The 109,644-nt window shown below is 38.5% G+C and overlaps 4 protein-coding genes and 5 pseudogenes across 6 annotated transcripts; 7 read left to right on the forward strand and 2 right to left on the reverse strand.

Annotated features, from left to right (window-relative positions):
- Positions 1–772: 772 nt before the first annotated feature.
- Positions 773–1,463, reverse strand: LOC113178336 (tubulin alpha-1C chain-like; annotated as a pseudogene).
- A 542-nt stretch (positions 1,464–2,005) lies between these two features.
- On the forward strand, positions 2,006–5,603 carry LOC144253565 (olfactory receptor 7E178-like). Its single transcript, XM_077795793.1, has 2 exons — positions 2,006–2,034; positions 4,661–5,603. The coding sequence occupies exons 1-2, from the start codon at positions 2,006–2,008 to the stop codon at positions 5,601–5,603; spliced, it is 972 nt and encodes a 323-aa protein (XP_077651919.1).
- Positions 5,604–13,000: 7,397 nt separating this feature from the next.
- Positions 13,001–17,543, forward strand: LOC144253899 (olfactory receptor 7E24-like). The gene is made up of 2 exons (XM_077796558.1): positions 13,001–13,029; positions 16,601–17,543. The coding sequence occupies exons 1-2, from the start codon at positions 13,001–13,003 to the stop codon at positions 17,541–17,543; spliced, it is 972 nt and encodes a 323-aa protein (XP_077652684.1).
- A 24,370-nt stretch (positions 17,544–41,913) lies between these two features.
- On the forward strand, positions 41,914–42,744 carry LOC144253900 (olfactory receptor 7E178-like). The gene has a single exon (XM_077796559.1). The coding sequence runs from the start codon at positions 41,914–41,916 to the stop codon at positions 42,742–42,744; it is 831 nt and encodes a 276-aa protein (XP_077652685.1).
- A 681-nt stretch (positions 42,745–43,425) lies between these two features.
- Positions 43,426–49,791, forward strand: LOC144253901 (olfactory receptor 7E24-like; annotated as a pseudogene).
- A 6,656-nt stretch (positions 49,792–56,447) lies between these two features.
- LOC144253902 (olfactory receptor 7D4-like) lies at positions 56,448–57,388 on the forward strand (annotated as a pseudogene).
- Positions 57,389–74,027: 16,639 nt separating this feature from the next.
- On the reverse strand, positions 74,028–81,359 carry LOC144253903 (olfactory receptor 7E24-like; annotated as a pseudogene).
- LOC144253703 (uncharacterized) lies at positions 81,308–102,442 on the forward strand. Of its 3 annotated transcripts, none has more exons than XM_077796410.1 (6): positions 81,308–81,519; positions 83,881–83,933; positions 85,537–85,663; positions 97,028–97,138; positions 97,927–98,110; positions 99,033–102,442. In XM_077796410.1, exons 2-6 carry the CDS (start codon positions 83,886–83,888, stop codon positions 100,555–100,557), a joined length of 1,995 nt encoding a protein of 664 aa, XP_077652536.1. In that variant the 5' UTR covers positions 81,308–81,519; positions 83,881–83,885; the 3' UTR covers positions 100,558–102,442. The 3 variants fall into 3 exon arrangements, with proteins under 3 accessions (XP_077652536.1, XP_077652538.1, XP_077652537.1); XM_077796412.1 differs by having other exon boundaries at positions 81,489–81,519; positions 85,451–85,663; XM_077796411.1 differs by lacking the exon at positions 81,308–81,519 and adding an exon at positions 81,565–81,799.
- A 3,636-nt stretch (positions 102,443–106,078) lies between these two features.
- Positions 106,079–107,015, forward strand: LOC144253566 (olfactory receptor 7C1-like; annotated as a pseudogene).
- The last annotated feature ends 2,629 nt before the right edge of the window (positions 107,016–109,644 follow it).

A 109,644-nucleotide genomic window follows, 5' to 3' on the forward strand; every position in this document is an offset into this window, starting at 1 on the left:
TGAACCATTGTTGTGGAAGAAAGTGAGATATATTTGACTCTTCTAATTTTATCTTAATGAGAATGGCTTTCTTTAAAGGATATGGATATTTTTCTGTATTTTCTTCTTTAAAGAATAGAATATATTACAGAGCCATCATGGACTTTTATCTCTCCTGCTTTTAGTCTACTAATGTTGCTCAGTTGATTGTCTCTAAATTTGGGTGTGTATAGGAGATAAATGTCACAAAAACCAGTAATGCAAGAGTTCTAAGAAGACTGGGCCTGTCACAACTGAGAAGTAATGCTGAAGTTGTATGGGCTTCAGGTGTGAATACTTGTCAATGTGTGAATTAAAATATAAACTGAGTTTTAAGTGCTTGCTTTTTCATGTCTTTAACCCAACCCTGTTTACGTTTCCCAAAAGGTGTCCAAACAATATAGAAGAACAAAATCTTACACATGAGACAGAATCTTTCCTCTGGGCTCACAGGTGTTCTGGAAATGCAGACTTTTCTCTTCGGATGATTCCTGTCCCTGTGTGTGGTTACGGTGCTTGGGAACTGCTCATCATTTGTCTGTTTCCAACCTCCACACAGCCATGCACTTTTCCTCTCCAACCTGTCCTTGGTTGACTTCTATTTCTCATCCTCCACAGTTCCAAAGATGACTGTAGACATCAGCATTCACAGTGGGTTCAGCTCCCTATTGGGCTGCCTGAAACTAATCTTTCTCTTTTTGAATGAAAACACTATTTTGATGGCCCAGGGCTACAAAAAAAAGAAGAAATAAGACTAATATAAGACGACAACAGAGTATAAAATTGCAGCAGAAAGATGAATACTCTTACCCTCATCCTCTTTCTCAGCACTGTCTGTTTCAACGTCCTCATGGTCCTTCTCGTGGACAGCCATGTCCTCTTTACTCTAACCCCTTGCCCATGTACCAGTGAACTGAGGCCCACTGGGCCTACATCAGGTTAAAATTGTGACCTGGGTGAGCCCAGGCCTCAGCAATGGCTGTGGTTGCTGTACCTTGGCCAGGTGCTCACCAAATACCACAGAGGGAGGCTGATGACTAATGCTAGCCTTGAAGTCATTAGGGTACCAATCCACAAACTGGATGGTATGCTTGGTTTTGATATCAACAATGACAGCATTAACATCTTTGGGGACCACATCATCATGTTACAACAGGCAGCAATCTATGTATTTACCATGGCAAGGGTCACAGTTCACCATCAGGTTGGCTGGCTCAAAGAAAGCAATGGTGATCTCTGCTACAGTAAGCTCTTCATGGTAGGCTTTCTCAGCAGAGATGACAGGGGCATATGAGGTTAGAGGAAAGTGGGTGTGGGGATAGGTTTGACTGGCATTCTGTCATCTCAACATTCAGGACTCCATAAAAATTGAGGGAAGCAGTGATGGAAGACACAATCTGGCTAATAAGGCAGTTTCTGGATTTGGATGATAGCAATGATTGCATAATTATATGAACACAATTAATTAAAACTATGAATTCATATTAAATATCCACCATGGTGGGTGGGTACTCAATATGGTTAAAATGGTGATTTTTTTGTTATTTATACTTTACCCCAATAAAAATATATAAAAAAGCAGACGTACCTTTACAAAATGTAGAGATGAAAGAAGAATAGTACATGAACTTCCTCCAAGGTAGAGGGAAAGTCCAAGCCATTTTGTGGACATTCATTTCCTCTTGTTATTCTTTCTCCATTAATGTTAGAAAGTCCTCAGAGACTGGGACAACATGGATTAATTTGGCTAATTATGAGCTCTGTGCATTTAACATCCAAGGTCCTTTAATAATCAATAAAGAGCCCGTGGCTTTAGTGTTTTTCTTTGATGGTCCATCCCAGAGAGCTGCATACTGTGTCTCCTGCTGTGGCTGAATGCATCAAGAAGCTCGTAGTTGATACCCTATTCATATGATTGCTGTGAACAGGGCCTGAGTCTAATTGAGCCCCAGTCAAGGGTAGATCCTGGGATCTGTACTTCTTGGTCATGACCCAGCAGAGAAGCAGCCTAACCCAGTAAGTGCAGAAGGGGGCCAGTGGATGTGGGAAGGATTATTGGAATATTGATTTTTCACCATGAGGATGAACATCACATTTTGGAGAGCCAGATGGGAGGATACCATCTGAAAATTTCAGCTTTGGGGATTGTAAAGTTTACAATTTTTTGGTTTAAGGTGGTTTAAGGTGGGACTATCAGAAATCTTATTCAAAATTTGCTCTCTACCCACATTGGTTCTATTTCCCATAGAAATCTCACCCACAACAGCACAAAATGGGTTCTTCTAAAGTGTTTCCTAAGCACTGAAAAGGGACTATGATAGTGATGATAAGGATGATGAGGAGGATGATAGAAACCAGAGCATCATGAACTGATACAGAGGGATTCTCCAGTTCCAGGTGCTGAACAATGTGTTGTCATTTGTTTCATTTCATGTGTACCATCTCACTTTAGTTATGTAGGCCACTTTATTACTGTTTTATACAAAATGAAAAGTGTCTGGCTTATTTCCACTTACCATGATGTTTTCCAGGTCTATCCATTTACCAGCAAATGCCATAATTTAATTTTTATTTATGACTAAGTAAAAACACCATTGTGTATATATACCAAATTTTCTTTATCCATTCATCTGTTGATGGGTACCTGGGCTGGTTCCATAATTTGGATATTGTGAATAGAGCTGCTATATACATTGATGTTCTTGTATCACTATGGTATGCTGATTTTAGTTCTTTAGGATAAATACCAAGGAGTAGGATAGCTGGGTCATATGGTGATTCCATTCTTAGATTTTGGCCAATCTCCACACTACTTTCCTGGGTAGTTGTACGAATTTGCAGTCCAACAACAATGTATGAGTGTACATTTTCTCTCACAAACAGAAGCTAGAGCAAAATAGGGAAAAAGGGGAAATCCTGTGAAAGTAGAAGGGAGTTCACTGGAGTAGAGGAAGAGGATAGAGGAGGAGGGTGGAGGGATGGGAAAAGGAAGAACCATGGAATGAAACTGACCAAATTATGGTGTGCACATATAGGAGTACACCACAGTGAATTTCATCTTAATGTATATCTATAAATCACCAGTTAAAAACAATAACTAAATAGAAGGAAGACCCATAGAGTAGAGGAAGGGGAATGGGAGATGGGGAAGAAATGAGAAAATAATGGGGACTAAAATGAAGCAAATTATATTTCATGCATATATAGGTTTATCAAAATAAATCCTACTACTATGTATAACTACTGCATGAATAAAAATATTTTAAAAAGCAAATGGAAAATTTGCATTATATTTAAGTAACTTTTACTCATTTATAGGTAGAAAATAAAGCCATGCTTACATTGGGCTGTCTGACCATGGACACAGGGCATCATGCAGGAGAATCCTGTCAGGCTGTCCCATAAACAAGCCAATCAGCCATTTCTCTTACCAGCAGAAAGAGAGCCTTGCCCACTGTGTTATTTATTTTGGGATTCCTGGGGATCACAGGGCAGAGAAGTGGGGGTGCCTGCTGCATGCACTATGGAAGAACAGCCACAGGTCACAGTAGGGGATACTCATGATCATTCAGCACAGATCTCTGTCTTGTACCTACTCTGGAACATCCTTACAGCTGACTACATGGTCGTCCATGCTTGTAAATAGCCCACTCAATCTCAAAAGATCACCTTATGTCAGGTCTTGATTTTATTCTTATTCACAGGACTGGGAAGACTTTAAAAATATAACTTGAATTGTACCTGTGGTTAAGACCTCTGCTAAAAACTTTCTGTCAGCTGGGAAATAATGAAACATTTAGTGGACTCAATTCAGAGTCTAAGCATTTATTTTTTAATCTTTCTACGGTACTTATCATTTCTGAGCTATAGGGGAAGTTGTTGGTATCTGAGACTCAGCATTGTTATCTGAGTTGATTTCTAGTTGAGATAACTCCAATGAGGAGGGATTAAATAGATATAAGGCCTCTGTAGGTGATAAATGTGTGATGCATATATAAATTTAGGGAAAAATAAATGTGTTATTACTAATGATAAATTTATTCTTCATGCTATTCAGCTAAAACATCAGTCACCTGACGTTGCTGTTTTCCTGTTTGTTTATGGGATATTTTATTTTCAGTCCTCCATATGTATATGCTCTGTATTTGGGAAGAAAAAAAATCTTCCTTTCTCATTTTGAATTATCCAGAGCCTATGCTTTGCTTGGCATGAGGAGTCACAACATCTAAATATTGCAAATCAAAGAAATTAGTCCCAAGGTCTTAGAACAAAACAAGATATATTGAACTGCCTCTTAATTTCTTTATATTAAAATTGTTTTTTTAATTAAAAAATGTTTTTTTTAATAAAAAGGAAGCTTACTACCTTCCCCCATTTTTCCTTAAAGAGTAGGCTGAATTTTACTTGTTTCCTCCACTGCTGCTGGACTTCTGATGGTGTGGAAGGAAGCGATGGATATTGCAGAAAGCAATAACCAAGGAGTACAGGAAGAATGGGTTATTTGCTACTGAGTAGTATTGTTGAAGGTGAATATATATTAAGCATGAATACTGTTCTTGTGAAGACTTGAATTTAAATGTATACAGAGTGCTTCGTGTCCATTTATATATTTCTTTTTTAATCCTCTTTTCTTTTTCAAAAGGTGTCCAATCAATATAGATCCACAAAATCTTACACGTGTTTCTGAATTTCAACTTGTGAACCTCTCAGAGGATCTGGACCTGCAGCCCATACTCTTTGGCCTGTTCTTGTCCATGTACCTGGTCACAGTGCTTGGCAATCTGCTCATCATCCTGGCTATCAGCTCCGACTCTCACCTCCACACCCCCATGTACTTCTTCCTCTGCAACCTGTCCTGGGCTGATATTGGTTTAACCTCCACCACAATCTCAAAAATGATTGTGAACATCCAAACTCACAGCAGAGCCATCTCCTATGTAGGCTGCCTGACACAGATGTCTTTTTTTCTCATTTTTGCATGTATGGATGACATGCTTCTGACTGTGATGGCCTATGACCGGTTTGTGGCCATCTGTCACCCCCTGCATTATCCAATCATTATGAACCCTCGACTCTGTGGCTTCTTAGTTCTGGGGTCCTTTTTGATTAGCCTTTTTGAATCACAGCTGCACAATTTGATTGCATTACAGTCTACCACCTTCAAAGATGTTGAAATTTCTAATTTCTTCTGTGATCCCTCTCAAGTCCTCAGTCTTTCCTGTTGGGACTCCTTCACCAATAACCTAGTCATGTATCTTGTTGGAGCCATATATGGATTTTTCCCCCTCTTAGGGATCCTTTTCTCATATTATAAAATTGTTTCCTCCATTCTGAAGATCCCATCCTCAGGTGGGAAGTACAAAGCCTTCTCCACCTGTGGGTCTCACCTGACAGTTGTTTGTTTGTTTTATGGAACGGCAATTGGAGTGTACCTTGGTTCAGTTCTGTCTCATTCTTCTAGAAAGGGTGCCGTGGCCTCAGTGATGTACACAGCTGTCACTCCTATGCTGAACCCCTTCATCTACAGCTTGAGAAACAGGGACATTAAAAGTTCCCTAAAGAAGCTCCTTGGTAGGATAGTCTAATCTCATTATCAGTGACATATGTTTCATTTTTAATTTGGAAAACCATTAAAGTTTAACACTGGTACCTGTAAATCTTGCCTCTTTGGTTACATTATTTTGTAATTTAATAACTTTAATTTCCCATGTTTCACAGTGGAATCGTAGTTATAAGGGTTGGGAGAAGAAATTAATGGAGAGTTTAGAGTTGAGTATAAAGGTTCAGTTAGGAAATGAGAAAAATTTTAGCCCTTTATGATGTTGATAGTTTTCTAACAACTTTAATGTTATTAATGATATTGAACTACAAAGTTAATAATGACTAAAACTATACATTTTAATATATTTCAGCACAATAGAAAATGTAAATTAATATTGGACAGATTTTGAATTTATAAAAGGTGATTAACATGAATATAAAAAGAAAAGAAAACAGCACAAAGAGAAGGGTGTAGGCAAAAATTATGATTTGGTCTGAGGCACATTGTAGAAATCACATTACTCCAGACTGCAGTGACATTTGGAAAATTTATTCATCAGTAAACTCACCTTTTACATAGTGATGGGATTTTTTATTTGAATAATACCATGATGACCCAATATTCGGTAAGTTCCACACCACCTGTGGTGCTGTGTTGTGGAGATGGGTGCTATTCTCCCAATTTCCATTAAGCAGTATGGGCACAGAGAGGTGGAGAGACTTACACACATTCTGCACATAATGTCAGGTCAGTGATACAGGGCTAACATGTTCACTTCCCACCTCTCATCCCCGGTTGCTCTCTTTTCTACTGAAGCCAATAGATATAATGTTCATAACACCAGAGGAAAATTCTTGGTGATTTATGGTGGAATTTTATTAATCAATAGACTGCAGTGATACTGCCATAATAGGTCATCAGAAAAAGAGGATGTGATGGAAAATGACTGATTTGTAAAAAGTTTGGACAACAAATGTAATGTTTTATAGTAAAATTGAATATACAAAATGTTAAAAGTTAAAGAAATATCCTCCTACATATTATATGGAAATTCCCTTGTGTGGTATGAATAGAGGGACAAGAAGTTTTAAATGATTGTTGTAATAATAAACCAATAAACTAAATGATATCCTTTCCTCAAATTAAATGCTTTGCTCAGTTATAGCATTTATTTTATAGGTATGTACTTCAAAAACAGAATTAAATACACATGTTGAAAAAAAAATACACATGTTGATGTAAACCAGTACATATTGGGGGTAATAGATATGTTGTATAATACCTAGACAGATATATCTTGGTAACATTCTATAAAAACTGTTTATGATACATAAATTAATTGACATGGAAAAATTGTGAGGAAAATCCACTTACAAAATTTCTTAAACTATTTTCCTTTGGAGAAGAGGTGTGTAGGAGAATGAAATCATGCAGAGATACCAAGAACTGAAATTTCATTGGTAATTATCTAAATATCGACAAAATGTTAGTTTTAATGCAAATATGAATTAACTTCCACATTTAATATAGGTATTTGGGCTAGGCATGGTGGTGCTTGCCTATATATAGATTACATGCATACACACCCACACACACATAAAATGTACATATAAGCATATTATATATATATATATATATATATATATATATATATATGGTCTTCTTGATATCAGTAATAAGTAATATTAATTGGCTGTTTCTCAATAACATAAATATTTTAAGTTCATTATTTTTAACACAGGTATAAGCATGGACCAAAATAACTTCACAGGCATCCCAGGGGCTCCAGAGGCTGAGACAGGAGGATCCAAAGTTCAAAGCCAACCTCAGCAAGTTAGGGAGGACCTAAGAAACCTAGCAAGATTCTCTTTAAATAAAATATAAAAAAAGGCTCAATGGTTAAGGCCCCTGAGTTCAATCTATAGTACAAAAAATCTAAAACCAAAAAACAAACAAAAAAATTCACAAGCAGAGGTTATGATTAAGTTGTTAGTGTGTGAAGCCAAAGTATGTAGATATTTCAAATATTCACAGGTCAATATGTTGTTAAAAAGGATTGAGTATCACTACTGTGCTCAATTTAAGTGATTTAATGCTGAGGGCCATTACCAAGTAGGTATGACGCATGGTTATCCTTGCCAGTGTACCCCATGTTAAATGGACTTGCCTTGGAAATTTGCTGCGACCTTGCTTGTGTGTTTGAGAAAGGTGACCCTGCTCAATCACCAGGGTGGATCCAGGATTAGGGTGTATTCCTGCAGGAAGTATCTCCGTCCTTGGGTTTAGGGCGTGACAATAGGAGTTTTAGGGAAGTTGAGGTTGAAGATTATTGATGCTGGGATTAGGGTGTTCCTGCTGCTTGTTCCCGTTGAGTTCTCGTGAGATTAAAATGGGATTTGGAAAAAGCCTCGTGGAGTAGGATTTGGGATCGGACATTTTTGGAATTGCCCCTGAACGTGTGTGGAGGCTGGTGTGAGATCGGGAATAAAGAATTGCTGTTTGAACCTACAAAGCTGTGTGGTGGCTCGTGATTCTGTGCCAAGCCGAGACATTGGCACTTGGCTTTCAGCAATTTAATAAAAATTTTCTTCTCTCCCTGTATGGAGCAAGAGTAGATGAAGGGGATTGAGAGGAGGGAGGAGAGGAGATACAGGGGCAGTATGAGGGAACAACATTGACAAAAGTATGCTATGTTCATTGCAAATATGCCACCATGAATTCCAATTTTGTGCATAATTATAGTGTATTAATTAAAAAAACAACAGAGAGGAGACCAGTAGAGGAAGAGGATGAAGGTGAGAGAGAAGGGTAGGGAAAGGGGAGGTCCTGGGGAATGAGACTGAAAAAATTATGCTATGTGCATGTACAAAAAATTTCACAATGAGTTTTAGTGTTGTGTATAATTATAATGCACCACCCAAACCACAAAATTAATAAAATATTTAAAACAGTCATATAACTTAAGTAATTGTTTTTCTCCTTTTACACATGAGCAAATTGCCCAGGTGTGTTTATACTATTTCCTGTTATTTTCTCTTTTGCCTTTTTACCCCCAGTTAAATCAGAGTGTGGTCTGGCAAAATAATGGATTAGACTTGCCTTTAGGTCTCTCAAGTAAGCAAGTAGCAGTTTCTATAGTAGGAAGTTTTGACCAGAAAGTCCATTAAGTAGGTATATGAAAGTTAGCACCCAAACTCTGGGGCTTAGCACATTCCCGGGTGTCAAAGTCTCCAACTACAAAATGGAGGGTTTATGAGGAGAAAAATAAACTAACAACAATTACAAAAACAACCAAAAAATAAAGAAAAAAGGAAAAGTATTACCAGACTACAGTAAAATGGAGAGTCAATGGGAAAATGCCAAGAAGTGTCTTACACAATAGATATTTTACTAAGATTTAATGGGCTGATAAAAAGAAACCTATATTGGATGGCAGCTGTGAAGAATTCCAATAATAGTAAATGTTGGAGAGGATGTGGAGAAAAAGGAACACTTTTACACTGGGTGGAACTGTAAATTAGAACAACTATGGGAAACAGTATGGACATTGCTCAAAAGACTAGGCATGGAACCACCATCACACTCAGCTGCACCACTCCTTGGTATTTATCTTAAGGAATTAAAGTCATCATGATACTACAGTGGTGCATGCATACCCATGTGTACAGCAGCACAATTCATAATACCCAAACTATAGAACCAGCCTAGGTGTTCAACAACCTAGGAATGGATAAAGACAATCTCTCTCTCTCTCTCTCTCTCTCTCTCTCTCTCTCTCTCTCTCTCACACACACACACACACACACACACACACACACACACACATACACACACACTACACGTTTTATTCATCCATAAAGAAAAACAAAATCATGTTATTTTCTGGAAAATGGATGGAATTTGAGATTATTAGTTAAGTAAAACAAGCCAAATTCAGAAGGTCAAGGGTCACATGTTTTCTCTCATATGTGAAAACTAAAGAGAAAAAAGGAAAAGAAATGTGGGGTAGGGGTTTCATGAAGATCAAAGGGAGATCAGTAGAGTGGAGGAAATGGACCGGGGGAGTGGTGGGAGGGAAAGTGAAAATGCTGAGGAGTGATGTTGGTCAAATTATGTTGTTATATTGTGTGCATATATGAATATGTAATAACAAGTCCCACCATTATGTACAACTACAATGCACCAATAAAAATATGGAAAAAAACATATTAAATAAGAATTTCAAAAATGTTACTTCAAACTTCATTATGTTTTAATTATTGAGAGGTATAGTGTTTGCTAATACTACATTTGTGGTCATTGATGTATGATTATGTAGATTTAACTAAACTATATTAAAATTTTTAGTTTTCCAAGGAAAATGAGTCATATATTAAAAGATTTTTAAAACATAAATATTATTTGACTGAGTGCTTCATGTAGAAAGAAGGGAAATGAGAAGACCCCAAAATGTTGAAAAACTGCTGGAATAACTGGCCCAAAATGTTTTCTAGTCATTAACTATTGATCATAAATTAAGGTCTGGATAAGGTAGTTCTAGTTCTTACAGAGTGTTCACAAGCATTCTTTGTTTTTTCTGCTTCTTTGTACTGGAGATTAAACCCAGGGGTGCTTAACTACTGAGCCACATCCCAAGACATTTTTCTAATATTTTATCTAGAGATAGGGTCTTGCTGAGTTGCTCAGTGCCTTCTAAGTTGCTGAGGCTGGCTTTGAACTCATGATTCTCCTGCCTCAGTTAACTGAGCCACTAGGATTAAGCTCACAAGCATTCTAAACACAGATGGTTAGTGCCATTTTTGTAGAATAAAGTTAGCAATAATATTGAATTGTTTCTTAATTTTCCTTAATAAGTGACTTTTCTTTCTTTTTCATTTTTGGTAGTACTGAGGACAAAAATTAAGGGCCTTGTGCATGAGAGGCAAACGTTTTACCATTGAGCTACATCTCAGTTCTAAAAGTGATTTTTATTAAAAGGGGAAGTATATTTATTATTCTCTCTATTTTTCTTCAAAGAGTTGTATTTATTTTAGTTACCATAAATTTATCTCTAATGGTCTTGGCTTTTTATGAGAACATGCTGAACTGAATGTCACTAAAGAGGGTGTCCATAGACAATACACAGAATACATAACTTAAGTGTTGTAAAAATAGTTTTGTCACAACTGAGAAGTATTGCAGAAGGTGTGTGTACCTCAAGAGTGAATATCTTACTTTGAATACCTGAATTCAAAATATATACTGAGTGGTGGGTGTTTCTTTATTGTTATTTTATTTATTTATTTATTCATTATAAATATTAATACACTATTATACCATAATTTATCATATCTCTGATTATATACAAGGTATGTTGACACCAAATTCACATCTTCATACATATATTTTGTATAATGATGAGGATCTCCTTTCACTATCCAAACAATTCCCCTTCTCCCTCCCTTTCCCTCCCACCCCTATTCACTATCTAGAGGTAATCTTCCTCCCTTGCTTATTTCTTCTTTTATCCAACCCTCTTTATTTTCCCAGAATGTTTCCAAACAATATATTAGAAAACCTTATATATGTCATGAAATGCTTATTCCTGGGTACCTCCCATGGTCCAGTTTAATCATTTCTCTTTGTACTGTTCCTGTCCATGTACCTGGTCACTGTTCTTGGAAACATGTTCATCATTCTGGCTGTCAGCTCCGACCTTCACTTCCACATCCCCATATGCTTCTTCTCTCCAACCTGTTATTGGCTGACTCTGTTTCACCTCATCAGGGTCCCAAGAATGATTGTGAACATCCAAAATCACAATAGAATCATTTCCCATGTGGACTGCATTACACAGATGGCTCTTTTTTTTTCTTGTTTTTTTTGAAGTAGAGATGGTATGTTGCTGTCATTGCCGAGGACATGTTGTGGCTATGAATTTCTCCCTACATTACCCAATCATCAAGAACCCTTGATTCCGGGTTTCTTAGTTTGGTGTCTTTTGGTCAGCCCTGGGACACTAAAGTGCACAATTTGATTGTATCATAATATTTTTACTCTATGGATGTAGAAATTTACAATTCTTCAGTGATCCTTCTCAACTCTTTAATGTCACCTGTCATGATACCTTCTCTAATATCATTGTCAAGTATAGTGTCATATTTGTGTTTTTCCTATCAGGAATTCTTTTATCTTTCTAAAATATTGTCTCCTCCATTCTGAGAATCCCATAACCATGTGGGATGTATAAATGCTTCTGTAACTCTGGTTCTCTTCTGTCGGTTGTTGGCTTAAAATGTGGAATCATCATTGGAATGTGCCTTGGTTCAGTTATGTCAATATCCCCGAAAGTGTTTGGTGACCTTTGTCATTTACACCTTGTTCATCCTTACCCTGAATCCCTTCAACTACAACCTGAGGAATAGAGACATAAAAAGTGTCCTAAGGAGACTCCACAGCAGAACTGTCAAGACCTTGGCAGTCAGTTTAAATGTAGGGTGGAAAAGTCAATAGAACTACAAAAATAAATCTGAAAATCTAGCCTGCCTCTTGCTCACCTTATTGTTGTAGTATAATGGCTTCAACTTGTCATCCTTTTTGATGGGAGAATATTGGGAGCCAATTTTGTGGCTGGGAGGACTGGCAAGTTTTTTATGTTGTGTAGAAATTTTCAATTTGGCTGTGGATGCTGGTGATGGATGCACCACAGTGTGAGTGTGATTAATGCTGCTGATCTGTGCCCTTGGCAATGGGGAAAATTGCCATTTTTAGAGGGAGTGAAATTTCACCATCATAAAAATGGAACAAGGCAAAGGAAAAAATTAATGAAAGAAATTATAATACCCAGGAGCTTCCTCTGGTGTAGAAGAAGAGCCCAAGAGCTTTTGTGGACACTGATTTTTCTTTTCCTTAGCTGGCATTGAAATGAGGAGACTTTTAGAGTTTGTGGTAACCTGGACCAATTTGGCTAATTAGGAGCTCTGTGCATTGGGCTTCCAAAGTCATATAACAGTCAACAATCAGTCTGTGCCTGCAGCCTTTCAGTTTGATGGCTCAAGTCCAGTGGGCTCCATCCCTGTGCCTCTTACTTCCATGGTTGGTCTGCTTCAGGAAGCTCCTATCTGAGACTGCATGGATAGAAATCCTGGGGCAGAGCCTGAGGCTTCATTGAGTACCAGGCATCAGATGGGCTCTGGATCTTCACTCCTTGGCCATGACCCACCAGAGTCCCAGTGCAAGTCAGTAAGTGCTGAGAGAGGTGAATGACGGAGGCGAATGAAATGCATGAAGCATTGTTTCCTCATCACCAGGACAGACATGCATTTTGGGAGAGCAGATGGGGGAAAAAGAATGGGTCAAATTTCAGTTAGCAGGATTGTGAAGTGTATGATTTTGGTTGTTGTGGGGTTTTAGAAATCGCATTCAGAGTCTTGCTTTCCTCCCACCCTGGTTCTACTTCCCATGGACAGCTCTCAGACCTTTAACAGAAAGTAGGTCCCACTGAACTCTTTCCTAAGCTCTCCAAGACATTTATGAAGGCGATGATGAGCTTGAGGATAGTGTCCATCACATCATGAGCCAATATTAATTGACCTTTACAAGTTTTCAGCTTTATTAAATTCAGTATTGAAATTCACCTTTTTTAAAATAATAATTAAGCACTGTTGTGTGCCAGTCATGTATAAAATGTGGGCATTTTATACTTGCTGAGTCTTTTTAAATGATAAAATCTTCATAACTAATTAACCCCTCTGGCAGAATGGAAAAAAAATTAATATCCAGGATTCAAATACATGTCTACCTGACTCAAGTATTAGCCTTTTAAATATTTTTATTGGCATAAATTAATGACACAGAGTAGTGGGTTTCATTGTGGCATATTCATACATGCATATAGCATAATTTGATCAACTTCGTTCCCCCCTATCTCCACTGAAGACCCCTCCTCTTTTCTTCTGACCCTTGCCCCTCTAATCATGAACCATTATTGGGAGATTTCTGAGTGCCAGGCTTTGATACTGCATTCTATAGAGATTGTATTCATTTCTTTCCATAGTTTTCTCAATGTTAAAACTGCCAAATATTTTAATTTTAGAGAAAATAAAATTTTAAAAATCATATTTTTATGTAATTTGTGGTAGGATTTTAGGTTGAAAACTCTAAACTCTTGTTTAAATTGAGTTTTCTTATTAGAGAGAGGCATGTGTATTTAAAACTGATTGTTATATAATAAACTTACAGGTAAATTATGTCCTTCCATTAGGTAATGTTTAATCAGATAAAGCCTTTTAAGTAGAAGAAAGTACATCACAGACTTAAAAATCACATATTCTTATAAACTAGTACATTTCAGACACAGTAAGCATTGTATTGTAGTCTACTTAGCTGCGCTTTAAGTATTTTTAGGCCAGATTTTAAGGAAAACAGCTTCCAGATATGTTAATACTAATATGAAATCATCAACTAGAAATAATACCCTTCCTATTCATGACAGTACCTGTGTTTGGAACACAGCTGAGCAGGAGAATGGAATTATGTTGTGATACTCAAAGAACTCAAATTTCATCAATAATTATTCAGGTCACTTTCAAATGGTGACAAGTATTATCGAATGCTGTTATTTCAATATGGATAGAGGGTATTATTGACAATAATAAGAGAATATCATGATCCTAATTTTTTTTGTGGGAGGACTGGGGATTAAACTCAGGGACACTCAACCACTGAGCCACATCCCTATCCTATTTTATATTTTATTTAGAGACAGGGTCTCACTGAGTTGCTTAGAACCTCACTTCTGCTGAGGCTGTCTCAGCCTCTTGAGATGCTGGAATGACAGGGGTGTGCCCGCCATTATTATCCTAGTTTTAAGTGCCAAGAAATATTTTAAGGCACTGAATCTCCAGGCTGGTATAAGAATGTACCACCAAGAACTTCAAATACAGATATGCTGATACAATTGCTTTTGATCTGAGATCATGGTACTTGGATAGTAAATGATTTTATATTAATAAGTGAGACAGAACTACTTGTTGTACAATTTAAAGAATTTTAAAAAAAAACTTTTGTAACAGTCATATAAAGTAGATAAGTTTCAGTTCCATTTTATAGGATGAGGCAATTACCCAGTGATGTTTACATTATTTCCTGTTCTATTCTCTTTCACATTGCTTTCAAGTTCAATCACAAAGCTGTAGTAATGAACCTGAGTTTCCTTTATGTGACTGAAGTAAGAGAATATGCAATACATGTTTCAGAAAAGATTGACCAGAAAATATATGAAGTATAAATAAGAAGGTTGGGACAAAAACTGAGCTTTGGGGTTTTCATGGGTGCTAAAATAGTTAACTGTAAATTTTATGGGTTAATATTAGAAAAATAGTAGCAGAATTAGCATGCCACAATGGAATATAGAACAAAGAAAAAAAAAGAAACAAGTGCCTGCCTTATACCAGATATTTTCTTGGTAGTGTACGGATTAGTATTGTATGTATATATGCAAATAAACCAGCATAAAATTAAACTATTCAAAGAAATTTTCTATCATTTATTATTTTTATGACTTTGAGAGGTACAAAATATTCCACATATTTTGTCAGAGATAATATTGATTATTTGCATTTAATGATAGTTATCAATATATGAAATCCAATGAGGCCAAAGGTACTTGATTTATTTTACATGATTTTTTTCACTCCTGGCCATGATTTATTGTTATGGAAACAACATATGCTAATGTTGTTGAAAAAAATTGAAAAAAGAAATGAGAGGAATAAAGTGGAAAGTGACAACTGAAATCTACCTCTAAATGTAAATAATGAATCATATTAAAAGCGTTGAGAAGAAGAGTTAAATAAGGTAACTCTTTTGTGCAATACTGGACTTTAAAACAATAGCAAAAAGATGAGTAATAATAAATAAATAGCTTTTTGATTTCTAAAATTTTTATTAGTATATTATAATTATATATAATATTGGGGTTAATTTTGACATAATTATACAAGCATGAAATACAATGTGCTCCAATTCAGTCTCCAGTACTTTTCCTTTTTTTCCTCTCCTCCCCCTCCTATTACCTTCACAATGGTCTTTTTTCTATTTATTATAGTTTTAAAAGTTAGTGTGTTACAAAATGTAGACAATGGTGAAATTCACTGTGGTATATTCAAATGTACTAGGATAGTTTGGTCAATTTAACTCCAACACTTCTCCCATTTCCCATCCCTAGTCTCTCCCCCTCAAACACTTAACTCCATTGATATTTCTTGTATTTTCATTGGATTCCAGCCCTGCCTCTTTTTTTTTTTATTTTGCTGTAGCTTCTACATATGAGAGAAAATATTTGACTCCTGACTTTCTGAGTCTAATTTATTTCACTTGGCATGATGTTCTCTGGTTCCACCCATTGACCAGCAAATGCCACAATTTCATTCTTCTTAATGGATGAGTGAAACTCTACAGTGTATATATGCCACATTTTCTTTTGCATTTACCTGTTGTATTTTACATAATTTTAAAGGAAAAACTTAAATATACAAAGGAAGAAAATCAGAAAACCAAAGACAGATGAAAACTCTAGATAATGACAGGCTTGTAAAAATGTCTCCTGTTAATTACCTTAATTCAGTGAGTCCTCACACACTGTTTTAAATATTATAGTTCAAAAGAATTTGTCTCAAGGTTCACAAGAAAATAAGGCATGTTGAATTGCTTCTTAACTTTCTTGTATTAAAGTGATGCTTTCATAATGAGGAAGGCTATTACTTATTCTGTATTTTTTTCCAGAAAGAGTAGACTGCATTTTATTGTGCTCATGTACTGTTCTGTCTACTGCACCTATATATCTAACATTCTGCTTAAAGTTCTCATCAAAGTCTGTAAGTGCATATAGAAAGAAGGGGTGAGTAAAACATAAAGCAACGATGAGAGTGTTTCAGGGAGTTGGATTTTTCACTAATGAGAGTTATTGTTGAAGTTGTGTGGACTTCAAGTGAGAATATTTCACTTGCAAATACATGAATTCAAATGTATTAGGTACTTAACCTCTTTTCTTTTTGAAAGGTGTCCAAACAACACAGAAACACAACATAGAACACGTATCTCTGAATTCCAACTCATTAGTCTCTCAGAGGATCCAGACCAGCAGCCCCTCCTCTTTGGACTCTTCCTGTCCATGTACCTGGTCACAGTGCTGGGGAACCTGCTCATCATCCTGGCTGTCAGTTCTGACCCCCACCTCCACACCCCCATGTACTTCTTCCTCTCCAACCTGTCCTTGGCTGACATCGGCTTCATCTCCACCACCATCCCAAAGGTGCTCGTGAACATCCAGACTCACAGAAGAGCCATCTCCTATGTGGGCTGCCTGACACAGATGTCTCTTTTTCTCATTTTTGGGTCTATGGATGCTCTGCTTCTAACTGTGATGGCCTATGACCGATGTGTGGCCATTTGTCACCGTCTGCATTACTTAGTCATCATGAACCCTCAACTCTATGGCTTCTTAGTTCTTGTGTCATTTTTTGTTAGTCTTTTTGACTCCCAACTGCACAATTTGATCATATTACAATTTACTAACTTCAAATGTGTAGAAATTTCTAATTTCTTCTGTGACCCTTCTCAACTTCTTAACCTTGCCTGTCCTGACACCTTCTCTAATAACATCCTCAAGTATTTTCTTGGTGCCATATATGGCATTTTCCCCATCTCAGGCATCCTTTTCTCATACTATAAAATAATTTCCTCCATTCTGAGGATCCCATCCTCAGGGGGGAGGTACAAAGCCTTCTCCACCTGTGGCTCTCACCTGGCAGTTGTTGGCTTGTTTTATGGGACAGGCTTTGGAGCGTACCTTGGACCAGCTGTGTCACATTCTCCCAGAAAAGTTGTGGTGGCTTCAGTGATGTACACTGAGGTCACCCCCGTGTTGAATCCTTTCATCTACAGCCTGAGGAGCAGGAACATTAAAAGTGCTCTGAGGAGGCTGCACGGCAGGACTGTCTAAACTCAGTACTTTTGGTGTCCAGCAGCAGGGTATTTTGGAAAATGCAGTGAAGTCAGTCATCTAGTCCTTTCAATCTCATCTCCTTCAAAACATTAATAACTTTAATTTCTCATCACATTTCATATAAGAATGGTTGTAACCAGGATTGGTAAAGGAGGTCTGGGAAGTTTTCAAAATGGGAACAAAATATCACTTTGAGATCGTGAAACATTTCTGGAGATGGATGATGATGATAGTTTGACAACAATGTCAATGTAATTAAGGCTGTTGTGCCGTGTACTTGAAAATGGTAAAAACGGTAATGGTTTTGAGATTTAAATTTACCACAGTTTATTTTTCTTGCCTAATTTCTCTGACAAATGTTTCAAGGATGGTATTGAATAGAGGTGATGAAAGTGTACATTTTTGCCTTGTTCCTGAATTTGGGAAGGAAGATTAAAGAAACATAAATCATGTGGAAGAAGTCTAATTGTCTATTTGCTGAAGATATACTCCTATTCTTAGAAGATCCTAAAAACTGCACCAATGGTTTCTTTTTTTTTTTCTTTTTGGTTTGCTTTAGTATATTGAATATCTTTCTAAAATAAACTATGAGAAAGCCATTCTAATTCAATGGAAGAGATGCTGAAAGATTCAAGATTAACACCCATTATTAGCAATGTAAAACAGAGAGAAAGATCTGTGAATTATGCCCGTAGAATTCTGCCCCCATGGGAGAAGGGTCAAGCCGAAAGCCATCAATGGGAAAGATGAAGAAAGATGGGCTCTCAGAGCAGGGGTTTCTGGCTAAAAGCTGTTCCTTGCTCATTGGGTCAATTTTTTTTTCTCCCAGCCCCCTCATGCTGATTCTTTAGGCTAAGATGGTGGAGATGGTGTTTGCTATAGTAGAGAAGAAAGTGGTGGGCTGAACCCAGGGGTAGTGCTAAATAGCTTCCCGAGTCACGCTTGGCTCAGGCTTCTCCAGGGAAGATGGACAGAGGAGCTAGAAGTCCTGGTGGCAGGACATGACTGGATAGCAAAGAGAGAGAGTCTGCAATGCCCATACAAGGGACAGCAGTCCAAACCCTAACTTGAATAAGCAGATGGAGTCTGACAAAGGCTGGCCCTAAACTGTCTCCCCTGTGGGACTGACCTAGCCCTAGTAAGCCCTTGGTGGGCAGCCTGGGAGAGCAGGGTAGCCCAGTGTTGGACAGGACACCATGGGAGACAGACCCCCATGTGTTTTCTGGCTCATCTCCATCTCTCAAAGCTTTTGGACATGCACATAGCTGGAAATCTCCCTGGAGGAGAACTTTGGAAATCTCCCTCTAGTGAGACTGGGCAGGGGTGGCAGGGTTGGGGTGGGGACTGCCTTGAGAAAGGAGCTGAGGAAAGGTTTTTTGAGCTTATACACATATTGAGCAATTCTGTAGTATACAACATCAGCACACAGAAATCAGTTTCTATCGTACATGTCAATAATGAATATGTTGAGAAAGAAATCAGGAAAACAGTTCCATTAACACTAGCTTCAAAAGATTTTCAGAATTAATTTAACCAAAGAGATGAAAAACCTCCTCAAAGAAAAGTATGGAAGGCTGGAAAAAGTAAGAGAGAAGACATCAGAAAATGGAAAGCCCTCCCATATTCAGAGTTAGAAAAAATTAATATTGTTAAAATGGCCACATTACCAAGCAATCTACAGGAGTCAATGCAATACTCATCAAAATATAGTTCTGAGAAGAACTGGAAATAACAGTTCTAAAATCTGTGTGGAAGAACAAGAGACTCAGAATAGCCAATGCAACTCAGATGCAGAATAACCAAAGCAGAGTAGAGCTGGAGGCATCACAATACTCAATATTGAAATACTGAAATCCTTCGGGATTTAGATAACACGGATCAATTTGTCTAATTATGGGCTTTTTGCATTGAACCTCCAAGGTCATATGAATGTCAATTATCAGCCTGTAGCCCTTCAGCTTGATCTATTTGATCCACTGGCCTCCATGATCATGTTTCTTCCTTCCATGGTTCTGCATCAGGAAGCTCCTATTTGAGACTGAATTGATAGCAAACTTAGGGACTGAGCAGGTACTCAATGGGCACCAAGCAGGAGAGGGGCATTAGATCTGTGTTCTTTAGTTATAACCCAGCAGAGATGCACCATACACCAGTGAATCCTGAAGTAGACATTGGATGGAGGAAGGTCCATTAGAAATGTTGTTTCCTCCTCCTCAGGTCAAACATCACACTTTGTCTAGCTAAACTGGAGGACACCAACATGCTAAATTTCATAATCCATTCTCCAAATGCCACAGAAAAAATGCCACAATTAAAATCACATGACTGAAGACTTGTGTTTCAAAACAAGATCCTCATAATGCCATCCAAAACCAAACAACAGAGGTCATTCCTTGGGCTTTAACTATTTATTGTGTGGTTTGTGGATGACTTGCTTAAGAGAACTGAAAGGCAGGAAAGAAGCAGGGAGGCCCATGTTGGGGTTGAGGGAAAGAAAAAAGGGCTTCTAGAAAAAAACAATGATTTCAGATTGGAGAATATTGCTCCAGAAAATAGAAAGGACTTATGAAAAAATAGAAAAAAATGAGATTAGAGAGAATATAGGAGTATAAAAGACAGGGTGCTGTCCATGCTTTGGATGCTTTGGACACAGGCATCGGGCATTCTCTTCCTCTTAATTAAGAAATGTAGGTGTGTGTAAGGAGGTGAACGATACATCAAATATTAATGAAATAGTCCCAAGATCATTGGGTTGCTTACAACTGTGAAATATTACTGAGGGTGTATGGACCTCAGCCTGAGTACTTTAATCATAAATATTTTTATTAAAAACATACACAGAGATCTGTGGTTGTAGCTCAGTGGCAGAGCACTTGCCTGGCATGTGTGAGGCACTGGGCTCCATCCTTGGCACCACATAAAAATAAACAAACAAAATAAAGACAAGCTGTCCATCAGCCAATACGAAAAATAAATAAAAATTTTAAAAATATAAAATACAGTGTTTGGGCCTGGATGCTTCCTTCTTCTTGTCCTCTTTTCTATTTAGAAGGTATATAAGCAATATAGAAGCACAGAATCTAACATGTGTCTCAAAGTTACATCTCCTGGGACTCTCAAAGGATCCAGAACTACAGCCCACCCTCTTTGGGCTGTTCCTGTCCATATTCCTGGTTGGGTTGTTTGGGAACCTGCTCATCCTCCTGGCCATCAAATCTGATTCCCCCTGCCCTCCTTCATATATTTATTCCTCTCCAAAGTGTCATTAGCATGCATTTTAAATCTCCACCATCCAAAATAAGACTCATCGCCTATGTGCACTTCTTGACACAGGTCTCTTTTTCATTATTGGGTACATAGCTGATCTGCTTCTGACTGTTGTGGTGAGCCGTTTCTGTGAACTGTGGCCGCCATTACAAGATGGCGCTGGTTTCCCCTGTAGTCTGTGACAAACAACTCCTTATCAGAATGAGTTGGCACGCTGTGACTTGGCACCCTATGAGAAAAGTCCACGTAGCAGTTGTGCATTGGGGCTTTATCTGCTTTATTAAGGCTGGGGCACACGGCAGTAGGAGTAGTGGCAGTAGTAGTAGAAGTAGTAGTAGGAGTAGCAGTAGAAGCTAAAAGACATGTCAATACAAAGGCCTGAATAAACAGCTGAAAGAAGAAAAAGTATCAAGGACCTGAATAAACTGCTGAGAGAAGATTCCCGAGTTGCGTCTTCCTTGCGGGCAAGGGGTCGCGACAAGTGGCGCCGAGACCCGGGAACCAGAACTTTCAGTCAGTCAGGGGTGGTGCACCGGTTAGTCCCAGGTAAGTGGGATCTGCGATCAAAGCAGGGATAGTCCCAGTAAGTGGGATCCGCGTCCAAAGCGGGGTCAGCTCCTCTACAAAGAAAGAGAGAGCCTCATATTTATTGCAGCTGCACTGTGTACTTTCACTTTTGTTTTCTGTGTTTCTTTTGTTGTGTCATTTCGCTTTTGTTTTTTGTGTTTCTTTTGTTGTTGTGTCCTCTGTAGATAAAGAGAGAGTGGGGAAAAAATAAATAAATAAATAAGACGCTCCTCTGTAGATAAAGAGAGAGCGGAGTTTTGTATTTTCACTTTCTTTATACTGCTTGGAACAGTATGGGTGCTACTCCCTCAAGCCCAATTTTGCTGGCCTTGGACGGGTTACTGCGTTCTAAGGGACTTAAAGTGAAGCAGTGCACATTACAGGGGTTTTTAGAAGAGACTGACTCTGTAGCTCCTTGGTTTGCTTTTTCAGGGAGTCTCACGATTTCCAGTTGGGACAAATTAGGGAAAGATCTGGATTTCGCTTACAAACAAGGAACTTTAAGGGGCGGTACCATTCCGCTTTGGAAATTAGTGAGGGGGTGTATAATGGATGGTAAATGCCAGAAAGCTGTGAGCGAGGGTCAGGCTGTTCTTGAGCAATTGCATGAAGAAAAATCGGAGGGGTCACATAGCGAGGTAACAGAAAGTCTTAGGAGTAAGAGTGGTGAACAGATAAGGGAGTCTGAAGTTAAACAGAGGAGAAGGCTCTATCCGGACTTGACTGAGTTAAAAACTCCCAAGGACACAAGTAGCTCGGACAGTTCTGAGGAATTAGATCCACCCTAGCCGCTCTCAACCCCTCCTTCTCATCTTCCCCCTCCCTATCAGGCCCACAGAAAAGTCTTAATTGACCTTCTCCAGAATATTCACCATGGCTTATTTTAGGACTTTCAGCAAAAGAATCTCTACAAAAAGGTTTAATGTAGATAAACTTCCTATTTTCATGTTGCCCTGTTTTATTTGGCTACTGTCTGAAAAAATCAGCATTCCAGGCACTGGACACTCCCTTACTAGTTTTTCACAAAAATATGTAACAAGGCCTCTGGCCTTGAGCTGGGCTTCACAGTGCTGACTACATTTCTAAGATAAGGGAGTTACTAACTGGGCTCCATGGTAACAGCTGGCAGGAGGAAGAATTGGAAAGGGAGATAGAGGAACTGGAGGGTCGATTGAAAAAGTCAAGATTTAAAGCACCTACAGCCCCGATCGCTGTCACGCTCCCTCCTTATAACCCCGATTGGGACAAGGACAACCCCAGAAGGCTGGGGGGTGTTCAGTGGCAGCCTAAGACGGCCCAAACTTCCCAGTAATTGAAAACTTGGATGCCGATGGACAGCCGGCCAGAGTACATGTTCCTTTAGCCTTTAAGGATATTAAACAACTAAAGGAGGCAGTTACTAATTACGGATCCCATGCCCCCTTTACATTGACTCTCTTCGAGTCTTTCTCTGCCAATCAGCTGACACCTAGTGACTGGCAACAGCTTTGCATGGCTGTGTTGTCCGGAGGGGATTTTTTGTTGTGGAAAAGTGAAAATCAAGAGAGGTGTCGCGAGCTAGCCCGAGTCAATCAGGACACCGGCTTCCCACGGCATAACCTTGAAATGTTAACAGGCTTGGGACAATATGCTATCATAAATCAACAAATTAATTATAATCCTGGGGTCTATGCTCAGATAGCTACAGCAGCCATTTAGGCTTGGAAGGCTCTACCTATTTCAAATGCTAAGACAAAAATTTCAAAAATTGCTCAAGGACCCTCTGAGCCTTATTCTGACTTCCTTGCCTGATTGATACAGGTAGCAAAAAATATATTCCCTAACTTGGAACAAGCCATGCCGGTCATTAAGCAATTGGCTCTTAAATATGCAAATTCCTATTGCCAAAATGCCATTAAATCTACCAGAACAAAGAGTGTTGATGACATGATTCGAGCTTGTAAGGATATTGATGGAGCTCATATTACAGGACAGGTTCTGGCCGCTGCCCTCAAAACGGAAACAGGGGCCCGGCCCGGGCCCCGGAAGCCTAGGTGTATGGGGCAATCCAGGGACGGAATGGTACCCCGGGGAGTGGGCGACTTCGTCACCTCCCAGGGACCAACCCCTTTCTATCTGTAGACTCCCTAGGGGAATGCCAGGAAGTACAGGATGTACAACTGCAACCGCAGGTCGCAGAGACAGAACAAGCTGCTACCGCAGTAAGATCTTGGCCAGGCGGGGGAAAATGCAGACAAAATCAAACAAAATACAATCGGCTAAGAAAACTTGGAGAACTTTTGCCCTGAAAATGGGCACCAGACTCCATTTTGTTTGCATCACCATGGTAACCATGGGGTGCCTGGCCGGCATAGCTGCTTCCTGGTCCCACCTCCCACACTTTTGCGGGTTTCTGATTGGTTCTTCCACAGTCACTCAGACAGGACTTCTGGTCCCGCTTTCCAGCCACTAACCTGTACTGCTGTGTTTCAGGTTTCTACCGGAGCTGCTCAGAGCCTGTATTTTTTTTACAAAAAATGCCTACCTGTAAATGCTAATGAAAGATATCTTTTTCAGACAAAATTTAATTCCACAGGTTTCTATGTTACAGTCCTAAATTTAAGCTAGTTCTAAGTTAAATAACCTGACTTTTTCTCTATAGTTGTGTTACTACATAATGTTCTATTGATGAGAGATATCAAATATGCTTCTTTATATTTTACTTTTAATTTTAAAGGTTATGAGGATGCATTTGCTCGCCACAGGAACAAGCCGGCAAAGTTCCTGTGATGACCAAAAAATCCTTATTTTCATTGCTAACTATAAAAATAAAAATGTATACTCAAGGATCTTATTTCAGTTACATCAAGTGACGTCACATAGAAGAGTGCACTCCTAGTTAAAAATAAATTTAAATGGATCCAAATATTTTAAGACCACGTGGTTACATAAAGTTAATACAATTATAAGTTATGTTCTTATTCTTAATATATATATATGTGTGTGTTTAGATATTTAGATAACCTATATTTGTTAATCTATAAATTAATTAGCACATGCCTAATTAATTAGCTAATATATATTTGCCTAATTGTTTTTCTTCAACAGAAAACCCATAATTTATGTTTTATATTTACATTTATCAGATACTCTGCCTTTTCAGTTACAGATATTTGAGATAAATGCGTTTACTATAAATTTGCTTTTAAGTAAAAATACAATCAAGTAATTTCTATCAAAATATAATAATTTGTTTATAGATTCTAAGGTTTTCAAAAATTGTTCCATAGTATAAAAAAAAAAAAAGGCACACATGCCTCCTCCTGGATGAAGAACCTTGGTGTCCTGTGATTTTTTAAAATTTTTTAACCTCGACGTCTCTCGCCGGACTCGGTTTCCGTTAGCCGGACTTGGCATCTGGAGGTCCTTACCGAGATTCGGAAAGCAGAGGTAAGCGGACGAGGCTCACCTTCTAAGGGAGAAGGGGGAAGATTGGATCAAAGATAATTTAAAGAGACAGGGTACGTACCATGGGTAACTCAACAGTGAAACTTCGTCTGGCTAACGAAGTTAAAAAACTGTTAAACAAACAAGGAACAGGAATAAAAACCAAGACAGCAACTGAATTCATTGAAGCTATAGCCCAGGCTTGTCCTTGGTTTCTGACGGGAGGCTTTCTTAATAACAGTGATTGGGATTTGGTAAAGCAGGATCTCCAAAAGTTGTTGAGGGACCAAAGTCCAGATAGAGTCCCGATTGCTACTTTCTCTCTATGGAGATTGGTAAAGGATGCTCTTTTAACTGATAAAGTGAAGATTAAGGAACAGCTTGCTGAATGCAAACAGGCTCTTAATCAGGTCCAAACTGCTGCCACTATTAATCAGGTTATTCAACAAACTTCCAACATACTCGAATCTCAAAGTAAAATTAATCAACATATTTTGCCAGGGATTTTAGCTGCCAACCAAAGAATAGATTTACTCCAAGCTCAGGTAGAAGAATTGGCTGACTTGGTGCTTTTGGGTTGTGTTGACCAACGTGCACATTTATGCATAACCTCTGTCAGATTTAATAATTCCAGGAATGCTTCCCGCATCATCGGTGCTTATTTGGCCGGAAATTGGTCCATGGTGGCAGAAAATTTGATCCAGTCTCAACTGACTCAGATAGCTGTTTTGAACGACACCCGTGTCATGCCGGTGACTTTGGGACAATTCACCCTTTGGATTTCTTCTGCCTTTTCCTTTTTTAAGGAATGGGTGGGAATAGGCATTTTTGGTGCAATGTGTTGCTTTGGTATGTTTCTCTACTTGTGGTTTCTCTGTCGCCTCAAGGCCCGCAGTGCTCACGATAGGGCTATGATCATACAAGCTCTTGCTGCTTTAAAAACTGGCAACTCGCCACAAGTCTGGCTTGTGCATCTTAAACAGTAAACCTTTGACATGGTCGTTGCACTGGGATCGACATGTCCTTCTTTTGTCACTCTTCTAGTGTTGGAACTTCTACCATATCTTTCCTTTGTGCATACCTCTCCTCCCTGCCTTTCTGCACTAGGATCTTTGCTAGCTAATCTTACAGTCCAACTACACCTGCCATTTGATGGTGATGGTCATGGGTCCTGTATATGGAGGCAGTTAAACATTTACCATGACAATGTCCTGTTGGCCACAACACGCTGAGCTGATCTTGCAGTACCCAGTGACGGGCAACTTCCACGCTTGCACTGCAACCTAAGACAGGGGAATGGGGCCTCCCCAGAGACGGGTAAGCACTGCAGGGGCGGTGGACGACCTAAGACAGGGGCTACTTGATTCCCTTTGACATGCAATAAACAAAAGAGGGGAACTTGCTGATAGCAGGCCTTCCCTGGCCCCCGGGGCCCAGCCCCCAATTCCTTGTTCTGCATGTCAAAGTGGCCAGCTCACAGGGCCATGACATATGTGCTCCACAGGAACGTCTTGACCTTTATCTAACAATGGCAGATGTCACAACCAAATTTCTCCCCCTCTCTATTGTCCGTGCCTTTCTCTTAGGGTGTTGCCAACTTAATTTTGTCTGCACTACAAAGACAGCCTCAGCTGTCCCCCTTTGTCTACCATCGTCACGATACAGGATGCGAGGCAAGGCACTGCACTTGAGTGATCCACTTGAGTGGACCTCAAGGGGAGCATGTCCTATTGCATGCAGGTTTGACGTCCACGCCCCGCCCCACGAAAAAAGGCGTCGGCTGATATGGCCTCAGGTTTGGGGAAGGGCCCTCCTTAAGGCTGGGCCATACTATGCAGCCACTTCTGCACAGTGGGATAGGACCTCTACTCTCGCCTGTATTGTCGTAATAAAACAAAAAAGGGGGAACTGTGGTGAGCCGTTTCTGTGAACTGTGGCCGCCATTACAAGATGGCGCTGGTTTCCCCTGTAGTCTGTGACAAACAACTCCTTATCAGAATGAGTTGGCACGCTGTGACTTGGCACCCTATGAGAAAAGTCCACGTGGCAGTTGTGCATTGGGGCTTTATCTGCTTTATTAAGGCTGGGGCACACGGCAGTAGGAGTAGTGGCAGTAGTAGTAGAAGTAGTAGTAGGAGTAGCAGTAGAAGCTAAAAGACATGTCAATACAAAGGCCTGAATAAACAGCTGAAAGAAGAAAAAGTATCAAGGACCTGAATAAACTGCTGAGAGAAGATTCCCGAGTTGCGTCTTCCTTGCGGGCAAGGGGTCGCGACAGACTGTGTTGGCCTATGACAGCTTTTTGGCTTTCTGTCATCCTAATGAGCTTTGGCCTCTGTGGCTTATTAACTTTTATGTCTTCTTGATTAGCCTTTTGGATTATTAGTTGAAAATTTGGTTGTCTTACAATTTACCAACATCAAGGATGTGAAATTTTCTAGTTTCAGCGGCTTTATCTTACCTGTTCTGACACCTATTCTAATAATATTGTAAAGTATCTTATTGTTTATATTTGTGGCTCCCCTCATCTCAAGAATCCTGTTTCTTAATTTAAAATTATTTCCGCTATTCTGAGAATCCACCTGTGGGTAGACAAAGCCTTGTCTACCTGTGGATCTCATCTGTCAGTTGTCTGCTTATTTTTCAAAACATGCATAGAAGTGAACCTCAGACCAGCTATATCATTTTATTCTTGAAATTTTGTGGTTACTTCTCTGATGTACTCCTCTCCTGAATCCCTTCATCTATGGTCTAAGGATCAGGGACATTAAAAGTGTCCTAGGGAGGCCCCACAGGACCTGTGGCATCCAACTGGAATATATATTGTAAAATGTTGCAAAGCTAAACACCTAGTCCTCTCCATTTAGCCTCCTTGGTAACATTATTTTTGTTGTTCCATGGCTTTTATTTCTTGTCAGGAATCATAGGACACTGGGGTAGCCACTGCTGAGGAGGGTGTTTTGGGGAGTTTTTAAAATAGCAACAAATCCTCCATTTGCAAACGTGAATATTTTCTGGAGATGGAAGGTGATGATAGTTTACTGCAAGGTCAGTGTAATTAATGGCTATAAATGTGCACTTTGCAGTGAAGAATTTCCATTTTTCCCCAAATATTGATTTTACTGTAATAAAATGTAAATAAAAGCAAGATTCATCCCTAAAAAGAAATTAAAGAAATTAATTATACCCAGGAGATTATTTTTCAATAGTGGAAGGACTACAAACACTTTTGACATTTTCTCCTCTTCTTCCTCCATGATTAATATGAGGGAGTCCTTAGAGTGGGCCAATTTAACTAATTATGAGCTTTGAGCATTGAGTCTCCAAGGTCTTATAAAAGTCAATGTCAGCTTGTGCCTCTAGTCCCTCAGCTCAATGGCTCCAGTCTAATGTATGCCATACCTATGTCTCTTCCATCCATGGTTTGGATCAGGAGGCTGTGCTTATATTAATCCTAAAGCCTGAGCAGGAGGTCATTTACTACCAAGCAGGGAGGAGTGTTGGAACCACAGTTCTTCATCATGACCCAACAGAGACACAGGGCAAATCAGTAAGTGTAGGAACTGAAGGATGGAGGAGGGACTACCCAAAGCATTGTTTTCTCTTCATCAGGAAAGTCAAAATATCTAGGTAGTTGTATTGGAGAAGAATAATGTGCAAAATTTTAGTTATGAGTACTCTGAGTTTGCATATGTGATTTTTGCAAGAGAAATCTTTCCTTCCACACTCTGCTTTCCATAGCCTGTTATCCACCATAGCAAAAAAAAAAAAAAAAAAATTGCACCCTTTTCAACTGTGTCCTAAGCACTGTGATAGTATCCATAGCCTCATGAATCATTATTGGAGAATTTTGAGTGCCAAGTGCTGAGCTATGTGATTCATGTAGATTGTTTGAATTTACCTGCAAAGTTCTTCCCAAGGTATAAGTACTACATGATTTTTACAAAGACCAAAGGAGCACAGCTGTTTATGTAAATTTGTGCTAGATGTTTAGGTTGGGTAGAATAACTGAAGCCATGTTTGACTTGAGCTGTGGATTTGAGACACAGGGTGTCTGGGCTCAACAATGCTGACAGGTTGTCCCCTCTCAAGCCAACCCTGCATTTCTTTTTCTTGTATTTCAGGATGGGACTTTAATATTGCTCCCATTTTGGAATTTCTGTTAGTTCTAGGGATACAATAATGTGTGACATTTGCTTCACAAATTCAGGTAGAATGGATGAGATGACTGTGATCTAAGAAAAAGAAGACACAAAATAATTCTATACAGACCTCCCTCCTTCCGCACTCTGGGATGTCCTTGCAGCTGTCCATATCCTCCTGTTCTTATAAATAGAGCCCTCAATTTGAAAAGGGGTACACTTGTACATTGCTGGTGGGACTGCAAATTGGTGCAGCCATTTTGGAAAGCAGTATGGAGATTTCTTGGAAAGCTGGGAATGGAACCACCATTTGACCCAGCTATTCCCCTTCTCAGTCTATTCCCTAAAGACCTAAAAAGAGCATGCTACAGGGACACTGCTACATCGATGTTCATAGCAGCACAATTCACAATAGCAAGACTGTGGAACCAACCTAGATGCCCTTCAATAGACAAATGGATAAAAAAAATGTGGCATTTATACACAATGGAGTAATACTCTGCATTGAAAAATGACAAAATCATAAAATTTGCAGGGAAATGGATGGCATTAGAGCAGATTATGCTAAGTGAAGCTTTCCAATCCCTAAAAAACAAATGCCAAATGTTTTCTTTGATATAAGGAGAGTAAATAAGAACAGAGTTGGGAGGAAGAGCATGAGAAGAAGATTAACATTAAACAGGGGTGAGAGGTGGGAGGGAAAAGGAAAGAGAAGGGAAATTGCATGGAAATGGAAGGAGACCCTCAGTGTTATACAAAATTGCATACAAGAGGAAGTGAGGGGAAAGGGAAAAAACAAGGGGGAGAAATGAATTACAGTAGATAGGGTAGAGAGAAAAGATGGGAGGGGAGGGGATGGGGGATAGTAGAGGATAGGAAAGGCAGCAGAATACAACAGACACTAGTATAGCAGTATGTCAAACAGTGGATGTGTAACCGATGTGACACTGCAATCTGTATACGGGGTAAAAATAGGAGTTCATAACCCACTTGAATCAAGGTGTGAAATATATGTCAAGAACTATGTAATGTTTTGAACAACCAACAATAAAAATTAAAGAAAAAAAAATAAAAAAAGAAAAGGGGACATAGTGTATCATTTCTATTTCATTACTATGCAGGAAACTGGAAAGAGTTATTAATGTATTTGTTATGTGCCTGCAGTTCAGCCTCTGGATTATGTTCAAATATTCTTAAGGTTGGAAAATAATGAAAAAATTAGCACATCAGACTCAGAGTTTCACAATTTCATTTTGACTGCTGCTGTTGGCTCCAAGTTAGTATTTCTTGAACATACTTCAGGTTGTTAGTATCTCTGAAAATCAATATTGTCATTCAAACAGATTTCTAGTTGATACATATGTATTAAGTAGAGATTAAAAAGAAAATGGGTATTCCCTAAGTGATTAATATGTGATGAATGTATAAAACAGGGGAAAATAAAAGTTGGCTGGTTATTATTAATATGGCAATATGGCAAGGTTAATCTATATACTCCATCAAATAAAATGTCTTATGACCTGAAGTTAGTCAGCCTTTTCCTGTAATGTTATATTTTAATTGTACCCTTATATGATGTATGTTTGGTGAGGATTGCCTTATTTCTGATTCCCTAGAGACTTTAACATATTTGGTATAAAGGACATAAAAACATATTAAACACTGGATAGAACTTCCTTTGTTCACAGATCCTGGCCTTAATCTGGGTGTCTTCAACACACTTGAGGCTTTTCTGTCTTTGCCTTTACCTTCTTAGGAAAGTGCCATAGAACAAGAGATATGAGTAACAACTCTTGTTTTTGCCTTTGTCATGGGCCCGTGGGCCCTATACTCATGCTTCACAGCATCTAAAGCATTCAGTTATTTTTTAGAAAACAACAGAGATTTTCATAGGCATAAGAAAAGCAAACTAGGTACTAATGGGAGTGACAGGAAACCTCCTTCATTGGGCTGAGACACATGTTAAACTTCCACATCATTCCATCTTTCCCATGTCCTTTGACAATAGTGTTCACCAGCAGATAGCAAGTAGGTAAACAGAGCACTGACTGTTTCTTAGTGAATTCTTAAGAAAAACCCCACAATGGTCAAGTGTTTATTAAGATGCAAACATGTATATTGCAAGCTATACATGGTGTGACCATGAGTGTTATTCTTCCTATTTCCATTAAGTAGTACGAGCACAGAGAGGTACTACTTATGTAGCAGGTCAATATACATGCCAAGAATGTGTATTTAGTAACTCCTAGTGCAGGCTATTTCCCCTTTTACTATAGTAAAATGTAGATAATACTCCCAATACAATATAAATTTTCTGGAGTAGATACTTCAGATGAATTGTTCTTAGCTGGTTCTCAGGGGTAATTTTGATAGTGCATATTAGGGAAACAGTGGGTACACATGATGATGAATTTTTTTTTCCTGAGACAATAGATATAGGTGATTAATAATAATATTAACATTCATCTACACTGGATGTGAAAAAACTATCCACTACACACTCATTATAATTTTCACTTGTGTGAAATAGACAAAAAAATTTTGGGGTAGGGGGTACTGGGTATTGAACTCAGGGGCACTCAACCACTGAGCCACATCCCCAGACCTATTTTGTATTTTATTTAGAGACAGGGTCTCACTGAGTTGCTTAGCACCTCCCTTTTGCTGAGGCTGGCTCTGAACTCTCCATCCTCCTACTTCAGCCTCCCAACTTGCTGGGATTACAGGCATGTGCTACTGCGCCCAGCTAGACATAACAATTTTGAAAGTAGTATTATAATAATAAACTTAAAAGTTACATGATGTCCCTCTCTCAGGTCATGCTGTACATCACTTAAAGCTTTGGAGACAGGTATTTGTACTTCACAGGGAGACTAAAAAGCACATGTTGATGTCCATTAGTACATTTCAGGGACAAGAGAAGTTGTGCTGTGCACTCCTTAGATGAACTTATTTACCTTTTGGATATTTCTGAGAAAACGGTTTATGAATAAATAAATCAATTGTTATGGAAACATTGACAAAAGCATCTGTCCACCAAATTCATGATAGTAGCTATGTTTGGAGGAGAGCTATGCAGAAGAAAGGAATCATGTAGAGGTACCAAGAGCTCAAATTTCAAAGATAATAATTCAAATCTTGATATGATTTTAGTTGTGAAACAATTATTACCAAATGTTTATATTTTCAAATTGATATTCTGTTTTATTCATTGTAATAACAGGTAATGAGACTGCACCATATCTTAAATCTTAATGCCAGTTATAATTTAAGACAGTCAGATATTCTCATGAAATTGGGTTTGGTGTGACACCAGGCTATCTGAATGTTTTAACATTTACGTAGGCAAATATGTTGATACACAAGATTGAAAGCCACTAGTTAAGCAATATATTTTATTTAAAAAATTCTTACAACAATGATGCAAATTAGGTCATTTTTTAAAATTTCTTTGTCCATATGAAGAATCTGTTCCTGTGAGTTCACAATGGTTCATGTGCTTTTCTCTTTTGCCTCTTATCTCAATTAAATCATAGTGAGACCTGACAAAAATCATAATCCTGAGGTTTCTTCACAGAGCAGAACTAATTATAATTCATATACCAGAGAGATTGATGTGAAAGTTTTAAAAGTTTTTTTTTTTTTAGATTTTTTAGTTGTCAATGGACTTTATTTATTTACTTATATGTGGTGCTGAGGATCTAACCCAGTACCTCATGCATGCTAGGCAAGCACTCTACACTGAGCCACAAACCCAGCCCCTGATGTTAATACTTATATGATAATCAAAAAAGGTTGGAACTTAAACTAGGTTTGGGGGGCATATAACTGGTGTAATGAGAGTGATTATGATCAGAAAAATAGTGCTGGATGGGAGCATATTATCATAGATTATTCTATGAAAAACCAAAGAGGAAATTAAATTTGGTGCATGCATGATGATGTCATAGTGAACTTAATTGCCAGGCATGGTGGAACATGTCTGTAATCCAGAGGCTTGGGCGTCCGAGGCAGGAGTATTGTGAGTTCAAAGCCAGCCTCAGCAAGGGCTAGGTGCTAAGCAACTCAGTGAGACCCTGTCTCTAAATTAAATACAAAATAGGACTGGGGGTATGGCTCAGTGATTGAGTGCCCCTGAGTTCAATCCCCAGTATAAAAAAAATTAAAACAAACTCAGCTGTTATGTATAAATATTAGACACTAATAAAATCATTAAAAAATCCTGCAAGGGATGGTTTTTCCTCACCAGATAGGTATGGGGCTAATATAAATAAACTTGTATAAAATTTAAAATAATCAAAACTGTAATATTTCATTATTTTTTTTCTTTTCTAATAATTAATTTATTTTAATTAGATATAAATGACAGCAGAATGCATTTTGATTCATTGTACACAATTGCAGCATAACTTTTCATTTCTTTGGCTGTAAACGATGTAGTGTCACACCATATGTGCAGTCATACATGTACCTAGGGTAATGATGTCCATTTCATTCCACCATCTTTCCTTCCCCCATGCACCCTTCCCAGCCTTCCCTCACCTTTGCCCAATCAAAGTTTCTCCATTTTTCCCACCCCCCCAATTATGGATCAGCATCCACTATCAGATGTTTTTTTGGGATTGGCTTACTTCACTTGGATGATATTCTCCAACTCCATCCATTTAACTTCAAATGCCATAATTTTATTCTTTTTAAGTCTGAGTAGTAGTTCATTGTGTATATACATACACAATTTCTTTATCCATTCATCTATTGAAGGGTATCTAGATTCCTACACAGTTCACCTATTGTGAATTGAGCTGCTGTGAACATTGATGTGGCTGCATTACTGTAGTATGCTGATTTTAAGTCCTTTTGGTATAGACAGAGGAGTGGGATAGCTGGGTCAAATGTTGGTTCCATTCCAAGTTTTCTAAAAAATCTCCATACTGCTTTCCAGATTGGTTGCACCAATCGCCTCTTTTTTCTTTCACATGAGTCTAATCAGATTCCAAACAGCAACCCACTGATTGCAAATAGTTTGTGTGTTTTATTTGGCCCGGACAGTTTTATTAAAATAATTCCAATTCCTTGTCTTATTTGAGAATTTGAACATTCTGTATCATTGTACAGCTAGGGTAATGACAGGCACTGACACAAAAGAATGGTGTAACTGCCATTCTGCTGGCATGAGATGAAATTTTAAGAGTAGTTTTGATTTGCATTTCTCTAATTACTAGAGATGTTGAACACTTTTTCATATATTTTTTGATCAAATGTATATCTTCTTCTGAGAAGTGTCTGTTTAACTTCTTAGCCCATTTATTGATTCATTTTTTTTGTTGTTGTTGTTTTGTGTGCGTGTGTTAAGTTTTTTGAGTTCTTTATATATCCTGGAGATTAGTGCTTTTATTTTGAGAGGAAATAAATATTACTTGAATTGGGCTGCCATCACTTCAGAAATGAGAAATTAAACATTTTGATTCAGGAATAAAAAGATACTAGATGACATATGGTCAGATTTTTTTTTTTACGTATTTGTCACTCAAATTTATTAGTAGTTTACAATTAAGCAAAAAGGAAATATTGTATTACAGACAAAGTTAAACGCTAGATAATACTAAGTATTGGGAGTTATGGGGATCTGCATACAGTACTGACAGAAATGCAATCTGGAAATCAATATGGAAGTGCATGGTCATATCAAGAGCATACAAGCAGCACCTACTTCAGGACATATATATATATTTTTCTGTTCCTGTCCTTGTACCTGGTCATGGTGCTTGGGAACCTGCTCATCATCCTGGCTGTCAGCTCTGACTCCCACCTCCACACCCCCATGTACTTCTTCCTCTCCAACCTGTCCTTGGCTGACATCGGCTTCATCTCCACCACTGTCCCAAAGATGCTCAAGAATATTCAAACTCACAGCAGAGCCATCTCCTATGTGGGCTCCCTGACACAGATGTCTCTTTTTATCATATCTGTATGTATGGATGATCTGCTTCTGACCATGATGGCCATCTGTTACCCCCTGCGTTATCCAGTCATTATGAACACTTGCCTCTGTGACTTATTAGTTTTGGTGACTTTTTTTGTTGGCTTTTTGGAATCCCAGCTGCACAATTTGATTGCATTACAGGTTACCACCTTCAAGGATGTGGAAATTTACAATTTCTTTTGTGTTCCTTCTGAAGTACTCAGACTTTCCTGTTCTGACCCCTTCACCAATAACCTAGTTGTGTACTTTGGCAGTGCCATCTTTGGCCTTTTCCCATCTTAGGGATCTTTAACTCTGACTATAAAATAATTTCTTCCATTCTGAGAATACAACCTCAGGTGGGACATACAAAGCCTTCTCCACCTGTGGGTCTCACCTGTCAGTTGTTTGCTTATTTTATGGAACAAGCATTGGAGTGTACCTTGGTCCAGCTATGTCACATTCATCTAGAAAGGTTTCAGAGGCCTCAGTGTTGTACACAGTTGTCACCCCCATGCTGAATGCCTTCACTACAGCCTGAGGAACAGAGACATTTGAAACACTGTGAGGAGGCTTCTTTGTAGAATTATCTGTTCTTATTATCTGGGACATCAACTTAATGTTTAGTTTGGAATAACAATAAAATTTGACATCAATACCTGTAAATCTTGCCTCTTTGGTCACCTTATTTTTGTAGTTTATTAACTTTAATTTCTAACATTCATGGTGAGATTGCTGTTGTCAGCACTGGAGAGAGGCAGTAATGGGGTATGAAGGTTCAATTAGGAAAGATCAAAATTTATTAGAAATTTGTGTTGGTGATAGTTTTCCAACAACATGAATATAATTAATGCCAATTAACTGTGAAGTTAACAAGGCTTAAAATGGTACATTTAAATTGCAGACGATAGAAAATATAAATAAAAATGTGATTCTCAAATGTACAAAAAGGTGATTTCTAGAAAATAAAACTAGAAAAGGTAGCACAAATAGATGAGGCTAAGCAAGGCAAAACTTGTGATTTTATTTGAGGTACATTTTAGAAATCACATCACTCCAGGATGAAGTGTCATTTGAAAACTGTTCATCATTAAACTCACATTTTACATAGCGATGGGATTCTTTATTTGAATAATTCACTGGAGAACAAAATTATGTGATTTCTATGTGTGAGTATACTCCAATGAAACCCATTTTATGTGTTTATAATTTGGTAATTAGAAAAAAAAATAGAAAGGAGACCAGTACGGTAGAGTAAGGGGATAAGGTGGAAGAGAAGGGAAAGGAAAGAGAAGGTACTGGGGAATGAGGTGGAGCAAGTTATACTCTGTGGTGATAGTTTTCTAACAATCATGTCACAATAAATCTGATTATTATGTACAATTATAATGTACCATTAAGACCATAAAATTAACAAAATTTCTTTTTTCTTTTTCTTTTTGGTACCAGGGATTGAACCCAGAGGTACTTGACAACTGAGCCACATCCCCAGGCCTATTTTGTATTTCATTTAGAGACAGGGTCTCACGTTTTGTTGAGGCTGGCTTTGAAATTGTGATCCTTTTGCCTCAGCCCCCTGAGCCTCTGGGATTACAGGCATATGCCACTGTGCCCCACAATAAAATTTCTTAAAACAATCATATAATGTGAATAATTGTTATACCCATTTTACACATGAGGAAATTCCCCAGGTGTGTTCATAATATTGCTGTAATTGTCTCTTTTTTATCTGTTTTCTATCAAATCAGAGTGGCCTGACAAAATAATAAACTGGGTTTGTCTTCAGGGAGCTGAGGCAAGAGAGTTATAGTCCATGTATCAGGAAGAATTGACAAAAAAAATCTATTAATTAGGTATACAGTTGGCACCGAATCTTGGGGTTTGGTATGTTCCCTGTTGCCAAAATCTTCAACCATAATAAAAGAGGCTTTATGACCAGAAAAATAAAATAAAAGTATTTCCAGGCTACTACAAAAGGGAGAATGAAAATGGAGAAAAATACTAGAAGACATCTTATAAACAACACTCTCTATTTTCCCAGAATATGGTCAAACAATGCATTAACAGAGAATCTTACACATGTCACAAAATTCTTACTCCTGGGCACCTGTGGTGGTTGAGATGTTTAGTCATCCCTCCTTGGACTGTCCATGTTCCTGCTCCTTATCCTGCCAACACCTCTGCAACCTGAACTGGGTCTGCCAAGGTCTTAAAGATGACAGTGAACATCCAAATCCACAGTAGAATAATCTCTTTTGTGGGTTGTATTATACAGATGGCTTTTTTTTCTTGATTTTGAAAGCATATGCGATATGCTTCTGAGTAACATGGCCTATGGACTGTAGCCATCTGTCTCCCCTGCATTTCCCAGTCATCAGGAACCCTCACTTCTGTGATTTCTTAGTTTGGTGTCTTACATGGTTAACCCTTTGGCTTCCCAGATGCACAGTTTGATTATGATTCCCTACTTTATGGATGTGGAAATTTCCAGGTTTTTCAGTGATTCTTCTCAACTCCTTAATCACACCTGACCTGATACCTTCTCTAATAATATTGTCAGGTATTCTTTTTTGTACCATGTTTTTTTTTCCATCTTAGGAAGTCTTTTATCTTTTTTAAAAAATTGTTTCCTTGATTCTGAGGCTCTCATATCAGCTGATAAACATAAATGCTTCTGTCCTGTAAGACTCTTTCATCAGTTGTTGGTTTATAATGTGGAACCATCATTGGAGTGTTCCTTGGTTCAGTTTTGTCAAAATCTCTGAGATATTGCCTTAGTCATTTATATTTTGCTCATCCATGTCCTGAATCCCTTCATCTTCAGACTGAGGATCAAGTACATAAAAAGTATCACAAGGAGGCTTCACAGTAGAACTGTCTGGAGCTAAGCAATCAGTTTAAATGTAGGGTGGAAAAGGCAACAAAACTACAAAAATAAACCTGGAAATCTAGCCTGCCTTTCAGTCACATTTTTGAATAATGACTTCAATTTGTCATCCCTTTTGATGGGAGAATGTTGGGAGCCAATTTTGTGGCTGGGAGGAATGGCAAGATTTTTATTTTGTGTAGAAATTTTCAGTTTGGCTAGGGATGCTGGTGATGGATGCACCACAGTGTGAGTGTGATTAATGCTGCTGATCTCTGCCCTTGGCAATGGGGAAAATTGCCATTTTTAGAGGGAGTGAAATTTCACCATCATAAAAATGGAACAAGGCAAAGGAAAAAATTAATGAAAGAAACGATAATACCCAGGAGCTTCCTCTGGTGTAGAGGAAGAGCCCAAGAGCTTTTGTGGACACTGATTTTTCTCTTCCTCAGCTGGCATTGATATGAGGAGACTTTTAGAGTTTGTGATAACCTGGACCAATTTGACTAATTAGGAGCTCTGTGCATTGGGCTTCCAAGGTCATATAACAGTCAACAATCAGTCTGTGCCTGCAGCCCTTCAGTTTGATGGCTCAAGTCCAGTGGGCTCCAACCCTGTGCCTCCTCTTTCCATGGTTGATCTGCTTCAGGAAGCTCCTATCTGAGACTGCATGGACAGAAATCCTGGGGCAGAGCCTGAGGCTTAATTGAGTACCAGGCATCAGATGGGCTCTGGATCTTCACTCCTTGGCCATGAACCACCAGAGTCCCAGTGCAAATCAGTAAGAGCTGAGGGAGGTGAATGACGGAGTATGAACTGTATGAAGCATTGTTTCCTCATCACCAGGACAGACACGCATTTTGGGAGAGCAGATGGGGGAAAAAGAATGGGTCAAATTTCAGTTACCAGGATTGTGAAGTTTATGATCTTGGTTATCGTGGGGTTTTAGAAATCTCATTCAGAGTCTTGCTTTCCTCTATCCTGGTTCTACTTCCCATGGACAGCTCTCAGACCATAACAGAAAGTAGGTCCCACTGAACTCTTTCCTAAGCTCTCCAAGACATTTATGAAGGTGATGATGAGCTTGAGGATAGTGTCCATCACATCATGAGCCAATATTAATTGGCTTTTACAGATTTTTAGCTTTAGTAAATTTACTACTGAAATTCCCTTTTTGTTTAATAATACTTAAGCACTGTTATGTGCCAGTCATGGGTGTGGGCATTTTATACATGCTGAGTGTTTTTAAATGATAAAATCTTCTTGACTAATTAACCCCTCTGGCAGAATTGGAAAAAAATAATATCCAGGATTCAAATACATGTTTATCTGATCAAAATTTGTTTTTTAAAATATTTTTATTGACATATATTAATGACACAGAGTAGTGGGTTTCATTGTGGCATATTCATACATGTATATAGCATAATTTGATCAATCCTCCCTTCCTCCATTCAGTCCCTCCTCCTTCCTTCTCCTGACTTCTGCCTGTACTCTGTCTCTCTTATTATTGTTATATTTCTGAGCTCCAGACTCTGTCTTTGCATTCTATATAGATTGTATCAATTTATGATGGAGTATGAACTGTATGAAGCATTGTTTCTCATAGTTTTCCCAATGTCAAAAGTGCCTCATTACTTTTATTTTTCAGGAAAGAAAGAAGCACAATATTTTTATGTATTTTGTGGTAGGATTTTAGGTTGAAAATCTGAAGTCCTGTTTGAATTGAGGTTTGATTAGAGACAGAGAATTTGAGCAGGTTAGGCAGGATGGCCTTACCAGGCCTTGTCCTGCCAGGTGGCCTTGTCCCCTGTGAACATTCCCCTTCCCTGTCACTCAAGGATGAGACCCTCCTTCACTGTGCACTTCAGTTTGGAATTTTTTGGTGGAGCACAGGACAGATCAGTGGGTGGCATCTGGTGCTACAATTATAGGAAGAATATCTGAAATCAGGGTGAATTCAGAGAAAAAGAAGACAGACACTAATTCAGTATAGATCCTCTCTCGCCACCCCAGGATATCCCTGCAGCTGTACACACGTTCCTCATTCTTGACATCAACCTGATCTCAAAAGCAGTCTGAAGTTCAGGTCTTGATTTCATTACTACTCAGTAGTCTAGAAAGAATTTTAATATGCACCTGGGGTGGAACTGTAGCTAAGACCTCTGTACCTCTGCTCTCTTTGGATTGTTGGGAACAATGAGCAGAAGAGGTGCATGTCACCCAGAGGTGGAGAATTCAGTTTTGAGCCCTGAGGTCTAAGTTTCCATTGCTGTGATAAAGAACAGGGTACAGACTCTCTTAGCCTAGGCCTTGTCTTCTGAGTTGAGTTTTAATTGAGGCAACTGCATCAAAAAAGGATTAAACAGATAAAGGATAACCTGTATGTTGTTAATATTTGGTGAGTATAATAAAAAACTCAGAGATTAAAAGCCACGGCTTACATGGCAGGCAAATTATCAACAATTGAGTGATATTCCTAGACCCAGGAATTTAAACAGGCTTGTTAAAAAGATTATAAAGTATATAAAGTGGGAAAATATTGTCACCATGTTATAAATGAGAAATTTGCCAGATGTGCTTACATTATTTTGGGCATTTTTCTCCTTTGCCTTGTTTCCAAACTATATCCTAGTGAAAGGTGATGAAATAACGAACCCGAGTTTCCTTCAGGTTGTTGAAGTAAATGAACTGCAATCCATGTTTCAGGAAGAATTGTCATGAATATGTCTATCTGATGAAAACTCAGGAAATTAAGTTTGATAATGAAATCTAGAGTTTGGAGCTTTGCCTGGGGTCAAAGTCCTTCCTGAAAAGGATTCACTTTGTGATCAGAGAAACAGTGAAAGAGCATTACCAGCTCACTAAAGAACAGAGAATCTAGAAAGAAAAGTCCCACATATCTGTCCTTACCACAGATGTGGTGCTGCATTGATAGAGGGTGCAGGTGAATCAGTGTTGAGGAAAATGTTCAAAAATATTCTCAACATTTCATCATGCTTTGACCAGTGGCCAGTGCAGTGTGCACTTATTCTGTATTTGCTGTCAGAGATGTTATACATTTGTGTATTTTCTAAAAATGTTTATAAAAATTAGAAGTACATCAAATCCAAGAATAGGAATTACAAATAAGTATTCATAAAATGCAAACTACATTTGAGTGGATATTTACTTGCAAAAAGGAGGGAAATTAGAAATCCAAGATTAATGAGAAGTCGCTGGGAGGAAATTGGCCCATAACACAGTTTTGATTATGAGCTATCAACTTTAATTTAGTATCAGTATCTACAGTCTTAAGTCTTATAAATGTTTTCTAAATATTCTATGTATAGGAGCATCATGCCATGGTTTCAGATAAAAATAGATACATTTGAGTGCTTCTTAAATTACTTTTTAATGATTATTTCTTCTGAAAGTGAAAAGGCTATTGCTTATTGTTTATTTCTTTCTTAAAAGAAACAGAGAATAAATGATATTATTCTTTATCCAGGCTGTCTTTTACTGTGATTGGGAGCTTGTGTATAATGTTATGGGTCTTTTTTATTTTATTTTATTTTATTTTATTTATTTATTTATTTTGTGTGTGTGTGGTACTGGAGATTGAAACCAGGGCGCTTGCCCACTGTGTCACATCAATAGCCATTTTTATTTTTATTTTTTAATTTTAAGACAAGGTCTCACAAAGTTGCTTAAAGCCTTGCCAAATTGCTGAGGCTGCCCTTGAATTTATCTCGGCCTCCTGAGTCACTGGGATTACAGGTCTGTACCACAACATCTGGCTTATATTATTGGTCTTATAACATTGTTGAGTGTCTGTAATGCAGGTGTATGTAGAAGGAGCAGGAAAACAGAGAAACCAATAGTATGAGAGTTCCAATATGGTTGGGTTTATCACAATGATAAATACTGCTGAAGGGTATAATCCAGAAGTGTGAATACTTAATATGTGAATATATGAGTTCAAAATACATACAGAACTGTGGGTGCCTGTTTACATGTTTCTTTTTTCCCATTTATTTCAAAAAGTGTACAAATAATATAGAAGAAAAAAATCTAAGAATCATATCAGAATTTCATCTTCGTGGTTTCTCAGAAGATCCAGACCTGCAGCCCATCCTCTTTGGACTGTTCCTGTCCATGTACCTGGTCACAGTGCTTGGGAACCTGCTTGTCATCCTGGCTGTCAGCTCTGACCCCCACCTACACACCCCCATGTACTTCTTCCTCTCCAACCTGTCCTTGGCTGACATCTGCTTCATCTCCACCACAGTCCCAAAGATGCTCACAAACATCCAGACTCACAGCAGAGCCATCTCCTCTGTGGGCTGCCTGACACAGATGTCTCTGTTTGTCATATTTGGATGCATGGATGATCTGCTTCTGACTGTAATGGCCTATGACCACTTCATGGCCATCTGTCACCCCCTGCATTATCCAGTCATTATGAACCTTCATCTGTGTGGATTCTTAGTTTTGGTGTCTTTGTTGTTTGCTCTTTTTGAATCCCAGCTTCATATTCTGATTGCATTAGGGTTTACCAACTTCACAGAGGTGGAAATTTCTAATTTCTTCTGTGACCCTACTCAAGTCCTTAGTCTTTTCTGTTATGGCAACTTCTCTGGTAACATGATCAAGTATTTTCTTGGTGCCATCTATGGTTTTCTCCCAGTCTTAGGGATCCTTTTATCTTACTATGAAATTGTTTCTTCCATTTTGAAGATCCCATCTTTGAGTGGGAAGTACAAAGCCTCCTCTGCCTGTGGGTCTCACCTGTCAGTTGTTTGCTTATTTTATGGAACAGGCATTGGAGCACACCTTGGTTCAGCTGTGTCATCCTCCCCCAAGAAAGACGTGGTGTCTTCAGTGATATACAGTGTGGTCACCCCCATGCTGAACCCCTTTATCTACAGCCTGAGGAACAGGGACATTAAAGGTGCCCTGAGGAGGCTCCTCAGTAGAACAGTCTAATCTCAGGAATTTTGACCTCCATTTGATAAGTAGTTAGGAAAATGCAATAAAATGAAGCAAATAAATCCGTAAATACTGCATTATTAATAATATTTTTTAATTTATTGGATTTTATGTATCAAGATATTTAATAGCAGATTGATGGCTGTCATTCTTTGGGAGAGATAATTTGGGACTTTTAATTGGAATTAACATTGTAGTTGTGTGAACATTGAATGTGAATATCTGTTTGGAAACTGGTATAGTTTGAATCTGTTCTGTCTACCAAAGACTCGTGTGTTGAAGGCTTGGTCCAAAGCATGGCTGTGTTCAGATGCTGGGTGAGAAATGGTTGGTCCATGAGAGCTCGGACCTCATCTGTGGATTAGTCCACAGATGAATTCAGAGCTCAGTGGATTTCAGAGAGGTGTGAGAAACTGTAGGAGGGGCCACATATCTGGAGGGAGGGGGTTCTTGTGGGAGGGCCTTTGGGACATGCAACTTTTTCTTAGCCAATTTCTATTCCTTTCTTTCTTCCTTCCTTCCTTTCTTCCTCCCTCGCTCCCTCCCTTCCTTCCTTCCCTCTGTCCCTCCTTTCTTTTCCTTTCTTCTCTCTCTCTCTCTCTTTCTCTCTCTCTCTCTCTCTCTCTCTCTCTCTCTTCCTCCCTCCCTCCCTTCCTCCGTCTCTTCTTCCTGGCTGATATGAGGTGAGCAGCTTTCCCCTGCCATTCCCTTCTTCTGTGATGCTGTGCCTCACCTCCAGCTCCAAGCAATGGAGCCAGCTGACAATGGACTGAAATCTCTGAAGGTATGAGACAACATAAGCTTTTCCTCCAATACGTGATTTTTTTCTTTGGCATTTTGTCACAGTAACAGAAAGGTGATTAACACAGAGGACATATAATACTTGTGTATCCACATATTATATGAAATCTCACTTATATGCTATGAATCAGTACACAAGGATTTTGCAATGTTTATTGTAGTAATGAACTAAAAAAAAGTAGCAATGTTTGTCTCTCAGGTAATGTTGCATAGCAGTTTAAAGCCTTTAAAGTAGATGTATGTACTCTTTTAGGGAAACTTTAAACTACATGTTGGAACAAATCAGCACATTGCAGGGCAATACGTATTTTGTTGTATATTCCCTAGGTGAGATTTAGGTACTCTTTAGGCATGTGCTTAAGAAAACTATTTATGTATACATAAATAAATGCATACATGGAGACAACGACAGGAAAATCCACCCTTAAAATTTCTGAGAGTAGTTGCTTTTAGGGCAGAGATGTGCAGGAGAAGAGTATCAGGCAGAGATGCCAAGAACTGAAATTTTATATGAAGTCATTAAAACTCCTACAAGATTTATTATCAAGAACAGTGATTATAATTTTTTGATGATGAAGTGGATTTCTGTAGTTTTTTCTTTTACATTTTTATTGGTGCATTTTAATTGTATGCAGTGTTGGCATATATTGTTACATTTTTGTACATGCACACAATATAACAACAGAATTTGGTGATGTCACTCCCCAGCACTCCCCCAATCTTCTCCCCTCTTCCACCCCTTGGTTCATTTCCTCTGCTCTACTGACCTCCCTTTGCTTTTCATGCAATAATGCCCCACTTTTCTTTTCATTTTCCTCTCTATCTTCCACAAATGAAAGAAAGTATGTGACCCTTGACCTTCTGAATTTGACTTACTTTGCTTAACATAATATTCTCACATTCCATCTATTTTCTGCAAATGATTATTTGCATCAAGAACCTGCTATCCAAAACTGCATCGACGTTCATCCTGAGTGGGGCCATGGTACTCCTGCGAGGGAGGTGTGTTGGGGCTGCTCTCCTGGGAAATGACCTACCAGATGCACAGGGCAAACCAGTAAGTTCTGTGGGAGATGACGATTGGAAGAGGGAATGTCCTAAGCATTACCTCCTCCTCACAGTGATGAACATGATGTTTGAGTAGCCACATGGGAGACTAGTTGTGGTGATGGTAACCAAAATCTCATGCAAAGCGTTTCTTTTCCTGCCTCGATGATTCTATTTTCCATAAAGTTTCCTCCACAAAGGGAGTAAATACATTCCATTTATACTTCTCCTAAGCATTATACGGGTGTATGAAGGTGATGAGGATGAGGAGATCAACCATAAAAAGCATCATGAATTCCTAATAAGAGATTCCTGAGTGCAAGGTGTTGAACAGTGTTCCATGCAGTTTATCTGAATTCATCTGCAAGGTTTTCCCTAAGGTATACTTTATTTTATTTTACAAAAATGGAACAGTTTTTTTTGTGTGTAACTCATGCTACGTTTTTAGGTTGAATTACTGCAGCCACATTTGAATTGCACTGTGGAGTTGAGACACAGGGCACATGGGCGAATGACTGAAAGAGGAAAAAATCAGTGAAAAAGTAGGTAAGAATAGCTGGACACAGACCTCTCCCACAGGGTATCCCTGGAGCTGCCCACATCCTCTGCATTCTTACAATGAGCCCACTCAACATGAACAGAAGACCCAGAGTCATACTTGGATTTTATTATGATTCAAGATACTGACGAGTGGTCAGAGTGTACCTGAGATGTGTCTGCAGTTGAGGCCTCTGGAGCTCTGCTTAGAATGTTCCTAATATTAGGAAAACATTAAAAAATTCATGCATCAGACCCAGAGATTCACAATTTAGCATCAGTGCTGCTAGATCTACCTATCATTTCTTGAACACAGGGCAGGTTGTTAGTGTCACTGAGAACCAGCAACTGAGGTGGATTCTACTCATACAGTTGCATTGAATACAAATAAAACAGAAAATGTTTGTTCCCCATTACCATGACTTGGAAGTATAAAATAGGGGCAAATTCAAGCACCTTTGAAGTGTAGAAAAGATGTGCTGGTCTCCATGGTTGTGCAGTAGGCACCTGTATGCAGAATACTTCAGTTAAGCCAGAGGAACAGAGTCATTACTCCAATATTGAGGAGGCTGCTAGCATTCTCAGGATCTGAGTCACCGGATGGTAACGCAGGCTGGAAAATACAACATAATTAAATTCCAGTCATGGAAATGCCCCTTCCCTGAGCACTTGCTTGTTGTTTGAATGACTCTCTTCTCATCATGCTTCAGAGAAGAGTGATGATCACTGGGTTGGGGTGGGAGGAATGGTGAGTTTTTTCACCTGGGTACACAGCTAAATTCTAGAAGATGGAAAATTTCTGGATTTGAATGATAGTGATCATGGTACAGATATGCGAATGCAGCTAATGTCACCAAAATGTGTACTTAATGTGGTTCAAATGGTCATTTTTGTATTTATACTGTACCCCAATAAAATGGACATTAATCACAGATGTATCTTAAAAAGCAAAGAAATAAAACAAATAGAACATATACACTTCTTCCTAATTAGAGTTAGGGCCAGAAACTTATATGAGCATTCATTTTCCTTTGCTTCCCCATTAATGATCGGAAATCCCTGGAGATGGGGATTTTATAGACTAATTAATCTTTATAATTTCTGTGTATTGATCTTCCAAGGTCATATAATAGTCCTTACAGGCATTATGTTCCCTAATTTCATTAAGTAGTACATGCTTTTGGGAGGTGGAAAGTTTACACATGTTCTGCATGTGAGGCAGGTCAATATATAGCATGAAAACCTGGATTTGCTAACTTCCATTGCAGGACAATGTTTCTCTTTTTTGAGTCACATGGAAATAGTATTTCCAATACAATATAAATTTCCTTGATTAGTTGTCTTGGAAAGATTATTACTAGAAGGACCTCAGTGATATTTTTGTTGGTAAATCTTAAGAAAAAGTGAATTTCACATATGACAATGACTGTTTTTTTTATTGGGATAGTGTATGCAGGTGATCAGTTATTACACTGAATATGCATCGATTGTGGAAAATTCAAAATATAACCTCTCTCCACTATTATATAGTAATTTTCACTTTTGTGAAATTGTGAAAGGCAGAAGAATTTTGAGAGGATTTGCATAATAATAAACTAATAAGGTAACTGATGTTCCTCCTTTGGGTAATAGTGCACATCACATAAAGCCTTTGCGTAGATGTGTGTATTTCATGAGTGACTTTAATCCACATGTGGATGCAAACTAGCACACTTCAAGGGTTATAGGGGTTCTTGTAAGCCACTTAGATGAGCATTAAGTACTTTTCAGGTAAGTTTTAAGGAAAACTGTTTATGGACACATACATTGATACTGATGTGGAAACATCAACATCGAACTTCACCCACCCGATTCATGACTGTAGCTGTGTTTGGGGACAGGTCTGCAGGAGAATGGTCTCTTACAGAGATACAAAGAACTCAGTTTTCATAGGTAATTATTCAGACCTCTATCAAATGTGGGTATTGATGCAAATATTATCAGATGTTTTTATTTTAATATGGATAGTGTGTATTAATGGAGAGTAGCAAAGTTAATATCCATGCAGAATTTTCAAAATGCCAGAAAATATTCTAAAGTTGGAGTTCTTAACCCTGTTACTCAAGAACTTCAAATGCACATTCTGATTAAAGTGATTTTTGTTTGAGACCAAGGTATCTGAATATATTAAAATCTCCACAGGAGAGGTAAGAGAGAATGGAAAAAGGAAGTTTTGGGGACTGGTGTGGAGGTGAGTATATCCATTGGCTGTGTCAAAATGATCCCAATTGTATGTATAACTATGGTGCACTAATAGTAAAAATCTCCACAGGTGAACGTATTAACTAATGAGCCCCCAAACCATTAACATTTTAAAGATTTTAAAAATACTCTCTTAAAACAGAAACAGGAGATAATTATCACTGCCATTTTATAGATGATGCAAATATACTGGATGCTTACATTATTTCTTTTATTTTTCTCTTTGGCATATTTTCCTAAATAAATCCTAAAAATAACCTAATTTCCTTCAAGTAAGTGAAGTAAGTAATTGTAATCCATATATCAGGAAATATTCATGTGAAAATCTATTAAGCAGAAATAATGTTGGGACATAAACCTATGCTTGGGCCTTTCTTTGGTACTAAGGTCTTAATCTGTAAATTTGATAGGTTACGTTCTGAAATTCCGTGAAGAAGTATTCAAGGCCCCAATCAAGTCCAGTGTAGAAATAACACACAATAATTAAAAAGAACATTTTTATATATCATATATTTCATGAATTATCCCAAATAAGCCTGTATAAAAATAAAATATTCAAAGAAGGTTCTTATCTTTTATTATCGATAAATTATTGACAGTTTCAGTGTACAATAATGTCACATTTTATATCAATAAAAGAAATAATGTAAGCATCCAGGATATTTGCATCATCAGTGGTACCATTCATTATGTGAACTTAACCATGTTTATCAAAATGGGGTGCAGGAGGAGAGAATAAGGAAGTAATTGGAAATTAAACTGTCCAAATTTTATTATGCACAAAAATGTCACAGTGAATCACACTATTAGTTTCAATTATTATAAAACCATAAAAAATTTGAATTCGACAAAAGCTAAGAATACTTGTTTATTACTGCATAACTTTTAAAGTACACATTTAAAGAGGAGAGGAATCAGAAAAATAAAATCTCTAGAAGAAAAACTGCACATAAAATTTTTTCTGACTGAAAACAATCAACATTGATACAATTGTAAGAGAATGCAGAACTTAATGTTTTTAATATTGTAACTCAAAGAATTTGTCCCCAAGGACTTAGAATAAAGCAAGATATATTGGGCAACTTCTTAATTTCCTTTCATTAGAATTATTTTTTAGAATGATTTTTTTCTACATATGAGGAGGCCTATTACCCTTTATATATTTTCTTTTCTGAAAGAATAGGCTGCATTTTCTTGTGATTATGGACTTATTTTCTCTAATACTCCTGGTGTTCTAATATGGTTCATTTGAGTGTTCATATATAGGTGCAAATGGAAGGACAGGTCTAACACAGAAATCAATAATGAAAGTGTCTAAAAAATTGGATTTTCCATAAATGTTTTGTTCAAAGAGTATTGACTTCAAGTTTGAATACTTGTGAATACATGAATTCAAATGAATTCAAATTAATACAGAGTGCTGGGTTCCTGTTTATGTACTTCCTTTCCCCAACATCTCTCCCCACCCTTCACAAGGTGTCCAACAAATACAGAACTACAAAATCTGACGGGTGTCTCAGAATTCCATCTCCTGGGACTCTCAGAGGATCCAGACCTGTGGCCCATCCTCTTTGGACTGTTCCTGTTCATGTACCTGATCACAGTGCTTGGGAACCTGCTCATCATCCTGGCTGTCACCTTAGACTCCCGCCTCCACACCCCAATGTACTTCTTCCTCTCCAACCTGTCCTTGGCTGACATTGGTTTCTCCTCCACCACGGTCCCAAAGATGACTGTGGACATCCTAACTCAGAGTAGAGTCATCTCCTATGTGAGCTGCCTGACACAGATGTCTCTTTTTATCATTTTTGCATGTATGGATGATTTTCTATTGACTGTGATGACCTATGACCGCTTTTTGGCCATCTGTCACCCCTACGTTACTCAGTCATTATGAGTCCTTGCCTCTGTGGCTTCTTAGTTTTGGTGTCATTTTTGGTTAGCCTTTTTGACTCCCAGCTACACAATGTGATTGTCTTACAATTCACATATTTCCAGGATTCGAAAATTTCTAATTTCTTCTGTGACCCTTCCCAACTCCTTAATCTTAGCTGTTCTGGGACTTTTTCTAATAACATTGTCAAGTATGTTATTGGTGCCTTTTATGGTTTACTCCCCATCTCAGGAATTCTTTTTTCTTAATATAGAATTGTTTCCTCCATTCTGAGGATCCAGTCATCAGGGGGGAAGTACAAAGCCTTCTCCACCTGTGGGTCTCACCTGGCAGTTGTTTGTCTATTTTATGGAACAGCCTTTGGAGTGTACCTTGGATCAGCTGCATCACATTCTCCCAGAAAGGGTGTGGTGGCCTCTGTGATGTACACTGTGGTCACTCCCATGCTGAACCCCTTCATCTACAGCCTGAGGAACAGGGACGTTAAGCGTGCCCTGAAGAGATTGCACAGGAGAACAGTCTAATCTCAGCACCTGTGGTGTCCAGTTGCAATATTTGTTGGAAAATACAGCAAAACTGTCAATTTTTCCTTCGTAATAATACTGTTTTCTTCAGCTTCATGGTTTTGCTATTTCATAGTGAATGATGGTGGCCAGTGTTAGGAAAAATAGATTCATGTTGAATAAATAAAAAAAAAATTCTGTAGGTGGATGATGATGATATTTTCACAATAACATCAATGTAATGAATACCTCTGAACTGTGCCCTTGACACTGATGAAAGTTATTCATTTTAGTGAAATTTTGAATTTGCCATAATGGAAATGAAAATAAAAAGCAAATAAAACATATAAAAGAAATTAAAGAAATAAATAGGACGCATGTACTTCGTATCAGTAGTGGAAGAGCCAAATAACATTTTTGACATTTATTTTCTCCCCTTCTTCCATCATTAATATGAACTTCTTAGGTTTTGTTTTTACCTGGACAAATAGGACTAAATATGAGCTTTGAGACATGAGCCTCCAGGGTCACATTCAGCCTCTGCTTCTACCCTTCCGCTTGATGGTTCCTAGTTTAGTGGGCTCCATACCTGTGTCTCTTTCTTCCTTGATTATTTGCACCAACAACCTGCTATCCAAAACTGCATGGGCGTTCATCTTGAATGGGGCCATGGTACTCCCATGAGGGAGGTGTGTTGGGGCTGCTCTCCTGGTTATTGACCTACCAGATACACAGTGCAAGCAGTAACTTCTGTGGGAGGCAAAGATTGGAAGAGGGAATGTCCTATGCATTGCCTCCTTTTTTTCCACAGGATGAACATGATGTTTGGGTAGCCACAGGGGGACTGTTAGTGGCGATGGTAACCAAAATCTTATGTAAAATTTTTCTTTTTCTGCCACAATGACTCTATTTCTCATAGAGTTTTCTCCACAAAGGAGTAAATACACCTAGTTACCCTTGTCCTAAGCATTACAAAGGTGTATGAAGGTGATGAGGATAAGGAGAGCAACCATAAATAACATCATGAATTGCTAATGGGAGATTCCTGAGTGCCAGATGCTGACCAGGGTTCCACACGGATTATTTGACTTCATCTGCAAAATTTTCCAGGCACTTTTTTATTTTACAAAAATGGGGCTCAGGTTTTTGGGTAACTCAACCTAGGTTTTTAGGTTGAATAACTGTAGCCATGTTAGAATTGCACTGTGGATTTGAGACACAGGGCACATGGGCAGGTTGTCCCCTTCACAACCAACCTGTGCTTTCACTTTCCTCTCATTCCAGGATGGGGCCCCTTCTTCCCTGTGAACTTTAGTCCTGGAATATCCGGTAGATCACAGGACACCACAATGCCTGGCATCTGCTGCACCAATTAAGGAAGAATGGCTCAGAGAAGAGGGAAAAAAAATCAAAGAAAAAGTATGCAACAATAGCTGGACACACAGGGTATACCCACAGGGTATCCCTGGAGCTGCCCACATCCTCTGCATTCTTACAATGAGCCCACTGAACGTGAAAAGGAGACCCAGAGTCTTGCCTTGATTTTATTATGATTCAGGAAACTGGAGAGTGGTCAGAGTGTACCTGAGATGTGCCTGCAGTTGAGGCCTCTGGACCTCTTCTTAGAATGTTGCTAATATTAGGAAACACCAGTCCTAGAGACTCACAATTTAATTTCACTGCAGTTTGCTCCACTTATTATTTCCTGAACATCTAAATGGTTGTTAGTGTCACTGAGAACCAGGATTGTCATCTGAAGTGAATTCTATTTTATACAGTTGCATTGAATACAAATTAAACAGAAAAGGTTTTGTTCCCTATTTCCATGCATTGAATGTGTAAAATAGGGGCAAATACATGTTGGATAGTCATTATTCATATGGCAAGATCATTCTCCATACCCTTCAATTAAAACATGTCCTCATCTTACGTTACTCTTTTCCTATTGCTTTATTGTTGCATTTTAATGTCATCCTTCTGTAGGTATGTGCTGTGTATTTAGATAGGAATGACTAAATCTTTTAATCTCTGGTTCCCCAAATCCTATACCATGTTTGGCAGAGAGGAGATAAAAAAAAAAGTTCATTTACTATTGACTAGACCTTTTCTCTGCCCACAGATCCTGGGCATAATCAGTATGGCTTCAGGGCACTGGATTCTTTCCTTTCTGTACTCACATCATTCTTAGGAACGTGTCTTATATGAGATGGAATAGCTGTCTTTTGTGTCTGTGTCATGGACACAAGAGCCCTATTCTTCCACTTAACAGCATTTTTTTTTTTTTTTTGGTGCTGGGGATTGAACCCAGGTCCTTGTGCATGCAAGTCGAGCATTCTTCTAACTGAGCTGTATCCCCAGCCCTTAACTGTTGAGAGCCACAGCCAAAGGGGCCCCAGCAAACTTCCAGCTGCCAGCAAACTTCCAGCTGCCGGCTGATGATTGGCTCACAGTGGCCCCAGCAACATCTAGCTGATTGGCTCCTCTGCGGTGATGTTCATTGGGCTGTTTCCCTGCCCTTCAGACTGCCAGCTGATGATTGGCTCACAGCGGCCCCAGCAACATCTAGCTGATTGGCTCCTCTGCTGTGATGTTCATTGGGCTGTTTCCCTGCCCTTCAGACTGCCAGCTGATGATTGGTTCACAGTGGCCCCAGCAACATCTAGCTGATTGGCTCCTCCACGGAGCTGCTCATTGGGCTGTTTCCCTGCCCTTTCAGACCACGGAGCTGCTCATTGGGGGACTTCTTTGGCTCCACCCACACGACCCAGCCAATCGGCCTCAAGAGCAGGAGGATTGTGGGAGGTGGGGAGGTTGGTGTGAGGGAGAGGCTTGTGGAAGCCAGTGGTGGCAGTTGGGCTCTGAGGGTTTTTTCCTGAGGAGCTGTTTTGTTTGGCGTTTGTAGTTCTAAAAATAAAGTTAGTTTTTTTTTGACAAGTGGCTCCTGAATTGTGCCCAGCCAGACTGCGGAACTTAACAGTATCTTCAACATTCAAAAACAGTGGTAGAGACTTTCATGAGCCTAGGGAAAGTAAAGTGGTGGAAAGTGACAGGAAACCCTTAGAGACACGCTTTAGAGTCGCACATCATTCCCAGGCTGCAGTGTGCTTTGGCAATTGCATTCCACAGTAGATTGTTATGGTTTGGGTGTGAGGCAACACAAGGAGGTTCACAGTGAATGATTAGATCACAGGAGCTGTAACCTAGTCAGCCTATTAGTCCACTGACCAATTAACTGGGTGGGAACAGAAGGTGAGTAGAGGGTGGCTAGAGGTGGCAGATCACTAGGGGCATGTCTTTGGGTTTCTATTTGTTTCCTGGCGAGAGGAGCTCTCTCTCTCTCTCTGCGTCCCATTTGCCACGTTTTGAGCTGTGTCCCTCCTCCATGCCCTCCTGCCCTGGTGTTCTGCCTCACCTCGGGCCCAGAGTTATGGATTGCACTAAACCTGGCCTAAACCTCTGAAACCACGGGCCAAATGAACTTTTCCTCATTTAAGTTGTTCTCATCAGATCTTTTGATCACAGCAACAAAAAAGCTGACTGCAAGAGTAGACTCACTCCTTAATGATTGAGTTCTTACTATTTTGAAAAAGCATAATGACCAAATATTTATTAGGTTTCATGCTTAACTTATCTGTCATATTTCATGTGGTGATGGATAATATTATTATTCCATTAAGATGTATGAGCACAGAGAGATGGACAGACTGACATTACTCTGCCTCTGGAGCCTGTCAATATACATGCCAAAGAATGTTCAAAAGATTGTTGCAATAATAAAGTGACAAACTGAATGATGTTCATTCCTGGAATTAAGTGCCATGTTATGGTTAAAGCATTTATTATGGAAGTGTGTCCTTCACAGACTAGATCCATTCATGTGCCAGTATTACTGCTGCAGATGACATAGTTGACACCTGCTGTTTGCTTTAATGTCAGATCTAGTTCATGGCTACTCACTGATTTTGATTAGCAATTGCTGACCCCACCATTCCTACTGTTTTTGGTAATTAACATTGTAGATATCATAGTATATTATGAAAAATTGGGTTCCAGGGCATCCTTGGTGCTATAAATGTGATGATTTATGATCAGACAAACAGTGAAGCACTGTAACAGGTCAGTATAAATGATCAAAAACAAAACAAAAAAACCTAGTTCTTTCTTCCTTATTAGATATTTAAGGGATGGATGACTGTTTCCTCTTTATGTTTCACAGAGGAATGGTGGTTGTCTGGACTGTATTGTGGGACTAATGAAGAGTTTTAGACAAGGGTAAAAGTTTCAGTTTTGGAAAATCAAAAATTTCTGGACACGGTTGATGGTGATTTCTGCAGAACAAGTGAATGTCATTAATGTGAGTGAAGTTTTCATTTGGTATGGTCACAATGTTATAGTTTTTATTTACATATTCCCCCAATGAAAATGGACATTTGAAGAAGATATGTCTTTTTTAAAAAAATGAAAGAAGTAGCACACACAAGTTTCCTCCTAATTAGAGTCAGGATCCAAAAAGTTTGTGGACATTATTTTGCTTTGCTTCCTCCATGAATGTTCAGAGGTCCTTAGAGATGGGGTAACATGGACCTATTTGACTAATTAGGAGCTGTGTGCATTGAGCTTCCATGGTCCTTTAACAGCAAGTCATCAGCCTGTGACTCCAGCCTTCTCACTGATGCTTCCTGACCAGTGGATTGCATAGGTCTGTCTCCACCTGTTGTTGTCCCTATCATAAGCTGCTGACACTGTATTTATATGAATGCTGTGGACATAGTCAGAGTCTTTACTGGGCACCCATTATGGGTGGGTCTTGGGATGTGCATTTCTTGGTCATGACCCAGCAGAGAAGCAGTGTGACCCAGTAAGTGCAGAGGGAGCCAGTGGATGTGGGAAGTGCTGTTGGAGGTAGTGTTCCTCATCACGAGGACAAACGTCACTGTTTGGTGATCCAGATGAGAGGATACCAATATGCAAAGTTTCAGCTTTGGGGACTGTGAAGTTTACATTTCTGTTTAAGGTGATTAAAAATTTGCTGTCCCTCCACTAGTTCTATTTCCCATAAAAATATCACTCAAAACAGCAGAAATGGGTCCTTCTGAAGTGTTTCCTAAGCTCTATGAAGGACCATGATGGTATGAACAGGATGAGGGAAATCAGAGTAGCCTTAGCCTCATGAACTGGTATAGGGGGCTTCCCAGATGCAGGTGCTGAGGAATGTGTTCTACATTATTTGTTTCATTTCTTAAGCACTATTGGATTTGAGTTATGCATGTCCAGTTTATTATTATTTCATAAAAATTGAAAAAGTGACTTGAAAATGTAACTTGTACTCCTTTGTTAGGTGGGAAAGAGTGCAGTCTTGTTTGTACTGGGCTGTCTGATCATGGGCACAGGGCATCACAGGAGAATCCTAGCAGACCATCCCATCAGCAAGCCCACCAGCCATTCCTCTTCCCTGTCACTGCAGGAAGAGAGCCTTGCCCACGATGCTCTTCCTCGTGGGATTCCTGGGGATCACAGGGCAGAGCAGTGGGGGTGCCTGCTGCATGCACAATGGAAGAACAGTCCCAGGTCACAGGAGAGGCCACAGTAGGGGAGGCTGATGATCATTCAGCACAGATCATGCTCTTGGACCCCCTCCAGAACCTCCTTGAGCTCACCACATGGTCCTCTCAGTCTCAAAGCAAACCTAAGATCAGGTTTGATTTCTTGTCTACTCATGATGCTGGAAATACTTTAAAAATGTGGCTGAGCCTTATTGAGACATCTGCTGGAAACATTCTGTTTTCTGGTAAATGATAAAAATATTAACTGGATCAGATTCAGAGTCTCACATTTCAAATTTGAATCTTGCCACCAGACTCATTATCTCTGAGAGGTACGGAGGATTGTTTGTGTCTCTGAGACTCAGCATTTTCATCTGAGTTTATTTCTATTTGATAAAACTGTAGGGAGTCAGGATTAAATGGATAATAGTTTCTCTGCATGTGATTAATATGTGACATCTATGAGGTTAAGGCAACATAAAACTTAGATATTATTATTATCATTATTATTGTTATTACCAATGACAAACTTAATCCTCTGGCCACTCAGCTAATGCATGAATTGATCTGAAGTTACCATTTTCCTACTTCTGTAGGGAATGTTTTATGTATGACCCTATATATGCATATGCTGTGTATTTGGGAATGCTACATCCCTCTTTCATTTTGGGTTTCACATAGACTGGTTTTCTTGGCACAGGGGAGGAATCAAAAACATGTCTGTTGCATATAGAAGCGACCCATCATTCTTTCCTAAAACTGGCCCAAATCAATTTGATTCAACACACTTGGAGTTTCTGTCTACTGTTTCCTCCCTTTTAGGAATGTCCCATGGAAATAGAGGCAAGTTGACATAGTGTCTTGATTATTTCAAAGAGTAGAGGTAAAATGAATGAGTGGATGATGTAAGAGAGTTCTCTGCTAAATTGAATAAAGCCAGAACAATTATACACATTTAAATTGAAATGGGGTACCACTTGTTCCATCAATCACAATCATAGCAGAACTCAGTAGGGAAAGAATGTCCATCCAAGAATAATGTTGTAAAGTGGTACCTACCTGAGGTCCCAGGTGAGTGGTCTTTGAATGTTGCTTTTTTCCCCTCCTCTTTTACTCAGAAGATACACTGGCTACATGGAAGCAGAGAACCACACAACCCTATCCCACTTCCTCCTCCTGGGCCTCTCAGAGGATCTCTCTTTGGACTGTTCCTGTCCATGTACCTGGTCACAGTGCTTGGGAACCTGCTCCTCATCCTGGCTGTCAGCTCTGACTCCCACCTCCACACCCCCATGTACTTCTTCCTCTCCAACCTGTCCTTGACTGACATCTGCTTCATTTCCACCACTGTCCCCAAGATGCTGGTGAACATCCAGGCACACAGCAAAGAAATATCCTACGGAGAATGCCTCTCTCAAATGTACTTTTATAATATTTTTCTTGGAGTGGATAATTTTTTAGTGACTCTGATGGCCATCGACCACTTTGTGGCCATCTGTCACCCCCTGAACTACACTGTCATCATGAACCCCCGGCTCTGTGTCCTCCTGGTGCTGCTGTCTTGGCTCATCATGTTTTGCATCGCCCTGATTCAGATTCTACTGGTGAAAAGACTGACCTTCTCTATGGGCACTGAAATCCCACATTTCTTCTGTGAACTGGCTCAGCTTCTCAAGGTGGCCGGCTCTGATGCCCTCATCAATAACATCTTTACCTATGTGGCAGGTGCCCTGCTGGTTGTGTTTCCTATGACTGGGATCCTCTTCTCTTACTCTCAGATTGTCTCCTCCTTAATGAGGATGTCCTCCATGGAGAGCAAGTATAAAGCCTTCTCCACCTGTGGGTCCCACCTCTGTGTGGTCTTCTTGTTCTATGCAACAGGACTTGGGGTTTACCTCAGTTCTTCTGTGACCCACTCTTCCCAGGCAAGCTCCGTTGCCTCAGTGATGTGCACTGTGGTCACCCCCATGCTGAACCCCTTCATCTACAGCCTGAGGAACAGGGATGTGAAGGGGGCCCTGGGGAGACTCCTCAGCAGAGCAGCCTCTTGTCTTTGTGGGATCCCTGAGTTCTGAACGTAGATCCTCAGAACTAAGGGGAAGTTGTGTGCCCCATGTCAGATGATGTGGTTTTCGGTGTCCTCCCTAAAACACACACTCTAGTCCTTCCAGAGTGGGAAAGGCTTTTGTGTATATGGCATTTTATTTGCTTATCTTCAACAAATACTTTAGAAATTCCTTTAAAATATTTCTTTTGTGTACATGATCCTTGAGAGCTCATTTTTTGGTGAGTTTGCTTGCAAGTATTCCACATATTTCTAATTTCTACCACTGAGCTACATCTTGAGCCCTTCTTACTTTTCATTCAAACTTGCAATCCTGCTGCATCAGCCACCAGTGTAGCTGGGATTACAGGTTTGTACCTCTTCTCACAGCCCTAATTTGATATTTAAAGCACTTAATGTGCCAGGGCTGACATGATTTCCTCAAAAATTATCCTCTTCATGATTTTCAATGTTCTAGCCACAAAAAATAATGGATATTTGCTGTGATGTATATGTTAATTACCCTGATTTGATGTTTCTGCAATATCCATCACATTTAGCACCTAAATATGCACAACTAAGGGTCTATTAAAATGCAGTACTGTTTTAAAATTATCTTCTTGAATGTTAATATTGTTCACCTTAACTTGATTGTGTTCTTGTTTTCCTTGGTGGAAATGGAATGATAATTATACCAGCATCATGGCAAATTGGTTACCATATGAAAACCGTGCTTGTTGCTTTTAGACATGTAACTTCATTTATTCTTCCATACATTTCTTTGAGATATTTCCTCTCATTTGCCTCATTTCTGAGCAGGAGAGACTGTGTGATTAAGATTGATTCTAACCTTTCAGTGACCTTAGTTTTCATAAAAACATTGATTGGATTTTTGACATAACAGAATATACTTTGAACGTGGTTTGGCCATTTGATTCATGGTGATAGCCAAGAGGAAGTCTCAGATATGAATACATCCATTTTGACTCCTGATGTTTTCTTTCTTTCCTTCCTCCTTCTTTCTTTCTTGGTTTCTGTCTTTTCTCTCTCATTCCCTCCTTCCTCCTTTTGGACTGTTTCACTGGTTAAAAGTTAATTTGACCCTTTCCTTCTTGTGCCTGAGTTATATTCTACTATATGTATATACAGAACTTGCTCATTTATTCACCTATTGGTGTACACTTGGGTAATGTCCATCTGTTACGTGTTTTAAATAATACTGCTATCAGCCCGCATGTACATTTATTTGTTTAACCATATTTTTTTCAATCATTTGGAGAATATTCCTAGGAGTGTGATGACAGGATCCTGGGATATTTACATAGTCACATTTTTGAGAACTCACCAAAATGTTTTTAGGAGTGGCTGACATATTTTACATTCACTACAATAACTCGGGTTATAACATCCGGTTGCCAATATTTTTTTTTCTTAAAAATAAAGGGAGAGAAAGTTTCATCAAAACAGAGGAAAAATCAGTAGAGGAGATGATACCAATTGAGAAGGATGAAGAAAGCATGGGGAAAGGGAAGAACAGTGGAATGATTCTGACTCAACTTTTGTATGTGCAAGCATGGATGTGGCATGGCGAGTCCTAGACCTGAAAACATCCACAGGTCACTAATTAAAAAGAAAAAAAAAAGTATAAATGGAAAATGGATTGAAGAGGTGGAGTGGAGGGAGGGGAGTTGGGGGCACTGAATTGGAGTGGGTTGTATTCATGCTTTTGTGATTCTATCAGGGTGTATAATTGTGTTTATATAACTAATAAGAATAGGATAACAATGAAAATACTGCATTACTATTATCATACTAATATTAAAATTAAACATAGGTAATGCTCATTTGTGTGTGTGTGTGTGGTGGTGGGAATTGAACCCAGGGCCTTATGCATGCGAGGCAAGCATGCTACCAACTGAGCTGTATCTCCAGCCCAATGCTCTAATTTTTTAAAAAATGATGATTTCAAAAACATGATTACTCTTTATACGTAGTTATTACAATTTCTTCTGTAAAGCAAGCACTTTCTAATGAAAACTAATAAAGGTTCTGTTTTGACAATAATGGAAAAATTATGATCATAGCCTCCTAATGGCTGAGAAGTGGAGTATCGCTGTGCCTCTGATGTGAATTTCTCTGACCGACGGAGCGCCTTTGCTTATCCTTGTTGGAGACTGGTGGTCTTCCATGGAGCAATAGCTTTTCAATCCTTTGCTCTTCTGTAATTATGTAACTCATATTTTTGTTTTTGACTTGAATATATTTTGGATACTTGCCCCTTTTTGGTGTGTGTTTTGACAGCACCTGCCCCATTCTGTATGTTTTCTTTCCACTTTTTCTTTTCATCAGGATTTGCAATATAATTTGCGAAGTTATTTCTCCTTTCTCCCAGAGATTTAATGATCTTTACCAAGCCACCTAAGTCACCTCCTTGCAGCTTCTGGTAGTCACCACTTCATTCTGTGCCTACAAGCCTTATTAAGAGTCCACCTATGTGTGAGTTCATGCAGTGTTTGCCTTTCTATGTTTGGCTCTTTTTCTAAACATGAAGTCCTCCAAGTTCTATGTTGTAGTAAAGCATGGAACTTCTGTTTTACATTTTTGTGGATTCCACTGTGTATATAGACCACGTATTCTTTTTCTGTTCATCTGATGATGAGCATTTGGGTTGATTTCATGTCTTAGATATTGTGAGTAATGGTGGGGCTAGGCATGTGTCTTGACATACTGATTCCGTATCATTTGTATATAAATGCATTGGTGATGTTGTTGGATCATATGGTAATTCTATTTTTAGTTTTTTGATGAATCTTCATACTGTTTCCCCTAATGGCTGTACTAATTTACTTTTCTGCCAATGGTGCTCAGTGAGTCCTCACCAACACCAGCTATTTTTGGTCTTTATAATGAGTAGCAATTATAACTGGTGCAAGATGACTTCTCATTGTAGGTTTTGTTGCATTACTTGGATGATTATCAATACTGGACATTTTTATACACCAGTTTTCCAATTTGTGTGTTCTTTATTATTGCATTGTAGTTATATATAATAGTGGAGTTCATTGTAACACATTGACAAACACATAAAGCTCAGTTTGCTCCATTTTAACCCCCAGTGTGTTTTCTTTCTCTCGCTTGCTCCTGTGTGTCTTGGTTTATTATTGCATTATAATTATATGTAATAATGGGTTCATTTGATGTGTTCATAAACGGAGGCTGTCTTTTTACATTTCATTTGCTTAACATATTATTGTTCCTAGTATGTTAATAGTTTAGTCTTTTAAATATCATACTAAAAATCTCTGTGATTTATATACCACTGTGGACAGTATTAGAATATTCTGAATTTGACTGTTTTACTTGTGAGTTTTATACACTTCTGTATGTTTTTGTTTTACTCATTAGTGGGCTCTCGTTCAGCTTGAATAACTCTCTTGAGCATTTCTTAAGGGACATGTGGTGGTGGTGAACTTTTAGACTCCTGTTTTGGGGTAAAGTCTCCTCCACTTCTGAAAGCCTGCTTTGTTGGCTAGAAGACCCCTAATTGGAAGGCACAACATGTACAAAAATTAACTCAAAAAATGTTCAATAGTTTTATTGTAATGGATAAGATCATAAAAATTCTTAGAATAAAACAGAGTAATGTCTTCATTATCTTAGATTCTGCAATGGAGTTTTACATCCTACATTAAACAAATGAGAAATAAAGCAAAAAATAGTTATGTTGGAACTTATCAAAATCAGAATCTCTATGCCTCAAAAGTCATCAAAAAGAAAATGAAGCATATTAGGAACATAAAAAGAAGAAACAGAGAAGAATGGAAATGTATAAAGATACAACTCAATAGTGAGAAAACAAACAGCTTCTTTAAAAGTGGGCTAAGGACCTGAATGGACATTACTCAGAAGAAGACGTACATGCACACAGGATGGTTTGGTCAGTTCTGTCCCAGGTTCTTCCCTTTTCCAGCCCCGCCTGCCTCTCCCTCACTGAATTTTACCTTTATGTATATCTATACTGCATTAATTTTAAGTGAAACTATTAAATAAATTAAAAATAAAACAGAAACCAATAGGTAGAGGAAAGGGAACAAAGGAAGGAATGAGAGGGGGAAAAAGAGAAGTACTGAGGACTGAATTGCAGGAAATCAGAGCTCATGCTTGCACAACGGTGTCCAAAAAAGTGCTAAAATTCATAAGGAATAATGAAAGACCCAGAATTCCTGAAGCAATTCTGAGCAAAATGAGCAATGTTGGAGGTATCCCAATACCTGACTTCAAATTATATCGCAAGACTATCATGACAAAAGCAGCCAGGTCCTGGCCTAAGAATATACACGCAGACCAAGGGAAGAGAAGACAGAAACAAACCCAGGCAGACAAAATCATCTGACCTTGACAAAGGCAAACAAAAGAGCCCTTGTAACAAAAGATGCTGGGAAAACTGGAAATCCATACATAGAAGAATGAAACCAGATCCCTAACTCTCACCTGCACAAAAGTCAACTCAGAATGAATGGGAGATCTAGGAGTTAGACCAGAGACTTTGCAAATCCCAGAAGAAAACACAGGCTGAGTGCTCCAACATATGGGTTCAGGGGTGACTTCCTCATTAGAATTCCTAAAAGAAATAATACCAACAATTAATAAACAGGATGGCATCAAATGAAAAAGCTTTTACATAGCAAGGGAAATAATTAAGAATGTGAAGAGAGAATCTTCACAATGACAGAAAATCTTTGCTACTCTACTACTTAATCTCACTCCAATTAAAATGGCAATCATTAAGAATGCAAATAACAATTATCACTGGTTTGGAGGTAAGGAGAAAGAACACTTGCACATTTTTGGGAAAAATATAAATTTTTCACAGCCACTGTAGAAATCACTACAGAGTCCCCCAAATCTATGAATGGAACCACCATAGGACACAGCTATACCATGTCTTAGAATTTATTTAAAAGAACTAAAATAAACCAATAAAAAATTCAAAAGATCTAAAATCAGCATATATAGTGATATGTACAGTGCAACAATTCATAATAACCAAGTAATGGAATCATGTATGTGTCTGTCTGTGGATAAATGGATAAAAAAAATGTAGTGTATGTGCATGATGGAGTTTTATTTTTTTATTTTTTTAATTTTTATTTTTTGGTTGTTCAAAGCATTACAAAGCTCTTGACATATCATATTTCATACATTTGATTCAAGTGGGTTATGAACTCCCATTTTTACCCCAAATACAGATTGCAGAATCACATCAGTTACACATCCACAATTTTACATAATGCCCTATTAGTAACTGTTGTATTCTGCTACCTTTCCTATCCTCTACTATCCCCCCTCCCCTCCCCTCCCATCTTCTCTCTCTACCCCATCTACTGTAATTCATTTTTCTCCTTCTTTATTTTCCCATCCCCCTCACAACCTCTTATATATAATTTTGTATAGCAATGAGGGTCTCCCTCCATTTCCATGCAATTTCCCTTTTCTCTCCCTTTCCCTCCCACCTCATGTCTCTATTTAATGTTAATCTTTTCTTCCTGCTCTTCCTCCCTGCACTGTTCTTAGTTGCTCTCATTATGTCAAAGAGGACGTTTGGTATTTGTTTTTTAGGGATTGGCTAGCTTCACTAAGCATAATCTGCTCTAGTGCCATCCATTTCCCTGCAAATTCCATGATTTTGTCATTTTTTAGTGATGCATAATACTCCATGGTCTATAAATGCCACATTTTTTTATCCATTCATCTATTGAAGGGCATCTGTGTTGGTTCCACAGTCTAGCTATTGTGAATTGTGCTGCTATGAACATTGATGTGGCAGTATCCCTGTAGTACGCTCTTTTAAGGTCTTCAGGGAATAGTCCAAGAGGGCAATAGCTGGGTCAAATGATGGTTCCATTCCCAGCTTTCCCAGGAATCTCCATACTGCTTTCCAAATTGGCCGCACCAATTTGTAGTGCCACCAGCAATGTACAAGAGTGCCCTTTTCCCCACATCCTCTCCAGCACTTGTTGTTGTTTGACTTCGTAATGGCTGCCAATCTTACTGGAGTGAGATGGTATCTTAGGGTGGTTTTGATTTGCATTTCTCTGACTGCTGGAGATGGTGAGCATTTTTTCATGTACTTGTTGATTGATTGTATGTCCTCCTCTGAGAAGTGTCTGTTCAGGTCCTTGGCCCATTTGTTGATTGGGTTATTTGTTATGGAGTTTTATTCAGTCATAAAGAGGAATGAGATAAAGCCATTTTAAGGGACTTGAATGGAACTGAAGAGCATCATGTTAAGTGAAATATACCAGATTTGGAAAGTCAAGGGTTATATGTTTTTCAATCATATATAGAAGCTAGAGAGGAAAAAAAAAAGTAGAAGGGTGCTCTTTTGGAAATGGTAGGGGTTGAGAAAAGGGATTAGTGGGAGGAGGAGGTTAAGGAAAGAGGAAGTACTGCGGAATGAAGTCTATGAAATCTACATTGTAAATGATAATGATAGGCTAAAAGACCAAAAACCACATAACCATTTTTAATAGAGGTAAATGCTTTTGATGAAATTCACATGCATTAGGATGGAAACCCCCCAAAATGAGATACAGAAGGAATGTACCTCAATGCAAGAAATGCAATATAGACGAACCATAAGTAATACATATTTGAACAGGAGGAGGTGAAAGCTTTTCCTGTCATTTCCAGACCAATACATGGATACCCACACTTGCCACCACCACTGAACACACCTCCAGAAGGAAGTAAAGACAAAGAAAGAAAATCCATTAAAATTTGAGGGGGAGGGATGATAAATTATCCTGTGTGCAGATGACAAGATTTTAAGTGCCGAAAGTTCAAGAGATCCACTGAAAGAATGAATATATGAATCCAGTCAAGTTACAGAATACAAGGCTAATATCCACCAATTGGTAGCGTTTCTATACCGTAGCAGTGAAGTGCCTGGAAAGAAACCAAGAAAAAAATAACTATAAAATAATAAGTACAAATGGTCTCTAGGAAAGGGGAAAGATCTCTGTGTTGAAAAGCATAAAACATGAATGAAAAACACGGAAGTGAAAAATAAATAGAGAAATGCTATGTTCTTGGATTAAAAGAATTAATATTGTTAAAGTGTCCCTTATATCTAAAGTGATTTGAAAGTTTAATGTAATCCCTATCAAAATCCAGGTTATATTTTTCAATCCATAGAAAAATATTTAAATGCTCTTAAAAACCACAATCACTAAAGCAACCTGGGGCTAAAGGAATGAAATTGGAAGTCTAATCACATCACTTGATTTCAACACATAATACAAAGCCTTGGTAACCTTTAAAATGTAGCATGCTATTGAATAAAAATAGATGCACAGACCAATGGAACAGAGCAGAGGACCCAGAAACAAATCCAGCCATTTAAGGCCAACCGATTATTGATAAAGGTGCTTAGAGTACACAATGAAAACAGAACAGTCTTCAAAACCTGGTGCTGGGAAAACTGGATTTCACAGGAAGAAGAACACATCTAGACTTGTATACTATAGAGAAAAAATCAAACCAAGTGGAGTGAAAACCCGAATTTAAGAACTGAAAGCACAAAGCTCCTACAATAAAACAGGGGGAAGGCTCTGTGGCATCCGTCTGTGCTGAGTTTTAAAATATGACCTCAAAAGCAGTTCCCACAAAAGTGAAAGGAGACCAGTGGGACTATGACAAAATGAAAACTGCAACACCCCCAAAGGAAATCAACAGATCAAGGAGATGACTTAAAGATTGTGAGGGGTCCTTTGAAAAATCATGAATCTGATAAAGGGTTAATATCCCAAATCTATAAGAAATGAAAGCAACTCAATGGCTAGAAAACAAACAACCCAATTTAAAAATAGAAAAAGACCTCAGTGGACTTTGTTTAAAAGAAGACACAAAAATGCCAATATCACCAGGCATCCAGGTAATGCAAATCAAAACCCGTATGAGACAGCGCCTCACACCTGTGACAATGGCGTCATCAAAAGGTGGAAGATAACTGTTGATGGAGATGTGGAGAAAAGCAAAGCCCTGTAGGCTGTTGGTGGGGTTATAAATCAGTACAACTAACAACCAAAGTAGCTAGGAATGCAGAAGTCCCTCAGAAAGTTAAACGCAGAATTGCTGAATGATGCTGCAACCTCACCATGGGATATTTGTCCACAGGACATAAATTTATTTATTTTATTTTTATTTATTTTTATTTTTTATTTTTTTTTATTGTTGGTCGTTCAAAACATTACATAGTTCTTAATACATCATATTTCACAGTTTGATTCAAGTGGGTTATGAACTCCCAATATTACCCCGTATAAAGATTGCTGTATCACATCAGTTACCCTTCCATTGATTGACATATTGCCTTTCTAGTGTCTGATGTATTCTGCTGTCTGTCTTATTCTCTACTATCCCCCCTCCCCTCCCCTTTTCTCTCTCTACCCCTTCTACTGTAAATCATTTCTTCCATTTGTATTATCTTGTCTTACCCCTCCTTTCCTCTTATATGTCATTTTGTATAACCCTGAGGATCGCCTTCCATTTCCATGCGATTTCCCTTCTCACTTCCTTTCCCTCCCACCTCTCACCCCTGTTAATGTAAATCTTCTTCTCAAGCTCTTCGTCCCTACCCTGTCCTTGTTTCCCTCCCCTTATATCAAAGGAGTCATTTGGTATTTGTTTTTTAAAGATTGACTAGTTTCACTTAGCATAATCTGCTCTAATGCCATCCAGGACATAAATTTAATATGTCAAAAACACATGCGCTTTCCCATGTTTATTGAGGCACAATTCATGATAACCAAGATTGGGAATATACCTAAGAGTCCATCTATGTATATATACAGGATAAAGAATATGTGCTGTGTGTGCAGACAGACAGACACACAGACACACACACACACACATAGGAGGGTATCTCTCTCTCTCTCCCTCTCTCTCTCTCTCTGTCTCTCTCTCTCTCTCTCTCTCTCTCACACACACACACACACACACACGATGGTATTTAGGCATAGAAAAGGAAATCCTGTCATTTATGAGAACGTGGATTAACCTGGAGGATATTATATTAAGAAAGATAAATCAGGGACAGGAAAGTCACTACTCACTCATGGAATTTTACAAACTTGATCTCAGTAGAAAACTAGAGCAGTTGGGGTTGGTGTTGAGGGAGAAATACTGGTCACAGGAGACAAAAGTCCAGTTAGATAGGAAGACTAAGTTCAAGAGAAGTGTTCTTGTGTGGTGACTCTAGCTAATGATTTGTATTCTTGAAAAATTTGGAGTGGATATTAAATGACTCACCACAAAAATGACACCAATATGAGGTAATGTATATGTTAATTTCTTAGATTTAACAGTTTTTCAGTGTGTGATGCTTCCAAACAGAAGGTCATACACAATAAACACCATCCTGTCCATTAAAAATTATGAAATTCAAAAACAACAAAAATAATTAAGAAAAAGGAAAGGATGGAATTCTTTCCACTCATAACATTGTGGACACCAATGATCCATTCAATCTCCAAAGACAATTTAAGGGAGCTGTCATAGGAAGTTCCTAGGATTGTGTCCTTGTAGAAATTCCTCCTTCCTTAGGGACACCTTGTGACTTTCAAACCTGACCAAAATCAGTGAGTTTGCCCTTGGAGGAAATCGTTTCTTAACTGACTGGGCATAGATAAACACAAAATTGACTGAAAAATTTCCATTCTGCTATCAAATATCAGACATAGAGAAATGGGGGAGAAACAGTAGTACATGTGGTGTGGAGGTGGGAATCAGAACGGACAGCCAGGATGATGAACAAGTTCCCAAGCACTGTGACCAGGTACATGCACAGGAACAGTCCAAACAGGAGGGGCTGCAGGTCTGGGTCCTCTGAGATTGCCATGAGAAGGAATTCTGAAACACATGTTAGATTCAGTGCTTCTATATTGAAGCACAGAATATATTTCCTTTTGAAATAGGAAAAATTGTTTGGAAAAGTGATTCAAGTAAACAGACATACAATAGTCTATACATAGTTTTAATTCAAATATTGACATGTATTCACGTTTGGTGTCCATACAACTTCAACAATATTTATCATTTGTAATCAACACAAATTTGTTATCACTCTTTCCTTGTTTATTTTTGTTTTTCATATCTTTCTATGCATTCTTACTTTATTATTATTTAGATATTATTTTTTCAGTGATATTAGAAGACAAAGAATATCAGAGGTAGCTATTTCATAAACACAGTAAAAAACACAAAGTATTCCTTAGATAACACAACTACTAAATATTCTTACTTGCTTAAGCAAAAAATTCCAATTAAAGGCATTTCAAACAATTGAATACACCTTATTTTTCTAAGACTATAGTACTTCCCTTAAATCGGCATATTTAATGTTTATAAACATTTTTTCTATGATCTAGGACAACATTATCTAAAGAGTTTATCCGTGTTGATAGTTCATAATCAGGAAACATTATTATATACCAGTTTTCTCCTAGAAGTTTTTCTTCATTACTGTTTTCTGATTACCTTCCTTTGTGGGTATAATTTGTCACTCATTCAAATTTTGTTTGTTTCTTAAAAATCATTTAATATGGGGCTGGGTGGTGACTCAGTGGTAGAACACTTGCCTAGCTTTTGTGAGGCCCTGGGTTTGATCCCTAGCACCACATAAAACGAAATAAACAAAATAAAGCATTGTGTCCATCTACAACTAAATATATAAAAAAATTTAATATATGTCCCTTTTTTGTGTTGGTGGATATCAACATTTCAAAAAATGTGTTAGTTAAATGCATATCTTACATCTATTAACACTAAGGTGACTTTAGTGTATGGTGCACCTATTGGTGAATACAAAATACTAAAGTACGAAGAAACAGTTTGAAATACTTTATACAGGCTTATTTTTATCAACCCATTTCAGTCCCCATAAAGTATATCAGGTGGAAGACATATCCTTGCTTTTCCTCTTTATTCTCTGGTCAATAATGGCCTTTACACACAGACAGATGGTTTCTGAAAGCTTCACCCAAGTTTTAAAAGTGGAGGACTTTAGCGGCGGTGAAGATCACAAAATGCATTTTGAGTCCCAACCTTATGATGGGTTTATTGCATTTCTGGCCAGTTCTTCCTGATATATGGTTTGCAATTCTCTCACTTCAACTACCCTTAGGTTTATTACTTTATCCAATCAGACTATGACTTAAAAGGAAAAAGGTGAAAAAAATACAGGAACTATGAAAATGTTCTGACAGCTTCTTCATCTGTACAACAGGGATAATAATTACCTTAGAGGCTTGTTGTAAAAAATATATTTTATTTAATTCTTTTAATTTGCATAGAGTATTTGTCCTTAGCCTCATTTATCATCATATCTACCTGTGGGTATCTATAAATGCCCAGACATCTGGCCACAAAAGTGAACATATTCAATCAGAGTGTCTGCACGGTGAAGTTCTTGATGGTCATTTCTTCTTCTTCTCATTTTTATTCTCCTTCTCTACCTCCTCCTCCTCCTGGGGGTGGGGAAACCAGGGATTGAACTCAGGGGCATTTGACCACTGAACCTGAGCCCTATTTTGTATTTTATGTAAAGATAGGATATCACTGAGTTGCTTAGTGCCTCACTTTTTGCTGAGGCCAGCTTTGAATTTTCAATCCTCCTGTCTCAACTTCCTAAACTGCTGGGATTACAGGAGTGCGCCACTACATCCAGCTCCTGATGGTCATTTCTTACACCAGAGTTAACAACATCTGCCTTTGAGTATTCCCTGGCATTAAAACAATGGTCCATTAATATTAGTCACCACTGATAATACTACTACTTGCAAGAATATATAAAACTTTAATATTTGAATAAAACTCCTACTTTGTGAAGATGTGAATTATCCTCTAGACATTTGAGTTCTTGGTATCTCTGCATGGTTCCATTCTCTTGTACACCTGTCCCAAGAAACAACCACCATCATGAATTTGGTTCATTTATTTTCCTCTCAATGTTACCTTAGAAGTATTGATTTAGGTTTATATATGGACATTTTTCTTTCAAACTTACCTTACAGTTTCTAAAGTTCATCTTAGTAGTAATACCTATTGTCCCTCAAATACACTAGTGTCCCTTGACATGTGGTTATATATTTCCTTGTATAATACATATGTTGACCTCAAAAGCTTTGTATTTTACACAGCATTACCCAGGTAAAGGATGTCATTTAGTATGTCAGTTTATTGTGAAAACAATCCTTTTAAACTTCCTGTGACTCTGTCTGTATAACACAAATTAGAATTCCTATGTGTCATGTTTACGGGAGATAGTTGTTTGACCTCCAATAATTGATGCATGTTCAATTTTAATATTAATTATCTACATTTGATTCTCTGATCAAATCGGTTATTATCAATTACATCATTGTATTCTTCAGTTATACTATCAAAAATATCCCTGCATTCTGTTTTGTGATAATCCTTCCACAAGAACTCATGCAGACATTTCATAATACATTGGGAATAATATTTCCATTTTTCACTAGTAGAGGAGATAGGAGCCTGGAGCACAAGTTAGAAAATGAAATTTTTAGTTCTGGATCTTGGAGTTGCCACTATATACAGAATGTGTGTAAAATATCTGTAAAATTCCACACACTAGGCAAGCACTCGACAACTGAGCTACAACCCCAGACCTCTGATTTTTTTTTTATACTTCCTATATGCCATGCAAGGTAGAATAGAGAATCAGAGGTGAAGAGAGCTAGTCATTCTTGTCCAAATATTTGGCATATGATTATCAAATATAAATTTTGTCTCAAAACAGAAATTGGAGAATAGTAACTTCAGGCAACAGCATATTTTGGTTGAGTGGTAGGAAGATTACCCTTATAATTAATAATTAGTATAAATAATATCTAAATATTATTTTGCATTATCTAATACATTCATCACATGCTATTCACATGGGAGCATCTATTATCTCTTTATTACTAATTCAATGCAGTTGCATCACCAGTAGATCAACTCAGATGACAACCTTGTCTCAGAAATACTAACAACCTTCCCCTCTGAGAAGAGATTACAAATTCAATAGATAGTGATCAAAATTAAACAATCAAGGGGAAGACAGAGCCACCATAGAATGGGAGAAAAATTGTTGTCATCTTCTCTTCTGACAGAACATTAATATTCAGAATACATAAATAACTCAAAAATTTAACATCCAAATCCCTCAAATATCCCAATAAATAAGTGGACAAATGAACTAAATACACATTTCTAAAAACAAAAAATACAGATGGTCAACAAATATGTGAAGAAAATGCTCCACATCCTTAGCATACAGGGAAATGCCAATAAAAACTACATTGGGATTTCACCTCCCTCCAGTTAGAATAGTAATCATCAAAGGCACAACTAATAACCTAGGCTGGAGAGAAGGCAGGTTAGAATGTCCATTGTGGAAAGCAGCATGGGGATTTCCCAAAAGAGTAGGATTAGAAATACTGTGTAACCCAGCAATCCCATTCCTTGGTATTTACACAAAAGAATTAAAATCAGCATATGATAGGGGCACAGGCACATCAGTGTTGGTACCAGTGCAATTTGCAATGGCCACATTATGGAACCAGACAGGGAGTCCATCAATAGATGAATGGATAAAGAAAATGTGGTAAACACACACAATAGAGGTTTATTCAGTCATAAAAAGAAAGAAATTATGTAATTTTCTGGTAAATGGATGAAACAAGAAGTTATTGTTACATGAAATAAGAGACTCAAAAAGCCAAGGATCAAATGTCTTTTCTCATATGTGGAAGCTGGAGAAAAAATAAATAATAAAAATGGGCCTCAGGAAAACAGCAGGGAGGACAGTGGAGGTAGGGGAGGAAGGAGGGAAAGCAGAATCTTGGGAATAAACTGACCAAATGATGCTAAGTGCATGTACAAATGCACCCCAGTGAATCCCACTTTGGGGTAGAATTAAAATGCACCAATTTAAAAAATGCAATAAGAACATTAAAGTAAAGAAACAGAATCAGAGGGAAGGAGAAGGAAAGGGATAGGAGAGGTCCTAGTGAAAGAAATGGTCATGAATGGTCACAGAGTATTCCACTATTATGTATAATTATAATAATCGTGTAAAAAAATTCAGCAGTCATTGTCTGGGTGTGATGCAGTAATCTTGTCCCTTATTTCCCAATTATCAGAAAGTTTTAAACAGAGGTCCAGGACCCTGACCACCAGTACATCTGTAGTATGCTTTAAAACTCTCCAGTTTCTTGTGTAGGAATGAAACCAAGAGGTGCCATTGTCTCCTTTGAGACTGAGTGGGCCAGTAGCAAGGAGGATGGAGAGGGCTTCAGAGTGTCCTACTGTTGGTAGGGGTCTGTGTTGAATTTTTATGTGCCCCTGTTTCCTGTGATCTCTGCCCTTGATCTATTCTTCTCATGTTGGATATTGCTTTCATGCCAACTGCTCTCTCTTTGATCTACCAGGAACACCCACAATGAAGCAGAGTGAGCAAAGGGTCACTTCTGGAGTGACAGGATTGGAAATGGCAGATAAACTTGTCAAGGGAACAGCCTGTTGGGGTTCTCCTGCCCAGAAGCCTGGTGTCCATATTTAGACCACCTGAATCAAATAGATTTACTCATCTCTGCCTAACAACCTGGCAAAGTTTTCATAAATATAATGTACTCTTTTATTTTCTCTATAATAATGTGAACATGTGTAACTAAAGGAAGGCTCTGCAGAGACTCTGAGATAAACCAAGCCTTGTGAAACACAGCTGTGAACCTGGCATTTAGAAAGCCCTTGGCAATGCATCACAAAGCTATGTGTGCTGCTATTTTCCTCTTAAACCTCATGATCACCTTTATACTACTCTTGGATTGCTGAGGACAGTGTTTGGGGGACCCGCTTTCTGCTAGAATGGGTGAGGTGTCTTTTGGAAGTACAGCTAGTGGAGGTTAGCTGGAGTTGGAAGTCTCACCCTCAAAACAACCAAGAATATAAAAACCAGATCTCATAACTCTTTGTTTTGCACACTGATATCCTTCCATCTGGTCAACCAGACTATCATATTTGTCCTGATGACATAGAAACAATATTTCTGACAGCCCTTTTCCTATCCAATGTCTCCCTCAGACATACTGGTTAACTTTCTTCCCTGCTGGCTCATGAACAAAGATTGAGGATCCAAAGTTACACCCTAATCAGGTGCCCTTGAAGGCTCAGAGTCATTCCTCAGGACTGATAGCCACACAGGGTCAGGTAGGAGCTTCCTGCTATAGTCAACCCTGGGAGGAGGAGACCATGTACGGAGCCCTCTGAACTACCAAACTCAAGTCCTAGAGACACAGGCTGATTCATTTTAATAAACTTGGAGGATCCATGCACAGAGATTGTAATTAGCCAAGTTGCTCTGTTATCCTAATCTCTAAGGACTTCCTCACATGGGTAGAAGTAGAAAAAGAAGAAGAGAAAATAAATATTCATATGGTTATGGTGTCTTCCTCTACTCAAGAGAGCTCTGGGGTATTGTTTACTTAATTTCTTTTCCTTGTTTTGAATGACTCATTTGTGCCTAATTCTATTTATTGTGATAAAATATACAGGAAACAGCAACTTCCATTTTTACCTATTTTATGTGCATATTTCAGTAGTATCAATTACATTCCTTTTGTTGTTTAACCATTAACATTGTCCATTTCCAGAAAATTTTTATCTTGCTAAACTGAAAAATTGTACCTATTCTCACAACTACATACTTATCCTGATTCTAACCCTGGCTAATGCAACACGATTATAAAACATCAGAGCATATATGTGGTCTACAAAAATAATGTAAAGAGGGAGAAGGAATACATTTGTAGAGGCTAGCTTTTGTTGCAGTTTTTCTAGCCTACCTTCTAGCTATATGCTGCAGGTCCTGAGATTGGACTGTTTTGCTCTGTGTCCTCAGGACCCAGCATGGAGATGAATGCAGTGCATGTCTCTGAGGTCTGGAGTTGTGGGGGAATGGGATACCAACATATACTCCAAATCTGGTTCCATAAAATATGCAACACCTTACAGGTGAGACCACAGATGGAGAAGGCTTGATAGCCCAACTCTTGATTGGACTCTCACAATGAAGAAACAATTTTATAGTAACAGAAAAAGCTCCCTGAGATAGGAAGAAATCCAGAGGTAACACCAACGCTATGTATGACTGCGGGCGCGGTGACACATACCTGTGATCCTAGCAGCTCTGGAGGCTGAGGCAGGATGATGGCAAGTTCAAAACCAGCCTTGGGAATTTAGTGAAGCCCTGAGCAACCTAGTGAGACCCTGTCTCAATATAAAAAAAAATAAAAAGGGCTGGATCCATGATTTAGCGCCCCTGGGTTCAATCACTGGTATCCAAAAAATTAGTGAAATGATAACAAACATTACATTTTATGTTGTAGATAATGAATAAGTGCTATGTGGATCCCTCCTCCCATCCTGTCTCCATCAGCACATTCTTGGTTGTGCTGACTACCTGCTTGGTCATGACTAAGGACTGCAGATGTGAGAAGCCTCCCCTGCTGGGTGCACAATCAAGGCTGGGACTTGCTACTGAGGACTGATATGAACACAGTAACCAGGGGTGTCCTGGTTTAGAATCCACATTCCAAGAAAAGATGAAACAAAGAAAAATTAGGCCATCCTGCTGTGCAGCCTTCTCAGGGCACTTTTAATGTCCCTGTTCCTCAGGCTGTAGATGAAGGGGTTCAGCATGGGGCTGACCACAGTGTACATCACTGAGGCCACTGCACCCTTCCTGGGAGAATGTGAGACAGCTGTGCCAAGGTACTCTACAATACCTGTTCCATAAAATAGACAAACAACTGCCAGGTGACACCCACAGGTGGAGAAGGCTTTGTACTTCCCTGCTGAGGATGGGATCCTCAGAATGGAGAAAACAATTTTATAAGAAGAGAAAAGGATCCCTGAGATGGGAAGAAAGCCAAATATGCCACCTATAACAGAAATGACTATGTTATTGGTAAAAGTATCAGAACAGGCAAAATTGAGGAGTTATGAAGGGTCACAGAAGAAGTTAGAAATTTCCACATCCTTGAAGTAGGCAAACTTTAGTATAATGAAACTGTGCAGCGGGGAGTTGAAAAGGCTAATTAATAAAGACACCGTGACTAAGAAGCCACAGAGATGAGGGTTCATAATGACTGGATATCGCAGGGGGTGACAGATGTCCACAAACCGTTCATAGGCCATCACATTCAGAAGCATGTCATCCATACAGCCAAAATTGGCAAAAAGGGACATCTGTGTCAGGCAGCCTATGAAGGAGATGGCTCTGCTGTGAGTTTGGATGTTCACAATCATCTTGGGGACCGTGGTGGAGATGAAACAGATTTCAGTCAAGGACAGGTTGGAGAGGAAGAAGTACATGGGGATGTGGAGGTGGGGGTCAGAGCTGACTGCCAGGATGATGAGCAGGTTCCCAAGGACAGTGACCAGGTACATGGACAGAAACAGTCCGAAGAGGGTGGGCTGCAGGTCTGGATCCTCTGAGAGGCCTAGGAGGAGGAATTCTGAGACACGTGTTAGATTAGATTCTTCTATATTACTCGGACACCTTTGGGAATAAAAGTGTTAGAATAATGAAATAACAGGTGTTCAGCACAAGCAAGTACTCACACTTGAATTCCATGCACCTTCAGAAATATTTTCTGGACAACTGAGTCTTCTCTGAACTCTTGCTTTACTGGTATCTGTGTTTCATACCCTTCTCTGCTCATATGTAAATGAGCAGTGCTAGAGACCAAGATCATTACACATAGCAAGTCTATGATCACAGTGAAATATAGTCCATTTTGACAAATTTATGGGTGTGTATTACTTATGTAGAAGAGTAGGTTTTATTATGGTCTATTTGTACATGCATTTAACAATTGATCAGTTTTATTTCCTAGTACCTACTGCTTCCTTCCTCACCTTCCCCAAGCTCCTACCACTTCCTTAATGTCCTCCCTCTTATTTTGATGAGTACCATTTTCCCCCTCTTTTCTCTCTAACTTCCACATTGGAGAGAAAACCTGTGCTCCCGAGTCTGGCTTGTTTTGTACAGTCTACTTTTCTAATAAAATAGCAGAACCAGCATGCCTTTTGGACTCCATCCCCAGCACCATAAATAATAATAATAAAAGAGTAGAAGAAGAAATACTGTTCCCATTTGAAAATTATTCTCATTAAAAGAAATCAAGAAGCTGTCAAATATAACTTACCTTAAGGCAATGAAAAAAATCCTGGCATTAAAATGACTATAAACACTATGTCAGAGAAATTCCTGTCTCTGACTTTGGTGATCTTCAAATTTGATGTATAGTTTAAATGCACATAATAACATAACATCAGTTAGCACAAAGGTGATATTAATGTACAGTGCACCTGTCAGTCATTGGTTAAAGAATAAGACACCCTTATGAAATTTTAAATTTTTTGGCATTATATTTTTGTTCAACCCCATGCCATCGCAGGAAGGTATCTGTTAGGAAGATGGATTTTTTGTTCTTATTTTCTCTTGATAATTCATTTAATGATGGCCTGCCAATGCTGCTGTAAGGGTCCGGCAGAGCCTCGGAGGGAGAGACCACACAAGAGACCAGCTTCATGCAATTGCAGGGGGAAGTTTTATTGAACCAGCATGCTGGGGCTCAAGGCTCACTCAGGAAGGGAGAGCAGCCCAGAGCCCAGAGCAGAGGTCAAGCAGAGCTTAAGTACACTTTTTGGAGAGGGCGGGGGGCTTTGCATACATCAGAACAAATCATATATGATTCTGGGCAGGGGTGATTGGTCATTCCTGAGCGGGGTACACATTTAAACTGGTTTTGGAGCCTAGATGCTTACGTACTGAGCTATTTGGAGCCCTTAGCTAATAAACAACCAGGGAATCAATGGAAATATTTACTGGGCAGTTCAGGTATTGTCCTAACAGCTACAGAGATTACAGGTTACGGGGGTAGCAGAGGAATTTTAACAATACCTGGCCTATTATTATTATTTTTAGCCCAAGCCTTTCAATTTAGAAACCTTACAATCCCCAGTCTTTTACACTTTAACTCAGACTCTTACAGCCTAGAGTCAGCTTAGAAATTTTACCTTTACACTGCTATATTGTTGTTCTAATCATAAGCTTTTATTTTCATTTGATGATTTTAGCACCTAGCATATAACCGAGGGTAACAAATCCTTCTCTATTTTTTCTTTGGGTACTAGGGATTAAACCCAGGGGCACTTAACCATTGGCCATAACCCCAACCCTTTTAAATATTTTATTTAGAGAGAGTGTCTTGCTGAATTGCTTAGGATCTCACTAGATTGCTGAGGATTGAACTTCAATCCTCCTGCCTCAGTCTCCTGAGCTGCTGGGATTACAGGCATGCACCCCATGAGCCAGCTTTCTCTATTCATTACCTTCTGGTTGTGCTCACTGGGTCCACATTGATCAAGAAAAGAACCTATTGCATTAGGGTATAATTCATAGTTCCTCAACCAAGTCTGCCCACTATATTTATTTAATTATTTTTACTTAGCTGAAGAAAAGGAAGTGAAATGCAGAAACATCCTGATTGGCTACAGTTAGCATTTGCCTTATATGCACTTGGTTGTTGAAGCATCTGCTTCACATTAGCATGGGCTGATCAGGTGGCAGCCTGTGGGTAGCTGAAACTTGATTACTGTGATTTGACGAGACTCCAGTTGCTAAGGTTAGATCCAAATTGCTTACACATCAAGCTACAGTCCACTTCACAGGGGCTCTTTGAGGCCAAACTTAATTTAACAATATCTAATCAGGTTCTTAGCTTTTAACATCCTGGTGATGTATGATCACTTTGGCCTGTGTTTAGCAAGAAATCTGTTAGGTTGGTAGAGCCAAAATTCCACTTTTATCTGTGATAGTTTCCTCTTAGTATATTCCTTTCTGACTTCCCCTCCACACAACCAAGGGATAAGGAGATAAGATGATATCTGAGATAAGATCTTTCTGGAAATCGATGTATTCTTTGATTTGATTTTCTTGTCTTTGCAAGAGAAGATTTCAAGCAAGACGTGAAACTTAGCAAAAGAATTGCAGAATTTATTAGAAGAGAAAGAAGGGGAAAATACCCTCACAAGACAGACTGCTTTCTCTCAGGAGAGTGACAATTCACTTCTTCCTGAACTCAGTTTTTATTAGGACAGAAGGGAAGGTTTCTAGAGAATCCCACCTAAGTGTTAAACCACAACTCAAAAAAAAAAAAAAAAGACCATCAACTCCAATTTAAATCAAATTAAAGCAAGCTTGTAATTCTGACAGGCCAAAACCTGTGGGAATAGTAGATGGCCCTCCAGCTCTCTAGGAGTGTAGCTTTATAGCACAGAAAGTTGCAAAAAGAGGAGGTGTCTTGAGAACTTACAGATAACAGGATTTTTACAAGCATAACACAAAGGCAGGTAGTAAATTTAATGATCCAGCACTTAGGGAGTAAATTTAGATCCTAACACCAGAATTTATGATGTGCCATTAAAACTTCCAAGAGGGTCATTATCTGGCCAGGAAAAGCCAGAATTTATGAAGCACCACTAATGTTTCAGAGAGGGTTGCTATCTGGTCAGGGAAATCCAGGCATGGGTGAATTCAAGGCACAGGCAGGCATTCCAAGCAAGTTTAGAAATCACAGTAATTTATAGTAAAGCCAAAATGGGCTCATAAAATAAAATGTGACGAGATGGTTCCCAGACTTAAGAGGAAATTAGGCTGGGTTTATCACTAAGCACAACCTCTTTTGACTGATGGTAGGATTGTATCATATTTTTTAGTCCCTACTGTGCATGTTTCTACTGAACAGAAACTCTAGGTCATTTTGGTTTGTGTAAAGTCAAAGATCCTCTTTCATCCAGATCCATCCCAGATCAGTGTAACTTGTGCTTTTTTCTTTGATTTCCTTTTCTTTTTCTTATTAGTAAAGGAGTTTTGGGGCCTGTGCTCTTCAGCCCTGGATAAAAGAATGTGACAGTGGTCCATGTCATGTTTTGAATATATCCCTTGTTGCTTTTCCACTGAGGCTTATTTTAAAGCTGACTTTCTTTTTTTCTCTTCTCCTTTTTCCCTTTCCTAACTTCTGGGGAAACAGGTTTACCCTTTTTCTATCCTAGGCCCAGTTATCTGTCCTTGAGCACACATCAATCACAGGAATGAAGTAAATAGATCTCTGGGGATGGAACCAGAAGATTTAAGAAATGGTTGTCTCTCAAATTAACAAATGAATTACATCAGGGTAAATGTGGACAGTAGCCTTTGAATCACCTCTTTAAAAACCCTCTTTTCCCTGGATAGGCAGAATCATAGACTATCAGGACAAGGACCAGAACATCCTGAAAACAATAAGCTCCTTAGTCAAGGATTGTAAATACTGCAATCTTTTTATTAACAGATTGTATTTTTCACGTTTATTTTTATGTGGGGCTGAGAATTGAACCCAGTGCCCTACACATGCTAGGCAAGAGCTTTACCACTGAGCCACAACCCCAGCCCAAATACTGTTATTATTTTTAAAGCACAGCTGAGTTAGAATGGCCTTGTGTGAATTGTTTCAAAGAAAGACATGCTAAGAGTTAGCATGTAGGCTCATGTAAGCAAAAATAACTGGAAACAGGGGTGGACCTCAGCTCAGCAAGCTGTCTTTATTAAGCAGTAGTGGAATGGCACATTTTCAGGGGAGAAAATGGTGACTGGTTAAAAGAGAGGTTTGTTTTTTATAGATCTTAATGAGAGTTAATCATAGCAGAAGATTTCCTGTGACTTAATCATGAGAGACTTGGGACATGTTGGCTGGACAGTCAGGAAACTAGTTGTGCAGGTTAAAAATCTAACTCAGGAAAACAGTTGTAAAAGCTTGAAACTCCTTGTTACTGGGATAATAATCCAGAGCCCAGAGCCTATTTGTTTGCCTTCCCCTCCAGGATACTGAGAAAGGAGGAAAGACCAGAGAGAGCACAAGGCACTTTGTTTGCCTTTTCTCTCCCAGGACCCATTGTCCTCCCTCAGCCCTGGGGGTTGTCATTTCCCTTTTCTAGGAAGATGCTGTTTTCCATATTCTTCCTGTATATATAGAATTAACCCTTTAAACACCATATTCCCACTGTTCATGTCTACCTAGAACCACCACCATGTTCCTTGGCTTATAAATTTCCACTTATCTGTGCTGTATTCAGAATTGAGTCCAGTTCTATACTGAGGTCTCTACTCCCCTACTGCAATTGTCCTAAATAAAATTTGTTCTGGGGCTAGGGGTATAGCTTACTGGTAGACCACTTGCCTAGCATGTGCAACACACTGGTCTGATCCCTAGCATTGAAAAAAAATTCTTTACTGCTTTGTAAGGATGAAGCAGACCAGTTACCCCCATCCAAAAGACCCTTGCCATAATTAAGCTTCTTTTCTTGTCAGAAAGAATTTTACAAAGGTGTCAATAGGATATCACCAAAAATTTCTGTGGTTTATAGCTTCCTCTTTCTTATAAATGCCAGGTTTGCAGACAAAATTTGTGAAACCTCTGTCTAGCCTAAAAATGTGGGACAAAGAGTAACTGTTATGTACCCACCCAGTGACATGTAACCACCCCACTGAGTATAAATCTAAAAGAATTTTCAGATTCAGGGTCCAAAGCTTTTTAGGGTTAGCCTCCTCTGGACTGTTGCAGCTAAAATAAACCTGATTTCTGGTGTCCAGCCACATCTGTCCTATATCAAGGGGACAGACAGACTTAGATGTAAGATGTAAGGGGACAAATGATGAAGATGGTGGGAACACAAGGTTAAAAGAATAATTCTATAAAATGAGTTCACTGTACTGATTCTCCATATGCTTTCTTTTCTAAAAAGCAATCTGCCTTCAGCCCTACCTGGCCTTGGGGGACAGGAAAATCACATACCTTGCTTTTTTTGGCTATACCTTTTGTTTCTTAATCTATTCTTTAGGTTTGGACGGGAGTGTCTGTTTCTTACAGACATGACATCATAAATCAAGTTGGAGTAAACTATTATGAACTTAATAGTTTCATATACATTGTGTGATATTTATCAAAACTACTGATAAAATGTCTTCACAAAGCAGATTCAAAATAGGACTTGATAAAAGCCACAAACTACAGCTAACATGGGAACCTTGGTGATTATTATTAACCAAGACATGAATACCTTATTTCTTATCTGACTTATAGTTAGGAGGCCCTGCACAAATAACAAAAAAATAAACGACTTATGAATATTATAATAACAAAAATGCACAGGAAATATTATTTATATTTAAGTCCAAAATAAGGAACTTACAGATATTAAAGTTCAGCAAGGTTTCCAGATAGAAGGAACTAATTAAGTACTTTTCAATAGCTTTCCTCTAGCAGAGCAATAGTCAATAAAACAATGAAAGGGAAAAGTAAAGACCTAAAGGACTGAATCAATGGAAAAGAGTTTATCGCATAGGTTGGTAGACTCAGAGTTTTAAGTATGATGGCCTGTGGACAGGGCTCTAGCAAGGGTATTAACGCATTTGATGAGCATGATACTCCCAGGCCTCAGGGAACCTGTGTGACAGGCTCTAACCTTAGCCCCGCCTCTAGGAATTTCCAGGGGTCTCCCTTGGCAACCAGGTCCCATCTTAGACCCAACCTCTGGAATATTAAAAGTCACGACCCTTGATCTGGTCTCACCTGAGTCCACTCGCGGGCCTAGCCTGGTCCCTCCCCAGCCTCGGCCACGGTTCTGGTTCTCTTTTTACCTACAACCCCAGGGAAATTTAGTACATTCCCTGAGATGGTGGACCCAGCGGCCAATCCACGCCATGCCCAGCTCCCGAAGCCCCGCCCCTTACGCAGGACGTTTCTCAGAATGAGGAGGTGGGTAGCGGGAGGCAGAAGAGCGTGTCTGCGCATGCGCGAGGTAGGTCACTGTGTGCCTGTGGCCGCCATGACACTTTATTCTGCAGCCCGCATCTGAGATATATTCTTGCCTCAGTCCGCATCCTATCCTTCTGGGCCAGCGCCATCCACGTATGGGCCTCCGGAGGCGGAAGGGTGGCTTCCTGTCGTCTTCCGCAGCATCCTATCCTTCCGGCCCCGCGCCATCCAGGTATGGGCCAGGGGAAGGCGGAAGGCTGGATTACACTGGTCCGCCGTTTCCGGTCCCCCTTCTGCTGCGGGGCCCAGAGTCCCGTAGGCTCCGCCGCTCCGCACTCGTCCCGGTGACCGCATCGGGGACTCCGGGCTGCGCCTGCGGCGGGCGCGTCTCCTGCAGGCCTGAGCTGGGGAGCCCCGCGACCTCTCCCTGCGGAGAGCAGAGGCCTCGCCTGCGTCGGGGCCCGGGTCCGGAGCCTGTGCGGGTCTGCTGGTCTGCACACACCCGGCGTGGGGTGAGCTCGGCCCGCTGCCCCTGGGCCTCGCGCACTGCCGAGCGCGGGTCTGAGAGTTCCCCGGGGGCCTGGGGCCTGTTGGACACATTGCATTCAGATACACAAGAGGGAGCTGATTTTAAAATACTGTTAACCCTCCTCCTGGGCAAGTGCATTTCATCCTTAATAAAGTGATACATTTTAGCCCGGCGCGGTGGTGTACGCCTGTAATCCCAGCTACTTGGGGCTGAGGTAGAACTTGATCCCAAGTTCAAGGGCAGCCTGAACAATTTAGGCAGGCCCTATCTCTATACAAAAGATTAGAAGGACCAGGGGTGTACTTCAGTTAAATGAGTGCCCCTGGCTTCAATCCCTAGTACTACAAAATGCAGGGAGGAAAAAAAAAAAAAAAAAAAAAAGCTTGGTCACTTATTTATAGATTCTTTAAATTTTGTACAGAAAATGTGCCAGTTTGATTTTTTTTTCTCCTAAATATTTGTGTTTTCCTTTTTTTTGTTTCTAATTACTGCACTTGCCAAGACTCCCAGCTGAATGGAGATTAGCATATAATTTTCATTCTTGCCTTGTTCCTGATTTCAGAGAAAATTAATCAGTATTTCCCTATTAAATAGAATGTTTGCATTTTGTAACCTATAAAATCTTTTCCTTTCTAATGGCCTAAATTATTATAAGCAATGTACACTGAAATAGATTAGTCATTTCTTTATGTCTAAGGGAATATGTCAAATAACCTTTCTATGAATACTGTGAATTTCATTAATCAGTGATTCAGTTTTTGTTTATTTTATTCTTGTGGTGCTGGGATTGAATCCAAGGACTCAACACTAGTAAGGCACCGTTCCACTGAGTCCCAGTGATTCAGTTTTATTCCTTTTTTCTTTCTTTTTCTTTTCTTTTTTTTTTTTTTTTTTTTGGTGATTCAGTTTTTAAGCATCCGTCATTCCTAGGATGAAATGAACTTAAATTGTGATTTATACTTATTGTTCATTTCTCAACTGTTACCAGTAGTTTTGTATTATTTGTACTTTGTATGTGATCTGGCATATTTTTTAGTTGTACCCTTCTGGTGTTGGAAGTAGGAAATTACCTTCCTTCTGTACACTGGAATTATGAATTTCCTACTTATTTTGTGAAACTTTCTGTAAAACAATTTGCAACTTCTGTTTCCTTGTGCATGTTTTAAGTATGATTCTTTTAATGACTGGATACAATGAAGTTTTCTTCTTCATCCTCCTCTTCTACCACTAATATCACCATCCACCACCACCACCACCTCCACTACTTTTTTCTTTTCCTCTTTCTCATCTCTTCTAGATTCTACCTCTTATAGTTCCTGTTACCTCCCAGTAGTCCATTCAAACTCTTAATCTATAAAATGGATTAATCCACCAATGAAGTCAGACCCCTTATAATCCAATCGCTTCCCCCAACCCCAAACTCTGAACACTGCAGCACTGGAGACCAAGCCTTCAACACAGGAGGCTTTGAAAGACATCCCATATCCTAACCATAACAAATAGCTTGATTCTCTTTCTCAGAAATTAGGTGTTTTGGAGCCCATTGGGTGGGGTTGGGATGACAGCAGTGTTCAGGGCTTTGTAGTAATGCCTATTATCCTGTAAAATGGTAAACAAGTAAAAGTGTTGGTCAAGGACCCCCAAGAAGCCTAGTGTTTAAATAAATTAGTGCTTTCTTAGATATGAGTCAAGGAGTATATATTCTTAGGGTTGAAGGCACCACTTGATACATTTTATGCTTTTTGTTATGGGGAAATGGACAGCCAGATGTTCTTAACACCTGAGTTAATTTACTAATAAAATGTTTCTATTAACCTCTTTTGTATCATTGACAAGGATAAGAGTGTTGTTTTGTATCTCTAGGGGAGAAAGGATTGTTCCAGTTTCACACAAGTTCAGTTTGTATTTACTTGGGAGTCATGGTATGTGTTTTGAGTGTTCACTGGTAATTGATGTGCTACAATATCCAGGCTCATGAGTTTGGGAATTCTCTGGAGGATTGGATTCCCATGTCAGCTTCTATCTTACCTATAACTTCTCAATGTCTTACTTTTCTTTATGAAGGTGACATGGAGGAAGAAAGAATAAGTGTTGGGTTACAGAAAAGTATGATGCAGGTAAGTAAAAGGTATAATGCTCTAAAAGAATATTTCTATTTCATTTGATATCCTGCTGCTATTTTAGAGCACAGGTTAGCAATCTGCTGTTTCTTTTTTTTTCTTTGTTTTGGATCACATGGTAAGTATTAGGTTTTGAAGGTCATAGAATTTCTATTACAAGGAAATTGTCATTTTAATACAAAAAATATTCATAGAGGAACATAAACAAATGTTTTATTGTATTGCAATAAAACTTTACTTACATAAGTATGTGATAGGCTAGAGTAAGTGCATATGCTATAGTTTGGTGAGACCAGGCCACAATACTATAAAATGGAGCCAGCTGTGGGCCTGACTTGAAAGATGTGCAGGCTCTTGGGCCTCTCAGGATTGTGAGAGGGGAAAAAAGGAAAAGTTCCCATTCACTCTCTGTGTTTTCATTCATTAAAACCTCATCAAGATTTAAACCTGAGTTTGATGTTGTGCTCAATGCCTTAATAGGAATAAAGAAGCAGGTCAAGTTATTCTTGCATGAGGAAGAATTTCTGAATAAGGAATAATGTGATATTGTACAATATGTGGTCTTGGTTCCATATCCTGGCATAGAGTTCCTAAAACCCTTCAAATGTTTCTGGAGTGATAAGAGTAGCTTTGTATGATGACTGGTGACCAGGACAGATAGCCTCAAGATGACTGCTGGTTTCAGAAGAACTAAGGTATGCTTGAATCTTCAGCCCTATCCCCTAACCTTGAAGTTGAGAGGTACTGAAGGTTAAATTGATTATTTAAATTGCTAATTTAAATCAGTCATGCTTTCTAGTAAAGCCTCTGTGAGAACCCAAAAAGAATGAATTTAGGGAGCTTCTGTATAGGTGAATATGTAGAGGTTCCTGGTACGAGGCACCCCAATAGGCATGGAAGTTCTGCAGCTTTTCCTACCTTGCTTTGCCATATATATTTCTTTATCTGGGTAGTTCTCTGTATTTATAACAAACCATAAGCACAAGGAAGTGTTTGCTTAGATTCTGTAAGCCATCCCAGCATATTAGCCAACTCAAGGAGGGTACAGTGGGGACCCTGAGATGTAGCCATTTGGTCAGAAGTATAAATGACAATGTACTAGTTGTTATGTTGTTTGTAGTATGGGCAAGTTTTGTGGGACTGAGCCCTCAACCTGTGGGATGAAGCTGTCCATGTAGATAGTGTAAGAATGTTATTGAATAACAGGAAACCTGGCTAGTGTCTGTTGGAGAACTGCTTGATGTCTGTGGAAAATTACCCACACACCTAATATCCAGTGTTCTGTGCAGGTTCGAAGGAAAATAACTTTGATTTTTTTTTTTTTTTCTTATTTCATTACCATCAACTGCAAAGAGACTAATGTAGTATTTTAGAAGTATTTTGGCTTTTAGACAGGATTTGTTCAGTCATTAAGTATGTGTGTGTAGAAAGGGAAAGAGATCTGCTGACGGAGTTCTGCCATAGACTTGGGGAGACCACAGAATCTTCTGAACCTTCCCTGAATTGATTCTCAGGTCCCCAGTGCTGTCAGCCTCACCCGTCATCTCGCACACACTGGAGGAATTGTACCTTTCTGAACAGAGTTTGTGGCATCTTTTAGGACTCGGTGACCTTTGAGGATGTGACTGTGGACTTTACCCAGCAGGAGTGGGCTTTGCTGGATCTTGCTCAGAGGAGCCTCTACAGAGATGTGATGCTGGAAACCTTCCAGAACCTGGTCTCACTAGGTAAGATTGGCAATATTGGTTCATGTAGTGGTTTAGAAAACAATTTTATCTGCTAGTTGACCTTGTTCCAGGGTCTGTGCTGAGGAGTGGGAGTACTTGGTAAATAAGACAAACCACAGGGTGCTTATGATCTGGAGGCTTCTTCATGTAAATGAACACGGGCATATTAAACTTGCTTTTTCTTTTTCTTTTTGTGGTTGAAAGCCTTGAGTATTATTAAGTATTGAATGTGTTGGGATTGGGGGGCTTCTCTGGGGCACAGGGAGAGTTTGTGATTTGAGACCTTTGAAGAGTCTACTGCTGTGAATGCCCTTTACCCAGAAACCACCAGGAGCACACCTGTAAGTTAAACAAGCGGGGTTTATTTTGCAGTCATGGGAGAACATACCCATGGGGATTCGAGGGGCATCTTAGTAAGAGGCCGTTAGAAAGTACCTATTAGAGAATTTGTGCTTTTTGGATGATTTAGAGATGAGTCTATGGGGTAGATTATATTGGTTTCTTAGGCTCTCTATGAACAAGAACCATAAGTATAGAAATTTTTATTCTTTCATATTTCTGGTATCTGGGAGTGTGCAACAAGGTGTCACCAGAGCTATATTCTTTCTAAAGGCTCTAAGGAAAAAGTCCCTCCCTGTCTCTTTCTAGCTTCTGGTGGTTGCTGACAGTCCTTTTTCTTTATAGATGTATCACTTCACCTCCACCATTACCTTCCCTGTGTACCTGTTTCTAATCTTTGTCCATATAGGGAAATCAGTCATTGGATTTAGGGTCCATCTTAATCCAGAATAACCTCATCTTAACTTTACTATATTGACAAAGACCTAGTTTCCATATAAGACAACATTGTAAGTATGGGTGAACATTTTCAAAATAGGCTTTAAAAAAAGGTATATGTGTATGTACATTTGTACATATGCACATATGTATGTATGTATGTGTGTGTTTATGTGGTACTGAGAATTTAACCCAGGGGCTCTCTACCACTGAGCTAAATCTAAATCCCCAGCTCTTTTTTATTTTGAGAAATTGTCTTGCTAAGTTGCTCAAGTTGGCTTCAAATTTGGGATCTTCCTGCCTCATCCTCCTGAATAGCTGGAGGTATAGGTGTGCACCACCATGCCCCAGAGTAACAGGCTTTAATTTTTAGAGCAGTTTCAGTTTGAAAACAAAATTAAGTGGAAGGTAGAGAGATTTCTAACTACTGTCCTCACAACACAGACAGCCCCTTTCACTATGAACATCTTCCACCAGAATGGTCCATGTTTAATTTACAAAGGATGAATGTACATTGACACATCTTCATCATTAACTAGAGTCCATAGCCTATATTAAGGTTCATTTGTGGTGTTGTACATGCATGGCTTTGGGCAAATGTACAATGACATGTGCCATCATATTAATACCTAGAGTAATTTCCCCTAAAAATTTTCTGTGCTCTCACTTTTTAGTCCCTTACTCTCTCTTATCCCTTTGGCAGCCACTGGTCTTTATATCATCTGTATATTTTTTATCTTTTGTGGAATGTCATAATTTTGGAATTTATATACTCTGTAGCTTGTTCAGATTGGCCTGTTTCACTCGGTAATGTGCATTTAAGTTTCCTTCATGTCTTTTTATGATTTTCCTTTTATTGTTGAATAATATTATGTAGTATAGATGTGCCACAGTTTATTTATCATCCCGTTTACTAAAGGGCATCTTGGATGCTTTCAGGTTTTGACAAGTATGAATTATGCTCTCATTAACATGTGTAGCTTTTTGTGTGCAGTTTTGACTCCTTGGATGAATGCCAAGGGACGCAATTTAATTGCTGGATCATATGGTAAGAGTTTTTTTTTAATATTTATTTTTTAGATGGACACAATATCTTTATTTATTTATTTTTTTGTGGTGCTGAGGATTGAACCCAGCGCCTCACATTTGCTAGGTGAGCGCTAGCCACAGCCCCATGGTAAGCGTATTTTTAATTTTATAAGAAACCACCAGATTGTCTTCGTAAGTAGCTGTACCATTTTGCATTCCCATCAAGAATGAATGAGAGTTTCAGTTTCTCTACATTTTTGCCAATATTCGGCATTGTCAATTTTCTGGATTTTGGCTGTTCAAAAAGGCGTGTAGAGGTGTGTCACTGTTTTGTTTTACCTGAATGATTTTAGGATGTGGAGCGTACTTTTACTTTTTTACTTGCCATTTCTCTGTATTTGTTTAAGTGTTTGTTTAGGTCTTTGGCTATATATTTACGGTATTTTTTTATTCTCTTATTATTGATCTTTAAGACTTCTTTGTATTACGCAGGAAAAGAAATGATTAATTGTGAAGAGACAGCCTTCAGGATGAAAGAAAATCTTTTCCATCTACTCCTCTGACAGGGGATTAACATCCAGAATATACAAGGAATAAAAAAATTCAACAACAGAACAAAACAAACAAACAAACAAACAAAAAATCCAAAGCAAACAAAAACCAAATAACCCAGTCAAGAAATGGGTAAAAGGGACTAAACAGATTTTTCAAAAGAAGAAATGTGGGCTGGGATTGTGGTTCAGCGGTAGAGAGCTCGCCTAGCATGTGCAAGACCCTGGTTTGGATTCTCAGCACCACTTAAAAATAAATAAATAAAATAAATATATTTAAAAAAAGATTATTAAAAAAAAAGAAGAAATGCAAATTGTTGATTGATTGTATTTCTTCTTCTGTGAAGTGTCCATTCAGTTCCTTAGCCCATTTATTGATTGGGTTATGTATTTTTTTGGTGTCAAGTTTTTTGAGTTCTTTATATATTATAGAGATTAATGCTTTATTGGAGTTGCATGTGGTAAAGATTTTCTCCCAGTCTGTAGGCTCTCTATTGACGTTATTAATTGTTTCCTTTGAGACAAGAAGCTTCATAATTTGAATCCATCCCATTTGTTGATTATTTTGACTTTGCTTCTTACATTTTAGGAGTCTTGTTAAGGAAGTTAGATCCTAATCCAATGTGGTGAATGTTTGGGCCTATTTTTTTCTTCTATTAGGCATAGGGTCTCTGTTCTAGTGCCTAAGTTTTTTTATCTACTTTGAGTTGATTTTTTGCACAGGGTGAAAGATGGAGGTTTAATTTCGTTTTGCTACATATGGATTTCCAGTGTTGCTGTACCACTTGTTGAATAGGCTATCTTTTCTCCAGTGATTGTTTTTGGCATTCTTGTCTAGTAGGAGATAACTGTATTTATGTGGGTTTGTCTCTGTGTCCTCTATTCTGTATCATTGGTCTACAAGTCCATTTTGGTGCCAATACCCTGCTGTTTTTTGTTACTATAGCTGCGTAGTATAGTTTAAGATCTGGTATTGTGATGCCTCCTGCTTCACTTTTCTTGCTAATGATTGCTTTAGCTATTCTGGGTCTCTTATTTTTCCAAATAAATTTCATGATTGCTTTTTCTATTTCTATGAAGAATGTCATTGGGATTTTAATAGGAATTTCATTGAATCTGAATAATTCTTTTGGTAGTAAAGCCATTTTGATAATATTAATTCTGCCTGTCTAGGATCATGGGAGATCTTTTTATCTGCTGAAATTTTCTTCAGTTTCTTTCTTTAGTGGTCTATGGTTTTCATGGTAGAGGTCTTTTGTTAGATTGATTCCCATTTTTTTGGGGGGGGGCAGGGGGGCTATTGTGAATAGGTTAGTTTTCCTAATTTTCTTTCAGTGGATTCATTGATGATATTTAGGAATGTGTTTTGACTTAGGGGTGTTGATTTTATATCCTGCTACTTTGCTGAATTCACTTATTTTAGAATTTTTTTAGTAAATTTCTTTGATCTTCTAGATATAGAATCATGTCATCAACAAATAGTGATAGTTCTTCTTTATCTATTTGTATTTCTTTAATTTGTTTCTTTTATCTAATTGCTCTGGCTAGTGTATCAAGGATGATGTTGAATAGAAGTTGTGAAAGAGGACATCCTTGTCTTGTTCCAGTTTTTAGTGGGAATGCTTTCAATTTTTCTCCATTTAGAATGATGCTGGCTTTGGGTTTAGCATATATAGCTTTTACAATGTTGACATATGTTCCTACTATCTCTAGTTTTTCTAGTGTTCTGAGCATGAAAATGTGCTGTATTTTGTCAAATGGTTTTTCTGCATCTATTGAGATGATCATATGATTCTAGTTTTTAAGTATATTAATATAATGAATTACATTTATTGATTTCTGTAAATGGAACAAACCTTGCATCTCTCGGATAAATCCCACTTGATCGTGGTGCACTATCTTTTAAATATGTTTTTGTATGTGATTTGCCAGAATTTTATTGAGAACTTTTGCATCTATGTTCATCAGGGATATTGGTCTGAATTTTTCTTTCTTTGATGTGTCTTTGTCTGGTTTTGGTATCAGAGTGTTATTGGCCTCATAGAATGAGTTTGGAAGGGTTCCTTCCTTATCTATTTCATGGAATACTTTGAAGAGTATTAGTATTCATTCTTCTTTGAAAGTCTTGTAGAACTCAGTTGAGAGTCCATCTGGTCTGGGCTTTTCTTGGTTAGTAGGCTTTTGATGGTGTTTTCTATTTTATTACTTGAAATTGATCTATTTAAAGCATGTATGACCTCATCATTCAGTTTGGGTAGGTCACACATCTTTAGAAATTTGTTGATATGTCTAATATCTTCTATTTTATTAGAGTATAAATTTTCAAAATAGTTTCTAATTATCTTCTTATTTCAGATGTGTCCATTGTGATATTTCCTTCTTCATCTTGTACTTTAGTAATTTGGAGTTTTCTCTTTGTTAACATGGCCGGGGGTTTATCTATTGTATTTATTTTTTCAAAGAACCAACTTCATGTTTTGTCAGTTTTTCCAATTGTTTCAATTTCATAAATTTCAGCTCTGATTTTAATTATTTCCTGTCTTCTACTGCTTTTGGTGTTGATTTGTTTTTCTTTTCCTAGGGCTTTGAGATGTAGTGTTAGGTGATTTATTTGTTGACTTTTTATTTTTTTAACGAATGTGCTCAATGCAATAAACTTTCCTCTGTGTACTGTCTTCATAGTGTTACAGAGATTTTGATATGATTATCAGTGTTCTCATTTACCTCTAAGAATTTTTTATGTCATTCTTGATTTCTTCTACTATACATCATCATTTAATTGTGTATCAGTCTCCATTTGTTACTTCTATTTTTATTTTATTGTTGATTTCTAATTTTATTCCATGTGGTCTCATAGAATGCAAGATATTATCTCTGTTTTTTTTTTTTTTTTGTATTTACTAAGATTTGCTTTGTGGCATAAGCTATAGTCTGTTTTAGAGAAGGAGCCATATACTGCTTAGAAGAAAGTATATTTGCTCGTTGATGGGTGAAATATTCTATATATGTCTGTTAAGTCTAAATTATTGATTGTGTTATTTAGTTTTATAGTTTCCTTATTTAGTTTTTGTTTTGGAAGATCTGACCCATTGTGAGAGAGGTATGTTAAGGTCACCCAGTATTACTGTATTGTGGTCTATTTGACTCTTGAAATTGAGATACGTTTGTTTGATGTACATAGATGCTCCATTGTTTGGGGCATGAATATTTGTAATTGTTGTATCCTTCTTATATATACTTTCCTTAAGAGGTATGAAATGTCCTCTTAAGGGAAGTATATACAATCTCTTCTGATTAACTTTGGTTTGAAGTCTACTTATCTGAAATGAGAATGGAAACTTTTACTTGTTTATACAATCCACTTGAGTGATTCCCCATCCTTTCACCTTCAGCCTGTGGATGCCTTTGCTCTTGAAGACAGCATATTGTTGGGTCTTGCTTTTTAATAAAATCTGCCACTCTATGTCTTTTGATAGATGAGTTTAGGCCATTAACATTCAAGGTTATTATTGTGATATGATTTTGTATTCCCTATCATTTTGATTTTTTTCTGGTTTTTGATTTGTCTTAGATTCTCATTTGGTTGAGTGTTGTTTTAGTGTAGATCCTCCCTTTGCTGGTTTTGACTTTTTTTCCCGCACTTCATTTTGTTGAGAATGTGCTGTAATATAGACTTTCTAATTGTGAATTCTTTTAATTTTTGTTTATTATGGAATGTTTTAATTTCATCTTCAAATCTGAAACTTAATTTTGCTGGATATAAAATTATTGGTTGGCATCCATTTTCTTTCAGAGCTTGAAATATATTATTCCAGGACTTTCTAGCTTTGAGGTTCTGGGCTGAAAAATCAGTTGAGATCTGAATTGGTTTCCCTCTATATGTAATTTGATTTTTTTCTCTCATGCCTTTAAGATTTTATCTGTATTCTCTGTGTTAGTCATTCTAGTATAATGTGTCTTGGTGTGGGTCTGCTGTAATTTTGTACATTTGGGGTTCCTACAAGCCTCCTGTATTTGATTTTTCCGTTCCATTCTTTAGATTGGGGAAATTTTTTACTATTATATCATTTAAAAAATTATACATTCCTTTGGTTTGTATCTCTGCTCCTTCATCTATTCCAATGACTCTTAAATCTGGTCTTTTCATGTTATCCATTAATTCTTGGATGTTCTGTTCATGGTTTCTTACCATCTTCTCTTCATGGGCAACTCTACTTTTAAGATTATATATTTTTTCTTCATTGTCTAAGGTTCTGTCTTCAAGTGATCTACTCTGTTGGTGATGCTTTTTATTGAATTTATAATTTGGTTTACTGATTCCTTCATTTTAAGGCTTTCTGCTTGTTTTTTTTTTTTTTCATAATCTCTAACTCTTTATTGAAGTAGTCTTTCACTTCCTGTATGTTCTTTGATTTCACTCCTTATACTGCCCTTTATTTCACATATCAATTTAACTATATGCAATCTGAACTCCTTCTTGGACATTTTTTTTACTGTGTTATCAGCGGCTTCTGTTGTTGAAGCATCTTGGTTTGTTTGGGGCTCTTTATTTCCTTGTTTTTTCATGTTGTTAGTGTGTTTTCCCATCTAGAAGTATGGATCTAAGGCAGCATAAAATCTACCCTGTAGACTTATAGTGTCTAGGTGTCTGAAGGTTTCCAGAGCCTCACCTTTAATGGTGAGACCAATATCAATATTACTCAGCATATAATATGTAGCCTTAAACCTAATAGCTCCCACTAAGGCAACTACTGCTTTCTCGCATTAAACCAAAATGATGAATTTAATAACTATCTATAGTATAAGCAGAAATTTTGTTAAAATGGTTTACAATTTCAAAGGGTGGATGAGAGAACGGAGTAGTGTAGTATGTAATATTTGTGAGGGAGGAAGAGAGAAGCTAGAAGTAAAAATTCACAGGAAGAGTGGAAGAGGAGCTGACAGAGATTGGCTGTTGATTGGAGAGAAGTTGGAAAGAAAATAGCATTAAAAGCATCCTTTTCCAAATATGGTAGAGAGTTTAGTGAATAAAAAATAAAATAAATCTTTTTGGAAAGTCGAACTGTCTCTGTAAGTGTTCAACAGTTTCTCAGCTCTGACTCTGATGTCTCTTGGGATCAACAAACCCAGATCAGCCCTTGCAAACCTAGTCTCTAGCCTACAAACCTGGGTTTCAAATACCTCAGGCTCTGCCATTTGTAGTCCCAAGATCTCAATGCTGCTCCTACTTGCAGTGAGACCACCAGGAATACACTCATGCAAACAAGCAACAGCAAGAGATGCAGCAGCAATACCCAGGCCACTAGCACTCTCAGCAGGAAGACCCCAGGATCCTCCAAACCCACAGGTACCCCAACACTGGACCTGCAGGTCCTGATTGGAGTCCCCAGACAGAGGGTCTTGTGGTGGTAAACCTGCTGGCACCCAGGTCCCAGGCCCTGGCTGGTATCCCAAAATGGGTGCAGCCACATGCAGCCAAACCTGGAATCTCCCCTGTAGCAGTCCTCTAGGCCTTGGTAGCAGCAGTAGTGTTGGCTGCATTGGCAGTTACAACTGCAGCTGTGGGGGCAGCGTCACCAGGTGATCTCAAGGGGTCAGCAGCAATGTGGGCTTCATTTGCATCCACAGTTTCTTATGTGGCAGCAGCACCCAGAAAGAACACCTCCCGGTGATCTCAGTCTAGCAGGAGACAAATCAGAGGCAGCAGCAATAGTGGTAGTGGTGCAGATGGCGGTTGACTAACAGGAGACTTCCGGTTCAGCAGCAATGACCATGGAGGTAGTATCAGAATTGAGTCAGGGGTAACCAGGTAGTGCCCAGAAAAGAGACCCCTGGGCACAGCAGTGGCTTCTGCAGCAGCCCAGAAAGAAGACCTCAGGCGACCTCAGGCTGGCAGCAGTAGAATCAGAGGCAGCAGCAATTCACACATGGGTTTTTATTCTGCCATAAAGAAGAATGAAATTATGGCATTTGCTGGTAAATGGATGGAAATGGAAAATATCATGTTAAGTGAAATAAGCCATATTCAGAAAGCCAAGGGTCCAATGTTTTCTCTTGTGTGTGGAAGCTTGAGCAAAATAAGAGGGAAGTAGGCAGAGGGAGGCCATGAAAATAAAAAGGGTAGGATAGGTAGGGGGCAGATGGGAAGGAAGGAGGAAGAGGGAAAGAGGGGACTGCAAAGTGCATCTGGCCAAATTGTGCTGTGCACATATAGGAGTATATCACAGTGACTTTCACCATTGTGTGTATCTACAAATCAGGAATTAAAACAATAGGTAAATAGAAGGAAGACCAGTAGAGAAGAGGAAGCGGACAGGGGAAAGGAGGAAGGAAAGGAGAGGAGAAGTACTGGGAATTGAAATGGAGCACATTAATTCCAAGCATGTATGGTTGTGTCAAAATGAATTGCAATATTATGTATGTGATAATACACTAATAAAAATATGTAAAAAAAATGAAAAGAAAAAGCATTCTGGGCTGGGGTTGTTGCTGAGTGGTAGAGGGCTTGCTTCACAAATGTGAGGCCCTTGTTCGATCCCCAGCACCACATTAAAAATAAATAAACAAAAAAAGGTATTGTATACAACTAAGAAATATTTTTTTAAAGCATTCTTTGTGTAAAGAACAGGAAAACAGTTTCTTATCAGATAAATCTCTGTGAAACAGCCTCTTACCAGAGAAATTTTTTGCAAATGTCTTCTTATAGGCATAGCTTATCTTTTCTTTCTCTAGATATTATTTTTCACAGAGCAGGAATTTTAATTTTAATGGAGTGTTGTGTATCAATCTTTTTCTCATCAATCATACCTTTGATATAGTATCAAAAAAGTCATAGCCAAATCCAAAGTCATCTAGATTTTCTCCTTCTATCTTGTACAGTTTTTCTAGTTTTATGTTTTACATTTAGGTCTATGATCCATTTTAAATTAATGTTTGTAAAGGACATAGATTCATTATTTTATGTGGGTATGTCCAGTGTTCTAACAGCATTTGTGGAAAAGGCTATCTTTTTTCTATTGTGTTGCTGTCAATTCTTTGTCAAAGAGCAGTTGACTACATAGTTATTGCTTGGTCTGTAGGGATTTATACTAGTATCTTCCCAGAGACCTACATCTGTGGATGGTCAAAATCTCTTAATTAAAATTCCCTGGTATACAGCCTAAACTCTCATATACTTTACATCATCTCTTGATTATGTTTAGTGCCTGACAAAATGTAAGTGCTATGTAATTGAAACTGGAGTTTGAAATGAAACCAGAGTCTCCAATCTGCTGGTCTGTAGGTCCTCATAAGTTACATGCCTCTGCAGCTAAGAGAGCCCATTTTCGTATTGCAAGTAATCACAGCAGGGAAATGCCTGTCTGGTCAGCTCCATGGGTCAGAGCTGACTCTTCTTCAGTATTACTGAGCAGTGTGTTGTAGCTCTCAATGGCAGACCTCAGCAGCTGGCTGCCATTTTTTTTTCCCCCAAGGTCTTATTCACAGATTTGAAGACAAAGCCACAGACAACAGAAGGCAAGAGTGAAGGTGTAGTGTTTATATAACTGAAAAGAAAAGAAGCAGAACTCTCAGGGGCTGAGAGCGGAAACTGAGAGTAGGTTTCCACTTAAGTGTACTAGTCTAGGGACTTAAATAGCTACTGGATGAGGCATTCATCAATATCTGTGCTAATCAGGTCTTGGAAAGATAATAAGGGTGTTGGTCAGTATCTATGCTAATCATGTCTCATAAAAGTGCCAGTACTATTGGTCAACACCTATGCTAAACAAGTATTGGAAAAGTGCCAAGCCTCCTGGTTTGGTCTGTGACATTCTGATTAGTTAGGCCTTGAGTCTGTAGTCTTCACTCAGGTAGGCTCTACCTCCTTTTTCCTGCCACCTGGGACAAAGAAGTTGGCTGTAATGTTTGGAATGTTTTCTATAGGTTAGTTTTGTGAAATAGCCTCTTCATTTAAAGTCTCTCTCTCTCTCTCTCTCTCTCTCTCTCTCTCTCTCTCTCTCTCTCTTTGGTGTGGCGGAGTGCATTTTCTTAACTGCCTGTTTTACTAAATATCCTATCTTATAATTACTTTTGTACTGTATTGATTTGGACATAAGCACAAAAAAATACATGTTTAATACAGATGTAATTTTTCCTATTGTATTTTCTGTCCATGGTTGCTTGAATTCACAAATATAGAAGGCCAATTTACTTATGTAGATCTGTGTCTGTGCTCTCTACTCTGTTTCATTGATATATTTGGAGATGACTTTTGGTGAAACCCTGTTCAACCTGATAAAATAAAGGTATTGTGTCCAACTACAACTAAAAAAATATTTAAAAAAATAAAAAATATTCTGGCCGTGTCAGATCAGCTTATAATTATATTGAGGTTCCACTATGAATGTAGGTTAGTCTTTTTTTTTTTTTAATAATTTTTTACACCTTTATTTTATTTATTTATTTTTATGTAGTGCTGAGGATCAATCTCAGTACCTTTTACATGCTAGGCAAGTACTCTACCACTGAACTACAATCCCAGCCCCATCAATCTTTCTTTCTTTGTCTTTTTTGTGCTGGGAATTGAACACCTAGGGGCACATTACCGTGTGCTATGTCCCCAATCCTTTAAAATTTTGTTTTTCTTTGCTTTGAAACAGGATCTTTTTAAGTTGCTGAGGTTGGCCTTGACTTCATGATCCTCCAGCCTCCCAATCCCACCCTGGGATTATAGGCTTGTGTCACCATGTCTGATTCAGATCAGTTCTTCACATTAGAAGCTGCCTTTCTTCCCACATCTCAGCTTTTTCTTTAACCTTCTCTGTTTTTATTTGCTTTCTTCCTTCCTCTCCCTCCCTCCTTTGCCTTTGTTTTTTTTTTCTTCAATGGATTTGACATTTTGTTTCATTTAAACTCATCCTTCTCTGTCTTTAGAGTATCAGAAGACCAAAGTTTGACCCAATCTTATGGAAAGATATTTGTGATTCTTCATTGCTTTCCCTCATGATATTTCTTTCCTCATGTGCAGGGTACCCACTACTCACACCCAATCTGATCTCCCAGTCGGAAGAAGAGGAGGAACTGCAGACAGGGAAGACAGAACTTATCCAGGGCATCTGTACCAAGCAGAACCATGAAGGTAAGAATCCCTGGGAGAAACTGGCCTGGGAGGAGAAAAAAATAAAATAGAAATAAAGCAAAAGTTTCTTTTGTCTGAGGAGGCTCATTATCCACAGATGCCTCAGAGGACTATTTTGACTGTTTATCTGTCCTCTCATACTTTCCTTGTTCTTGGCAAAGATCTCCATATTTGCTTTTTTAAAGTTTGTTTTTGGTATGTGTATTTTATCCTTTCTGTTTTCCTCTCCTATTAATTTTTTTTTAAATTATTAATGAAAATTTTTAATATATTTTCTATATTAATATAAAATATCAAGTTAACAGAAAAATTTTAACATAACCTTTCTTTTTAATAAAATATTTATTTGTTCTAATTTGTTATACATGATAGCAGGATGCATTTTGATTCATATGGAGCACAATTTTTCATGTCTCTGGTCCCAATAATTTCTACTGGTCATGTTACTGTCACTGTCATTTTCATAGAACTATTTTTTATTTTTTAGCACTGGGGAACTACCGAGCTATATCCCATACCCTTTTTAATTTTGAGACTGGGTCTAAGTTTTTGAGGCTGTCCTTGAACTTGTGAACCTCCTACTTCAGCCTCCCAAGTAGCTGGGATTACAAGCATGTGTTACCATACTATGGTAATGTTAAAATACTATGGTTTCATGGAAATATTTTTTAGTGTACTGTTTTAGTTTTGACCCTTGTGCCTATTAATAATGAAGTGCTGAAACAGCTGCACTGCTCAAACTCCTTTGCTCATCGGTAACTTTATTTTGTTTTATTTTTGTGTTTCAGGTTTTGAGTCTCTAGTTAATACTAAGGAATTAGTTGCTCTTCAAGATAACAATGGAGAAAAAATATCCAATGAACAGAAAATAGTGAGATTTAAAAGAAATGGTTCCTGCTCCTCTATTTTATATGAAAACCAGGACTCCCCTGGTGTGGATGATTGGAACAAAAGCCATGAGAAAGGTTTAAGGTGAGTGCCCTTCATATAAGAGAAGGTAGTGCATCTGGAAACAATTTTGAGATTTAAGAAACATATTTTGGGGCTGGGGTTGTGGCTCAGTAGCAGGCAGAGTGCTTGCCTCCCACATGTGAGAACTGGGTTAAATCCTCAGCATCACATAAAAATGAATAAACAAAATAAAGATATTGCATCCATCTGTAACTAAAAAATATTTTTTAAACAGAAACATTTTCAACATAAGCCTAGATCAAAAATTATGCTTTCATAAGAATGAAATCATGGTATTTGCCAGTAAATCCATGAAGCTGGTGCAAAGAACCAAAGGCCAAGTGTTTTCTCTGATAGGTGGATGCTAATTCCCAAGGGGGAGTGGATTGGGAAGAAAAGAGGTACTTTGAATTAGACAGGTGGGAATGTGGGGAAGGGAGGAGGTGTGGGAATAATAGTAGAATGAATTGTACATTATTATCCCATGTGCATATATGATTACATGACCAGTGTAACTCTACATCCTGTATAACCAGAAGAATGAGAAATTATACTCCATTTATGTATAATGTATCAAATTGCATTCTGCTATCATGTATAACTAATGGAATACATGCAAATAAAAAATAAATTTAAAAAAAGGAATAAAAGGATTCAAATTAAAAAAAAATTGTACTTTCACAAAGAATTTTGTGAAAATGAAAATTTTGTCTAGAGAGTTTTTCCTACAAATGATACTGAGATATTTAAGGTTTGACACATAGATTGGTTTGACAGAATTATTGGAAATATCATATAAGTCAAAAAAAGCTCAGTGACAATGTTGGCTGTGGAAGAGCCTTCTTGAGAACTTTTAGCTTATAAGTTGATGTGGCAGAAAGCATACATATTTACTGAAAATGGTAAATTTTATTACTAATAATCTGTCTTTTATTTTTAAAAGTCATGTGGTAGAGAACATCTGTGAATACAATGAAGAAAATCAATGTGGACAAATTTCAAATCTCATGCTCCAGAGAACTACTGAAGTCAAATCCTTTGAATGCTATGAGTATGGAAAGTCCTTCCTGTCTCATTCATCACTTAAGAATCACACCAGATCTCATGCTGGAAACAAACCCTATCAGTGTAAGGAATGTGGGAAAGCCTTCCATTTTCTTTCTTATTTTAAGAAGCATATTAAAACTCCTCCAGAAGAAAAACCATATGAATGTAAGGAATGTATAAAGACCTTCAGTTGTTTCTTCATGTTCAGAGCACATATGAAAATTCATAGGAAAAAGGCAAAGTATGAATGTAAGGAATGTGGGAAAACCTTCAGTAGTTCTTTCTGCCTCACAGAACACAAAAGAATTCACAGTGGAGATAAGCCCTATGAATGTAAGGAATGTGGGAAGGCCTTTAGTTGTTCCTCCTCACTCTCCAAACACTACAGAATTCATAGTGGAGATAAGCCATATGAATGTAAGGAATGTGGGAAGGCCTTTAGCTATTCCTCTCATCTTAAAAGACATATAAGAATTCACACAGGAGAGAAGCCTTATGAATGTAAAGAGTGTGGGAAGGCCTTCAGTGAATCCTCAAAACTCACTATACATGTGAGGACACACACTGGAGAGGAGCCCTATAAATGTAAGGAATGTGGGAAAGCCTTCAGTTGCCCCTCCTCCTTCAGTATCCACATGAGAAAACACACTGGAGAGAAACCTTTTGAATGTCTGGAATGTGGAAAAGCCTTTTATCTTTCCACTTCCCTGATCACACATGTGAACAATCAAAGTAGGGAGAAACCCTATGAATGTAAGGAATGTGGGAAGGCCTTCAGTTGTCCCTCATCCTTTAAAACACATGTGAGAGATCACAATGGTAAGGTGAAAAATGAATGTAAGGAGTGTGGGAAGGCCTTTAGTCGTTCCTCATCCCTCACTGAACACCTAAGAACTCACAGTGGAGAAAAGCCTTATGAGTGTGAGGAATGTGGGAAAGCCTTCATTAGTTCTTCCCATCTTACAGTACATAGAAGAACTCACACTGGAGAGAAACCTTATCAATGTAAAATATGTGGGAAAGCCTTTATATGTTTCTCACCTTTTAGTATCCACATGAGAACCCACTCTGAGGAAAAACCCTATGAATGTAAGGAATGTGGGAAGGCATTTCGACAATCTTCATACCTTACTATACATGCAAGAATGCACACTGGAGAAAAACCCTTTGTATGTCTGGAGTGTGGAAAAGCTTTCAGTTCTCCCTCATCCTTTGGGAGACATGTGAGAAGCCATACTGGAGAGAAACCATATAAATGTGAGGAATGTGGGAAAGCCTTCTTTAGTTCTTCCTATCTTACAGTACATACAAGAATTCACACTGGAGAGAAACCTTATAAATGTAAAAAATGTGGGGAAGCCTTTATTGGTCCAGCCTACTTTCAAAGACATGTGAAAATTCACACAAGGGACAACATATAAATGTAAGGAGTAAGGGAATCTCTGCAAGACTTTCTCTGAACTAATGCTGTAAGTTTCCGGTGAATCTTTGGAGAAAGAGACCACAAGAGACCAGCTTCATGCAATGAGCAGGAGGGAGTTTATTGAAGAGGATCCTAATTCAGTGTGCTGAGGGTCAAGACTCACTCAGGAAGTGTTCCATATGTATTTTGTATCTTAACTTCTTGTCAGATAAATGGTTTGCAAATTATTTTCCTATTCTGTAGGTTATATCTTCAGTGATTGTTTTCTTTGTTGTGCAAAATTGTTTTTAGTTAGATGTAATCTCATTTGCCTGTATACCCTAGAAACATTTTCTACAGGGCACAGTGCACACAGCTGTAATCCCAGCAATTTGGGAGATTGAGGCAGGTGAATTGTGATTTCAAAGCCAGACTCAGCAACTTAGCAAGACCCTATCTTGAAATAAAGAACAAAAAGGGTCAGAATGTAGCCTGGTTAAATGCCCCTGGTTCAATCCCTAGTAAAAAAAAAAAAAAATCAAGCAGAACCATTTTTCTAGACCCGTGTCAAGGGTTTTTTCTTCTCTGGTTTTCTTCTAGTAGCTTTACAGTTTCAGGTCTTAGAATTAAATGTTTAATTCATTTTGAGGAGGTTTTGTATATGGTGTGAGATAAGGATATAGTTTCATTTTTCTGCATGCAGTCAGAAGAATCTATCTAGTTTGTCTTCCACTACCTCTAGAGTCCCCCATCATTCAGTTTCAGTCATAGCTATTCTTTATCTGAACTCAACAAATGTCCCAGTGAATTCTCACTTCTGCTGAGTTACAAAGACTCATGTAACTCTAGAATATACTTGCATTATATTTGTTCATATTTCCAGTTCCTGAAGTCTTCAATAAATGTGCTCTTCACCTCTGAGTATTTTATATAGTTGATCAAGTGGAATATATGAGAATTATGGTGTATTGCTTTTGATTTGCATTTCTCTGGTAATTAGAGGTGATATACAGCCCTCTTGACTGGGAGATTTCTGTACTGAGGACAGAGAGATTAGTTTGTCATTAACTGCCATGAGAAAAACTCAAATCCATACCCAATTACAATGGATATACAAGAAAGGATGGTGTGTGTATGTGTGGGTAAATGGCAGAGAGTAATTTTCGGAGACGAAGTGACCAAGTAGCATGTATTTAGAGGTTGGCTGGAAAGGGAGAGATTGAATAATGAGAAAATTTAGAATGCTGTATCAGTAGCAAAAATTATAATATCAAATTGAAATAATTATGGGTAGATCCCTCAAAATGTAATATCAAATTGAAATCTTGTTAGGTAGATCCAAGGAGCTAAATTGATCAAGGAAGGAACATACCATTGATTTGATATTGCTTCCAATACTGAGGTTAGATAATATTGTATATGAAAACTAAAATATTACACTCTATGGTAAAATAACGATTCAATTCTTCCTTTTAAAATTTGTTCTTTTCCCGATTATGTGCCACATGATGAACATCATTAGGCAATAAAAAGACTACCTCCATGTATTAATCTTTTGGATGGAGAAACCTAGAAGAGGGAATTCATAGGCTTAGAAAGATCCATAGGTGTTTCCAGGGGTTAGAGGTGGAGAAGTATGGTGATTTACTGTTTAATGGAAATAAAAGTTATGTTTGGGATGATTAAAAGCCTGGGAAATGGACAGCAGGGCTGCCACACAGCATTGTGAATTCACATCGTGCCACTGAACCATGCACTGAAAAATCGTGACAAAGCCATGTTTTGCTATTTATATTTTACCACAATAAAAATTAATAAAAAGTTTAAAAACCACTTGAAATATTTAAAAAGTAGATTCTGAGATCTTTCCCTGAAGATATTGACAAGGTAAGTCTTGGATAGAGTAGGAGGCTGTATATTAGCAAAACCCAAGGTGATGCTTTGAAGAGCTAGAGACTTCTTCCTGTGTATTCCTGCCCTTATGGAGCCTAACGGATCAAGGAAGGAACATACCATTGATCAATTTGTTTAATAAACTTCAGTGGGGATACAGCCTCTCTGGTGCAACTTGAAACTCATCAGCTTATAGTCACCAAGACCTTTAAGTTCCAGGCTAAGACACTCATGCCTTCTCCAGAAGAAGTCAACCAGACCCCATACCATATGCCTGGCTCTGTCTCCCTGCTCTTTCAGTGGACAGATCTTCTGTCTTCATCAGAGAACACAATTCGAGGAAGTTGGCCCTCCAGTGGTTCCATACTGCCAAGCCTACATAGCCCAGTAAGTGATGAGGGAAAAGAGATGATATTCATGGAGAGGGAGCTCTCAAGAATATTTGCTTGGAAAGTAGAATGACTAGCTTAGTTGCTTAATGTTGCCTTTGTATAGTGAAGTTTTACTTTGATTGTATAGTATTTGGGTGGATAGCTGAGGAGGTTATGGGGAGGGTTACTCTGTGTTGGTCCTCAGGGCACCCTGACAGCACAGAATTGCTGTGGATAACACAGTCCAGTGTTAGAGTTACCAGTCTGGGTTTTACAAATGGATGCTTTGTAGTAAAGTCTTGGTCTTTTCTAGTCATTTTTTGTTGTCTGACCCATGAATTCCAAAGTCTTCATTCTTCCATAGCCTAGAACAAGCCTTTCTGAATTCTGCTGTCACTGTCACATGCTTAGTACACCCCTGTTTCTCCCAACAGACCTGGCCTTCTTCCCCACTTAACCTGTATCCATGGTTCTCAGCAGAAACATTTCAGGGAGAAGTGCTTTCATAAAAGCACTTCCCTTCTAAAACCTGAATGTTTGTGTAGGCTATATATCTTTTTCTCAGAGGACCTAATATAGAGCTGAGAAGAGATTCCAGCTTCAGAGGCCAATCCTTTCATTAACCATTCCCCAAATCAGCAGAGATCATAAGAAAAATTTGGAGTACTCTCCTCTCTGGTGCTCATTAATTATTTGTGGAAGACTGATATCCCACTGTTCTCATAGGCACCTGAATGGATGGGGGGATGCTTGGCATAGCACTGGGAAGGAGAGCAGGGCATTTTCCCAGCATGGCTCTTTTCTTATTTATGTTCTGAGGCTCCTGCAACCAGACACAGTGGAGGGAATGTTCTCATCCATTTGCCTTCTACTGTTCTCTTTGGGAAAGTGGTGTTTGAGGAGACAACACAGAGAGAGGACTACCTCACTCAGAGATGGAAAGTATTCAGCTATTCTACATGCAAGTGGAAGGACAAATATAAACACTGAGGAATTTCCAAGACAGGAATGGAAATGATGACTCTCCTTATTTATAATCCCACCAGAACTACTGTTATGACAGTTCTTTGTGAATTTTATGTAAATGTGTGATTCCTCTATTTATTCTTCCTTTTGTTTTAATTGTAAAAGAGGACAGAAACCCAGGGACATGTATGTAATTTACTCAGACAAAGCTTGTGGAGAGGAAGTGGCTGATGTTTCCGTGGGAAGGGATTCCTGGTGAGAGAGTAAGTAGAAGGGCAAGAGAAGATGGGCTGGCTACACTGTTGCGTCTTGGGATGTGCTAACTTGGGGATATATCCTGCCTAGGCTTGAGAGGAGGGCCTGGTTATTTAATGAGTAAAAGCATATTCCCTCTTTTCTCTTTCTTTCCTCTTTCAAAAACTTTTGATTCCTTTTCTCACATCTCTGTATATTAACTCCCTTGGGGCAAGGGTTGCTGAAGATTTTGGAGTAACAGACACCCAGGGTATACTAGATGAGTCACAGCAATGGAATAAATTGTGGGCTCATGCATTCATTAATTTAACCCCATACAATATAAGTTATCCTCTATGCCAAGAAATCAATTGGAATTGAGAATGGATGGGGTTGGAAATAGCCTAAATAGGGGAGAGCTGTGTCAAATATAGAAATACAGGAAGAAATTAGAGGGAAGAGTGGTTGAAAATCATGGTTATATAAGAGGCTCTGTCCCATTTTGATACAAGGAAGGTTTTCAGTATGTTTCGAATTTAGAGTAACAGTTGAGAAGTGCTGAGAAATGAGGCTGTAGGATCAGAGTGGACCCATGACAGATTAAGAATTCCAGATTTTTTCAGAGTGACTAGCCTGAAAAAAAATTCACATGTTGAAATCCTAACCCTCAAGGCCATGGTATTAGGAGATGGGACCTCTTGGCAGGTAATTACATCTTTATTGTGAAGCTTCATGAATGGGATCAGTGTCCTTTTAGAATAGGCTTTTTCGAGGGAGCTTTTTCACCCTCTCCCACCATGTGAGGACACATCAAGATAGTGCCATGTATGAACAAAGAAAATGGGTTCCCATAAAACACTGAGTCCCTCAGTGCTTTGATGGTGGACTTTCCAGTCATCAGAAAACAGAGAAATTTCTGTTGTTTGTTAACCATGGAGTTGTGATATTTTGTTTTATCATCCTGAACAGCATCAGAAAGACATCTAAAAATTTAGTCAGGGAAATAAAATAACCAGTTTTTCATTTTAGAAATATTGGCAGCCTGGGCAACTTATTGAGAACTTGTATCAAAATAAAAAATAAAGAGGGCTGGAGTTGTTGCTCAATGTTAGCATGTGAGAGTCCCTGTGTTTGATCCTTAATACAAGCAAGCAAAACAAAACAAGAACAGTAAAAAACCTCAAACAATAACAACAACTACTCACCCCCAAACTCCCAAAACCAAAATGAAAACTAAACCAAAATTAAAAAATCAAAACTAGGGCCAAACCGAAATCCCTACATCTCTTTGTGACCTTTTCCATGTATTTTCTTATAGCATTGCAATGGTTTAGACCTTGATAATTATGTTTTCCTTGACTGTTTGACCAATCAGTTGATTTATTATAGGTTAAGAGCACCTGTATAATAGCATGTAGCAAATGTGCAGAAAGCACTTGTTTCTGTAGAATGTTGAGGGTCACAGGTACACTACCTACTAGTCATTTGTTAACATGGTTTATTATTTGTTGAAAATATTTTCTTTTTCTCCCTCCTTCCCTTCCTCTTTTCCTTCCTTCCTTCTGATCTCCTCTTCTGTTATTTCTTCCTTTCCTTTGGAAACTGAAATCCTACTCATTCTGCTAATCCTGAAGTATTTTTTTTTCAGATATTTCCCCTCCTCTCAAATTTTCTTATTGCTCAGAGTCATCTGACCCTCCTCTGAGTCCCAGTCCTGCCACACACAAGGAAGATAACTCAGACCTTTCTTTAGATCTCTGGGCCCCATGGGTATTGCAGCAGGTGTGGATTGTTTTATCCTTAAGATCTAAAATTCCTTCTAACTTTCTGTAGTTATTAATTATATGGCAGAGACAAAGGGAATGGGTGAGTCTCCCATAGGCCAATAGACATGGATTTGTCAATATCATGAAATGTTGCCTATAATGAATGACAGAATGTAGGTTTTTTAGATTCTATAATATTAAGAATTTCATGCCCAATTTTTTACCTCAAGAAATAAAGAAGCCGAGATAGTCTGTCTGGTGTCTATTTCATGTTCTTTCTCTTTAATTGTCTAGCTGATGTGTCAACAACATGGGACTAGGAAATCAAACAAATGCTTTAGAATTTATACTCCTGAGACTTTTCCAAGACTCAGAGCATCAACTGATGTTATTTGGATTATTCCTATCCATGTTTATAGTCATCTTCCTTGGGAACTTGTTCATCATCATACCCATTGTCTCAGATTCCCATCTTCATATGCCCATGTACTTCTTTCTCTTCAATCTGTCCTTTGCTGACATTGGTTTCATCTCTACAACAGTCCCAAAGATGCTGGTGAACGTTCAGACACAGAGCAGATCCATTACCTATGCAGGCTGCATCACCCAGATGTATTTTTAATGGTTTTTGGAGGCATGGATACCTTCCTTCTCACTGAGATGGCTTATGACCGGTTTGTAGCCATCTGTCATCCCCTACACTATCCAGTCATCATGAACTCCCATCTGTGTGGCCTCCTGGTTCTTACATCCTGGTTAATCAGCTTGTCATATTCTCTGATCCATAGTCTGTTGATGCTGCATCTATCATTCTGTACAAATTGGGAAATTCGACACTTTTAGTGTGAACTTGCTCAGGCCCCCATACTAGCTTGTTCAGACATAGTGATCAATCACATAATACTCTACATGCTGATTGGCCTTCTTGGATTTGTTCCCTTTCAGGGATCCTTTTCTCTTATACCCAGATTGTCTCTTCCTTCCTGAGAATTCCATCAACCTATGGAAAATATAAAGCTTTTTCTACCTGTGGGTCTTATCTATCTGTGGTTTCTTTTTTCTATGTGACAGGTCTTGGTGTATACCTCAGTTCTGAAGCATCATCATCTTCCTGGAAGGGCATGATGGCCTCCGTGATGTATACTATGGTCACCCCCATGCTGAACCCCTTCATCTATAGCTTGAGGAATACATACATTTAGAGGGCCCTGAAGAAACTTCTTGGCAGAACATTTTATGTTCAGTGACAAGAATACTGGTCCTGGGCTCTTGAGCTGGCAAAAGTACCAGCAAAAGAAATTCTGCATCAAGAAATTCTGCCTCTAAATTATATAGGCTTTCACCCCTCACCCACTCTGTTTCTCTGTCTTTAATCAAAATATCCCTGTGAGTACTTTGTCTGAAACTTTTATGGTTATCACTCTGTTACCCTCAGTTGTATTCCCCACCTCTCCTCCTTTTACATTTTACGTCACTACATCTCAACTTGATGTTTGCATTCCTATAGGTCTATACAACCATTCAAGTATCAACTCAGAGACTCTTGGATAAAATATTAAATAGTTCGTTTTTACCAACAATCATTGTTAGTTCTTGTTAAATTCATTCATTTGGCAATATTTATTGGATATCTATAGTGTACCAGGATGTTCTAGGTGCTAAAAATATAGCAGTGAAAAACATCCTTGCCCTCATAAAGCTAAAATCCATGTTCAGGAATATAATATCTGGGTAGACAAAAAGATATTACTACTTTGGGCATGATAATGCACATCTGTAATCCCAGCTACCCAGGAGGCTAAGGCAGGAGGGTTACAAGCTTGAGGTCTGCCTGGAAAACTTAGTGAGATCCTGTCTCAATAAAAAATGGAAAAGGGATGGGGATGTAGCTTAGTGGTATGATATGCCCAGGTTCAATACCCAGTACTGCAAAAGAAAAAAAAAGTATGCACAAATCTGTATGAAAGTGCTGTGTGGAGCACAGACTACAAATTAAATAAAAAACTTGTGATCACCATCCTGTAGTGACCACAGGAATTTTCGTCCTGAAAACTTCCATTTGAGAGATAATTACTCTCTTGATTGTAGTTATTAATTGAAATAGTCTGCTATGATCTGAAGATTTATCCTCCTACAAATTAATATGATGAAAGCTTATCACCAATGTGGATGGGATTAGAAAGGGTACCACTGGGAAGTGATTAGAGTATGAAGGTGTTTCCCTCGTGATGCTCTTATAAAAGAAGCTGCAAGGGAGTTGCTTTGCCTTTTCTCCCATGTAAGGACACAGTCAGAAGGCACTATGTGTGAAAGCGACCTTCATCAGATTCTTTGATATTAGACCTCCTGGTCTCCAGAACTGTGAAAAATAACTTTCTGTTGGTTATAAGCTACCTGGTTTATGGTATTCTTTATAACACCCTGAAAAGATTAACACACTGCCCCTAAGGCTAAAGTTCTTACAATAATATTGAAACCTGAAATATCTATAATGTCTTAGGTAATGTCAGAGAAATGCGCAAATGAGGAGGTGGGTACCTAGATAAGTTCCATAATGAAATGGAAATGATTTATACAGGAATGTATTACTGGATAAATGCAAGCAAGTACTTATGAGCAGGTAGCCTTTGCAACCGTCCAAGTAAATGTCCACTTCCATTGTCATTTGGGCAGTGCTCTATGCATAGCTCTAAACTGATTAACTACTTGGTTTATGGATGGCAGTTACAAGCTGAACAGATGGTAGGCTGCCATTCTGAGAGGAAGATAGGGACAAATCATCTCAGTGAGCTGAATTGCATGGTGTTTGCCTATCTACTTCTATTTTTACTACCTCATGAGTATTGGTCAATGGCCTAGCTATATGGGGCAAACTGACCAATTACAGGTATGTTTATGTGGGGCATAACCCTGCGAAATAAATCACTATGGAGATTTAAGGGAGGTAGTAATAGAGGGCATGTTAGTGCTGATCAGAAGTCGTTTCCTAGGAGCGTAAGATGATTGCAACCAGTGAGTGGATATTCTGGTGTGCTCCCTTGAGGTGTCCATCTGCATCATGAGATGTGTGGCATTGGTTCATGTGAGAAAATGCAAGAAGGTTTAGAGGAGAAATGATTGAGTCAAAGACTTAACCTTATCAGTGAATCCATATTGGTGAGATTAAATGAGTGGTAACTGGAGGCAAGTGGGGTGTGGCTGGAGGAAGTTGTTCACTAGGGATGTGGCTATGGGGTATATATTTTGCTTCTGGAGAGTGAAGTCTTTCTCTCTCTGTTTTCTGATCACCATGTGAGCTACTTCCCTCTGCCACACTCTTCTTCTATGATGTCCTGCCTCACCTTGAGCCCTGAGAAATGTAGTCTACTCTCCATGAATTGAGACCTCTGAAATTGTGGACCATCAAATAAACTTTTCATCCTTTACAAATGTTCTGGTCGGGTCTTTTAGTTACAGCAGTGAAACAGCTGACTAAAACAGAAATTGGCACATAGAAGTGGGGTCTTTTCTCTGACTAATCTGACCATGTTGTTGATAAGTTTTTGGAACATTTTGAATAGGTGGGAGGAATTTTGAAATGTTTAGCAGAATAAGCTGGAAATTATTTAGGTTTTTGTAAGCAAAGCTTAATGGCTGATTCTGGTGGGAGCTCAGAAGACCAGAATGCCAATAGCACAGTGAAGACAGGGCTCAAGAGGGCTTAGAGAAAAAGGAGGATTCTATTGATAGTTAGACTAGATGTCATTCTTGTTATATTCTGGCTAAATGGAGAAGTTATCTGCATTTTGTCTGTGTCCTGAGACTCTCTGTGATGCTGATTTTAAAAGGGATGGATTTATTAATCTGGCAGGAGAAATGTCTAGGCAACATAGCATA

Source organism: Urocitellus parryii, chromosome 3 (genome assembly GCF_045843805.1).
Source record: "Urocitellus parryii isolate mUroPar1 chromosome 3, mUroPar1.hap1, whole genome shotgun sequence".
NCBI classification, from domain to species: Eukaryota; Metazoa; Chordata; class Mammalia; order Rodentia; family Sciuridae; genus Urocitellus; species Urocitellus parryii.

Excerpts from the sequence above, each read along its gene's own strand:
- LOC144253900 (XM_077796559.1), top strand. The coding sequence starts at position 41,914 with ATGTACCTGGTCACAGTGCTTGGGAACCTGCTTGTCATCCTGGCTGTC.
- LOC144253565 (XM_077795793.1), top strand. The coding sequence starts at position 2,006 with ATGACCCAGCAGAGAAGCAGCCTAACCCA. Across the intron at positions 2,035-4,660 it reads CAGAGAAGCAGCCTAACCCA|GTGTCCAATCAATATAGATC; the intron begins GTAAGTGCAGAA and ends CTTTTTCAAAAG.
- LOC144253703 (XM_077796410.1), top strand. The coding sequence starts at position 83,886 with ATGGAGGAAGAAAGAATAAGTGTTGGGTTACAGAAAAGTATGATGCAG. Across the intron at positions 97,139-97,926 it reads TACCAAGCAGAACCATGAAG|GTTTTGAGTCTCTAGTTAAT; the intron begins GTAAGAATCCCT and ends TTTGTGTTTCAG. Across the intron at positions 98,111-99,032 it reads AGCCATGAGAAAGGTTTAAG|TCATGTGGTAGAGAACATCT; the intron begins GTGAGTGCCCTT and ends TATTTTTAAAAG.
- LOC144253899 (XM_077796558.1), top strand. The coding sequence starts at position 13,001 with ATGGACAGCTCTCAGACCTTTAACAGAAA. Across the intron at positions 13,030-16,600 it reads TCTCAGACCTTTAACAGAAA|GTGTCCAAACAACACAGAAA; the intron begins GTAGGTCCCACT and ends TCTTTTTGAAAG.